At 39.0% G+C, this 144,179-nt stretch overlaps 2 protein-coding genes and 1 long non-coding RNA gene across 8 annotated transcripts; 1 reads left to right on the forward strand and 2 right to left on the reverse strand.

Moving 5' to 3' along the window:
• The first annotated feature begins 19,566 nt into the window (after window positions 1-19,566).
• FN1 (fibronectin 1) lies at window positions 19,567-83,843 on the forward strand. 6 transcript variants are annotated; one of them, XM_008690494.2, is made up of 45 exons: window positions 19,567-19,729; window positions 20,701-20,829; window positions 21,754-21,891; window positions 23,281-23,412; window positions 24,607-24,744; window positions 26,925-27,083; window positions 29,246-29,437; window positions 30,241-30,420; window positions 31,044-31,220; window positions 32,296-32,448; window positions 34,152-34,280; window positions 35,291-35,434; window positions 40,195-40,316; window positions 42,663-42,843; window positions 42,998-43,174; window positions 44,171-44,299; window positions 44,406-44,495; window positions 45,315-45,509; window positions 46,263-46,535; window positions 47,853-48,119; window positions 51,992-52,086; window positions 53,500-53,668; window positions 54,245-54,331; window positions 54,578-54,769; window positions 57,477-57,659; window positions 59,705-59,794; window positions 61,043-61,312; window positions 62,447-62,563; window positions 63,225-63,389; window positions 63,910-64,065; window positions 64,741-64,854; window positions 65,667-65,936; window positions 67,146-67,333; window positions 68,554-68,641; window positions 69,504-69,680; window positions 70,726-70,815; window positions 71,027-71,206; window positions 72,370-72,459; window positions 73,379-73,845; window positions 75,036-75,174; window positions 77,333-77,497; window positions 79,338-79,463; window positions 79,968-80,074; window positions 82,625-82,732; window positions 83,099-83,843. In XM_008690494.2, exons 1-45 carry the CDS (start codon window positions 19,582-19,584, stop codon window positions 83,168-83,170), a joined length of 7,158 nt encoding a protein of 2,385 aa, XP_008688716.1. In that variant the 5' UTR covers window positions 19,567-19,581; the 3' UTR covers window positions 83,171-83,843. The 6 variants fall into 6 exon arrangements, with proteins under 6 accessions (XP_008688716.1, XP_008688717.1, XP_008688720.1 ...); XM_008690495.2 differs by having other exon boundaries at window positions 73,454-73,845; XM_008690498.2 differs by having other exon boundaries at window positions 73,739-73,845.
• LOC103662787 lies at window positions 53,534-61,073 on the reverse strand. The gene is made up of 4 exons (XR_568573.2): window positions 60,995-61,073; window positions 58,032-58,207; window positions 55,190-55,275; window positions 53,534-53,616 (listed from the first exon to the last, which is right to left on the reverse strand). It is a non-coding gene; the product is annotated as an uncharacterized LOC103662787 (long non-coding RNA).
• An 8,400-nt stretch (window positions 83,844-92,243) lies between the features above and the next one.
• On the reverse strand, window positions 92,244-120,658 carry ATIC (5-aminoimidazole-4-carboxamide ribonucleotide formyltransferase/IMP cyclohydrolase). The gene is made up of 16 exons (XM_040641067.1): window positions 120,508-120,658; window positions 120,079-120,205; window positions 116,871-116,947; window positions 115,645-115,711; window positions 112,077-112,165; window positions 111,403-111,554; window positions 110,946-111,102; window positions 106,259-106,384; window positions 105,380-105,487; window positions 104,466-104,551; window positions 103,216-103,305; window positions 100,513-100,641; window positions 95,903-95,995; window positions 94,516-94,698; window positions 93,032-93,187; window positions 92,244-92,473 (listed from the first exon to the last, which is right to left on the reverse strand). The coding sequence occupies exons 1-16, from the start codon at window positions 120,524-120,526 to the stop codon at window positions 92,354-92,356; spliced, it is 1,779 nt and encodes a 592-aa protein (XP_040497001.1). The 5' UTR covers window positions 120,527-120,658; the 3' UTR covers window positions 92,244-92,353.
• Window positions 120,659-144,179: the final 23,521 nt, after the last annotated feature.

Here is a 144,179-nt window from a genome sequence, read left to right on the forward strand (position 1 = left end):
TCTGTTTCTTGGTTTGTGTCTCTCTCTTTCTTTTTTTCCCTTTGCTTGTTTGTTTTCTTTCTTAAATTCCACATATGAGTGAAATTATATGGTATTTGTCTTTCTCGGACTGATTTATTTTGCTTAGCATAATGCTTTCTAGCTCTGTCTGTGTCTTTGCAAAAGTCAAGATTTCATTCCTCTTTATATGGGTAACATTCTTGGCTATTTTTTTTTAAGTGGTGCCAGGTAAAAAATATAGGATGGATTCTCTAGAACACATTCTCAGATTCTCATCAGATTTATTGTTATTTCATTTTATTTTATTTCCAGCTTCATCGAGATTTAACTGGCATACAATATTATGTAAGTTTAAGGGGTACAATGTAATGATTTGATTCACATACATATTACAAAATGAGAATTATTTTATTTTATTGAGATTAATTTTATTTTTATCATAACATTTTCCAACTATTTTTAATGCTGACTCATGAAACAATGAGTATTATTTTATAATTTAGAGTAGAACTAAGATTAAAATTGAACTGTGTTAGGAGAACACTGACTACATTTAATGCACTAGAAAAATCCTTCAAGATTTGTCATTTTTGAAAATACACCCCATCCTCTCATGGACATCTTGTACACGGAGAAAGATCCCAGGTCACAGATAACACAGTTATGGAAACTGAGGACTTTACATCCAAGACATTTGGGGTCATGTTTAATATATGTGGTAGGCAAAAGTCTAAAATTATTCCTTAAGATTCCCCACTCTAACAAGATGAGCCCCGATTAGTTACATTACATGTCAAAAGGGATTTTGCAGGTATCATTAAGGTCACTAATCAATTTTTTTTTAAAGATTTTTATTTATTTATTTGACAGAGACAGGCAGCGAGAGAGGGAACACAAGCAGGGGGAGTGGGAGAGGAAGAAGCAGGCTCCCAGCAGAGGATCCTGATGTGGGGCCTGATCCCAGAACGCCAGGATCACGCCCTGAGCCGAAGGCAGACGCCTAACGACTGCGCCACCCAGGCGCCCCAAGGTCACTAATCAATTGACTTTGGGTTAATTAAAATGATTATCTGGGCAGGCCTAATCAATCATGTGAGTCCTTTAAAAGAGAGTGCTTTCTCAGGCTGGTGGCAGAAGAAGTCAGAGATTTGAAGCACAAGGATTCAACACATCACTGCTGGCTTGAGGACGGAGGCGGACACATCCAAGGACCAAAGAGCAGCTTCTAGTTTCTGAGACCAGCACCTGGCAACAACCGCGAGGAACTGGATTCTACCAATAATCTGACTGAGCTTAGAAGCAGGATCTTCTCTAGAGCCTCCAAGAAAAATCCCTGCCCTACCTTGATTTAGGGCTTGTAAGACCATAAACAGAGAATCCTATCAAGTACACCCAGACTTCCGATCTACTGAATGGTGAGACAATGAGTATTATTTTAAGCTGCTAAATTTGTGGCAATTTGTATACAGCAATAGAAAACTAAGGCGGGCTTTTTTTTATTATTATTGGTTGACCCATATAAAATTGCCAATATTCACCAGTTTTTATCTACATACATAATGATCTCATTTGATTCAAACTAATATTTTTTGGATGTGTTTAATCTGATATTATTTGGCTGTTGGGTTCTTAGAGCCTTGACATCTTAGGAAGACAGACAAAAAAAATTAAAAAAATATATATATACACAAACTTTACTCATTCCCTATCCTTTACTCTCCAAAATGCACACATCAAAACATGTATGTATGTTGATCATTTCATCAGTCTTATACCAGAGAAAATGTCTCCTACCTCTAATTATGTTGTTTCTAACTACTGCTATTACCAATGTTGAGTCATAGTAAAGCTTTTGTCTGTTCTCAAATGTAATCTTCAAGTATTTGAGGTCAGAAACTGTATGTTTATTTCTGATATAATTTTTATTTTACATAATGCTCTCTTAATAAATGAACATTGCAATGTTCAGGTTTCCAATGATGACCCTCTGAAATTCAAAGGGTATATGACTCAGTTATGTAGAGTGATATGGGGGATTTTGTTTTGGCATGACCTTGGTGGGGGGGGGTGTTTTATAGTTTAGAACATAGGTTGAAACTTAATTTTTTTTTCTACAAAGTAAAAGAGCAGTTGAGGAATGTAGTTAAGTTCCTGTGCACAGAAACAGGACTCTAAGAACTGATGATTGAGCTGAAAATTCAACAAACCATCCATTCAAAATAGCTCATGAAAGCATTTAAGAACAAAAAGGGGCAGAAATATCTTCATTGGCAGAAAGAATCCCAGCAATTGTGCTTTCTTTACAAAACATGTATTTTTCTTTACTCTTTACATATGTGAACCAAAAGACTCAAAAGGTGAACTCCGGGCCATTAGATACAATGGTTTGTTGCCACAGTAAGGATTTTGAGAAGAGTAAAGACCAAACAGCTCCTCCTAGTTGTCACTGAGGGTGTGGCATTTGTTATCAAATCAGGAAATGTTTTGTGGAAGCTTAACTCTGAGATGCAATAAAGAAAGTAGTCATGTGTTCTGACCATTGTTGCCTCGATGTCTCTAAATCAATGTTGCTCCATCCACCTAGATAAAAAGAAGCTGTGGTTAATTTATAAAACTTATGGCCAATACAGTAGAATCCATCTCCTTAGCAAATCCTCAGGACCATACTTCCAAATTAATAGTGTCCATTCTTTGGGCAGATTTCATTCATGAGTTTCCTCTTAAAATTTTTAGAATCTGCCAGGTAATTGCACCAACAAAATTTTGATCATTTACCGTATTATTTAAGGGTTATACATAGAAACTATTTTCAGAAGTAATAAAGGAATACTAAATAGAATAAGATACTTTACACTTAGAAGAATCTTTTTTAATCTGTTAGAAAATAGATATGATTCTCAATACTTTAATTTGTGAAAATTCATTTCCAATGATTCTCTTCTTCCCCTAGCTATTTTAAATGTTTCTGATTCTTTACTATTACTGTAGGCAGAGGCATGTGGTTAGTTTTTGTATATTCTGTTAACTACTATAACAAGGAAAAAAAACTCTGAAAGAGCTGACATCATTACGTATTTCAGTAGCTGTTACAGAATATTGGAATTGGAAGAGAATTTGGAAGTCACCCAACATGATATAAGCATGAATGATTCTCCTTCAAGTACCATCACCGAGTGATTGTACAGCCTTTTTGCGACCACGGCAGCCCATTTCAGTCTTGGATAGCTCTTACCATTGAGAAGTTCATCCTTATGTTGAAATAAAATCTTTACCTCCCTATAATTTCTCTCCATTGTCGTGAAAGTCAAACTGTACTTAAGATTGTAGCTATTTTGTTCTTAACTTGCTAGTTATTATTTCATTATAGGTCTTTATCTAGTCACTGAAAATTCTGGCCAACACACTCATTCGATCAAACTACATTCTACATTGTACACTGACATATATTTCCACAGAAGCAATTCCCACAAGTAGGATTTTAATTTCCAAGTGGTATAGTCTTCAACATTGTCTCTGAAGCCATTTCATTCTTGAAATTCATGCAAAACCATTTCTCAAGTTTCTTCTGAAACACTCACATGAACTCAGATTGTGAAAATGAGTTATAGTGCCTTTGAAGTCAAGGGTGTTTTAATTCCTCCAAATAGAAATGTTAAAACTAAAATGTCAGAGTAAGCCATAGTAATGCTAACACATTTAATATTGAAGATAAATGTTAAACATGTGCACACATTTCTTTGCAAAGAGCATCGGCAAATGTAGAACCAAGAGTGGTTCATTATGGACAAATCTACCTGGAAAGTTACATTAAATTGCTTTACATGCCATATCTTGGCATTCTCTAAGATTTTTTTTAAAAATCACAAAGGTTTATTTCTAGAGAATGTAGCTAGTAATGACCGTGGCTGTAGATTTAGAAAAGAAGCTTCTTTACCCTATTCCTGATGATTTTCCATAGGCACGGTCATTGTAACTCCGGTTGACTTTTTCTCATTTTATCTCTCCTCTGGAGAAGTGAAGTGACTTACTGAATCGGTAAATTTGGAAAGAATAGCCAGGCAAGCCAGCTGAACTCTGCACTCCTTTTACCCCTAGGTGTGGAGCCTGGTCATTGAGATCTTTATTGCTTCTCTGTTCCTCCATGCATCTGGTCTTGCTGGGACAGTCACATGCCCTCTGTGGGTCACTCCAGTCCCGTGGGGCCTTCAAGGGGCAGATGAGCCTCCCTAATTCCAGGCACCGTTAGCAGGGCCATGTCAGTCCCATCGTGAATCACTTCCTCCAACTTAGCCCTCATTGGCCATCTCTTCAGGATGCAGGCAGGGAAGAGATGGCTGTTTTATGAGCTGCACTGCCCACCTCCAGGGACCCCAAGAAGAGGAAATCATGAAGTAGAGTAACAAAGACTTTCTGATGACTCAAACAGAGTGGAGAAACGAAGTTTTTATTCTTGCTAGAGATAAAGCTTTATTTCTTCACCTTTTCTCTTACTTAGAAACAAAGCAAGTCGGGATGCAAGCCCATATTCCTTGCTAAAATATATATTTCAATATTCTGGGCATATGTAAAATATGTTAATGAATACTTAGCAAGTATAAATATGTCCTTATTTTATATTCAGCCATTGTTGAAAGTGAAGTTAAAAAATTGTAATTGATAAGAACTGCTTTGTAACAATGTAATTGTTTAACCCAGGAGTAAGAAATGATCTAATTCAACACATTACTTTTACATATAAGGAAACTGAGGACCAGAGAGGTTTTTTTTTTTTCCTTAAGTGTAATCAAGGTGACACAGATATATGTACTGATAAATCAAGGACCAGAGTGCCAATTATATAAAACTGCCAATTGATAAATATGAAACCAAAAGCAACCTTAAATGCCACTCTGCAGACCACTCTTAATGGATCTTTGCAATATACTAATGACGTAGACAGACCCAATTTTATCCAGTTTTTACAAAAGAGGGTGATTCAGTAATAAAAATCAGTACTTCTCTTGAAATCATAAGGCAAATGAAGAATAAAATTAATAACCTAATTTTTATCAGTGCTTTCTATACCAGATTACGCATACTTAACATTTGACAGTTCATCACATATTGAGTAATTACACATTGAGATATATACCTTGTATATATACAAAATGTTGCGTTAATTTTCAACACAAAAGCATTTTCCTCTTAGGGTAACAAGGACCTTTAGACTAGGCTGCCAGGACCATAGATTCTTAATCACATTCCCCAGCAAATAAAAATGAAAACAGTTAAGGCAAGCATTAAGCAAATTATATATAACAATGGGCCTTCAACACGTTTGGTTTTTTGTTTTGTTTTGGTTTGGTTTTTTGCTGTTGTCACTATTAATGACATCTTGTAACTCAAGCTTTAGGGAGCAGCAAGCTCTCCCATCTCACCAAAACTGAGCAAGCTTTCCGCCACATCCCCAGCTTGGTCGTGAACAATAAATAATGTGCCCGTTTTCACTCACATTGTTTTATGCGCTATGAAGTCATTTGAACCTTACGGTCTTCTTTCACATCAGCAATTCTGACAGCAGACTTTTCTTTGATTTTCGCTGCTTAGGCAAGAGTCCAATATTGAAGCGGTAACGCGAAAGCATAAAAATGAATCAAGAAAACTGAAGTGTCATTTGGGAGAATGGAAAAAAAGAAATACAGCATCGCAAATCAAAACAGATCGACGGCCTAAAATCAGTGGGTGAGCAAACCTTTCTCTGTGGCTGTGAGAACTGACTTACCCAGGAATTGTCACCTCTGGCTTGCGGGCGCTTCACTGTCTAACCTCCCGTTGGGAGGCTCTGGGCTCCGTTCAGCACTCCAGGAGGAGTGGGGAAAGGATACAAAGGAATGTGAGGACCCCCTGCCCTTTTGGGGTTTATACTTTGGTTGGGGCCCGAAAACTAACCAGCTAAAATAACCAGACCACAATTTCAGCGTAAAATCTCTTAAATAACTTCCACTCAATCCATGCACCACGGTTAACCTGCGCTCTGCTTTCTCTCCGTAGAACTTAACGGTGATGCCGCGCATGCTCAAAGCCCATGGTCCTGTCCAGCATGCCGATGCTCTTCTCCCATCAGCTGGGTTGTGTATTTACCAGGGGTCAGTTGTCAGGTACCAAACTGTTTATTCCACTTGTACTTGTCTTTATAATCACGCAATTTCAAAATACTTTTGAACCTTTGCAATCGAAGTGTGAAAAGAGCATTTTCCTTGAAAACTAATTTGAATTCCTTGGGAAAGACATAATAAAGTGGATAATTTCAAATACTGTTTTTGAATTGGGTGTGGGCAAGACAACTTAAAAAATTAGAAGAAATAGTATAGTAATCTGGAAAGATACTTCACTCAGATGGTCTACATCAAGGGTCAGCAAACTTTTCCCTAAAGTGACAAATAATAAATGTTTTCAGTTTTGCGGTTCATATGGTCTCTCTTGCTGCGTAACTCTGTCACTGTAGCAAGAAAGCAGCCATAGACAATATTATAAAAAAATGGGCATGGCAGTATTCCAGTAAAATTTCACTTAGGAACACTGAAATTTGAATTTCGTATAATTGTCTCATACCATAAAACAGTATTCTTTTGGTTTTTCAACCATTTAAAATCTAAAACCTGTTTTTAGCTTACAGGCTGCACAAAAACAAAAGATGGGCTAGATCTGGCCCCTAAGTTTGCTGATTTCTGGGTTAGGTTAGGTATCTTAAAAAAAAAAAAAGACAGGAATTTGGGATTGTTGCATGAAAAGGCATATGCATTTTGTTTTTAGTGCTTATTTAATTTCATTTAATGCAGTATAGCTATGGTAAATTTTGAATACTTTTAATAGGTATACATTAGATCATCAGCACATTCTAGAAAGAATTACAAGTCCTCCCTTCGGATTTCTGATTTAGTGTTTACCATCCCTTCGTTGTTCAAACGTCCTCTTGGTCAGGACATGTTGAGGTATCTGAGCTCTAGGAACAAGCCTTTTGTTTCCTTCCCAAGGAGCTGAAATAAATCTTATTTGCCAAAGACAGTTTGCAGCTTGGGTTGTGGAATTCTCTTGCTTGTCCTGCCCTCTCATTGTCCTTCCAACTTGGAAAGCTACTGAATCAGAGAAAGTACAACATCTATCTCCAGAACGAGAATAATTAAGAACATTCAGTTTAAATCAAGTGTCTTGACAGTTCTTTTTCCTTATTATTTTGCATTTTTATAATTATTATATTTTTATCAAGATAATTAGTACAAAGTTAATAATGAAAAACAGCTGTTCTTACCCCATCACTCCCCATCTTTCCTTCCTCCATCACTTACCCACTCCCTTAAACACACTTTCTTTTCTCTCATCTTCCCAAGTCCACCATAATTTCTAGTAAAATCAATAGTCAGAGTTTCTGCTACCCTAGTTCTTTAATTTGAGTGTTACTTCTTGCTCTCTGAACGCCCATGCATATATAAATACTTTTTTTATTCATACAATAAATCTCTTCTCTCTCTACAATCACTGATTTTCAGGTTTTCCTTTATTTTGTTTTTCATTTTCTTCTATTTCTTGCACTGTCACTCATCCAAATCTTTTTGTTTTGTCTTCTGTAAGTCCTTTCTGATCTTTCTTCATGCCAGAGGTTTTCCTTAAATGTTTTGTGACCTTCGGCTGTCTATTTGGATTTAGAATTGAGGCACCAAAGATCTAATTGGAAACCGTGCCTGTGATGGAGCTTACTGACCAACTGGCATCACTGTAGGTGACTCGGTTGGCGTCTGACTATTTCATTATATCTACAGATCACCCTTTCCAAAGAGACTCAGTCCAGACAGAAATTCTCCCATCTGCCACATGGAGAGTAAACATGTAGACTTGCAGTCAATCCTCCTGTTTCAGCCCTGGGTTTCGCCTCTACCAATCTTCCTGCCTCTGTGCTCGGTATTTCTGGCCCCATCTACACAGTCAGTCAGATTCCTGGCTCCTGCCTTGATGAGGTGAGGGAGGGGTGGATGGGTCCTTGGCTGGTGGAATAGGCGAGAGATTGAAGAGGGTGTCAAGCTCCTGCTTACAGAGAGACGTTCAGATCCTTCTCAGTCCTTCTTTTCTTCCCCACCTTCAGAGGTATCCGGCTCAGCTACTCACTGACAAGGGTTCTTGAATGTGTCTTGAATATAAATCAGCTTCCTTCTTATTGGCTTACAGCCATTTATTCTCTGACTTTAATTATCACTTCTCCATCTGCTTTCTTTCTTCCAAAATGTTGCTGATTTCTTTTATCTGCTGTCTTCATTTTAGTCTCTTTATTCTTGTGGTTTTTTACTGTTTTTCTCTCTGAAATATCCTACGAGCCCAGTTTTAGGAGTGTGTACAGGAAGTGCATGTGCTCTGCCTACCATGTTTTACTAATGTGCATTTTGAGTGTTACCAAAATGCCCTTTGAAAAGAATGCACCAATTTACACTTCCCAAATCTGTGCACAGGCATACCTTTTTTCAAATAACACACTTGCCAATAGTATATGAATCAAACTTTCTCATCCCTGCCCATTTGTTATTAAATTTTATGTTCCTTAAGAGTCAGACCTGTATCTTACCTGTTTTTGTCTCCTACACACAATGTTTGGCACAGAAACATCTACGGGAAAGAGCATGGACCAAAAAGTCAACAATCCCAGTCCTTCAGTGACTACGAATCTGCCTTTGGCCACGTTATGTCATTCCTCTAGAGCTCTGGCTATTAATCTGAATTCAATGCTGCATTCTTCTTAGCATTAATACTCTAGGTGTATGCCTTAGTTTGCTAGGGCTGCACTCACAAAGCACACACACACACACACACACAACCTGAGTGGCTCAAACAACAGATAGTTATGGTCTCCCAGTTCTAGAAGTCCAAGATAAAGGTGTCACAGGGTTTGTTCCTTCTGAGGGCTGAGAGAGAAGAATCTGTTCCAGGCCTCTCCTCTAGCTTCTCGTGGGTTGACGGCCATCTTTGGCATTTCTTGGCTTATAGGTGCATCCCCCCCATCTCTGCCTTCTTTTTCACATGGCATTCTCCCTGTGTACGTCCATCTTAAATTTTCCCTTTTCACAAGGACACCAATCGTATTGGACTAGGGCCTACCCTAATGACCTCGTTTTTAACTTGATTACCTCTGTAAAGACCCTATTTCCAAACAAGGTCACATTCTGAGGTACTAGGTGTTAAGACTTCAACATTTGAATTTGGAAGGAAACTATTCAACCCATAATAGTGTTCTAGGCAAATGCTCAAAAATATCTGATGGATGACCCAAATCTAGTACTTACAAATAAATGGGAAAATATCAGACGAGTTTATCATAGGAGCTAAAATTCTCCGTGTACATATGGATAGCCAGAAAAAGGGAAAAAACTGAAGCTGATGTGCAAACAGCAATGCAAAGTAAACCAAGCCCACGCGGTCACCAGCAATGGGGCGACTCAACTCCTGGCCATGTAAGGAAGACTGACACAGACCTCCCCATATTGGCTAATGTGGAATTGGGCTACTAGGAAAAGATGATCAACCACACAGAGGCTTAAAGAATAAAGGAATGCATTTCTTTCTCATGCAACAGTCTCAGTATGAATGGTCCAGGTCAGCGGCAAAGCTCTGCTCTTCCTGATGATTCAGGTCCCAACCTACTCCCAAGAAATTTTCTTCATCTGCATGGTAAAAGCTGGATGTCTTCCATGCCTGCATTTTCAGCTGGGGGGAAGGAATAAAAGAATCTGGAGGAGGTATGCCCATTGAATTAAGTCCCAGACCCCACAGTAGGAACACGTCACTTCTCACATTCCACTGGCGAGAACTATTTCCATTGCAATTCCTAACTGCAAAGGAGGCTGTAAAATGTAGTCTAGTTGTGCACAAAGGGACTGACTGTGGAAGAAGAGAATGGATCTGGGTGGACAGTCTCCACCATATTCCTTATAGAACCTCAAATAATAGAAATACACTTATTTGTTTTTAAAGATTTTATTTATTCACTTGAGAGAGAGAGAGAGCATGCAAGATAGAGAGAGCAAGCAAGCACCAACTGGGGGAGAGGCAGAGGGAGAGGGAGAAGCAGACTCCCGCTGAGCAGGGAGCCTCACGCAGGGCTCCATCCCAGGACCCCCAGATCATGACCTGAGCCGAAGACAGATGCTCAACCATTGGAGCCACCCAGGCACCCCAAAATTTAAAAAGTCTTTTTAGTAAGAGTGAATTCAATGCCTACCATCAAAGAGTTTACAGTGCTATTGGGGAGAAAAGAATCCATGTAAACTTATTTTTTAAGGAGCCATGACAGTATGCGAGTCTACATGGAAAAGAATATAAGCATAATCAACATGAGAAGAAAAATATCAGATTAGGCTAGAATAATCAAAGGAGGCCTATAATTATTATCATTGCCACTAATAATCATTATTTTCTTACTGGTTTTCTCACTTGCGCATAGAGGTAACAGTCATCAGTAACAACTCCACACAGAACACAATTTATATCACCTTCTTTACACACTAATTATATTAAATGATAATAGATGCCGAGATTATCTACCAGTTAGCTTAATAACCATTTAATTCAACACCTAGGGAAGCCATGGTTATAGCGTTTGCTTCCTGTGGTGTCTTTTCCATGGATTTGCGCTTAGACTTTCTTTCAATTTCACTCTTTGACATCATGTTCCAAGAGAAATAAAATTTTTTTCAAAGAGCAAACTGGTAGAAAAGGAAATAATATCTTATAAGCTAAAAGGAAATGTTAAGACAATAGTAAAAGAATCTGTATAATAGAAAACTGTCAAAAGTAATACTTATATTGGGCACGAAATAAAAGAGACACAAAACTATGTAAAAATGCACAGAACTCCAAGTTATATTTGAAGGAAGGCACAGTATTTTTTTTCAACTTATTGATTAATATATTTAAAATATCTGAAAACTGAAGAGGACTCCCACTTCCAGCTAACATAGGATCATAGGAAACAAATTTACAATCTCACTTGAAATAAACAAACAAACAAAAAGTGGGGGGAGAGAGAGATTGAGAGAAAGAGAGAGAGAAAAAGTATATGAAACCATGGTCTTCAAGACACTGGGCATCAGGCAACAAGGGACAGTGACCTTTAAGAGACCCAAAACAGAGGGTCCCTCTCCCTCTGCCCCTCCCCCTGCTTGTGCACTCACACTTTCTCTCCCTCTCAAATAAATAGATCTTTTAAAAAAGAAGAAACACACAATGAAAGGACAAAGACTTTCATAAGTAAAGGAGAATACCTTCTAATTTGATCAGATAGTGTGCCTAAATTGAAAAACTCACTTCCTCAGAGAGGTTAGAAAGTATCAGAACAAACTTGATGTTCTAATTATAATTCATACTTAGTATTGCTCCCTTCTAAACTGAAATGAATGTATAATTTGGGTCTATAAACATTTGTATTATTTTGCTTTGAAATTTAATTGGACAAAGAAAATGGGAAGATTAATTGAATGTGTAAGTGGATAAGCTATCAGGAATCTTTCTAGAATTGTGTGCAATCGACAAAAATGTGACCAATATGCTGTAAAAAACAGAGGATAAACTATCAGGTATCTTTAAGATGAGCTGTAACTGATCACACAGAGCTGACAAAGACATTATAATGACTTTAATTTCCAAGTTAACCTAAAAATTAATGGATTCTCTAGTTTTTTAATGATGAGTAAATTGAAAAATCAACAGAATATTATGGGATTTTCAAAACATTTTACGAAAAATTGTGTTCCTAAATATCATGTTGTATTCTACAGTTAAAGATATGACAGACTATTGCTTATTTCTGATGAAAGGCATAAATGATTACTGATCCATCAGGTCTGCCCAAGAAAATTTTGTTTCCGCATAAGGAATTTATGTACACTAAATACTTTTTAAAGATTTTATTTATTTATTTGACACAGAGAAAGAGAGTACAAGCAGGGGCAGCCGCAGGCAAAGGGAGTGGGAGAGGGAGAAGCAGGCTTCTGCGGAGCAAAGAGCCTGGTGTGGGGCTCGATCCCTGACCCTGGGATCATGACCTGAGATGAAGGCAGATGCTTAACAGACTGAGCCAGCCAGGTGCCCCATATGTACACTAAATATTGATAAGACTTTGGAGGTTTTTGCTCACAGAAGTAGAGCAATCCGCATAAGCTTTCCTTGACTTTACAAGCTCTCAGCTAAATTATTTCAGTACCTAAAATGAATTCAAAAGCAAAACTCATCTTTCCACACATGAAAAATGTGTAAAACTCTTGAGCTTTTACATATATGACATTTGTAGATTCATGAGGGACTTTTAAAGATAAATTTCTGTTTCTGATGTGGTAGGGCTTTTGATTTCAACTTCTTTGTATAAACAGATTACTTGGCGGATAAATCAAATTATTTCCAAGGGAGTCAAGAAGTTACGACATGTATACTTAAAAATAAAATCCTGTTTTCTTTTCTTTATAATTGTATAATCATTAGATCATTTGTTCCAATCATGAGAGCATTCTGCTCTGGGAAAGATAGAGTAGTTGAGGGGCACATATTTACCAGAGAGAGAGAGAGAGACCAAAAAAAAAAAAAAAAAAAAAAAGGTGAAGACATGGGAAAGACAGGGAGAAAGCACTGAGTCATATTATTTGCTAAGTTTGGAAAAGAATTCATGTGCCCTAAATCTATTTGGCTATAATTTACAACTTAGCCCATAGCTTATGTGAACTATTCATGTCATTGTTAGATACTGTTGGAATCTGTATCGTCAGAGCTCACCAGGAAACAGAATTCAATGATTTCCCCTGAAAGGTGTTGGCGAAGGTCCTGGTAAAGAGGTGTGGGCACAGCCAAGGGATAAGGGGGGGTTGGAGACTCCCAGGGACCAGTAAGGTGTGAAGTTTTGTCACTTCTAGAGTTGCCATCATAGGAGGGAGCCAGTGACAGCTGGAGCCTCAGAGAACAGTCTGGGAGGAGATGTGGTTCCAGTGTCCCCCCCGTTTTCTTTTTAGTTATTAGCTCTACCTCAAGCTCTGACCTCCCTGGAAAAATTAAATCTAATTCAAATTCTACCTAATGAAATAAATTAACAATGAAGAAATAAAACTTTATCAGGTAGGGTTGAGTTGTTAGGGTTTTTTTTCTTTTAACCCCTACCCACACCTCAAGAACCAGTTTTTACCCTCTTGGGGACACTATTGCCTCCTCTGAGAATGTTCTAGAGAGAGAGGCAGCTGCCACCTGAGCTGTGGCCCTGTAGCAGGGAGCAGGCTTCAAAAGAAGCACCCTGACCTCTCTGTCCTCCTGCTCTCCAGCGAGCAGAGGGTTCTGCCAACGGTCAGCCCCCAGGTGCAGAGGAAGGCAGTGAAGAGCACAGCATGGAGATCTGGGGGAACTAAAAAAAAGTTACCATCCAAGAATGTTTCCTAAAACTTATATGAAGCAAATCTCTTTGGGAGAAGCCTAGGGCGTCCTGGCCAAGAACATGGATTTTGTGTCAAGAAGACATTGATTGAGGTTCCAGCCTTGTCCCTCTCTTACTGCACAAGCTTAAGGACCATCTTCAAACTCTCGAAGCCTCAGAGAGAAAAACGGGGCTATTTATATCTATTTCTGGCAGTTGCTTTGACAGTAAACTACAATAACATACGCAGAGCACTTAGTAATGTGACCGGCTGGATAAATAATCCCGAAATGTGAATTCGAGAGTGCTTCTCATCTGCCCTTCTTCCCTTTCATCCCCAGGTGCCAAGTACTTAACCAACGGTGCCCGGTGCTCCGTGCTGGGCACCCAGAGTAAACTCGACAGAGCTTCTGCCCCACCACGCTCGCGGTCCAGTGGAGTCCGACGTAACCGTCCTCCACGTGCGACTCAGAATATCAGAACACAGACCGTTTGAAGGAAATTGGTTCACAAAAGAATGGCCCTGGATGCCACAGGTGACGTATCAGGAGCAGCGTTGTGTTTGACATCGTCTGAAGAAATGAGTCTCAGGCTGAAGAAATCATCCACTAAATTCTTGAGCCAAGGGCTTGACCCATACCTTTGTGCCACAGGGAGGGTAAGTGATACCACAATTTCAACAAGGCTGGTGATTCAGAAAACATCATTCAAAGCCTCAGACCCTTGTCTGTAAGAGGGAGTGAGTGGAGGACAGTATTTACCTCAGAGGGTTGTTGATGGTTAAATGAAAAAAAAAATGCATATAAAAAGCACTTAGGATGGGGTCTGGCTCAGAGTAAGTGCTTAATGAAATCTAGTCATTTAAATATATTTCTCTTCAGGTGCTAGAATCTTTATGACCTGATGCAGGCACTTCAGCTTGCCTTCATTTTCCATGTTTGACCCAGTAATGATTTCAGAATTTTCTTTCTTTTTTTTTCCAAGGTTTTGTTTTTAAGTAATCTCTACACCCAACATGAGGCTCAAACTCACACCCCCAGATCAAGAATCACACACTTTTCTAACTGAGCCAGCCAGGCGCCCCAAGGTAGTAATGATTTTAAATATCTATTGCATCTCAATAAAATTTTCATAGTTAATGAGAGTTTCTTAAATTTATCCAGAAAATGGTTCGGCATAGATTTAGAGAGAAATATACTTTCACTTTTATAATTCAGTTACATCTCTTTAATGTATTATAACTAATTAAGCAATAAAAAAAAGTCGATAGGAAGAGCATCTATTGACTACCTATATCACAGTATTGTGTTGTTGGCTTGAAAGTTTATTTCAGAGATAATGCGTACAGCAATTTTTAAGCATCTGACACAACCTTCACGATTAGCCGCATATGAGATACTGAAAGTATATGAATGTATAAGGACAGAAAATAATTTAAATAGTGGAAATCCTTTAAGTTTTTAAAAAATATTTTAAGTTTGTAAAAAAAATTTTCAGCCTTTCAAAACAAACCTTTAGGGACACCTGGGTGGCTCAGTCGGCTAAGCAGCTGACTTTGGCTCAGGTCATGGTCTCAGGGTCCTGGGAATCCCTGTTTCGCGGGGAGTCTGCTTCTCCCTCACCCTGCTCTTGTGTTCTTGCTTGCTCTCTCTCCCTCCCTCTCAAATAAATAAATAAAATCTTTTAAAAAACCCAACCAAAACACAACCCTTAAAGCCACCAACATAAAATAAAATAAAACTGGAAAAAGGAGCAACATACAAAAATTAAAAATTTCCCAGAAACTGTTACCTATCTTGGGATGCTGAAATGTCCTCTATCATATTTTCGGTGAAGTGTTCTAGTTGCACTAGTTAGCTGCATCTTACTGGATGAATTAGATTCTTTTGCAAAGCCTTTTGGGAGTTTCTCTAATGAGAAAAGAGTACTCCTGTTAAAAAACAAAGGGCGTAGATGAAGGCTTTTCAAAGTGCTGATCAAATAATAAAGTAACTTAAAATATAAATAAAATGCTTATTAAGTGGAAACTGGCTGGCTTTCAAGGCATAAATTAAAGCCCTTATCACATATTCTTCCCAGGTTGTAGGTGCCCTGTCAATTGCAGACAAACTGCTCATTCTACCCATGAGAGCCGCTCATGGGGCAGTTTATTTTTCCTTCTCACACCTGTGTTTAATGAGTAGCAGTTTTGCAAGCTTGGCAATTTTCAAGGGAAGAAGATGGGTAGGATTTCATGGTGAAAAAACACAATCAAGAAACAAAACTGCTGCAACTTACCTCCATTCCGCCTTCCTATAGAAAACCATGAAATAGAAAAAGACACTATGGTCTCTGAGGGCAGAGAGTTCCAAAGGTCACTAGTCAATGGCCTCCTTCTAACCAGCCGCAAAGAGATTAAGAACAGGATAAAAGCCAAAGGTTTTCAGAAAAAAAACAGCCTATCTGCCTTTAAAGTAAACTTTGGGTCAAGGAGTTATTTCTTATCAGGGGTAAGACTTTTTTTTTCAAAAGGCAAGGGTTTTGACTAGGAAGGGTAGTGTCTACAATATATTACTCTTAAAGGAAACTCATTTTCACTTGGAGAAAAATTGCCTTTTAAAATTTATCCCTTAAATTGTTTTAATTTCAATCGTCTTTAAATGACTGGATCTGATAAATTCTTTTTGTGCTTCACCATAATCTTCAGCTAATGAAGTCAATTCAGCTCAGATTTCCATAACTGCTCATAATCCTCAGTAAACTCCTCTCAAAACAAAACATCTAAATAACAACTCCGCCCCTCCCCCACACAAACACACGTGTGCCTTTTTGTTACTGAAATTTTAAGTTGTTCTAAATTCTAGGAAAATCCTATCACCATGCCATTTCCATGGAGAAACAAGGCACAATTGTAAGTGAGGATTTGGTCTGTCTCCTAACATACATGTCATCACACAAATACTGGGCTTCCTAAGGAGTTTCAGGTATCGAGGAAAGAATCCGCTACTTATTAAAGGCAAACGCTCTCAGAAAAACGAAGAAATGAGGCTGCCTTGTGTGTGCTGCAGCCTCTTGGGCGTATGTTTTTGAAACAAAATCATAAGGGGTACAAGTAAAAAGAACAAAGAAACACGACTTTTGAACCAATTTTTTAAAACACAACGTTGTTGAGGTGTAATTTACATAGCACAAAATTTCACCCACTTGAAGTGTACAACCCCATGATTTTTAGTAATTTTACCAAGTTGTGCAGTTACCATCACACTCTAATTTTAGAACATTTATTTTCATCACCCCAGGAAGATTTCTTGTGCCCATTTACGGTGAATTCGTGGGCCCAGCCCCAGCCTCAGACACCTGTGAATTTACTTTTTGTCTCTTTCGTCACACTTCCTTTTCCAAACCAAGAGGAGAAAAAGAAATCCAAGGATATGTCCTACAAGTAGAAGGACACTGCTTACTGAAAAACCCACCCTGTCAAAATAGTCCCCAGAATTCTTAAGAAATGCAAGGGAATCTTGGACCCCAGGCGTATCAGTCGAATTAGAACAGAGTCAGTGAGGTCTTCAATATTTAATTATCTCTCCAGTTAGAGATAATAGACTTACATTGTTACAAGGGATTTCGATAATGAAAGAATACCAAAGTAACCCTTGTTATCTTCACTAAGGAAATGTCTGTCTGCAACGGGTAAGAAAAATAACAAAAAATTTCAAGTAAAAGGGTAAACTTCCAAACATTCCTATAAAATCCAGTCAAATGTTTGTGTATTTTTGCTTATAATTTATAAGAGAAATGCTAGTTCCTTAAACAAATTATTTTTCAATGGGATTGAATATAAAAGTTTCTTCTGAAATGTAAGGTAGTCCTTTTTCCTTGGAGCTCTCATATGTATATTATTCGAATGTATTTTGAGTACAGTAAATATATCAAACTATCATGGTTTTTGTTGACAAAATATTTTTCTAACCACTTATTTCCTTCCCCTAGAATCTATGTATTTTAAGAAAGCTTTAGCTTCAGGTTTATCTTGCTTACATCCTGATTTCCAGGTATCCTTCCCTCTGGCTTCCCAGAAATTTGCTAGGAATTTTACAAGGGGCCCTTTTATATTTGAAAGAGAAAACTGGTTTGTCAAATGATGATGAGAAATAAAAAAAAAAAAATTAAAAAAAAAAAAAAACCCTCTAACCCAGACAGGACTCTAAATTTGGGGAAATCCACGGCACTCTCTCAACTTGAAATGTTGGTCACAAAGATTACTCATGAAGTTATTTTATACTACTTGTAAGAAACTGATATTTGCTGTGGGTTGTTGTTTTTTTTTTTTTAATCTGTGCGTTACTAAAAACAAATGTTAGTTTTGTGTCTTTGATGTGTTGGGCATTTTATAGACCATAGAGTTCTTTACCCCGTGGCAGTTACTGGTAGTGGAACTTTTGGAGAAAACAAGTACTTGCAGAAATAAACATTTTGCCAGTAGCTTTCATAAGTTCTCAAAGCAAACAAGACGTCTGTACCACTAACGTAACTGGAAGGCAGAGCTTTGAGTTGGGGTCTCATGGGAGTAGCTGAAGAAAATTGTGGAGTCCTCCTTTTGAAGATCTTTTAAAGCAAGTGTAACTTGTGTTTGTCTGAAAACAGACTGATGTGATGAGTTGCTAAATGCTCTGAGTCTGCTCAGATTCCCTTTCAACCCTCTGCATTTTAGGGAANGAGGGAGAAACCTTAAATGGGAACTTTCCACATTCTTGGAATACATAACAATTGAGGTATTTAAAAAAAAAAAAAATTGGCAGCAGGGCCTGGGGGAAGGGCATTGTGATGAAACTGATGTCTACCAAACGAAAATGCCAAATAAAAGCCAGGAAGGGGCTATGGGAAGGAAGCCTGTAAATGGTCTTTTCTTGGCTTTTAGTGAGTCAAGCAAGATCTCTGCTTTGTGTGTAACGGTCATGGTGAACGTGGGCAACGACATAAAGACCTTTCTCTCTCCATGGCCGGTCCAACCTTCCAGGTTTCAGATCGTCCACAACCGATTTCACTTTGAGTGGAAACAGGCACCCCATCCCCAGGAAAGAAAGACTCCTGCACATTTTAAAAAGCAAACTGCTGCTTTGTCCTTCCAAAAAGAAAACTGAATTTTCTGAATTCTCTGAATTTCCCCCAGATCCTCCAAGCACCCCGTAGAACTTAGTAGAAGCTCATTAAAAAATCGCTTTCCCCCCAGTTCCCCAGCTAGCCCTTCCTCAGACCCGGGGAGGTACAGTGTTCAGAAGGGGAGAGGTCTTGAACGGGAAACTATTAAGGCAAAGAAAGTGAGTCCCAAGTCAGTGCACATCAGACCAAAGAAAGGGAACAGAAGGAAAGCCAGCCCCGCCCTGGGACTGCTAAGTCTACATTCCTACAGCTGCAAGGTGGTGGCTACTTTATGGTTTTTCCTCCCCCCCCCAAAAAAAATTACACTCCAGTGAGCAGACTTTTTTTCCAGAAGTGACGCAATTCCTCAACTCCCCGAGCCCCCAGTAAAAAAGGAAAGGAAAGGAAAGCTTGGGGGGGGGGGTGTCTTGCAAACCCCTTCGCCTAGCACAACTCCAGCCCCTCCCTTTCCTCCCAGTCTACCCCTTTCCAGCCGCTTCCCATCCCTCCCCCTCAGCCCCAAGAAAGTTTGACAACCGCAAAGGAAACCGAAAAAAAAGTTCTCTAGCCCCAATCCTGGCGGGCGATCAGCATCTCTTTTGTTCGCGGCGAACCCACAGTCCCCCTGACGTCACCGGGAGCCCGAGCCAATCCGCGCGCGGTCGGCGGCGGCGGCGGCGGCCCGAGGGTGGGGGGAGCCCTGCCGTCCCTCCTCCGCGGCGCCCAGGGCCTCGCGGGGGGCGGGAGGGGACCGTCCCATATAAACCCCGGAGCTCGAGGCTCGGCCGCCCGCGCCGGCTGCTCTTTGCTGGGGGAGGAGAGGGAGCCCCAGGCGCGAGCGCGGGAGAGGGGACCTGCAGCCACAACTTCTCTCGTCCTCTCCTTCCCCTCTGTCCCTCCAGCTGTCCCCTTCCCCGTCCCCTGGCCCCAACTTTCTTGGGGGTATCAACTCGCAGGAGGCACTGGAAGGGAGTTCTCCCGCAGGTTGCAAAGGGAGCCAAACTTGGTGGCAGTTTGCCTTCTGGTGAGGGCGTCTCTCCCCGCACCGTCTCAAGATGCTCAGGGGTCCGGGGCCCCGGCTGCTGCTGCTGGCCGTCCTGTCCCTGGGGATAGCGGTGCCCTCCACCGGAGCGTCGAAGAGCAAGAGGCAGGCTCAGCAAATCGTGCAGCCCCAGACCCCAGGGGCTGTCAGCCAGAGCAAGCGTGAGTACTGACTGCGAGCTGAAACAGGCTGTCGCGGGGATGGGACCTAAAGCCAGCCAAAGTTCGGCTGAAGTTTTGAGCGCGCGCGTGTGCGGCGTGTGTGCACGCCTTAATGAGAGCAACCGGCCGAGGACACAAAAGGCTTGTGGTTGGAGCAGGCTGGTTTCGAGGGCTCTAGAATAAACTAATGCATTGGAGGACAGGGGTTTTGCGATGTCCCACCGCGCTCTTGTCAACTCTACATATTCAAGTCTTCCTCCTATGCACTCAACCAAACTTGCCTTTAAAGAGGGAAATGATGTATGCCCTTAAATTTTCCATTTGGGATTAGTGTGGCTTTTACGCTTCTGATTTTTTTTGTTACTAAATAATTGGTTAAATATTTTTTTTTAATGGGGGTAGGAGAAGGGTGGCTAGATAGCTATGTGGTTGCTAACGAACTTGAAAGAGATGTAATTGGTTCACAGTGCTTTGGGGACCCTTCAGGATACTTCTCCAAGAACAGAGACCAGAATTCCTCTTCCAGTTTTTCAAAGACACACCCTCCCTTAGCCTTGGCTAAAGGAGACTGCTTAAAGTCCTTCTTGATTTATTCCCCACTCCCCAAAAAAGCATTGAAGGTCCTCGCATATTTTAAAACGTAATTCCAGGTATCTGCTTTCCAAAATGTTTCCATTCCTTTCATGTAGACCCCTGGCCAGATGGAAATGACATCATTGTATGTAACATTTAGCTATGTTAAAAGAAAACAAAGAGGAATACCTAAACATCTATGTGTACAAATTGTGGTTAACATTTTAGATAGCTAATTTCTATGTATTTTCGTGGAATATTGCTTTTAATTCTGATGACTAACTTATTTTTCTATGTTTGTTGCTTAGTCTCATCGATTTAGTTGTGCAAGAAAATTCCATACTTTGGAAAAAAGAGGGGATGCAGATGTAATCACTTTTTTCTTCGATCATTTATAGCTGGTTGTTACGACAACGGGAAACACTATCAGATAAATCAACAGTGGGAGCGCACCTACCTGGGAAATGCCTTGGTTTGTACCTGTTACGGCGGGAGCCGAGGCTTTAACTGCGAGAGCAAACCTGAACGTAAGTGGTGGGAGCCTGGCAGTTAGTATCTTTTGATATATGGAGAACCGGTGCCTGTTAATTAAACTTCGTATTGGTAATAAATTTTCCCAATAGAATTATCTGTCGTTTCCTCTTTAAAAACTGTTAATGACTGCTTCTTTTCTCCTTTTACATGTTACTTCTACCTTTTAAACAAAAGAACCAATGTGTCCCAAAGTAGTTCCTAGAGTCTTTTTTGTTTGTTTTATTGTCCCAAAGTTGTTGATGAGAAAATGGAAGATTTTGTGTTCTCCCTCCAAAAAATTTGCATATAAAATTTTAATTTATTAGAAAGGAATTTCAGATCTTACACTCTAAGATTATGGGCCAGGAAACTCTTTGGGCACTATACTGTAAAGTGATTTGTCTGCCGCAAAAAAAAAAACCCACTAACCACTGACTTCAAAGTGCCCTTTCTTTTAGGACCATTGTTCTGTTTCTCTTGTAAATTATAGCAACTCCAACAGAGGAGCACTGATGAAGCTAGAATGGAAATCTGTAGGATTAAGAAACGACATGCCTGCTGGGCGGTGGGGCTCTTCAAATTGTTTGCTTTTCATGTGGACCTTGGTTTGACTATCTGAGTCAGAGATCAGAATCTGAAGCCGTCCTTCACAGTCTAGGCAGTCCTAAAGTAGGACTGAAGATGGCTTTTTCCTGAGGGCCTGAGGATCCTTTCCAATAGAAATTCAATTACTGAAAAGTGGAGAACCGGTCAAAATTCAAAAGCTGAGCTTTATTAAAGCCTGGGGTAGACTCTAGATCTCCTGTTTTAATTTGTTACACAGTTGGTTGTACCGTGCTACTCAGAATGGAAGACTGAGTGTTTCTTTGGATGGAATGAGTGGAATAGAAAAGCTTTTACATATGTGAGGCTCACATGGACTTTCCTTCTCTCCTCAGCTGAAGAGACTTGCTTTGACAAGTACACGGGGAACACCTACCGCGTGGGTGACACTTATGAGCGCCCTAAAGACTCCATGATCTGGGACTGTACCTGCATCGGAGCCGGGCGAGGGCGGATAAGCTGTACCATTGCAAGTAAGAAAGACATTCCGTAAAATGATGCAAAAATACCGTGTGTGTGAATTTCTCCATTATCTTCGATGTCACTCTCTGTTATACATGACTGGTTTACTCCCAGGGGGCCAGTCGCTCTTCTGTGGTCACCCAGCTCGTTGCCATGCTTCTAGAAGATGGCTCTGTGCACGGGTGGAAACAGTTAGTCTGTGTGGACTTAGGGGTACCGAGGGGATCTCTGGAGTTCCACTGCAGTAAGACAAGCTCAGGGGAGTTGTCCGTTTTATATTACCTAGGCGTCTTCTCCAAGCCAGACTGATTAAGTGATTATCTGCAGTGATTAGGAAGCTGGTCTCGAAGAGTGAATTAGCCATTGTGTGGTCTGCTTGTGTTTGTGAGGCAGAGACCTGTTGCAGCTCATGGATACACTCTGGTTTCTTTGTAACCTACAGTTTTTACCCAGGAAGCAAATCTCTCTATCGCCAGTGGTACTATGGAATGATGAGCCTTCTAGTGTTTCCAAGGACCTTTGGGGACTGTCTCTCTTTGGGGACTGTTGACTCTCATCAATTCTAGTTTAGCCAAGGCAATCCGTCCACTGTGATTCACTGGAATACCAATAGGCTCTATTAACAAGGCATTTCATTTGTTTAATCCATCCTTTAAGACTCAGTTACTTGAAAGGCTTCTGTCCAAAAGAACAAACCAGTCCCTTGTGAACAGACCCAATCAGCTTTTCCCATACTTAACATTAGGGTTTATTCAAGGTTATTGGCAGTCTTAACGAGTCAGTGGTCCACAGTGTTGATAGTCTAGTGGGCATCCAGCCTTTGGATGTGCCACGGTGTTTAACAGCTTAGAAGGGTACCCAGATTTCCTTACCTGAGAGACGTCTATTTGATTTCCACCAATATGACATTTTTATCCTCAGGTAAAACATGGGCCCTCCCACTCCAGAAAGCTGGAAAGCTATGCCCGATGTGAGGTGGCCTTTTCATTCAGTCAGGCTTAACCCGCTATGGTTGTGGGGAGGTCATGCCTGCCAGCCTTTCTTTTCTGCTTTAGGACCCAATTTCCTGTGATCTCTCCAAGGAACCAGGATTTATGACCTCTTCTTTGACATTCAGTTTTCTGTGTGATTTCCCATCATGCTTACAAGACATTAATTGAATGACCCAAAGTGACCAGCGCTGTTAACTTTCCCCTGCCTCTGATGGGAAAGCTGTTCTCTGTGTCCTTACTTTGGCTAACTTAAGTACCTACTTAGTACATGGGTGGGGCATGAGAACTTCTCTTTTCTCTTTTTTTCTTTTCTTTTCTTTTCTTTTCTTTTCTTTTCTTTTCTTTTCTTTTCTTTCTTTTCTCTATTCTCTGTCTCTGTCTCTAACATTTGCTTTTTGTCGTGAACAGACCGTTGCCATGAAGGGGGTCAATCCTACAAGATTGGTGACACCTGGAGGAGACCGCATGAGACTGGTGGTTACATGTTAGAGTGTGTATGTCTCGGCAACGGGAAAGGAGAATGGACCTGCAAGCCCATAGGTGTGTGGCTCTGAGGGATGAGTGAGAGGTGGGGAGGCATGGTCACAATGTTGAGGTGAACGAAAAGCCATGCAACGCTAACACAAGATCCGAATTCCAATTCAAAAAAGAATGAAATAGAAATTTTATTTCAAATACTGAAGTAGTTTATAATCCTGAAGGATTAGGATTCTTAGTAGTCCTAAAGTCCTGAAGGAATCAGATCAGAAAGTACTAAGCACTGATGGAAGTCTTAATTTTGTTTCAAAAGCACAAGATAGAACTGAAAGATTTATAAAAAAGTCATTCCTTTTGTCTAATATCTGGTCTCAGATTTCTCCTTGGTCAAGATGTAAATTAGTTAAAAGAAAAAACAATGACGCTTTTTAAAAACATTTATTTATTTATCTGAGAGAGAGAGGGAGAGAGAGAGTGCGTGTGCGCACACATGGCGGGGAGGGGCAGAGGGAGAGGCCGACTCCCCGCTGAGCAAGGAACCCAATTCAGGGCTCGACCCCAGGACCCTGGGATCATGACCTGAGCTGAAGGCAGACCCTTAACCAACTGAGCCACCCAGGCGGCCCAACAATGGTGCTTTTGACATACTTCTTTATTGGAACATGCTGGACAGAAACAATATTGTGTGTCCCCTGTCACACCTTGGTGACTTCTTTTCTTCAAAATAAAAATTTTTGAGCTTCTTTTGGCCGCGATCTTCAGCTGGACTCTATAAATACAAATCTAAGTTTCTACCAGTAACTTCTACTCTGTTTACTTCTTGTTTGGAAATTCAAAGGCTTTTGTTTTGTGTTGTAGCTGTTTTTACAGGAATCAAAGTTTTGACAGCTTCCTTGTCTTTTTTCCCCCCGCATTCATAGTTAAGATTGGAATTGTGCAAGTCTCCCACAGAGGAACACGTACATAGATGGCTTTCACTCCGGTAGTGGTGTGAACAGTGGTCCTCAGAGAATGTACACAGTCCGTGGACTTATTAGGAGAACAGGATTCCTGCCTGCCAGCTCGGCTTGAGCTTTCTTTCGCTTTGGTTACTTACTATGTGCTTAGTTACAGGGCGTGCCTCTCTTTTTGAACAGAGTACCACTTAAAAAAAAATGCGGCTGGATTTTTGCTTACACAATATACTTTAAATTACAAGGAGACTGCACAAAATAACCCTTTTTTTTTTCCCTGTTTTTCGTCCAAATTTCCCTTCAGCTGAGAAATGTTTTGATCACGCTGCTGGGACTTCCTACGTTGTTGGAGAGACCTGGGAAAAGCCATATCAAGGCTGGATGATGGTGGATTGTACTTGTCTGGGAGAAGGCAGTGGACGTATCACCTGCACTTCTAGAAGTATGTTTTAGCTCGTTATACTCAAGATGAGACCAGGTATTGTTTTCTGGATTCCTAGAGAGACTTGTAATGTGATGTCACTTGGCGCACACCCAATATGCCAGCAGGCTTTGGTAACATTTGGATGTCGAGAAAAATCCCACAATCAACTTATTCTGCTTCTTCAAGGAAAAGGAAAAAATTTAATAAGGTCTTAGGCTAACAGCTACTAAGAAGGAACCCAAATATTCATTTAAAGGGCAAATGTACTGTGGACCTGAAGATTAGTTGCAAATGTTTAATCTAAATTATCATTGAGGTATTTTCCAAGTATCAGGAGCAAAGAAATCATTAAAATAACATGCAAACACCTCTTTGGGCATGGAGATGCTATTGACATAAAATGGAGCAAAGCTCTAAAGTCTTAGGTCTCGTTCTATGTTTGAAATTTAAATAAGGCATATTCATCGGCAAAACTGATGAAAATAAAAAGTACTTATAGGTTAAAATTATGTGTCTCCTGGGGTTAAGGACAGTGTCTCTTATCCAAAGCTCCTACAGGCTTATTAGTGCCATAAAAAAGCTGGCCCCTTGTACCCCTTCTGCTCCTTCCAAGATTACCTTTAGGCCCCACTTGCTGCCTTGGGAACTCAAGGCTCCTTTTCTGAACTTTCAAACCAATAGCAACTATAGAATTTATTAAAGTAAAACAGCCATTGACAATTGGTGTTGTAAGTAATTCCTAAATCAAATCTAAATATATTGGGCCTGTTTCCTTTATCTAATTTAAAGTGTTTAGCCATCTTAAAATGTTCATCATCCAAATTTGAATTCTTTGTTAATAAAAAAAGTAAGTCTTTCACAGAAAGTGATAATAATTCTGACAGTCTTTCCCAGAAACTTGCTGGTTCATTAGCTCTTTTGCATTTAAAAAGTTATTATGATTGTCAGACTTTTAAGACCTTGGTGGTGATGACTCAAACCCTCATCTATCATTTAAAGCTCTTCTAATAACAAGTCTGAGAAAAGTTCCTCAAAGAAAAGTCGTTCATTCAGTGACATTTTGTAAGTCCCCACTGTGTACAGGATGGCATAGGAACACAAAACTGAACTGGACATTAGCCTAGCCTCCAAAGAGCACTTAGTGAGTAGGTCAGGGAGATGAGAAAGGCTTGTACATAATTATCCACAAAGTACAATATTAAGGGCTTCAAGACAAATACTGAGAATAGTTCTAGGGGAGGTCAGGGAAAACCGTCCTTTTAGCTGGGCATTTGGGGAAAGCTGTAAGCAGCTGTCATATCTTCATCCAGACCTCCATTCTGGTAGCAGATCAATGTAGGTGTATTTGTGTGGACTTACGTCAACCACCTAATTATTTTCTCTCATCCAGTGTAGTGACTTTCTGATTCATACACCAATCAGATCCTCTCTTCTCTCATTGTAGCATATGGGCAAAACTGGATTAGGACTGAAACAATCTATCTGCCAGATAATTGAACACATAGACTGATGGCAGTTTAGTTACAAATTATAAAATTCCATTTTTCCAGGGACGGTTAACACCGAGCAATTCAAAAGAAGCCATTTTATTGGTGATTTTAAGTAGGTGTGTGTTGGGGAAGGAGAGAAGAGAACATTTTAATCAAAGAAGTTGGTAGTCCCCTGAATTTTCTTACATAACAATTGAAGAAAGAGACCCTGCTATCTTTTCATAGCTTCTTTGGGGCAGTTGGGGAGAACTTTTGAAACCTACTTGCTTCCCTATTGTTTCTTATTTTCTAGATAAGGTCCCTTTGTCAAAAGGCTGGGTCATATACAGTAATTATCAGGAGAAATCGGGGCGAGCCTGTGAAGGAAAGAGAGGGAAAAATAGAAAGCCAGAGAATGAATTTGATCAAAGGACCAATGTCAAAACAACTTAAAAAAAATTAACAAATGAAAAATGATGAAAAAGTATTTTGGCAAACAGGGAGGGTCGGATAAGACTAAATCAGACAAAACTACACATCTCCCTTTCTGCTGGAACAGATGGAATCCCATCTTTCAGAAGGTCGATGCCTGTGACATCAGAGCCCCACATAAACATATCACCAAAGAATAGCTGACCAAACTTTAAACTAGGACCTTTTTGGGTTGCTCTGGCACCTTTTCCCAGTGTGACCTGCTTTGCATATTTAAATGCTTCCTTTCTGATACAGACAGATGCAACGATCAGGACACCAGGACATCCTACCGAATTGGAGACACGTGGAGCAAGAAGGATAATCGGGGAAACCTGCTCCAGTGCATCTGCACCGGCAACGGCAGAGGGGAGTGGAAGTGTGAAAGGCACGCGTCTGTGCAGACCACGTCCACCGGTGAGGCGCAGAGCGAGCGGGGCCGGAAACAGGAAGGCATTTCAAAAAATATTTCTGCAAATCCATCTTTCTTTTGACGTGCCATTTGAGTATGAGTTGCTATTTGAGGATGAGTCGCCGGGTTTCTGCTAATAGTCTGAATTCATTTACAGATTGTTGGTCGTTAAGACGTTGTTTAGTACCAGGTTTTAAATTCAAATAACAATGAAATAAAAATAGGTCTTGGGGGGAAAAAGCAGTTTTAGCCCCAAGAGATTAAACTAACCTTTAAGGAAATACTAATATTATAAAACCTACACAATTTATATAGAGCTGTATATGCGTCCATATACATCCCATGCAGATGCATTTTTAATACCTAAAGGGAATTTTAATGGAAATGAAAGAGTTATGATGAGTTACATGACTACTTGATTCCTCTGCTAGGACAAGGGAAAAAAACGACATTTGTTCTTTTTCAAAATGGAATATATTTCCTTGTCCTGACATTCAGCTCTCTTTATAGCGGAAACAATCCTTTATGTGTGGTTTCCATGCTCCAGCAAACTTTGTTGCATTCCATAAAATAATGCACAATCATTTTCTTCATGTATTGGCATTCACAGTTTGAGAAATTCAGAGGAGGCCTAGAGATGAGAATGAATGACACAATGTCTAAGCATTTAAAACAAAACAAAAAAAGAAGTTTTCATTATTTGTAGTACAAGAATAAGATCTTTGCGTTGTAGCTTGTTCTGTAAGAGTCTGAGGACAGAAATATGACGACCGAGGGTGTGTGCTTGTTACCCTTCTTGATATGGTCTCATCAGGTTTCGCTACATAATGTACTAGCATTGTTGCTTAGCCTTTTATCCATCAGTCATTTAGCTAAAAATATTAATTGTTTGATTAGATTTTTCTCCTTTTGATGAGTTTTCGTCTTGTTCCGAGCATTCCCGGAGGGAAACAAGATTAGATTGATAGTATCTTTGAGTTTTTTGATTATTATCAGTGAAATTACTGCCAACCAAGAAAAGAAACAATTTCAAATATCAATCTCCTGAAATAGTTTAAGAGGGTAGTTGGGGTTTAACGAGGTAAAGATTCAATAGATGTTGTCTATTTTTATTAATATTATGAATAATATAAGGAAAAGGTTCTGTTATTCAAAAAAGTTCGAGAAACATTGGGATAAACAAACTGGAACCTCCTTGTGTAGGATCTTTGTGTTCCTTTGCATCGTGACTCCTCAGTGGAGTATGTAAGTAGAGATGCCGTCTCCCCAGTGTGGGACCTTGGGACCCGTGGTCTGGGAAGTGTCTTTGGGTTCTCGTGTCGAGCTGCACTTAGGTAGCTGCTGAATTCGGTCTACCAGTTATCCTGGCATCAGTTCTGACTCTTCTTCTGTGGGCCTGGCCTTTGCAAGAAGAGATTTCCAAAAGCTTAAAGACAAGATCAACATATCCTGTTGTCTTACTCTGAAAGGAAAGTTGTGTGAGGAGCATTGATTGGTTTTAGAAACACACACACAAATTCCCAGATAATCCGGGGGAGAAACAAAATGTGGAAGGAGGGGCAACTTTTGGAGAATTCCAGGGCATTCTCTGATGAGTTCACAGTTAGACAGATGACCACAGGTCTGCTACAGAGTGGTAGGCGCCTCTCAAAAACAATATCAGGAAGAGAGATGTCCAGTGATATTGAACTTACGGAAGCTGCTAAGAGAGCGAGAGTGAGGTAGACCCTTCCAGAAGGGAGAGGCACGAAGACAGCACAGGGTACGTGAGGGAATGAGGAGATGAGGCATAGAACAAGGAAGGAAGTGGAAGGAACTTAGGTGTGGAGGATTATGAAGGAGTGGACTATGAGTTTCCTGGAGTGAGTGAGGAATTGTTGAGGGCATCTGCTCTGTTGAGTGACAGGATAACATCTGTGATTCAGAAAAAATCCCAGTAGCTCCAGATGAGCTGGAACATGGAGACCATTTGGAGGCCTCATACACATTATTTCCTAGGCCGAGTGTAGAAGCTAATACAGAAAGGGAGGGGCATTTCTTTCCAGTTCCAGTTGGTAATACCATGGATTTCAGAGTGATCTGTATGGGACCTGAAGATCCCGAGTCCAGAAGGGGCTAGTTGTTTTCTCTTATCCAGCTTTATGACTGTCCTTTTTCATGCCCTTAGGATCCGGCCCCTTCACAGATGTCCGAACGGCCATCTACCAGCCCCAGCCTCACCCCCAGCCTGCTGCGTACGGTCACTGTGTCACAGACAGTGGTGTGGTTTACGTCGTGGGGATGCAGTGGCTGAAGACACAAGGAAATAAGCAAATGCTTTGCACTTGCCTGGGCAATGGAGTCAGCTGCCAAGAGACAGGTCTGTGTCATCTTCTCAAAAAACTAGTACTGATAACTTTTGGTTACTTAAGTTTTTAAAGGCAATACATTCATTTACAAAAAAAAAAAAAAAAAAAAAAAAAAAAAAAAAGAAAGAAACAATAGAACAAACCAGAAAAGCTTATAATCTTTCCATCCTGTGATAACAACCAGGTTAGGCATTTCATATATTTTCTTCTAATCTTTTTAATCTATGTGTTTTCTTTCCTGTAGTGGGAATTCAACTGCGATATATTATCTTTCTTTGTCTAAAATGTTGTTACAAGAGGGTTGCCTTCTGAATAGCAAATCAACCATATTTTAGACTCTAAATCGCCAATTTCTGAGCTTTGCAGTGTAAACTTCTCTCAATAACCTAATGCATTTTCTCTGGGCTACAAGGTGGTAATAAGGATAACAGTAACAATCGGTACACTTGACGTTTCCCCTAGAATAACCTCATGTGTTAGTTATTAAGGCACCAACAGAGTCGTCTATATCCCTCCAGTAGGCCTTGAGCAGCATTCTTAATGAACCCATATTGATATACCTTCACAAATGGGGCAACTGAGGCATGGCAGCCGAGGTGGCAACAAAGGACATGGGCAAAAGAACTCAGGCATCCATCTATGCGCAAAAGACAGGTTTCCTGAGTAATACATTTTGACTGACATTAACTAGGCGACGATCTCTCCTGGCAGCTTGAGGGCACGTACTCCGTCTCAACCAAGCTAGAAAGAAACAGCTCCTGGTGGGAGAGAAATGCAGCCTTATTTACCAAGACCCTTTTGCTTATGCTTGTAGCTGTCACCCAGACTTACGGTGGCAATTCCAACGGGGAGCCCTGTGTCCTGCCGTTCACCTACAACGGCAGAACTTTCTACTCCTGCACCACGGAAGGGCGACAGGACGGCCACCTGTGGTGCAGCACCACCTCCAATTACGAGCAAGACCAGAAATACTCCTTCTGCACAGACCATACCGGTGAGTCTTCCCAGGGGAAAACCCAGCAGTGAGAAAAAGCCATTTCTCAGCTCCGTTTTCATTTGCCAGCCTCCTAGCCACTCATCTTGAGGCTACCGCAGAAGCAGCACTTTTGTCCCATCTGGACCCAAGAGACGTGAAGCTAACTTAGCCGCTGAAGATCCTTCCGTGTTCCCCAGGCCCCTTGGGAAATGACACCAAAGAGAAAGCCCTCCAGTTCAATTATTTTTGACACAGCTGGGGTTAGGATGTGATTAAAGATACGGGTATATTAAAATCCGTAGGCAATCCCGCAGGGCTCAAGAAACCGCAGGATGGACGCCTGAGAGCTTTTGCAGCTCTTCTGCTCAAAACGATGTTTTATTCAAAGCAGCCATTTGATCTTTTCTTTTTTGGCTGGGAAAATGAGAGTGAAATTGGACTTAAGTCCATTTTAAAGGTGAAGGTGAACACGCCAAGGAGCTTGCCGCTCTGTGACCGGGGGTCCTGTATTCGGGGTAGACTCCCTGTGAATTGGCTACAGAAACCCGGCTCGCTCGGAGCCTCCCTGTCGTAACGCCCGCCGTTCGCTGAGGAGCTCCGTTGTAATATTCGTCTTCCTATTTGTGTCCTCTCCTGGGCAGTTTTGGTTCAGACTCGAGGTGGGAATTCCAATGGTGCCTTGTGCCACTTCCCCTTCCTGTACAACAACCACAACTACACGGACTGTACTTCTGAGGGCAGGAGAGACAACATGAAGTGGTGTGGAACCACGCCGAACTATGACGCTGACCAGAAGTTTGGCTTCTGCCCCATGGCTGGTAAGATGAAGCCCTGTAGACACCCATTTATGGAGTAAGACAGAATAGTGCCCAGTTTCCTCCCAGTTCACCCAGTCTTAATTTTCAGACAGCACAAAACTTCATAAGATATACTCACTATGTAAGTATATATATATTATTATATATACATATATAATATATACAATGTATATAGTATGTAATTATTTATGTAATTTAAAAATCCTTTTGATATAATTTAATGTCCAAAAATATATAAATCCATTAAAAATACTTTTTAAAATATCTGGAAATGCAAATTTTTCACAGGTTTGTCATTTGTAAGGAGCACACAACTGAGTAGTGTAAACCGTTTCATGTGTAACGGCTATAGACACAGACCTACAATATTTACACAAAACTGCGGTTCGACTACAGTAAACTCTATCACTTCCAAAATACCAAAATGTCCCAAACTCTGTGTTTTCTGACAAGTATGGAATCTTTTATGGTTTCAAGGGGGATCTAGTTGGTATGAATGGTGAAAGGGGAGCCAATACCTTTTGTGTTCAAATTTCAGGAACCCCATAGATTACATTTGATCTTCTGTTTGTAGAACCAAGAGCCATGCGCTATCATCAAGTGTCCGTATAAGGCGATAAAACCCAAGAACACTACTTAAACTCACTTTCATCTCTTTCAACAAAAGAGATTGTTGGGTTTAGAAGAAAACCATGCTTTTGCTTGCAATTCTCTACCCGAACACATAGTTTCCCTTTGGGATAGAATACACTGGATCTAGAAAACGTTATGGGGCAGTCATAAACATTAGTCTTCTAGAATAATGCAGACCTGTTGTGTGAATGTGTAGGTATTATCATGGTTTAACGTCCCCCCACCTTTCCTGCAATGATTCCCCACAGCATACTTCACCTTTCGACTAGGTTTGCTCTCTCTGGGACTCAAAACTCTACCCATGCCCAGAGCAGCACTGAGACTTCTCTGAGGCATGCCAGACTGCTTCCCAAGTGAGAGTTCTTAGGCTAACCACGCTGGACTGATAATACCATGTATGTTTTTAGACACTGTGGTCATTTCTCCATCCATTTCCATACAGCCCACGAGGAAATCTGCACAACCAATGAAGGGGTCATGTATCGCATTGGAGATCAGTGGGACAAACAGCATGATATGGGCCACATGATGAGGTGCACGTGCGTTGGGAATGGTCGTGGAGAATGGACTTGTGTTGCCTACTCCCAACTCCGAGGTATGCTTGCTCATTAATGAGAACATTCGAGAGGAAAAATAGTGCAGAGAGGACCAAGTTTGTAGGTGAAAATGCACTTTACCAAAAGCAGGAGACGAAGTATGCAATGCCACGCCACTGGTCTCCTGTGCACGCTTAGTTCTCATGTCAGGCAGCCAGTGGAGAAGAGTTGGCAGAGCGATTCTAAAATTCTGAAGCATCCCTAGGATGTAAGTACTTAACGCTGAGGTGAGAAGATGACTCCAAAGGCTAGAACACAATGCTCTGGTCCTTTGAGCTTTTAGTTATCCCATTGGAGTCATGTCTAGAAAAGATTGGATAATTTCTGTAAAGAAAAGAGACTTTGCTGGTTTTTAAAAATATTTTTTTTATTTATTTGAGAAAGAGAGAGAGACAGAGCACAAGTGGAGGGAGAGGCACAGGGAGAGGGAGAAGCAGACTCCCCACGGAGCTGGGAGCCTGACTCCAGGCTCCATCCAAGCACCCTGAGATCCTGACCTGAGCTGAGGGCAGACGCTTAACCAACTGGGCCACCCAGGTGCCCGAGACTTCGCTGTTCTAAGATCAGATCCTTGCAGATCCAAACTGAAGGTGGCAAACTGAGAGACCTATTTCTTTTGCGCAGCTCAATTTTTCTCCTTTGGATCCTGGCATATAGTATAGGGAGGGCGATTTATTAAAACCATTTTAGTACTTCTGTTTCTTTGATTTGAAAACTAAGACTTAGGTGGAACTCTGAGCTAATAAAAAGTTCATGTAACTGGTATGTTGACATTGGCCTGAACGTGTTCTCCTTTTGTGGGTAACACACTCCAGTAATAATAATTCCATATGATGTTGCAGAACTGAAAGGAACCCTAGAAAGACATACAGACCAACTCTTCACTTTCCAGATGAAAAAGCTGAGAGACTCAAAGGGGGAGAGTCATTTTCTCAGGATCTCTCAGAGAGTTAGGAACAGAGTTGGCCTAATTTTCTTTTTAATTTCACAAATGCCACAGATGTTATTTTATTTCCCAAATCCAAGAGTCTCCCCACCCCAGCCGGTACAGAAGTCAGACTGTCACGCCATGCTGGGGGCCGTATAAGTATGTTTGATCTTCCTCCCTATTTCTCAGCGCAAGCAGAGATCTGGAGGACATTATCAACCAAGCAAGAACTTGTCCAAAAGTAAAACACGCATTTGTTCAAAAATTGCCTGTCCACAGGAAGGCATATTTTACCACAGTCTGTAGTTGCATGTACTTTGACCTCTGATACTTAAGTTTGTAAGAAAGAGTTTATGAAAGAATTATTTTTTCCAAAAATTGTATTCCTGACCAAGCTTTGAAAAAGTGTTCATTCTATGCTAGTAGAAAAGTTATTTTAGTGGGAAGTGCTGATAATTTAGTGGAAAAAACTGTATGCTTTGAAATGCATGGTATTTTGGGGGCACCTGGTGGCTCAGTCGGTTAAGCATCCCACTCTCAATTTCGGCTCAGGTCATGATCTCAGGGTCATAAATTTGAACGCCAGGTCTGGCTCCACGCTCAGCATGGAGTCTGCTTGAGATTCTTTTTCTCCCTCTGCCCCTCCCCCAGCTTGCACATGCTCTCTCTCTAAAATAAAGCAATCAATCTTAAAAAAAAAAAAAAGCGTGGCATTTTTTAATTTCATCATGAAACTTAAAAAAGCTTTCCACCATCCAACTGTTTCCTAAACAGATCAGTGCATTGTTGACGACATCACTTACAACGTGAACGACACATTCCACAAGCGTCACGAAGAGGGACACATGCTGAATTGTACCTGCTTTGGTCAGGGCCGGGGCAGATGGAAGTGCGATCCCATTGGTAATTAGCCCTCACGTCTCTAGATGGTTTTGGCTGCTGCGACTAGTTAACAGGCTTCAGATAAGGAGAGCTATTTTATATGACGTCATTGAAGTTGACTCCAGACTTTGATCAGTGGCTTGCAGAGAGCTTTGTAAAATCTTTTCTCTAATCATGACCCTGTATATCAACTTGATATTGGTAATTATCTATAGTTATTGAGTTTGGTAACCCATGCAGGTTTATTTTGATGGAATAGGTTTAGTTCTCTGGTGCTGAATCATAAAGAGAATCCATGTTATGAAAGAGAACCTTCCTTTGCTGACTGTGCAGATGTCATGCCAGTAAACACCTCCTTCCAAATACTTTATTTTTCTTGGCTGCCCTTTATAATAGATCTAAGCAAATAGCGAAGGTTGAGCCTTCACAGAGTTGTGGGCCAGTTTTACGGTAACCCATTAATATTCCTTTACTAAAAGAGACCTGCTGCTCACTAAGAAAACAAACTGATCAGTTGAGTTTGTTTGACCTGAGAGGATCAAAGCTGAGACAGAAGCCTGAGAGGTCTTTCCAGAAACTGCGCAGCAAGTATTGATAGTTAAAATCTAGGTCATCCATTTACATATGTAAAATTAAGCCCTCAAAATGTAAAGAGGTATATAAAGTGGTACTTTGTTCTTACTATTCAAATGGTAAATCAGTTGCGTTAATGTAGGCAAAATACAACATCTAACTGAGTTTTCTCAGATTGCTATTCAGAATGTCAGTTTGTACTGACATCTAAATCATACAGTTTTTATTTAGAAATACTGTCTTTCTAGAAGACGAAACATTTCTTCCAATGGGTACTTATTTACTGCTAGTTGTCCTGTAAGGTAAAAGGAGCAAAATATTTTGTAACCACATATATTTGTAAGGACAGTTGCAAGCTTCCATTAAAACTGAGAATGTATGCTCCCTTGCTCCAGCACACTGACATTCAGTTTGTAGCTCTCCATCTTCAATGCTGCTTCTTTCACTTTGTATTTTAGACCAATGCCAGGACTCAGAAACCCGCACATTTTATCAAATTGGAGACTCCTGGGAGAAGTACGTGCATGGAGTCAGGTACCAGTGCTATTGCTATGGCCGTGGCATTGGGGAGTGGCATTGCCAGCCTTTGCAGACCTATCCAGGTAAGTGGCTGGATTAACACCAACTGACAGCTTCTCACTGAGTGGTAAAAACTGGACAGCATCATTATTTTTAATACTCTGATCCCTGCTCTCTCTTTCCCGTCTTTTTTTCCGATCACGATTTAATAATCAGATTTTTGACTCAAATGTTTTTCCTTTCTCCCCCAGTCAAGTAAAAGATGTGTGGGGCTGGGAAAATGTGCCTGTGTCAGTTGGTTTCTGAACACAGCAGAGCATTCCCTTAGGTTAAAACACTCGGGCTAATTTGATCTCCCGTCTGCACATGGAAATAGAAACCATGCAGTGAGCTACTCTGGGAGCGAAGCGTTGGGGTTTTATGGCATGGCTCTTGACAGAGAGGTTGCATAGAGAGATGACATGAAATATAGTGTAGGGTATGCGTGGTCACTCAGCACTTCAGCCAGGGCCTCTTTGTGTCAAAATTTTCATTTGTTTGATCAGTTGGAGTTTAGAACAAAGTCTTCTGGGTCAAGAGTTGAGTAATTTGGTCAATTTTCTGCCCACGCAGTTCAAATACTCCCAAATGATTATTGCTGGGGTTTTTTGTTTTTTGGGTTTTTTTTTCAGGTCACAGGACATAATGCCTAGCTGTAGGTGTGATTAACTCATTTTAGAAAGAAACCAATTTTTTAAAAATTTAATTGTAATAAAACACGGTGAATTATGAAGGTCTCGTCTTTAGGTACAAGTTATTGGAGCAACTACTGAGGTCCAAAGCCTCCTAGACCTCCGCTAACTTTTAGACTTGAAACATGGTGCACATTTAGAAACGAAAACAAGTTTTCAGAGCATTGGAAACTGTCTCTGACAGAAATGAAGATTAAGTAAACTAAATCCCTCCATAGTGTAGTAAGAGATTCACTATCGTAGAGAACCAGGTATGGAACAATTTGGCTAAAGGTAGAGTTTGCCAAAGACGTGGGTCCTGGCTGTACGTGTGCTGTGAAAGAGATTCGCACCAAGCTCCACTCATCATTTTCTCATCTGTAAAATGGGGAGATTAAAGCTGATTACCTTTAAATTTCCTTCTAGCACTAACCATCTAACGATCTCTGATCCTAAATACTAACCACCCAGATACACTCTTCCACAAACTTGGAAGAAACCCGCCTCTCCCCAACCTTCAGTCACTGTCAGGGCTGTCGAAGGTGACCTTGCCTTCACAGGCTCACAGCACAAATTAACCTGGCTCTTAAATTGTATTTCATAGTGGATTTGGGTGTAGGAATCACTTAAAATAATTTTTTTTTGTTTAATAATTTTTTAAAACCTGATTGCAGAAAAACCTTAAGTTCAGAAATTTTATAATTAGTTTTATTCTTTAATGAGGCAACTAAAAGACTGAAACTTTTAAAGAAACGCTCTCTCGTTTCTATGTTTAGGATTGTTATTGGTGTGGCAGTTTGTCGAAAATCGTCCTCAATGATTTAGAGAGAAATTTTTTTCTCACTCTTTTAAAAGCAGCCTGTTCACAAAGCCGCTCCCTGGAAGCCCTTAGGTGGACGTGACGGGGTGCAATCTAGATGGGAAGGAAGGAAGCCTTCTGCTTTGGGGTTTTACAAGTTGACTTTGATCCTACTTTTTAAAAAGGCTCAGAGGAATGCCCAGTGAACGTAGAGGAGGAGATTTAGAGAGGGGGTTGGTGTTTGCCCTCAGTACGAGGTTGGGCGCTTATCTCCGTGTCTGGTTTGCTCAATGGTTCATGCCTAGCACACGGGGCTTCCTGAGTGTGGGAAGGGTAAAGGAGCCTCAGACGACCAGTAGACTGTCTCGGAGCCTTGCCCTGTGGGCTCCTCCTACAGAGGATCTGGTGGAGTTGTTCAAACTAACAGAAGATAAGAGGCATTTGGTTTGTCAATAAACAGCTAGGAAAGCACAGATCTCAGCAAATAAAAGAGAGAAAAAAAGGACCGAGTCACAAACTCATAAATATTTGACTTCCCCAGGGTCGTCATTTATGGAAATGGTTCATTTCAGCCTTACTTTAAACTGGTTTTCCAAGTATACAAACCATGTCATATTTTCACTTAATTGTTGTATGGTTAACCTGATCAGACTAAGAGCGGGAGTCAAGTTTTTACAATGGTAACTGCTAGTATATACCAGTTAGGTTAATTTTAGTTTTATCAAATCTCACTGACGTAAATGATGTCAGAATTTTCAGATTTCCTGTCTTCGGATCATATGTAGATTAAGGTAGAGTGGTCATCAGAATTGAGTTGACCTCACCGATGATGGACAACGGTCACTTTTGTCTCTGAACAAAAATTGACTAAATGCATGAAATCCACACTGCTGTTCAGTGCAGCCCCCTTAAGGGTGGGCTATGGTACAAGCGTAAATTTCAAAACCTATAATCTTGAACCAGTGCTTGAAGTTTTAGAAAGAAAAGAAACTTTTGTAGTTCTGCTCCATCATGGAGGTAAAAACCCACCAAGTTACCTTTTCCTTTTTCCACTCTCCTCCTCATGGACCCAAGAACATGATTAGGGTTAAAGGTGAGCAGGAAAGGAAGTCTGTATTGTCTGTCTAAAACTTCATAGACGTTTTACCATCATAAACTTTTGCTTTTAATTAAAGGCTGTTTTTTTTTTGTTTTTGTTTTTGTTTTTTTAAGGAGCAGTTTTAAGTTCCCAGTAAAATTGAGAGGAAGGTACAGAGCTTTCCCATCTAGCCCCCGCCCCTCACATGCACAGCCTCCCCTGTTTCGGACAGACCCCACCAGAGTGGTGCATTTGTTGCAATCGAGAAATCTGCATCGACACCGTTTTCACCCAAAGTCTATGGTTTACGTTAAGGATCACTCTTGGTGTTGTACATGCTGTGGCGTCATAAACTTCTTCCTCCCTCGAAATCGTGATTGCCACACTAAGTAAAATGCACATCAGGTGTCTCTTTACTTAAGGAAATTATAGTAGGACTTCTTTAGAAGATCAATATTTAAACAACCTTGCGCCAATTATTGAAAATAACTTAAGGACGTGATATTCCTGTATTTACTCATGTTCACAGAGGTCACATCGCTGACATTTTGCTTCATTATTTGTCTTATTTATGTAAATTTATTAAATGAAATAAATGTAAGTGTACTTATTTATATCTGTGAGGATCTTCATGAACAGAAGGGGTAATTTAGAAAGTGACATGCAATTAACTTCTGCCAATCGATTAAAACAAACATCCTGCCACGTTCTGTGAAATAGACACTACTTTAGAATGGACAACTGAGGATTTTATGCCTGGATTTTGGTATTTATCTGGCTTAGAAATATGTGCATTAAATGAAATTAAGATTCAGAGAATATTTGTTAGTCACCAGCCACTTTGAATTATTCCCAGTGTGGAAGTGAGTGTATTATTCTAAACTTCTGAGTCTACACAGATATGCAAGTTTTGTATTTGTTCTGCTATAGAAAACTTTGTTTTCAGAGAGAATTGAACAGCAAAGATAACAATTAAGTTTGAAAATCACTATTTTTTTTTTCTAAGAGCTTTCAGAAAACTTAACTCTGTTAACAATCCGGTGAAATGCTTTATGAAACTTGCAAAATGTTGTACTTTTTTTTTTTTTTATTTTTGCTAGAGTGGCAGTTAGAAATTCTTGGAAAGGTTATGACAAGGAACTTTATTTTTATTTCTAATAAGTAGAACATTGATTAACATCGTAAAAAAAGGCAATGCTTAGGAAAAAGATGGTGTTCTGTTCTACAAGCTTAAATTCTCTAGCTATTTCATTATTATCCTAAATGGAGTCTACACTATTAAGAAATTAATTCCACTTCCCTTATATGGTTTTTTCTTAAAAAAAAAAAAAAAAGGAAGAAGAAGAACCAAAACCACACTTCAAATTTTGTTGGAAACAGTCATATATCAAGATGTGGAAATACTGAATTTGGTATATACTTCAAAATGCCCTTTCAGTTGGTAACTGGTTTTGAAAAAAAAAAAAAAAGTTTGATCTCTTATCATTTGAGCACTCAATGGTAGAATTTTAGAGTATACTTATTGAGTAAAACAAAAACTAAACCTTTCCTCCTAACTAATAGGATGCTTAGGCTTATCAGAAATAAAATTGAGTCTTGGGGCATCTGGCTGCTCAGTCAAAAGACCATGCAACTCTTGATCTTGGGGTCATGAGTTTGAGCCCCACGTTGAGTAGAGAGATTACTTAAATTAAAAAAAAAAAAAAAGAAATATAACTGAGTCTGTAATTCTTCATCTAGGATTCTACCCCATTTAGAAATATGTGTGTTTTACATCATGTCGTATGGCCTTTGGAATGTTCTCTTCTTTGTGGGCAGATGCATTCTTGATGACAGCCTTCACAGAGGAGAATTTGCTTTAAAGAAGCTTAGCATGATAAATAAATAGAGTTTAGGTTCTGTGTCACTTTATTTGGGTTAGGATAGTTTCGCAATTTTCTCAAAATTCTTACTTTGAAAATGGAGAGGAAAGGAAACTGAGAGGCATTTTTCAAATTTTATTTGCTATAAACAAGTTCTATTTGCTTTTCTCATGTGAGGGACAGTGATCTATTGACTAAGAAAGGATTTTGTTGCATTGATTGCTAAGGTCAGGATGTAAAAACGTAATCCCAGAATTTTTTTTTTTTTTTTTACTCTACTTGCATTTACTGGTAAGTAAAACCGTCTTTTAATGATGGCCATCCATGTGCACTAACTTTTAAGCTGAAGTAAGTGAATACCCAAGATCACCAAATCTCACACTTTCATTTTCAGGCACAACTGGTCCCGTCCAAGTAATCATCACTGAGACCCCCAGTCAACCCAATTCTCACCCCATTCAGTGGAATGCACCAGAACCATCTCACATTTCCAAGTACATTCTCAGATGGAAGCCTGTGAGTATCCCACTCAGAAACTGACCACACTGAGGCTACCGAAATTAACACATTCTAAACATTTCTTTTCCCAGCTGTTGAGCCAACAGATCTGATTAACTATCCATGATGTGACATACAGATTTAGCTTTTTTGGTATTTAGAAGGATTTAGAAAGATTTATTATTTAGAAAGATCTTCTTAACAAGGACTTAGAAATGATAATGCCTGAAACAATTCTTCCCCAATATGGGAAGAGAATCTAAAGGTTTCATATGTCTTCCTACTCTGAGGAAAACAATTACTGGCATCATTTCCATGATTTGAAAAATTAATATTTAGCTCTTTGGGTTCACTTTAATAAGGGAACACTTCTTAAAATATTACTTTTGATCCTCTGAAGTTATTTAGATAAAAGGGGAAAAGATGGTGCAAAGGAAGAATACATGAGGAATGACGGTTTGTTTAAAATGTGAACCTTGTGATTTTCTAATAAGAGCCATCTAGAAATTGAAGAAATCATACAGAGGAAGATATTGGTCTAGTAAGCTTTAGTGTTTCTTATCCTTCAAACCTGCCTGCTCTACCTCCAAAATTCATGACTCGAAACTTGAGAAACAGCATTTTAGACACAGGAGGAAAATGCCCACTTTTAGTCATAGCTATTAAATTCTAGCAATTAAAAACAAAATGATGGGCACCTGGATGGCTCAATTGGTTGAGCATCTGCCTTCAGCTCGGGTCCTGATCAGCAGGGAGCCTTCTCCAGGTCTCTCTGCCCCTCCCCTGCTGCTCCTATTCTCTCTGTCTCTCATAAATAAATAAAAAATAAATAAATAAATAAATAAATAAATAAATAAATAAATAAATAAATAACAAAATGAAAAATTTGACTGACTCATGCAGTTGTATTTAAACTCTTGGGGAAAAATTCAAGCTGTGAGATCTTTTTTTTTAGTATACTCAGTACTCTTTTCTATAGTATGTGGAACAGCCATTTCCAGAACTTTGTATCTAGTAGATGTTTGTCAATGGGATCACTATATTTTCCCCTGAAAACCTTCTTGTCTTTCATCATTTCATCTCATTACGAATTTTATTTACTTTAAAGCTAACTCTGAGGTGTTATGTGAAATGTCTGTAATAAGGAACATTTACAGAGAGATATAGTGTATATTGAATTGGAAAATCTTCAAAGAAGCTGCAATGATGAATTTCTTTGAGATTTTTAACGATTAAGAATTTTCAGGTTTTTCCTCAATGGATGTTACCCGAGAGTTTGTTTTTGAGTATTTTCTTCTGATAGCTAACTGTCTAGAAAAGTTACATTGAATGAAAGATTTATCATTAAATCTGAGCTAATCGTGATGACTAATTGCAGTTTTTTTTTCCAGGGTATTTGAGTTAAAATTCAAATTTAAAATATACAAGGATCCGTTTCGTTGATTTCAAAAATATAAATGGACACTTGAGTATTTGAATTATTGAGGAACTGGTTGATTGGATAATTTAAAAAACTCACCGGGTATTAAAAATATATTTTGACTTAGTTTAGAATATTTACACTTAAAAGGACCTCATCTTGTTTGAAGTACGGCCGTTTCTTTTCCACACATTTTATTGCAATGAGTTTTGTGATCCATGACATGTTAATGAAGTTGGACGGGATGTGAAAATATAAACTGGAATCAAAGATTAAATAAACTGAAATCACATTCTTCTGCAGTCTTGCCCAAAGTTGGGAACTGCTTTTGATGGGGTAATTCATATCCAAGAATGAGTCATACAGCCAGACCAGCGGAACCTTATATGTGATGGTCCCAGGAACTGAGTCACAAAGCAGTATTATACTTTAGACTATTTCTGCAAGGCAAGAAATTTGTATCCTACTAAGTGAAAGACTATATGGCCTTTTCCCACTTCCAGGAAGAATTATCTCTGTTCATTGTAGAAATTTAAAAAATGGAAGAGGCAAAACTTGGGTTCATCATTAGTCTGGCAAAAAGGAAGGTGCCCAGCACCTGTGACTGTGTGACCTAGGGCATGTCACATAATGCTGTTTCTTCACCTGTAAAACGAGGGCAATTATACCATTAACTTGGAGGAAAGCAGAGATGAAGTTTAAATGAGTGAATGCAAGTAAAACAGCACAGAGCATGGCACACAGTGAGCTACCAGTAAATATTATCTATAATAATAATTATTATTAATATTAAACTCTGCTGCAAGTCCCTGTTCTGATTCCAGTTTTCCATGATTCTTCTCCACAAGGGAGCTGCCGAGGTCCCTTGTTCTTTGACTCAAGATCATTTCTGAATGTCCACCCTTGTGAATACTGACATGGTTTCTTTTCTTTGAAATCTTCAGAAAAATTCTCCAGGCCGTTGGAGGGAGGCCACCATTCCCGGCCACTTGAATTCGTACACCATCAAAGGCCTGACGCCAGGTGTGGTATATGAGGGGCAGCTCATCAGTGTCCAGCACTACGGCCACAAAGAGGTGACACGCTTCGACTTCACCACCACCAGCACCAGCCCCCCGGTGACCAGTACGTACACATGGCTGTGCCCGTGTTCCTCAGCCCAAGTCCTCTTCTAACATGGATAGCACCAACAGTTTGTTTTAAGTGGTGCTCTGTAGACGACAGTAGTAAATGTTCTCCATGGCTGAAGGCCCCCTTCCCCCTTTCTGTGACTCTCTAGGCAACACCGTGACAGGAGAGACGACACCCCTTTCTCCCGTTGTGGCCACTTCTGAATCTGTGACTGAAATCACGGCTAGCAGCTTTGTGGTCTCATGGGTGTCGGCCTCAGACACTGTGTCAGGATTCCGTGTGGAATACGAGCTGAGTGAGGAGGGCGATGAACCGCAGTATCTCGGTAAGCTAAATGCGCCGTCATGACAGCTTTGGAACGAACTAGTTGATGGCTCGGGCGGGACGAACTTCCACTGTGAGGAAGGGAAAGAGCTGAGCTTTCTAGAACTGAGCTGGGTTTTTCCTGGGCCATGCTCACATTTTCCTGGTCCCTGATATGAGCTGCATTACCCATTTGCCTGGGCACGGTCTATACAACCATAGTGTTTTCTCTCTCTCTCTCTTTTTTAAAATAATTTTTTAAAGTCGATTTTATTTATTTATTTATTTATTTATTTATTTATTTATTTATTTATTTAAGAGAGTGCAGGGAGGGGAGCAGAGGGAGAGGGACAAGCAGATTCCACACTGAGTGCAGGGCCCTACGTGGGCCTTGATCTCAGGACCCTGAAATCATGACCTGAGCCAAAATTGAGTCAGATGCTCAACGGACTGAGCCACCCAGGAGCTCCTAGTGTTTTCTTTAGGGAAGTGATTGCCAGTTTGAGGACCACAGCAGAAAATGTTAGCCTTTGGGGGTGCACGGTACCCTCATTCATGCTTTTTCAAATTCTCATGGTTAGGGGCCTTTTAAAAACTTTATTATAGCATAATATATCATAGGCATAGAGCTTTTTTTTTTTTTAATGAATTTTTATAAAGTGAACACACCCATGTGGCCAGCACCCAGATCGAGAAAAAGAATATCCCTCCTACCCCATCGTCCCCTGCCCATAACCATCACCCTGCCTTCTAACTACAGAGAGCTATTTTTAGAAATTGGGGGTAGATTATAAAAATTGTATATCTTTAGAGAAAAAATTTAGAAAAATGGTAAGCAAAAGAAAAATTATCCCATAATGCATTGATAATTATTGATTACCCATTAGTACATTTCCTTCTAGACTTGCCCCCTTCCCTTATGAATATATAGTTTTAAAAAATATCCCTCTTATAGGCTGTGGAGTGATTTCAGGGATTGGTTTGCTCTGACTGGTAACCTTTCCTTTATATTTTAAAGATCTCCCAAGCACGGCCACTTCCGTGAATATCCCTGACCTGCTTCCTGGCCGAAAATACATTGTGAATGTCTATCAGATATCTGAAGAAGGAGAGCAGAGTCTGATCCTGTCTACCTCGCAGACAACAGGTACATGCGTACTACGTGCTGTGAAGAGAATCTTTTTTCTGTAGAACAGGCCTCGAGCAATAGTTCCTGACTGTTTTCCTCGTTTGCTCCTTTCTTTTTCTCTTAGCGCCTGATGCTCCTCCCGACCCTGCTGTAGACCGAGTTGATGACACCTCGATTGTTGTTCGCTGGAGCAGACCCCAGGCGCCCATCACAGGTGAGGTTGGCCTCCTTCTTGGCTGCCATGTTAATCTTGATGGCGCTGGTGGTGGGGGAGCCAATTCTGATCTGTGGACAGGGCTACCACTTCACTCTCTTACGTGACTCTAGACCAGAGTAGAGGTGTGTGTGTGTGTGTGTGTGTGTGTGTGTGCGCATGATGATAATTCAAATGTGATTATTTTCAAGTCTTATAGCTCGACTTTCTTACAGAATATTTCCCATCATGTCCATTTTATTGACCCCCTACACACACACACACACACACACACACACACGCACAACCTCTAAAGCCAGCTCACTGACTTATTAAACCAGGTATTTCTGAGGTCGAAGAGGGGTAATTTTTCTGAAAACCTCACTCTAAGACTTCGTCTTAAAGAGGTAGCTCAGTTGCCTTCTTAGCTCATTAAGCTCCTCAGCTGCCTCTGAAGTTTCTGAAAGACACAGACAGTGCTAGACCATCTCCGCTCAAGGTGGTTCATTAATTGCTTTCACTGCCCAGAGCTCAAAGAGAAGAAATCGTTTTAACATGAAGATTTTCACCTCATGGCATCTCTAATAGACATTTATTAAGGATATCAGGTCTTCAAGGATGACATTTATTATTAAAAAGGATTGCACGGCTGCTCTTATTTTATCTTTGTACTGAATCGTCCTTATAAGAAGTGGCAACATCTAAAGAGTCAGAAAGCGTCACTAGTTCTTAACTAATCAAGCAAGATGCTAAGGGCTTTTCTGAGAAGAGGGATTTATGACTCATTAAACCTCTGTTTCATAAAACAGCGTGGCTAATTTTTTCCCCTTCAATCTGCAGGGTACAGAATAGTGTATTCGCCATCAGTAGAAGGTAGCAGCACAGAACTCAACCTTCCTGAAACCGCCAACTCGGTCACCCTCAGTGACTTGCAGCCCGGCGTTCAATATAACATCACTATCTATGCGGTAGAAGAAAACCAGGAAAGTACTCCTGTTTTCATCCAACAAGAAACCACTGGCGTCCCGCGTTCAGGTACCTTCAAGACTCCTCCTGGGATATCCTATCTCTTAGGGCTTACCAGGGTAACACGTTTAACCTGGCTTTTGTTGGAGGACTAAGACTGCCCTTGGACTGTGCCCATTTCATTAGCCTGCTGGGGCAAACCAGAAGTGTAAGATGAAAGAATGATTATTTCTGTGGGAAGATTGTTTTGTCTCTGTCAACAGTCCGTATATGCAAGAAATCTTATAGATTAGTTTATCCCTCAACTTAAGAAATTTGGCTGAAATGTCCACACTAGAAACGCACTTATCAAAGCTGGCTATTGGCCTTCCTGATTAAAAACTGGCACATAAAGCCTTCATATTTCCCCCCAGAAACTTCAGTGTCTGTTCATCTGTTGCTTTTAAGTCTTACAAAATGGGTCAGTAAAATGCAAACCACATTTTTTCTGTTGTCACAATTAGGGTTTTTTTTTTTTAATTTTATTTTTCATGTGTTTATTTTAAACTCCTTGATAGGACACTTAATACATTGGAAACTTATCTGCTTCACTACACATTTTAGGTAAAACAAAATAAAAAGCTTCAAATGTCATATGTAAGCAGGATGACTGAACCATGAAAATATAAGCAAAAACACATATTCTCTGGTGAGGAGACAAAACTTAGCATTGCTTTGGAATAAGAGGCACCCCGATTTTCCTTATACACATCCGGGAAATGGGCTTAAAAACAATACTCTTCAGCAGGAGTTGTGAATGACCGGTTGGCTCTTGTCTGTTAGATAAAGTTCCCCCTCCCCGGGACCTGCAGTTTGTGGAAGTGACGGACGTGAAGATCACCATCATGTGGACACCCCCTGAGAGTGCAGTGACTGGCTACCGCGTGGACGTGATCCCCGTCAACCTGCCTGGGGAACACGGGCAGAGGCTGCCCGTCAACAGGAACTCCTTTGCAGAAGTCACCGGCCTGTCTCCCGGGGTCACCTATCTCTTCAAAGTCTTCGCTGTGAACCAAGGGCGGGAGAGCAAGCCTTTGACGGCAGAACAAGCAACCAGTAGGTCCTGCTCCTGACTATCTCCACCCCAAATTCTCCACCTGGACTTCCAGTCGGTGGTGAATGTAGAGCAAACCGTTAACTCCTAGGGGTACAGTTACAGATGGGGAAATACCCAGTGGATAAGGGAAGCGTGGTGGACATAAAGCACATTACACTTTGAAACAAAACCGAGACCAGCTCTGTGGATACTAAATGGTGATCCATTTCTGAAATACACGTACCCATGTAATGGCACCGAAAGAGGGGAACTTAAGAGAACCTGATTTTCTTTGCTGACAGAGACATGGATTGTAAATTTGAGGATATTTTCTGTAAACTGAAAATATCTAGATCAATACAAATGTACGCTCTTAACCCTTTTATGGCAGAATTATTATATATAGGAATTGCTGAAACAGTTATAGCATATAAAGTCACAGGGCCTCTGCTCAATTCTTTACAAGCAATGTGCTTATGTTTCCTACTCTTTTTGGTATAATGAAAAAAGGTCTTCTTATCTGCATTGGATTCATGAAGAAATTAGAGCTCATAGAAACTTCTGCAGTTTGAAAGTCCCAGAACTAGGAAGCAATGGAGCTGGAACATGGACTTCGGCCATTGTGACTCCATGTCCCATTCTTTCAGTTATTATACTTGACTCCCTCGTAAGCATTTCCTTCATCTGAAAAGGGTTTTAATTTACTGCAGGGAAAGTGCTAGTTATCACCCTCAAGAAAACTCACGGTTTGTGTGATTCTTTCTGATAGTGCGCACTCACCCGTGTCCTGCCATGATTCTGACAGATATGCTTTAATTATTATCTAATACGGATCATGCGAAAATCACTTTTATTTCTCTAGCAAAGGACTATTCATTCAACACGCGCAGACAATATTCTTTATGTTCCTTGCATAGGTTTCATCTTGCCCTTGTTTTATTGGGTTTGTCTCTCATGTTTTAACCTGTTTGGTTCAGAGCGCGTTGTGGCATTCACAAGTGGGTTTTTTTGTTATTGTTTCTGTTTTGATAATGCTATCTCTATAATGTTAGTATAATTTCAGAGGGTGATGGGAAAGTCATGCTGGAAATTTCCACCTTCCTCAGGATCAAAGTCAAGCATAAAAAAAAAAAAACAACCATTTCTCATGATTGACACCATTTTGCAAAGTTCCGTGTAACACTCCATCTCATAATGGCGCCACATTTCCAAGGCTTTGAGTTTTACTTAGTTTCAACCTTAAGAAAGGTTTAGAAAATTCAGTCAAGCTTTCGAGTTTTGGTATGATCGTTACTGAGGGTCAAATATTTCTTGATGTGCGTCATCTTTTTTTCTAGAATTGGATGCTCCCACTAACCTCCGGTTTACCAATGAAACTGACTCGACCGTCTTGGTGACCTGGACTCCACCTCGGGCCCGGATAGCCGGGTACCGACTGACCGTGGGCCCGACCCGGGGAGGCCAGCCCAAGAAGTACAACGTGGGGCCCTCGGCCTCACAGTACCCCCTGAGGAATCTGCAGCCTGCGTCCGAGTACACCGCATCCCTCGTAGCTGTCAAAGGCAACCAGCAGAGCCCCAAAGCCACTGGAGTCTTCACCACTCGTAAGCCAAAGTTGGAACGTCTTATCTTAGTGATGTCGTAGGTTCTTACTGATGTTTATATTCTCCGTGCTTCCTCTGATTTTTAAAAAGGTAACTTTTAAAAAACCGTAGTACAAGGTTTAAATAAAAAGGAAGATTTAAAGCAGTGCTACTCAAAGTGTGGTCATGGACCAGGCCCTTGATCCGTGTGTTTGTTATTGGACACTAAGGAGCTTGTGCCAGAATAGAAATCATGAAGCACACTATTCAGTTCAGTTGATCGTTTTCTGAAGCAAGATGTCCTTGATGAAGGTTAAATTACAGATGTTGCCAAGCATCTTATTTCGTCAGGGACCATGTTGAGGAACATGGTTTAAAGCACCCAGTTATTTGAGAGTCTAATGCTGTTGTAGGAAACGAATTTACCAAACCCCAGTTAAGGCAAGAAACAAAACTAGCACGGATGTCTACGTCCTGCTACTTTGGGTGTTGAGTGATAGCAGTTTACGTGTAGAATGAAAACATTTACCAACTGAATGGAAACCAACAGAACAAGAAGCTAAGGAAAGGATTTCTTTATGAGACTGTAGCAAATTAAAGTATTTCTGCAGAACAGAGTTAAGTTTTTTTTTTTTTCTTTTCATCTTTCTTAAATGACTCTCGAAGTTCCACAGAGGGAAGGAGACTGACAGTTTTTGGCCACGTCTGTCCTTTTTTGCTCAACACTTTATGGGAAGTGGCCTTAAATCTCCTACCTATCTACATCACAATAAAGACCTGTATTCATAAACTAAGTCCTATTAAAAACATTCTCATTTACATTACAAAGAACGATGAGACCCCTAATTTCTAGCTGAGCATCAGCTGTTATTTTTAACTCGCCATCTTGAATTATAGAGGCACCCAACACTTTTCAACATATATTACAACTATGAACTAGTTCGCATTTTTCCAAAAGTGTTTAAAAATATAGGTGAAAGAAGTCTTCAAAAAGTGAAAATAAGTTTAACTGTAAATAACTATAGAATTTACTTCCCAAGGAAAATTCTCTACAAACTTTTCCCAGTAGGAATTCATAATTTACCAAAACTGTATTTCCACTTAAATTTGGTGTAGGATTTTTAGCTGGTGAAGTCTTTTTCCTAAGTAACTGCTAATTATAAGCAAGTAAAATCTTGCTTTTCGTTTGTAAATTAACCTCTAAATTTTGCCATTTTATGTTACATGTTACTAAGATACTCTAGAATCTATTAATGTGAAATCAGTGTCTTTGTATTTCTTGTAAATATATATTTCTTATAGGGCCCTTCATGAATTAGAACGGAGATTTCAGTAGATTTAGCCTTTTACTGACCACATGTAATTCTACAAATGATCATTTTTACTTTTTCATTCCTTAACATGAGACCTATTTTATGTAGTTTCTTTTGTTGGATAGAGTGCCCATAAAAGAAAAAGCATAGTGGCAATAATTCAGTATTGTTAAGTAAGTAACAATTAAGTACGGTGAGTCAGTGTGGACTATTTCAAGCACTTTTGCAGACTTCGATACATTGGCCATATTACGTTGATGCTCTGCACGGTATATTTCTATAAAATACAATTCTATTTGAGTTAAAGTACTGATTGTCAAAACTGATTTTACTGGATAAAGGTTAACATAGTGCTTGCACACAGTCTACCTTCAAAAACTGCTCAGTGAATAGATGATTGAGGGAAGAATGAGAACGAAAACAGTTCAACCAAGCAAAGCTTCAATTTAAATAAACCTACTTAAGAAGGCAGTTCCACAACTTCATTTGAACTTGAAGTACTCTCTGAGGCTGTAAACATCAGGACGGCTTGCATATTTTTGCAATCGCTGTATGTTTCTGTAGCTCTTCACTGTCTTACCACGCTTAATTCTGGGAATAACGTTTCTGGATTTTATAACTCGTGCTAAATTCTGAAAAGCAAATGTGAGGGTGGAGTGGTGGGGGGGGGTGGGCTGTTTCTGGGGAAAATACAGCTTACTCCTTTATAAATAGGGCAAATTTTATTTCTTTAACAGCCAGGCTGTGCTTCACCTAACGAAACCTGCCAGAACCCATAACTCATACTTACAGTCACATCCTTTGTTTGACATCAGTTTGTGGGTTTGTGGTTTGGAGATTTTCCTGTAATGGTCTTCCCAGGCAGAGAGCATCATCTTAAACTTGGGAAGATTCTAGCTGGCTGGCTCAAGCAATAGAAAACACCCAGTCTTCAAGCCCAAGACAGTTGAAGAGAATGTAATTTGTGAAAAAGTTGTGGCTTCCACAGATGTTCTGTGCAAGAAACTGCTTGCTCTCTGGATCATTTTTTGTGGCCATTAATGTGGTCCCACAGGGCAAGCCACGGCATTTTGGCGAAGTCAGCAGCAGCCAAGTGGTGTATGATTTCAGAGACTCTGGGAAGGGATCATGGGTCACCCGTCCTGGTTTTCCCGAAGACACCATTGAAATAATAACGTAGTTAGGAAGCAGCTCACTAAACCTGTAGAACTTCAGGGCAGCCATTAGAGTGGCCATTACAGAGTAGCCCACACACGTATTTTATTTTTTTTCCACAGAGTATTTTCAAAACAATTTTTAAAAATCACACATTCAAGTCCAGCCTGGAAACAAATGGGAGAATTGCAGCGGTGCCCAAATCCCCACATGGTTGAAGGGAAAACAAGTGACTGGAGCTGAGGAGTGAGCAGGGTCTTAAGATTCTTCTAATCTCCATTGTGTACCTCCGGAGGATAACTGTCTCTCCGGCCATTCATAATTTAGCATAAATGCATTTAATAGGTTTTTTTTTTTCTTTCCCCAGTGGACACAGAATTTGGTTGGCACATAAAAAGGAAGGAATTATGAAGGCACCAAACATGTGATCCAGGCTGGCAACACACTCAAAGCCCTTAATTTGACTCACCCTGTTCAGATGTCTTGGCTTCTCAGACCTCACCAGCAACCAGTTATTGAAATGCTTATTCCCTTATTACCAGATTTAGTTGTCCAGCTGATTATATTTTAGCGATTCTAAATCTGTAATAAGATTTGTTGACAGTTGAAAATGTCTGTCTTAAGTGCGTGTACACATACTTTTTTTTCTTCTTTTCTTACTTTTTTTAAAGTAATACTTTCACTGAGAGAAATAACAGCGAGGTCAGGATGCTAGGAGACGCAAAATTAAATTGTTATAATTCTTAATTCCAGTGGCAGAGTACTAAATTTTTGTAATAGGATTCTCCTAGATGGATAATCACATATTTAAGGAATCTTTAGAATTTATAAGTACGTCCATGGTGGCAGATTTTGTTTAACTTTCATATGGCATTTCTCATTGCAACCAAAAATAATTGACCATTGTTACAGAATAACTCAGCATAGAGCTATTTTCAGATCACATTCTATAATTTAACAATTGTTCTCAAATTAATGATTTAAAAAGCAGAATGATAATCAATTTGTGGTGACCAGTTTTACATTTCAAATGGGATTTTATACTGACTGTAGAGGGAAATTTATTGTCATAAAACTCAAATCCCAAACTCGATGAAAAGACACAAATCAAAGAATCCAAGGACTCCAAAGTGTCTTCGGAGGTCATTTAGGCCCTTGTTACTGAAGTATGATTCATGGCCTGGCAGCATTGGCATCGCAGAAATGCAAACTCTAGCCCCACATTGGCCCTGCGTTTTAGCCAGGTGTCAGACAATTTGTGAGGCACGTGAAAGATTGGGAAGCACTGACCTCCTCCAAATTCCCACCCAGTGAAGGCTATGACATTCAGGATCCACTAGCTGGGTAAACTGAGGCTCTCTGTACGTTCTGTGCCATCGTCTGTGATTCCAAGATTTGAACACATGCATTGATTCTCTTTCACAGTGCAACCTCTGAGTTCCATTCCACCTTACAACACGGAGGTCACCGAGACCACCATTGTGATCACATGGACACCTGCTCCAAGGATTGGTTTTAAGGTAAGTTGTGGATATTCCTAATCTCTTGTGATACAGCCCTGAAATGCCCTCCTGTTTCTGGATGTGGTAGAAACAGGGTGTCTGGGAGTCAGGAGACCTGGGTTTTGTTAGCTGCCTCTGTCTGTGCCTCTCTCACTGCATCGTCCAGGTATAACATGACCATTACCTCACTGAATTGCTGGAAGGATGGACCGAGGGAGGCCGTGGGAGTGCTTTGCAAAGGATAAAACATTAGTATGGAACTGTTGCTGTGATCTGATTTTCTCTATCCTTTCCCCCAGGGAACTGCATTTTAAAATATATAGGGAAATGCCTTTTGTTGTGTTGTTGTAAATGGGTGTCAACAAGTTCACGAAAACCAATTTAGGGGGACCAATTAAACTCAGAGTCACTTAAAAATCACATTTCCATCCAATCAGTTTCATCTCCACTTGTTCAAAGCCCCTTGGGTGAATCTCTTAATAGAAGTTAAGATTAAGGTCTTCCCTGTAGATATCTGGATTCATGTTCTTTAAAGTAATGATATTAGGGAAGTGATGAATGCAAATGAATATGTTTAAAAGAATTCCTTTCTTTGGCAGTTAGAGTGTGGGGAGAGAAATATTTATTATAATTGGAAATCAAGACTAAATCCCCATGATTGCTTGTTTAAAAAAATACACCAAAGGTCACTTCTTTTTTGAAATATGCAAATGGCCATATTGATGATTATGCTACTTATATATAGAGAAGCCCTTTTTGAAGCTTGCTGTTTTAAATTTCCCTTAATCGTGTCATTCTGACTTTCAGAAGGCTTATAACCTACAAAGGACGTCTCTAGAGTTGAACACTGTTTGATGAGACAATATTACTTAGGTTTTGAAATAAAATATTAAAAAATTGAAAATTATGGGCACATTCACTTTAATTCTTCTTTTATAATATATTGTCCTGCAGTTTAAGCTATGAACATACTTCTTCAAAAGGAATGTTTCTGAAGTACAAAATGTTAAAGCGGCTGCTACCTTTAAGTTGAATGTTCATAACTCATTAAAGAGAGTGCTGGAGGATTTCTTCCAGCAACAAAGACAATAGAAATGAACTGCCATGTGGCCCAAAGCCGCTGTGTACTTCTGGTTTGTATCTGGAGATTATTGATCAAGCAAAACAGCATGTAATGACATTTTTCCGTGACAAGCCAATGTAATGCAGTTCTGGAAGTCACCTCTCCCACTTTGGCCCCCCAGTCCAAGGAACTTCCCGCTAAAGTGTCTAGTAGAGCTAAAGGCAGACCCCAACTTATCCCCTAATAAAAGCACAGTGTGCAGTGTGCACAGGTGTTCATGTTATCTACAGCATATCCACAACCTTTCTGCAGAAATCCAGCTCTGGAAATACTTGTCCTTGGTGTTTATTTGGCTTTCCTTCTTCTAGCTGGGTGTACGACCAAGCCAGGGAGGGGAAGCACCGCGAGAAGTGACTTCAGAATCAGGAAGCATCGTTGTGTCCGGCCTGACTCCAGGCGTGGAATACGTGTACACCATCTCAGTCCTGAGGGATGGGCAAGAGAGAGATGCTCCGATTGTAAAGAAAGTAGTGACACGTAAGAGGAGTTCTTTGCCTCGTTTAGTTAAACCTGGTCTGATTTTTAAAAATAGCTTTTAAAAATCACTTTTTGCTCCTGATAATGGCACAAGGTGAAGATCCCATCCCTATATCTTATCAGCTATTGCTAAATTTGGAGCAGCAAGTTCAACGCATCTCATATATTCTGTGCCATCAGAACTGTTCTTTCCACATCAAAAATATTTATGAACTGGCAAGACAGGAAGAATTTCAATAGCATTGCAAAATTGTTAACTGTAAAAAGAAATGCTCTCAGAGAATCGCTGTCCACCATGGTTTCAGAGTGTAACTTCTATATTTTTACTGATTCTTGAAAAGAAGGAAGGGAGGGGAAAGGGAGAAGGAGAAAGAAAGAAAGAAAGAAAGAAAGAAAGAAAGAAAGAAAGAAAGAAAGAAANNNNGAAGAAAGAAAGGAAGGAAGGAAGGAAGGAAGGAAGGAAGGAAGGAAGGAAGGAAGGAAGGAAAGAGAGGAAAAAAGAAAGAAGAAAACTTTCCACAGGTCAAGTGCTTGGTGTTAGCTTTAACTTTTAATTTAAAATTTTGTTCTGCATAGCATTGTCTCCACCAACAAACTTGCACCTGGAGGCAAACCCTGACACTGGAGTGCTTACCGTCTCCTGGGAGAGGAGCACCACACCAGGTAAGCCTGGTTTGTATCAAAGGGCAAGGCGTTGGTGACCACTCCCCTGTTCCAAGAGTTTCTTTAAACCGAGGATATTAATACCTGCCTCAAAGGGTCATTGTGGCACTGAATAACAGGAGAGTCCTCAATAAATGCCAAGTCTTCCTCCTTTCCCCTTTGTGGGTCCATCACTGGAGTCCAGTTTAATGTGCCCTGCGTCACAGATGCTCTGTGCAGTAACTTCCTCCTTTCTGTTTTAATTAGACATTACTGGTTATAGAATTACCACCACCCCTCTAAATGGACAACAGGGATACTCTTTGGAAGAAGTGGTCCATGCAGATCAGAGCTCTTGCACCTTTGAAAACCTGAGTCCTGGCCTGGAGTACAATGTCAGTGTTTACACTATCAAAGATGACAAGGAAAGTGTCCCTATCTCTGATACCATCATCCCAGGTAATGGAAAAATAAGCTGTTATCGTAAGAGTGGCAGTTTCAGTGAGAGGGGGGATTAAGATCTTAATCCCCAGGTGGTTGAGGGTGTCAAGTACATTTGGGATTTAGTTCTGACCTCCCAACCACACTCTCCAAAACCAGGAGGTCAAAGCAGCTGTTTGGACAAATGCTTGCTGTTAACACCGCTTTCCTGTCTGCTTCACCAGGATGCTCTTTGTGGCGATGGGGATGTAATGGACTGGCCACCATGGCATTAACTCTGTACTGTCCGCTCACGTGGAAATATTACTAAAACGATGTCATGTGTCTGTCCTCGGTACTGACAGGCTAAAAGTAATATGGTAAATGCATCCCATCGGCACATTTGTCCCTGATTTTACAGTCCGTATCAATTTTGAACAGCTGTCTGTAAAATCGTACCTGTCTCCATATGTGAACATCGACACAGCACTTGGTTGACATGTTCAATTCTTCATCTTGCAGTTTCAAATCCTTCCTTTATAAAACTGAAAATAAAAGAGAGAAGGAAAGCCACACCTTCGGGTGTTCTTTCTCACGGACTGAAAGACAACATTGAGAAGACCTATCTAGGGATAGGTTTGTTATTTGTCCAAAATTGGATTGTGACAGAATGAAAGCATTGGACAAATTGTGTTCTCCTTTGCACTATTCGGTAGAATGCTTTTACTAATGCTGATTAAATAACTTTGATTATGAATTAAACAAAATATTGGCAGTGGTCTTGGACTCAAGTCTATCTGTCTTCCTCCTGAATGTGCTTTTCAATGGCACATTTCACACCATACTTTCATAATGCATTAGCACCATGGCCATAATGTTGTCTTGAGTTTTTCTATAGGAAAAGAAAGAAAAACTCACCAACCGATTTTTTTTTTTTTAACCTTCTTCATGCAAGCTCTGTTTTCCTACTAAAAAAAGTTTTGGCTTTTTTTTTTTTAAGCATTGTTGATACTTATTACGGATATTATGTCTAGGTTCTAAGAATGGTTTTGACATCCTTAACAGGCCTATAATTTTTAAGAACCTGAGAGGTTCAACTCTACTGTTTAGAGATACTTTTCAAATGCAAGAAAATCCCCAAGAATATTGTAACCTGTTTTATTCTCCCAAGGAAACAAACTATATTCATGATGCTTAGGACATCTTTTCAGAACTTTGGGAAAAGATCGCATATTACCATCATTGCTTTAACATTCTGTCAAGTTTGCCACTAGTAACCTGACGTACACTGCTTTATTTTTTCCTCTTTTTTGCCTCTATCTTCCTTTTGCCCCCCTCCCTTGCTTTGTAACTCAATAGAGGTGCCCCAACTCACTGACCTAAGCTTTGTTGATATAACCGATTCAAGCATCGGCCTGAGGTGGACCCCGCTAAACTCTTCCACCATTATTGGGTACCGCATCACAGTAGTTGCGGCAGGAGAAGGTATCCCTATTTTTGAAGATTTTGTGGACTCCTCAGTAGGATACTACACAGTTACAGGGCTGGAGCCGGGCATTGACTATGACATCAGCGTTATCACTCTCATTAATGGCGGAGAGAGTGCCCCTACTACACTGACACAGCAAACGGGTGAATTTTGAAAACTTCTGTGTTTGAGACATGGATGGTGTTGCATGCTGCCACCAGTCACTCTGGTTAAAGATGGACGTTTCATGGGAAAAGCCAGCAATTTGCCAGCCATTAAGAGAGGAAGGGTGGGTTGGGGCAGGTAAGGAATTGGATGGATATGCTAAACTGATTGGTTGAAAGCATATGCATGTGGTCTTAAATACATTTTCATTTAAACCACACATGTGCAGAAAGCGAGGGAGAGCGGATCTGTTCGATACAAAATGGGAAAGTTGAGATGAATTTGTAGACCCGGGGTTTCTTTTTAAACACATCTTAATGAATACGAAATTGTGTAATGAGCACCAGTTAATAAGAAAGGTACTTCCAAAATGTACCATTATGCTTTTCTTTCTACTCTTTGATAAACCACCGTGTTCCTTCTTTGTAGTTGACTAAAAGCCCAGTCAAATTTAGGGTGGATTGGAAGGGGGTTGTTTTGACATAGGAGGAAAAGAAACTTTGGAGCGCAGTGGATTGCCTTGCCATGGCTAGGTAAAGAAACTCCTCTTTAACCAGTCTGGGGCTGAGCATGCAACATTACAAAGGTTCTCTGCCCTGCATGGTAAGAACATGCCGAGAACCAATCTGCATGAACCTTTTCACTTGTAGGTAGAATTCACGGAGCGGGATTGTAGCGATGCCAGTAGCTGTAGTCATCTCGTGTCAGGGGAAATTTAGGACCCTCTTGTCTTTTTGTCTGTGTGCATGTGTTTCTTTGGAAAGTACCGCTGTGTTTCTCTTTGCTGTGTGGCAACTTAAGCCTCTTCAGCCTGGGATAAAATAACTGTCAGTGGTATTAATAATGTACTTAAAATCCACATATTTGAAAGTAGATGCAAATTTTTCTTTGATATGTACTGATGGCAGAAAGGTTAAAGGGGCCTAACAGTACTGTGTGTAGTGTTTATTTTTAACAGTAGTGACTGTGATTTAGATTAGATTTAGATTAGACTATTTGCATGATGATGACTCATTTCCTTTATGCATGAAATACGGTTTTTACCTTTCCAGCTATTTTTGTTAGCTTTAATTTTAAAATTCCCTTAACCTGGTCTTCCTTATTTGAAACCAGCTGTCCCTCCTCCCACTGACCTGCGATTCACCAATGTTGGTCCAGACACTATGCGTGTCACCTGGGCCCCACCTCCATCCATTGAACTGACCAACCTCCTGGTGCGCTACTCACCTGTGAAAAATGAGGAAGATGTTGCAGAGCTGTCAATCTCTCCTTCGGACAATGCAGTGGTCTTAACAAGTAAGCACTCAACCGTATCTGTTCAATAAATACTAAGCTAGAGCCCCAGGAGAGAATTCCAAGTTCTCAGGGAGAGGCAACTAAGATCAAGACAGCTGCAACAAGGCTATAAGCTAAACTCCAAATTGGATGTGCAGCTCTGTACCTTTGAAAGATGTCATGTTTATTGCTGTTTTCATGTATGTATCTCCGAAATCTACAACTTTTTAAAGATCACAGTAGAAAAACACCAGCAGCGAACTTCGAAGACTTCAAACACATTCTGCTACTAGATGAGCACGGAAAAAGAAACGAATGTGAAGAGAAAATGTAGGACTAAATCTAAATGTTTGGAGGGAGAAACAATGGGGATTGAAAATAATGTCACCATACCTGTTTTATTCTCATTTTTTAAAGAAGTGTCGGAGCAGGTAATCTCTAGCGTTTGAAAGCGTAGAAATGGTGACTTGTTAGGGTCGATCAGGACACTGTTTTGAAGAAAGAGCCCAGAAGTGTAACTGGTACTTCAGAAAGAATCTGTTGGCAGGGTTTCTCTGAAGGCTGAGGACCTAGAAAAACAGCAACCATTTATGGAAATTGTGTCTTTCTAGATCCTACCTTTTTGAAATAGACATCGTTGGTTAAAGAAAATAGAAGGAGGCTGAGACATGGTGCTGTGATTCCTGTCCATGTCCCTTCTCATCCTTCTCACTGGAATAGTAACACGTGAGAGCAGCATAGGTTTCCACACAGAGAAAGAGCTCACATGTAGGTACAGTACCAAAGGAAGGTCTGAATACTTCCTTTATGTTGCAAACATATTTGAGAGCAGGAAGGGCAGCTCAACATGACCGTAGTCTCGGCTTCTCATTTCATGGCTGAGGGTGAGAACATCCTTCTATATGCATATCAACAGGGCTATAATTTCTGTTCTGGGGTGCTCTGAAATCAGTAGTTACAGCACCACTCAGTATAGCCCCTGCTTCAGGACCACTGGCTGCCCCACCAAGTGGTCTCATGTTCATCATGTGTTCTAGATCCTGCTCTGGATGGCAAGGTAGCCATCCCTCCCCAGAGAAGCCATTATTACTCAGTTTTATAGATGAAGCAACCGAGGTCTTTGGTGGTTAAGCAGATTCCCCCTGGGCAAGCAGGAATAAGGAACGTGGGGTCTGAGCAGCTAAGCCTTGCAGGGGCCTCTACAGAAATGATGTGGAGGGGAATGGGGTCTACCGAGTAAGAATTCAAAGATTAGAAACCTTGCTCTATACTTTTTTGGGGACCTCAAAACGAGAGAAGAGGATACTCAGGAAAGTGTATGTAATTTTTTAAAGTATTTTGTTCTTACTTTAATGTGGCAGAAACAATCACTTTCCCCATGGACTATGACTCTTTTCCAGTAAAGGTTAATTATTAAGACCACTGGTCTTGGCCTGGGTCAAATCCTTTATGATCTCAGGCAAGTATGTCAAAGAAGACAGCTTCTCTGTGCCTCCATTTTCTCATGTGTAAAATGGGGACAGTCGTAAACCAGAGTTTTGGAGGTGATGGACACATTCATTGTCATGAATGTGGTAATGATTTCACATGTTCATACATATGCCGAAACCTGTCAAAACTGTACACTTTAAATATTTGCAGTTTATTGTATGGCTGTAAGTCTGCTTTAAATAGTAGGAAACTACTTCCTAGGGTTGTTGGTGATGAGTCAATGATAATCCACAGTGCCATGGTCATTATTATCACATGCCCTCAACAGACGTAATATTAAGTGGATGACAGAGATCATACTACGTGGCAGCAACCATCTTATCGCAGATCTGGCTGAATCATACTCTCAGAAGAGCATCTGAGGGTGGGGCTTAGAGATGTTAGAGGGCAAGCTGACCTTTCCTTATTAACTCATTACAGCGTACCTCCAGGTAGCAACATTCACATCAGTGTAAGTAGGTTACGGGACTCAGTTTTTGTGTATATTGTTTTATACACTGAAATAGTCCTGAGGGTGCTTTACTTTTTCATGCTTTCGAGCATAATTTAAAAATAAGTCCCCCTTGCCTCCTCAGATCTCCTGCCTGGCACAGAGTATTTGGTCAGTGTCTCCAGTGTGTACGAACAGCATGAGAGCATACCTCTTAGAGGAAGACAGAAAACAGGTGAGTTATGTCAGCAGCATGCTGATCAAATAGCTTTTACCTGCCAATTTTAAATAGCAGAATGGAATGCTGCTTCTAAAAATACATCTCCATTTTTGTGGTGGTAGTGGTGCTTATAGCCTTGTCATTACTTTTTGATCACTGGTCTTAAAAATTAAATGACACTTCTGCAAGTATTACCCTGACTTTCAGTCACTAAGATTATACTCTCAGCTTCCAGAAAGGACTCAAAATAGTCCAGAAACATTGCTGTCTCTCCTTTTAAAAAATCTCCCAAGAATAATATAATCTCGGTTATTTAGAGATGGTGAACATTCCTTCTCATTAGGCAGCTCCTTCTAAGACTGACCCAACGCTGTCATTGTCATGGAAGCCTTTTCTCTCCTTTGCTAAGCCAACAAGTTTATCTCTTTTTTCTGCTTGATGAAATATCCATTTGCTATGTAAAGAAGTTGAACTGAATCCCATAATATTACATTTCTTCTTTAATATGAGGGCTTCTATTAATTTTTCCCTTTTAAAAAAGTGTGATGTGGTGTATCCATTAATTATAGTCTGCTTGGTTCCAAAAATTTGTGATATCTCAATTTATTATTACTAAAATAAAAATGTTCTGGAAGGCCCAGAGAGATTAAGTGATTTGAATTTGAGATAAACTAAATTCTTATTAATTTTTCTGCAGTACACTGAATTTTCAATTCATGAGGATTTATGTGCATTATAATATGTCCAGGATGATGTCTTATTTTAGTTTTTGAGAGTTTTATGTTTGGCATTACTACCCTGTTGACCTATCAATTTCCTCTTGAGTGCAGAAAGCTTCTTTGAGAACCAAATACTTAACTTGAGAGTGGGCATATCTTGCCTTATTTTGAGAGACACACTTACAGAATAGAAACATAGAATACTTGAACACTGAAGCATTTGAAAATAATTCCCAAAATATCTTAAACACCTGTCTTCCAAAGTGATACAGAAACCTTTGGTAACAACATGTATAAACCACTCGGATTACTTAGTGAAAGAAAAAAGAAAAGAAAGCTTGACATGGCCATTTGGAACTGGGTCAGTTTATGATTTTGAAATTTATGTGTCACTTAGAATAAGTGCATCACGACCTGACGTTTATGGCAATCTGTTGTGCTAATGAGAAAGGCCAGAAACACTGGCTGTGTGTTACCTCCCTACATTCTTCCTTACCTCCTAAACTGGTGATGTCTTTTTTTTTCTTCTGGGTGGAAACAACAGGTCTTGATTCCCCATCTGGCATTGACTTCTCTGATATCACTGCCAACTCTTTCACTGTGCATTGGATCGCTCCTCGAGCCACCATCACTGGCTACCGGATCCGCCATCATCCTGAGCACACTGGTGGGAGACCTCGGGAAGATCGAGTGCCCCCGTCTCGGAATTCCATCACCCTCACCAATCTCAGTCCGGGCACAGAATATGTGGTCAGCATTGTTGCTCTGAATGGCAGAGAAGAAAGTCCTCCCTTGATTGGCCAACAGTCAACAGGTAACTTGTTTTCTGGTCTGCAAAGAAACTCAGAGTACTTTCTGGGCAGGTGGTATCTCCTGGGAAACAACTTTATGTTGTCTGAGTCATCATCTCCTAAAAAAATAGATTGTGGTTATGAGGCATGGAGAGAGAAGTGAGAGAATATGTGGAGAAAATCTCCTTCTTAGACTCTATTGAAGATAATTTTTTTTTATCATAAAAAATTTCTTACTGGATATAGGTATTTATGCATTTCTAATACCCAAAGTTTTATTCAAAATATTAAGAAAATCCCGGGGCGCCTGGGTGGCACAGCGGTTAAGCGTCTGCCTTTGGCACAGGGCGTGATCCTGGTGTTATGGGATCGAGCCCCACATCAGGCTCTTCTGCTATGAGCCTGCTTCTTCCTCTCCCACTCCCCCTGCTTGTGTTTCCTCTCTCGCTGGCTGTCTCTATCTCTGTCAAATAAATAAATAAAATCTTTAAAAAAAAAAAAAACAAAAAAACAAAATATTAAGAAAATCCCTGTTTCAGAGTTCCCTTAAAAACAGAATTATTTTCATGAGATAGTGTCAGTATTTTTAGGAGATACATGCTGAGGTACTTTATTGGAGAAGTAGCATCGTGATACCTGTACCTCGATCTCATATGGCTTAACAAAAAGAGAAAGACACAGAAAGAGAGACAAGCACATGTGGCAAATGTGACCAATAAACAAATGCCCGAGAGAAGGGAATATAAGTGTTCATTATATTATGTTTGTAACTTCTCTGTTTTAATTTTTTTAAGTAGTCTCCACGCCCAGCGTGGAGCTCAAACTCATGACCCTGAGATCAAGACCTGAGCTGAGATCAAGTTGGACGCTTACCCGACTGAGACCCTCTAGGCGCCCCTGTTTTAAAATTTTTCAAAATAAAAAGTTGAAGGAAAAAAATGCTTCAATAAATTTGTAATAGTCATTTTATCATAATTTGAATTGCCTCCTTAACCCCTTCCCTTGAATGGTGCATAATTTTTAATTCTGCTAATTTTGCATCATATTTACATTATTATATGTAGGAATTATAAAGGCAGTTATCTGAAAAATGAGCAGAGTGAATCTGGGCATCGTTTGAAAGTTATAGATGTGGAAACTTTCCCTTGTTTTCCTAGTTTCTGATGTTCCAAGGGACCTGGAAGTCATTGCCGCAACCCCCACCAGCGTGCTGATCAGCTGGGACGCTCCTGCTGTCACTGTGAGATATTACAGGATCACCTATGGAGAAACAGGTGCGTCAGTAAAATGCTATTTCACTGCGATCAAGTCAGATTCTGTCGTGGGTGACCTCAAAGCCCAAGGGCGGGTGAATATTTAAAGAGACTTTAGCAAGTCCATTCAGTGGGAGCCTTGTCTCTTCCAAGAACATGTGAAAAAATCTGTATGTTCTAATTGGTGGCGAAACCAAGATATAATATAATACTACTAAAGGAGGAATAGTAGAGCTGAGGAAGAAAGAATTACAAATTCACAAATAAATTATCAGTGGTGAAATAATAAGTGATTTGTATTTTTTTTCACTTTCCTATATTTTCAAAATTTTATTTAACATGAATGTATTACATTAATATTTTGAAAAAGGAACACAATATATGCCATCCTGTGTTGAGGACTTACCTTTTCTCCTAATGTCAATCCACAACTCAGTGACATTTTAAAGTGGAATGTTAAAATAGCATTAACTGCCATTTTCTCCCAATTTTTACACACTTACTAAGGGTTCACCACATGCATACATAAATACGTTCCTGTGGGGGCCCTATTAATAATACTCTTTTAAAGGGAATGATCAAAGTTGTGACTAAACGCTGTCTTATGTGTTAATGTCGTGACTCAGCAATCCCCAACTATTTCTCAGCCCCTCACGCTTCGAACTAACCTGTTTTCACACAGGAGGAAACAGCCCTGTCCAGGACTTCACTGTGCCTGGGAGCAAGTCCACAGCTACCATCAGCGGCCTTAAACCTGGAGTAGACTACACCATCACCGTGTACGCTGTCACTGGCCGTGGAGACAGCCCCGCAAGCAGCAAGCCGGTTTCCATTGACTATCGAACAGGTACTGACTCCTCCTGTGCGGAGACGGATAGGTTTGCAGTGTGCAACCAAGGTGTTTTCCTCATTGGGGGATTGCTCTTCTTTTTTAATAAGATGAGGCAACACAGACAGCTAACAGAGGTTTGAGCCAGATATTCAAGCTGCACCGCAAAGGGCAGAGATTTTGTCTATTTTGTTAATGGAGCTGTTCCATGTGCCTACAATAGAGACAGACAGAAGGGGTGTTCAGTAAGTATTTGTTAATGAATGAATGAATGAGCTGATAAGGTAAGAAGACAAACACCTACCTGGAATATAGTTTCTTTGTGAATGAAACAGCCATCTTGAAAATAGGTTATGGTATCTAGACGCCTGCCCCACCTCCCAAAGGCAATCTCAGTGTTTCTGCAAAAGAAACACCAGGGAGTTGTTAATAGTAATAAGAGATCTTTCTGTGCCTACCAGGACTGGAAACAAGACTTGTCCATTCTTGTCCCCCATGGACTGGAGCGTCACTGGTTTCTCCTTGTTTTTATTTGTAGAAATTGACAAACCATCCCAGATGCAAGTGACTGATGTTCAGGACAACAGCATTAGTGTCAGGTGGCTGCCTTCAAGTTCCCCTGTTACTGGTTACAGAGTGACCACTACTCCCAAAAACGGCCCAGGACCATCAAAAACGAAAACTGCAGGTCCAGGTAAGAATAACCAGCATCTCGCATACATCAGGATAAACAGAAGAGGGCCACACGGTATGCTTTTTAAAATGCACGGCCACCTAGGTCTGAGTACTGTACATTTTCATTTCATATGTCGGAGTTTCCCCGTTTGTGAATTCAGGGCTTGAGATTGTTACAGACTCCCTCCGCAGCAGAATTTTTAGGAGAAGTGCATTTGATTTTCCATGCATGGTTCTGTTTGGTGGTATGGACATCTTGCACTATTAGACCTCTCTTTGTGGTTTTATTTAGTCATGTACACCAAGGAGAGTGATGGCCTAGCTTTTTAAGATCCTTTTAGCTCTTGTTTTTGTTTTGATATCAAATCCTGGTAAAATTAGGATCCTAAGGCAAAATCTTAAAGTCAAACTCGTTTTCATTTTTTCCAAGAGCAGCATCATTCATTGTTGGAGACATCATATTAAATTTTAGAGTGTATCCCTTAGTCTGACTTCTCTCCAGTATGGCAATTTGTATTAGCAATGAACATATCTGTCCAAGAGAAATCATATCTGACTCATCCATGTCTTCATGGTTATTCTACAAATGAAAAATCCAAGCCACCAGGCATTTATTACCAAACTCGGACAGTCACTTAGCTGGCCTTACAGTGGACAGCACAGATGCTGTATTTGCTTTTCACTCTCTTTGCAGATCAAACAGAAATGACCATTGAAGGTTTGCAGCCCACAGTGGAGTATGTGGTTAGTGTCTATGCTCAGAATCGAAATGGAGAGAGTCAGCCTCTGGTTCAAACCGCAGTAACGAGTACGTAAAGAATTCTTCTTTCCCATTTTCAAAGTCAGTTTTGTTCCTAGGCATCTGAATGCCCTCCTCATGTCTTTTGCAATTACACCTAGAGAAAGCCAACTCGGTTAGTTTGTTATCTTGAGCTGAGCCCTTTACAAACATTTTTCCTTCTTGGTGCCAAGCAATGAACATCTAGGGAAAGATCATCGTGGTTGCTGTGCTTTGAATTTCTTTTGCTCAAATGGCCTCAGCAAAACCTTATTTGCCTATAGCAAACCTACAAAATATTTTGCCTGGACCTTCTTTTCTACGACTGGATGGTAAAGTTGATTGCAGCATGCTTCATGAAGCCATTACTTTTGGAGCATTTGGAAAACTGTCTGGAGCAGCATTTTAATGTAAATGGTAGAGAGGGGAAGAGAAGAGTTAAAGAAAGATTATAATAATCTGAATCTGACATTGAAAATCAACCTTACCATTTCCAAGGTATAGAAAATCCAGGTCTATGAGACTAACATCACACTGCAAAAACGAATCTTGGTAGAATATTGTAAAATTAATATAAATAAATCCTCATTGTGGGGACATTTTGCAAGGTGTCTATGTGTCTCACATAGACCTACGTCTTAATAAGTGATGTAACATTAAATCTTTTCTAAACCAAAAAAAAACTTAATCAAGTGTCAAGTAATTTTCCATTTGATAGTGGGTTAATTGGAATTGAATTCATCAGAGAAAATGGTATCTGCAGGACTGCTTTGCACGTTATAAAAATGCTTATTTCACAACTTGCTTTTCACATAACCTCTTACCATTAATTTGCCTAACAGACATTGATCGCCCTAAAGGACTGGCATTCACTGATGTGGATGTCGATTCCATCAAAATTGCTTGGGAAAGCCCACAGGGGCAAGTTTCCAGGTACAGGGTGACCTACTCGAGCCCTGAGGATGGAATCCATGAGCTATTCCCCGCACCTGATGGTGAAGAAGACACCGCAGAGCTGCAAGGCCTCAGGCCGGGTTCTGAGTACACAGTCAGTGTGGTTGCCTTGCACGATGATATGGAGAGCCAGCCCCTGATTGGAACCCAGTCCACAGGTATATCGTTAACTGCACCACAGGGTGCTCACGGGCGCGGCGGCTTTACGCCCTGCTGAATGAGTTACACTTTATCGGGCTATTGAGTCCCTGTATGGGGGTTAAAAAAAAAAAAAAAGCAGCCTCTCTATTAGGAAAGACCCTCTTTAGAAAGGAATCGTCATAAACAATAAAGTTTAGGTGATATTCAGATACAGTCTAATAAAGGGAGGTTTTAGAGTGGCTTGGCTTGTAAATAAGGCCATAAAGTGAGACATTTGAAGATGATACTAAAATTGTGGATTATTCCTGAAACCCTGACTCCCTGTGGTTACACTCACTGTGCATGAAGGAAAGAAGTTTGGCATCCTAGAACTTACTCTAAAAAAGGAATCCAAACTGGGCCATTTCCTGGCAGCGTGATTCTGAGAACGCGTAGGTAAGACCTTCCTTCTCTGGTTAGATATCAGGTGCTGGGTGTGTGATTTGCTTAAAGGATTGAGAATCAGACACATAGGAAACAGGTTTAGGGCAAATGCTTTCCACAATACTTTATCCGCCTGCGCTTTGTTTCTGAAGCAGAGTGGAATGCTAAATTTGTGTCCTTGTGACAGCATCAACCCTGGGGGTGACTATCTGTGTTATTGCTCTTTGCTTCTCTTTTCTGCTTCTGTTGTGAGCCAATTTTCTTCTTATGCTGCACCACAGAGAATACTTCAAATTTAGCAGCACTAGCTGCTGTGGGGTTCAAATAAAGAGGATAAAAACATAATTCTATCTTTTGGGGGATGGACTACTCTGTGAAATGTTCTTCCATACAGAGATCATTTATCTAGGAAAAGGGCTATTGCTCATCTTTCCATACAAATGGAAAATCAATCCTAATGGCCAATAAACCATCCCGATGTTTTGTTTTTGTTTTTATTTTTTAAGGGAAAGCAAAAAAAAAAAAAAAAAAAGACTTCTAAAACCTCAAGTCTCTTAGACTTCTGGCATTTACCCAAGTGCCTCCAGTGATTCTGAGAATTGGTGGATATAAAACACATTTTTTCAGCAAACATTTTCTTTATTTTGTATCCTTTCTTGTACTTTCTCATACTGAATCTTTGCTTCACCAGGCAACCCACCTAACCCAACAAGCACAATCTATTCTACTTCTTGGAATTCACTTTATTTTCCCTCTTCCCCAGTTCCTATAAGATAACCTCTAACCAATGACCATCCCGACAGCCATTCCTGCACCAGCTGACCTGAAGTTCACTCAGGTTACTCCAACAAGCCTGACCGCCCAGTGGACGGCACCCAATGTTCAGCTCACAGGATATCGAGTGCGGGTGACCCCCAAGGAGAAGACTGGACCAATGAAAGAAATCAACCTTGCTCCTGACAGCTCATCTGTGGTTGTGTCAGGACTCATGGTAAGAAGTGCCCTTTTTCACTGGAATAAAGTACAGTTGGCCTTGGAACAACGTGGTTTTGAACTGTGTGGGTCCACTTCTAGATGCTGATTTTTTTCTATAGTACAGGACTATAAATGCATTTTCTCTTTTTTAGATTTTATCAATAACGTTTTCCTTTCTCTAGCTTACTTTATTGTAAGAATACAGTATACAATACAAATAACATATGAAGTTTGTGGTAATCAACTATTTATCAGCAAGGCTTGTGGTCAACAGTACAACTTTTACTAGCTAAGCTTTTGGGGATTCAAAAGTTATAAGCAGACTTTCAGCTGTGCAGGGGGTTGGCACCCCAACCCCCATTGTTCAAGGATCAACTGTAGTCATCTCTTTCACAGTTTCAGGTTGTGGAAATAAAATATTGTAATAAATCTAATTGTGTTCTTCGCCTCTGCCACCAAATAATTTATTGTTATTTTGTGTCAAATAGAATTCTCTATATTGACTTAAACTCTTCCAGATGACTGTCTGGAATGGACTTTTATAAATAGTGTTGGATTTTGCACAACTCTTTAAATATATATGCATTTTGTTTATTATAAAAAGGTTTTATGTGTGTATGTGTGTGTGTGGGGGGCAATTTATATGTCCATAGGCTGAATGTATAAATCCACTTTGGTTATGCATTATCTGAGCTCTGTTACCTTGACAAGGAATATTCTCCAGTTTGTACCAACCTACCTGACCCTCCCTTCATTGAAACATTTTTAATCCTTTAGACACGCATGTGGAAAACTAGCCAGGAATCTAGGAAATTGATGTACTTCTTAACATAAGGCCAATTTCAGGAGAAATGACAGAAGGAGAGTTCAGAGATAGAATAGAGCATTCTCTCTGCCTCTCCATGATCAGACAAATTCATGATTGGCACCTGTCAGATCATAAAGGAGAAAAACAGGCTAATACCCACTTTCCCCATTTTGGATCAGCTCAGCGTAAGTATGTAAGTTATAGCTTCCTTGGTGTTAACCCCTAAGCACATTTTTAAATTCATAAAATGTACATGTGTTTTTGATCATCTGTAGGTAGGAATGAAATTCATCTAGGAATTTATAATGCTGTGGGTTTTGCTACGTTATTTTTTCTTTTATAACCATTGTGTCCTTCTAATGCTGTAGTGAAAACACCTGTGCTTTAGAAGATCACGTTGCTGAAGTCTACTGTGTCTTTCTTTCTAGGTGTCCACCAAATACGAAGTGAGTGTCTATGCCCTTAAGGACACTCTGACAAGCAGACCGGCTCAGGGAGTCGTCACTACTCTGGAGAGTGAGTAATCCAGGTTTTTCGTATAAACCAACATTCTCCATAAATGGTAAATGATCTTCTAGATCACCAAGTTAATAGAAGGATTCCCAGCTTGGAAACTGATTTGCTTGCCCTTCTCTTGTTGACTTACTATTGTCACCTTTTATGCCCCCCAGAAAGCGGTATACAGGCACATCAGTGGAATCACTCCAAAGTGTTACCATGTTAGTGTTATGAACTGGGACTGACACCTAGTTTATGCTCTACTTGTTGGAACTTGTTTTCATCATGTTTGGGGAGGACACCCTGCTTCTACTGTACTTTAACAGTACAGTCAGCACTGGACGAAATTGGGCCCAGATTCTGGTTCTGTGCCACATCAATGATTTATGTATGCTCTTTCAGAAATCACATGGGATATTTAAGTTTCCTCATCTATAAAATAGGGATGCCTTTGATACGTTGAGAGGGGAAAAAATGAAGCCCTATAAAAAAGTTCAAAGTACTAACAATGCATATATATATTATTGGTGGCTGGCCATATCATTGTAACTCCTACTACACTTACTTTATGTTAAAATAAATTAATAATTTTCACACTTATTGGGGTATTTGCAGATACTATAAAGGCAGACTTGGGAACCACTGGTAGTATCTGTAAAGGTTTTTGGTTAAAAAAAAAAAAGGTATGTGAGGTGAGTCTTTTCATATTTTTTAATTACTGTCAACCTTTCTTTCTGGATGCCACAGGAGAAAATCTATACATTATTAGTTATATGTAGAAATGGATATATTTGGTGTCTAATAAAAAAACATTTTAAAATATCAAAACCTTACGGAAATGAGTCAGCCAGGCACTAATCTCTAGTTGTGGTTTGTGTAGATGTCAGCCCTCCAAGAAGGGCCCGTGTGACAGATGCTACCGAGACCACCATCACCATTAGCTGGAGAACCAAGACTGAGACAATCACTGGCTTCCAAGTTGATGCCATCCCAGCAAACGGCCAGACTCCAATTCAGAGAACCATCAAGCCAGATGTCCGAAGCTACACCATCACAGGTCCGGGAACTCACTGTACTGACTGTGATTGTTGGGTGCTATTCACAACATACACTAGCTTATCAGTTACTCTACCAGTTACCACTACCAGTTACTCTACCACTACCAGTTACTCTACCACCGATTAAATTTGTTGTCAATGTTGTACAATAATCCAGCTATAATTTTTAAAAACCTACTTTCATACTATAATTCGAAATAGTTGCATTCTGTGAATGCCTGATTTCGTCTAATGTTTACCAGAGAAATGGCGTAAGTTCCATTTATTAAATTTAATCTTTCATCAATGTACCCTTTCTTACAAAAAAAAATGTAACATAATGCTTAAAACCAAAAGAAACTCAATAGTGGCATATAGTTCTTAACATTAACTTAGATTATAAAACAATTAAATTTTAAAATTAAATAAAGATCCAAGTTGGAGTCAGAGAATGTTTGCTATCTGGATCAATTTAGGTCTTTTGAGATTTAAAATTCTGATTCCAGTTACCAGTGACTGATTACAATAAAGGGGAAACACACTCAGGTGTTTGCCCCTCATTCTCTAAGATGTCTACTTCTTCTTTTTTTTTTTTTTTTAAGATTTATTTATTTATTTTAGAGAGAAAGAGAGAAGGAGAAGGGGGGAGGGGCAGCAGGAGAGAGAGAATCCCAAGCAGACTCCACACTAAGCGTGCAGCCCCACAGTGGGGCTCGATCTCATGACCTGAGATCATGACCCGAGCCAAAACCAAGAGTCGGACGTTCAACTGGCTGCACCACCTGGGCCCCCTCTCCAAGACAGCTACTTTTAACATAGCATTTTTTAATTTTAAAGTTTACTTTAGCCAGTATCTTTGTATGCATCAGTGATTTTCTTTTGAGATAATGTTTCTCATTAACAGTTAACACTCATGCCAGGCTCTAATTTATTGCCCAAATGTGGACCACTTCTGTGGTCTGTGTACGTACGGGATGGTAGAGGAACCATGAAAATTACAGATGAGTTTGAAAATGTTCCTAATAAATTAAAATCAGATAAAAAGCATCTCTTCACAAATCGCAGGTTTACAGCCCGGCACGGACTACAAGATCTACTTGTATACCCTGAATGACAATGCCCGGAGCTCCCCCGTGGTCATTGATGCCTCCACTGGTAACTACTTTTTTACAGAAGAAATGCCACCGACTTATATGTGATTGGTCATGTGAACGTAAGAAACAAAAATGAGGCTGACAGAGAATCATTTTTATAGTCATCAGAGCTCTCAGATTCTCTTGAGTCTGTTTCTAAGGGTGGGAAAAAAGTTTGGGAGTAATTTCCCTGGTTATTCACTTTTTAGAGACTTAATCTTGTTTTCTTTTAGCCATTGATGCACCATCGAACCTGCGTTTCCTGGCCACCACACCCAACTCCTTGCTGGTATCATGGCAGCCGCCCCGTGCCAAGATTACTGGTTACATCATCAAGTATGAGAAGCCTGGGTCCCCTCCCAGAGAAGTGGTCCCTCGTCCCCGCCCTGGTGTCACAGAGGCTACTATCACCGGTATGGCTGCCTCCCCGTTGTCATCTTCCTCCAGACTCTCTAGGACACACAAAGTGCCTAGCAGATTCCAACTGTGTCTTTGATGCTGTATCATGAGAACAAGAAGCCCCATTTCTGACAACTTCAAAAAGCATCTTCTATTGAGGAGCTGTAGAGCTCAGTACATCTCCAAAGACATGAATTCATGAAAATACAGTAATTCTAATACTGTCATGATGGCATAAATAGAATCTTTTCATTGGCTGTATGTTTGCCAGATACTTGTAAGTCCTGTCCTAGAAAAACCATTCTTCAAAACTAACTAGCTAATTGTGATCCTGTCCTTCCACTAGCTCTCTAACGATTTAATGATCTTACAGGCCTTGCCAGAGTGCCACATGCCACCGCCGTCATTACCCAGGTTCACAGAGTGGGTCTTGAGGCAAAGTGATTCCCCACCACCCATGCTGGAGAGCATGCGTGGAATGGGGAATAAGCGTTGTCCATTTCAGTGGGAAAGATCATAAGCCTCTGGTATTATTTTTGTCCAGGAGATTAAATTTTTCAACTCTGTACAGTATATCATCTGGACTTGAAAATCCTATGGAACACAGAGACACCAGAAAGAGACAGTGCTTTTTTAGAAATTTCGGGGGCAGGAAAATAGAATCACTTATGGACGGAGTTGAATTGGATACTTCCTACAGGAACCACACGAAGATTGGCCACTCTCTCCTATAGAGTACTTAGCTATAGTCTAACTTTTCATTGATCCTGCCGCTGAGGACCATCTGGTTATTAGGCCCTAAGTAGATTCCTGTATACAATCTGCAGTGATCTCTCCCAAATGTATATCCCACTGGCGGTGTACGATGCTGATGGATTTTCTTGAATTCAAAGTGCAAATAAGACCACACGTTAAAAGAATACCCACAAAATGTTAGCATAAAAGTGCTTTCTCAGGTGTCAGATTTGGTAGGAAAGTTATTAATTTACCAAGTGGCCATCATATGTGGAGTATTTGGGTTTTGTGGGAAAAAAGTAAAGCCGATTTTGACTTTCAGGAGGCCACAGGCCAGCTAGAGAGAGGACGCTTGCTTCCCAATAGCATCTCCTGGTAAGATCAACTCCCATTCGACTAGCTGAGCCCACAGACATAACGTGATGATCTGTCCTTCCATCAGGTCTGGAACCAGGCACCGAGTACACCATCCAGGTCATTGCCCTCAAGAACAACCAGAAGAGTGAGCCTCTGATTGGAAGGAAAAAGACAGGTAAAGGGCGCCTTCTGGGTAATAGGAAGATAATCAAGACAAAACTAATCAGAAGTGATCAGTTTTGCAGTGAAAAGGTTCTCCAGGTTTTGATACCTTTCTCATGGAAATTTTTTCTTAAACAGCTTAGCATATATATGTTGTGCTCTTTGATAGCACAAATAACCTAATGTAATCTGTAGCCTTCCGTTTTATTTATTTTTTTTAGCCAATCAATATAAAGCCTTTTATTCACCTTTAAAAAATCTAAGCCAGATATTAAAATGTAGAAACCAGGTTGCTATGATGCTATTCTTCTATACCTTCCATTAATGTTAAAAAAAAAAAAAAAGTAAGGAAAGTAATCCCATTATCTTTATTTATTATTTGGTTTCTGAAACTTGAACTAAATAATCTTACTTTTTCATTTAATTTCAGTTTAATTTGAAGAAAATTCTATATTTACACTAATAGAATTTTATAAATAAACATGTATGTATTTTTATCTATCTTTACCATTTCAATTCATGAAAAACTGGAATTCTCCTACTTCAGATGCTGAAACAATTAGTCTGGATGCTAGTCCTTATAACATGATTCTCAAATGAAGAAAAGAAGAAAAAAGCCTACACATTTCAGTTCCATTAGGCTTAATTTGAGCAGAAATAGCTTCTATGGGGCTTAGCGGTTCAAAGCTTTGTGTGTATGATAAATTCATACTAATGCTTTTTTCATTCTAAACTATAAAGAAACCTTTGAGAAAAATCTTAAAGATTTCTTTTTTGGAAAAAGTGTCTTGTGATCTAAGAACTGCTAATGTTCTAGGGGCTTTGATCAGATTGATAAACAGTCATTGTTGCCTGGATTGGTAATGACTACTGCTGCTACTTTTGGGAGCTTAACACGCTTTGCTTTTTTGGCTCTAACCTCTCTTGGCTAGATGAGCTTCCCCAACTGGTAACCCTTCCACACCCAAATCTTCACGGACCAGAGATCTTGGATGTTCCCTCCACAGTTCAAAAGACCCCTTTCATCACCAACCCTGGGTATGACACTGGAAACGGTATTCAGCTTCCTGGCACTTCTGGTCAGCAGCCCAGTGTTGGGCAACAAATGATCTTTGAGGAGCATGGTTTTAGGCGCACCACACCGCCCACAACGGCTACCCCTGTAAGGCATAGGCCAAGACCATATCCGCCGAATGTAAATGAGGAGATCCAAGTTGGTCACGTCCCCAGGGGAGACGTTGACCATCACCTCTACCCTCACGTCATGGGACTCAATCCAAATGCCTCTACAGGACAAGAAGCTCTCTCTCAGACAACCATCTCTTGGACCCCATTCCAAGAAAGCTCTGAGTATATCATTTCATGTCATCCAGTTGGCATTGATGAAGAACCTTTACAGGTAATTGATTTTCCCCTTACTTCTGGGCAGCCTAGAAATAAGTGAGCTAGGTAACTGAAGTGACCAGGGCTCTCACATAAAGATTCTAGGGCCTCTTAGAAAGGTAGCACGCTTAAGCCCTGGTTTTTCTTTTTTAAATCTCAATATGGCGGTACTTTGGGGGTTGTTACCAGAGAGTAGCATCAGCTTTTCTTTAGTAGAGAGAATAAAATCATTTGTATTATTCTCACGCATTTGAGGCTCCTTAGTAATATAGACAAAGAAATGATCTGAGAAAAGAGAGATAAATATTCTGCTTGAACTTAACATTTGTGCAGGAAGGGCTAAAATGCCATCCTTGGGATGCCTGGCTGGCTCAGTTGGAAGGGCATGTGGCTCTTGATCTCAGGGTTGTGAGTTTGAGCTTCACGTTGGGTATAGAGATGGCTTAAAAATAAAATCTTTAAAAATAAATAAATAAAAAATAAATAAGAATGAAATGCCATCGTTATAGTCTGCCCTTGAAGAATCCCATTGTCTACAGTACGTCCAAGGAAAAAGAACTTACGTGAAGTTGTGCACATCGGCTGTTATAAGTGACTGAGTCTCTAAAACTTTTATTCTTTAATTCGTCTTGCTGGTACCAGTTTTTAGTGGGTTCTTATTTTTAGAAAGTGGCAGAATTTAACCAAAAAAAGAAAAAAAAAACAAAACCTGACTACACTGTGAAAGATTTATGAGCTTAGAAACGTGAGTTTGAGGATTTGCCCAGATGCGTTAGGGACCCCATGTCAGGGTCACATGCCACCTTGCAGAGGATAAGTCTATCTCCCACACAGCGCAGTGTCCATTCCAGGGCAATGCCTTTTAAACCATGTGAGAAGGACATGGCCGGGGGATTCTGGGGGGGCTTGCACAGACCTGCAATCCCAGCAGGTTGAACAGGAGGCTGTTGAATTACTGAGGGCTCCTGGTAACTGTGGAGCACATAGGGTAGATTCTTGGCAGGAAAATTTGGCAGATTGGAAAGATGGCCCCTCACCCAAGTTCCGCTTCTCTCCACGGCTGGTTTGGGACTTTTACACCCTCCTTCTTTGTCTCCCTTTGCTTTATTTACATAGTGCAGGTTACTGGTAAGAGAATAGGGGAAGTCAGGTCAATTCCTCACCATAATGCTTTCTCCCTCACTTTGGATGTGCTGATGATTGCAGTTCCGAGTTCCTGGAACTTCTGCTAGTGCCACGCTGACAGGCCTCACCAGAGGGGCCACCTACAACATCATAGTGGAGGCCCTGAAAGACCAGAAGAGGCACAAGGTTCGGGAGGAGGTTGTTACCGTGGGCAACTCTGGTATGTGAATGTCTGGTTACTCAGGTGCAGCTTCCCCTCTGGACCACTCCAAAGACACTTTTTGTCTCGACAGTTCCTTTGCTGCTCTTGTCTTTTAACTTCAGGAAGTGATGCCATGAAGTAAATGAGCACCTTTAAATTTAGTTATTCTTCCCTCATAGTATTTACTTTCTCTGTAAAATAGTCTCAGGCACTGATATGATAATAGACCTGGAAGGGACCTCAAGCATGATTTAGTCCAACATTCTGACTCCCTGCTAGCGAGCGTCTGAGTTGATACAGGGCACAGGTCTCCCGATCTCTTTTCCTGGACCCTCTGCTCCTCACCACGTTGCTGTCCTCTTGCGTGATTTTTAAGTACCGAAACGGACTACCTATAAAGCAAATTCCCTATCTGCAAACATTCGTGACTGCTGGGTTTTGTTCCTGATGTAAAATGCTACCAACATAGCCCATTTCTGTTCAAAGAGCTATTTTATTCCAATGTTATTTCAATTTCTTTTTCTAATTATATAACCCCAAAGCCAGACTAGAAGTGAAATGATCACTGACTCCTCTTTGTAGCACCTGCAAAGTCCTTTTAAACTTGTAGTGAATCACCTGGCTTTTCAACCTGTATCAGCTGAAGGTTCACCAAGGAACACGGGATAGGGAATCATCAACACCATGAAGCTTCAATCTTCCCACCGGAGGGGTCTCCATCCCCCAGCAGTAGGGAGTGCTAAATTCTGTCTCTGTCAAGTGACAGGCTTTATTCCTAGGGTCGGTCACTGAATGCAGGATTGCAGATGACCGTGCTATCTTACATGAATAAATACCGGTGAATTTGAGCGGTTGGCTATTTGGTGGGGGTATCCTACTGTGCTTGTTGTGGTATGTAGCCATGGTAATGCGTGCCTTCTGTCTTTTGTGGTATTACTAGTAGAACGCCATATGAAAGGAATTTTCAAAAGCACAAAGACTTTTCCACATCATTTTTTTTTTTTAAAGATTCCATCTCTATAACTTAAGTCAGGTGGAATTTTAACTGGTGGCTGTTTTTAGGAGGGTTCCTGTAAGCCCTAGTAACCCTTTAGGTTCCTTTCATTTTCCTTTCTGACCCCGTATCTCCAGCAGCAATATTCTGCATTCTAGCCAGGTTCTCTGGGCTTTCAGACATGTCAGACTTCTTAGTTTCTCCCAAACTCTATTTTCTTCCAGGGCAATGCTTTTCAAACTATTACACACTTCAAATATCTATTGCTTTTGAGCTTTTGATTTTTTGTACTGTAAAAAAGAAATATACACAGTGGGATTCAAAGTCACAGAAATTAGTTTATGTCATTTTTAGAGAACATTGGAAGCATACTTTGGTTGCATAGATTACTTTAAGCTTTCTCAAAACATAAAGACCGATATATTAAGCAACATGAAGAGACTCCATTATTTGGTTTCTCTTATTTGGAACACTTGATTTTAATGATAAAGTGAAACTGTCCTACTACTGTCATACTAATGTACAAAATCTAGCTATGATGCAAAAAATGCAATAATAAAAGTGAATATTGCATTATAATGGTATATAAAAATGGCTAAGACTTTTGCATTAAAACCAAAGGATGCTAATAATTATTCTTTACTTGGTGAGCACTTTCTAAGTGCTGGCAATGGACCAATGCTTTGAATTCATGATATCCGCGTGATCTTTACAAGATCCTGAGCAGGTAGGTATATTATTATGATTTACCCCATATCATAGAGGACGGAAGTAAGGCAGAGAAATGCAGAATAACTAGGTTAAGGTCACTCAGGTTCTGATGGAGAGACATTCCAGCCTTTGCATCCCATTCGAGTTCTTAACTAGCTTAAAAATGCCTCAAGATATGTTCCATGTGCTATAGACTAGTTTCACCAGAAATGATGATTTTTTTTTTTTTAGTAATGATGGCAAAATGAAAGACGGGCTCCTTTTACGGTGCTTGTGGCAAGGGTCCCCTGGCAACAGCTAAGCATTGTTTGTTAGAGCAACTGATGAATTGGTAAAACAGATGAATGTTTCTTAATGCTGCTGGGATTTCTGTTTTAGATTAACTCATCATAACAATAATTCAGTTTTCTTCTTATGGTTCAAATCACCATTAAGATTTTTTTTTTCTTTTTCCTCCTTTTCTTCATGTAGTCGACCAAGGCCTAAACCAACCTACAGATGACTCATGCTTCGACCCCTACACGGTTTCCCATTATGCCATTGGAGAGGAGTGGGAGCGGTTGTCTGAATCTGGCTTTAAGCTCTCGTGCCAGTGCTTAGGCTTTGGCAGTGGTCATTTCAGATGTGACTCATCTAGTGAGTAGCTTGCTTTGTCCATCTCCTCTAGTTCCATGCATTCGCACAAGGTGCCAGGGAAGCATGTTTGGCAGACACAGGCTCTTCCAAACATGAAGCAAATGAGGGGAGACTGCTTGACTCAAAGTAACATTTTGCATCATAAAGAATGATGGGAAATTTTACTTGTTGAATATTGCTTCATTTCAAGGGTTCTGTGTCAATCCGACTATTAATTAAAAATGCATTTGTGACGGTAATGATTTTTTTAAATTTTCTGTTAAGATAATAAAGTCAAACTCTCTGGAGCCAAGTCTAATGAAACGTAAGTATCAGAGACACAAAGGAATCCCAAATCTCTTTTAGTCTTTAATGTTGAATGAGCTCAGAGGTGAACATTTATACGCACACTCTTTCAACACAAACCAAACATACACATATCATAATATATACGCACTCTCATATTACACGTATGCATACACACGTCAGGTAGCTTGAATCTTGCCAAGTAATGTAGAGAGTAGCGATAATCATCTATAGATAATTAAGAATCAACTTCAATGGAAAAATATTTGATTTTCAAACTGTAAAAAGATCTTAACATTTTTAATGATATTTTCAGTTAATTTGATCCTTAGGATAACTTATGCTTTGAGATTTAACATTAGAATTTATAAAACTTTCATTTATGCTTTGTTTTTAGGGGATGTGATTATTATTGACAATTGGTTTATTTTTATAGGTGTTACCCATTATGGGTTATAAACAAGCCTTCTACAGACATATCCCAAAATTATAATTGGGGAAATACAACATACAGATTTTTAAAAGATTTTCACACTAAAATGTAAAATGGTTTAATTCAGACTAAAATATGGAGACAACTAATTTTTTCAAATGCAGACTACTGTGTTTGACCATCTGAAAATGGAAAGATGGAACAGATGTGTCCTATGTCATTTAGGAGTTGGAAGTTTTAACATTTGGCATCAGTTAGGTGCTTTTTCATTTCTGAAACTGAATTATGTTAAGTTTGTATATTTATCACCTAGGTAAGTACTTGGGCACAATGGCGGGAACAGAGCTATAAAGTGATTTATGTGATTCTCTGGCTCAACTGACATATTCTTTGCTTAGATGTCATAATTGTCAAATAACTTTTAAAGTTTAGGAACGAAAAAAAAATTTTAAGGAATGGCTGACTTGTTATACAAACTTCTGAAGTGTGTTTTATTTTAGTAAAAACCTTGGAGATTAAAAAGTCCTCTTTTATGGATAGCAGTTAAAGACATATAACTGCGACTTTAAGATATTCCTCAGAACCAGTTTTATCTGTTGGGATAATAACCAGTGATTTATCATTTTGTTGGTTTTTACTTTGTTTTAATACACAGGTTTATTCCTTTATTCTTTCCATTTACAAGAAACAGGTTAGGGCATGTAGAAGCCAGCTGAGCTCTGTTGGTTAATAGAACTACTTTGTATCCAGGTTCTCTGCAAATCCAAAAAGTGACTTGTCCTCTATGATCCATTCCCAAAAGACTGTGTAAATCCCACTTTGGTTTCCATAATGTTAAACTTTAATAGTGAGAATGCAAATGAAGGTCCCCGACTATTCTTGTGACATGATTATGGTAGAATGAATTGCATCTTAAAATACCCTAGAAAATGTTAAATGATAAAGATAATATTTTTAAATCCAACCAAAAAGTGGTCTGTCATGGAGATCATGACCCTCAACTTTTCTTGCCACTCCTTCCAGGTACCTGGCTTTTAAAATGCCATGACATGTCCCGGAGCACTGTCTTGAGAGTCAGAACACATTGATAACTCTTTGCCTCTGATTTTCCCCACCCCACAGAATGGTGCCATGATAACGGTGTGAACTACAAGATTGGAGAGAAGTGGGATCGTCAGGGGGAAAATGGCCAGATGATGAGCTGCACATGTCTTGGAAATGGAAAAGGAGAATTCAAGTGTGATCCTCGTACGTTCGTTGCCACAGATCATTTTTAGTGTCTTATTAAGCACTCCCACTTTTATTACTGAGTTGTAACTCTCATTCACAGAAATGATTGGAGACTTTAGGTCTCCTTGAGGAGTGAACTGTGGGTTAGTTAATCTTTTGATTTGGGAAAGTGGAGACAAGCTTCAAAAATGAGCCATGATTTAACATTATTACAGGACACGTTAGCATTTTTCCGACCTGAGTATTTTGACCATAATCTGCAGTGAAATATTACAAGAAAGCTTTATGGGTCTCAACTTCTAAAATATGAACCTTTTCCAGTGTATCAGATTTAGTTTTTGGAAGTGCTTCCCTAAGATCTATACAGCAGTACCTCTGTTACCAAGGGGTCCCATAAATGTGTGGGATTTTGGCTGTGAGGATGCACAGTTTGGAGAGAACCAGAACTCACCCCTATATATAAAAGTGAAGTCGGTATTTTTCTCAGTCTTACATGAGCTTCTGACTTGTGTCTCCACGTAGATGAGGCCACATGTTATGATGATGGGAAGACATACCACGTGGGAGAACAGTGGCAGAAGGAATATCTTGGTGCCATTTGCTCCTGCACATGCTTTGGAGGCCAGCGGGTAAGGCCAGCCTCCCTGTAATTGTGATAAGAGAAAGGGGAGACTCCTGCACCGGTGGTTGAGAGGTCAGCTTCCTGTGTGTGTGCTGTACACCGAGGTGTGGTAATGCCCCTTATGAAAGTTGAAATACCTCATTTCCTGTTGGCGGCTCTGTGCCAGCTTTGCTCTACACCCCTTCCCAGCTCTCCCCTTCCATGGCAGCTGCAGCCCCTCTCACACCTACTCTTCTCAGGCTGTCTCTGTTCTTCAGCAGCTTAAGTGTTAAATGCTGGGTAGCATTGGGCCTCTAGACCCGTGCTGATGGATGGGTGTCCCCGTGGCATTGTTGTTAAGATCTGAGAAAGGATCCTAGAAAATACCCTTTCTCAGTCCAGTAATAGATTCCTGCTACAGATCTAGCACTGTGTTTAAGGAATATGGGACAGAGGGAATGAGGAACGGTCCTGGCTCTTAAGGATAGAATTGGAGACATTAAGTTAGCATACATTGGAAGTCAAGGTAATTCAGTGAGTTTCTTAGTGGGTCTGACAGATAGTTTCAAGGTAGGCTGGAATCAGCAAGAGAGGTTCCATGGAAAAGCGAAACATACACTGGCTGGAGTTTGGGATGTTTAAAATAGGTTGAGGGAAGAGGAGGAAGCAGAGAGACCAGAGTAAGCATACCAGCTGGGTTGGGAAGGAGCTGGAATATGTGGGTTCCAGTGAGCCAGCCCTCTGCCTGGTGTCTTGTGGTAACAGATCAGATGAGAAGAAGTAGGGAGCCACTTATGGAATGGCCTGGAAGTCCATTATTTAAGCCAGAAGTTCTCAATGATTTCTGATCTGTGCTCTACTTCACTATCATAAAAAAAAAATGCTGTGCTTTCCTCTAATATTGTTTGAAATTTCAGAATAAATGACTCGTGTAACTCAAAAACAAGAGAACATAACATTCCTTTGTTTTCAATGAAAACATACCCTCTCCAACAGCTCCTCACATTCTGATACATGGAGACCATGCTCCCCACCCCAGGGTAAGATTCACTGGCTGATGCCTTTTGCATTAGCCAATTGTAGATACCCACGAAGAAAGGGAGCATGATGGAAAGTAGTTTTTAGGAAGGTTAGTCCTGCAGCAGGGAAGGGTCTTCAGGGCTCTGGCTCTGCCCCCACCTGAGGACATGGGGCGGCCCATGGAAACTACTCTGATCTCCTTGCATCCCTACTGGTTAGGTGGGGAGGGAGAGGCTTCCCATTCTGATAGAAGCTATGGAGGTGCTCTTTCTGTCTCTCATTAACACTTATAAAGACCGCGATGGTAGAACATTTCTGGTAAGTGACTGGTGTAGAAATGTGTGCTGGAAAGTGAATTTGTAGAATGTGGTCTCACTTCAGCATCTCCTCCGTATTTATGCACACGAGACCTCTCATTTGTGACACCTGTTCTGTTCTAAAGAAGGTGCTAAATGAAACACTTAGGACAGCAGCGGAAACTGTTACACTGTTCTGTGAAAGCAAGATTCAGTGACTCTGTAAGTAGGTATTTACCTGTGTTGTATTAGGTGTGATGGAGAATATGCTTTTAAATGGAGAAATATGTCTGGAATATTTAAGTGACAGTATAAGAAAGAAAGTGGCTATATTTTTTAAGGTTCTTTTGGTTGTAAGAGGAAAGCTCCACTCAGGTTGATTAAGGCAAAAAAAAAAAAGAGACTCACATAACTGAAGAGTCCAGGATCTCCCAGCTTCAGGACCGCTCCAACAGTGGCATTCAGAGTCTCTCACTCTCTCATATGCTTTGTTCCTTTGTATTGGCTTTGTTTTCCAGAAGCTCCTGCTGATAGTGAGAACGATGACCTCTGTCAGCTCCGTGTTTATTCCCTATAGGCTTAGGAGCAACAGTGAAAGAGAACACATTTCCTCACATTTCTAGCAAAAATCTCAGGGAGAAGTCTTGGTGGTCCCGCTCAGTCCCGCTCCCATCTCTTCTCCCGAGTCTGGCCAGATGAAAGTCTACAAGGTACACTGGCCGTGGCAATGTAAGAAGGAAGGGACAGCAGAAGGAGCATGGCCAGGCGTCGCTCAGCTCAGTGGCAGTTCCAGATCCACCAGCGCTTCACTGTGTGGCTCTCCCACTCGCTCCAAGCAAGATTGTCTTTGGGGCTGAGTTTCCTGTAAAATGAAGGTGTTTGTCCCTGTGATCTCAACTCCCTTGTAAAAAGCTCTAGGATTCTGGGGAAACTTCTTTGTGTCTTTGAGTACAGAAAGCGTACTTGCGAAGTTGGGACTGGAACAAGCCTTAGCAGATGGGTGGGGTTTGAATGGGAAGAGAAGGGAGGACATTTCAGGAAAAGCATAAATAGACAGGGGTGATCAGAAGATATGAGTAATAAGCCAAAATGTATTCTGCAAGTTATAAATGCATAAAATCAGCATCAGGGCTTCCTTTGTGGTTAACTACTCATACATTGCCAACGGGTAAGACTTGAAATTCTTCTTTAACGCAAGCACTAATGGTGATGCTCTCAGGTGATTGTAAACCCTGTTTGACTTCATGCCTGTGTTTTCTCAGGGCTGGCGCTGTGACAACTGCCGCAGACCAGGGGCTGAACCCGGTCACGAAGGCTCCACTGGCCACTACAACCAGTACTCGCAAAGATACCATCAGAGAACTAACACTGTACGTGCACCCACACCTTGAGTGTTTCTCCCCTAAACCCGGTTAGGTACCTAGGTACCTTTCTGTAGGTTCCTTTCTTGTGAATGAACCAAGTGTTCTTTATTGTTAAAAACATCGTTTAAATGCCTTGAGTAGAAGACTATACCCTGTAACATAATTCAGGTTCAAATTTATCAAGACTCTTGAATATCTATGTCCTATTACCCAGTATACTGCTAAGTTCTTGAAGCTAGAAATAGTCTCCTATCTGTAAGTAGGTGTCATAAAAACCTCCCCACTTTTTTTCGATATACTTTATAGGATATTTTTGTAAATTTTTCTTCTATTTTAACAATGCTTTTTTTTTTTCTTTTTCTATTTTAACAGAATGTCAACTGCCCAATTGAGTGCTTCATGCCTTTAGATGTACAGGCTGACAGAGAAGATTCCCGAGAGTAAACTTTTCAACCCAGAGGAACAAGCATGGATCTCTGTCAAGGTCCACCAAAACTGGAGTGATGTTAGCAGAACCCATCTTAGAGTGTTTCTTTCTTAAGCCCTTTGCTCTGGAGTAACTTCTCCAGCTTCAGCTCAACTCACAGCTTCTCCAAGCATCACCCTGGGAGTGTTTTGAGACTTTTCTCATAAATGGAGGCAGTACATTGCCTGTTCTGCTCCGAAGTATTCAATACTGCTCAGTATTTTAAATGAAATGATTCTTACTTGTGATTTGGTTTGGGATCGATAGGGAAGCACAGGCACCAACCAACATAAAAATGCGTTGAAATGATATCCTCAAAATTTTGAGTAGGAAAGTTACCCAAACACTTCTGCTTCCACTTAACTGGCCTGCAATGTTGTAAGAACGGCATGTCCTTGTTACTGTGATATTTAAAATATCCACAGTATTCACCTTTTCCAAATGATTCTAGTAATATCTTTCTCTTATCTGTTATTTATCAATTTTTCCCAGTATTTTTATATGGAAAAAATTGTACTGAAGACATTTAGTATGCAGTTGATAAGAGGAATTTGGTATAATTATGGTTGGTGATTATTTTTTATACTGTATGTGCCAAAGCTTTACTACTGTGGAAAGACAACCGTTTAATAAAAGATTTACATTCCACAACTTGAATGTCGTGGCTTCTTTTTTGCATAAAGAAATTTGGGGCAAAAGAAGAATCCCCATGAATGTTCCTTTTCAATTCAGCAAACATTTGAAAACCTATGTATGATGTGTATAGCTCTCTCCTTCTTGGAGACTTAAGTACAAAATTTTCCAAGTCTGTCACTACAAAAACAGATTCATTCTCGTCATTTCATCTCTTCGGTAATGGAGCTAGGTTCATATTTCTGCTTTCCCAGATTTTGGTGGACTCAAATATTTGTTGAACTTGCTAGCCAGCTCTTCAGACGTGGGACTGAAAGAACATTTTGTTGTTCTTTTCCAAACATCATTCCTCCTCCCTTCCTTCTTCCCTTCACTGAATAGACACCTATTCAAAGAGGTTACATTCAAGGAAGAAAAAAAGATGACAGAGATGTTAAAAGTACTTGTATAGCACATCTTAGCAGAGCTTTGTCTTAGGGGAAGGGTGCGATACAAGGACCTCAACCCCACCCCTCTTGATTCCCGCCAGCTGACACTTTCAGGGCACTCAGCAGAACAGAGTTTGCAAAACTCCTGATCTACAAAGGACATCTCCTTTTTTTTTTTTTTTTTTAAGATTTTATTTATTTATTTGACAGAGAGAGAGACAGCCAGCGAGAGAGGGAACACAAGCAGGGGGAGTGCGAGAGAAAGAAGCAGGCTCATAGCGGAGGAGCCCGATGTGGGGCCCGACCCCATAATGCCAGGATCACGCCCTGAGCCGAAGGCAGACGCCCAACCGCTGTGCCACCCAGGCGCCCCAGGACATCTCCTTTTCAATTTAACTTTGGGGAAACAACAAAACTTTGAGATTAAATCTGGCATCTAGAATAGTAAATAATGGCACTGGAAATAGTTGGTTTTTAATTAGTAAAAAATTAGCAATTCATAATATACAATATTTTTATACATTATTGTGTAATGGAAGAAAATATTTCAATAAATACCTGTCAATGAATATTAAGACTAACTATAGAAAGAGATTTCCTCAGGATTCATTTGTTTAAAAAAAGAAGAAATCTCGTATTTGAATGGATTTACAGTTTACAAAATGCCCTGACATTTAGTGTCTCATTGGGAGGAGCTTTTGCAGCCTAATTTTATAAAGAATGCAGCTCAGATTAGTTTTCCTTAGCAAGACAAAAATCCAAACTTCAGATTTCTGCTTAACATTCCTAATCATTCAGCTTTAATTAGACCAGTAATGACCAAAACAGCAGCAGCTTGTATATGTTAAAAAAAAAAAAAGGAAAGATAAATCGCAGAAGAAACAGATCATGGTGATATTATATGACCGTCTCACATATGTGTCATCACTGATCACCGAAGAGAAAATGTGATTCAATATAAATCTACACAGCGTGCAGTGGGAAGTCCCACCGAAGACGCAGGCCTGAGAGCAAGCAGGCTGGTCTTCATAGGTGAAGGGGAGGCCCAGGTAACATGCGGGTGAAGGTCTACACCTCAACTCCATCTTGCTTTAAAAGTCTTCATATTTTAAAACATAAGGAAAAGAACAGCTATCAGTTGAGAATGTGCTTCAAACCACTTGCCTATCTGCAAGCCTGAAACTCTTCCTAAATGTCAGTTTAAGTAAATCCACTTGGACTGTATTAATTAAATGAATAGCAGGCCCTTCTGACAATTTATAAACGAAATGTAAAAGACACAAGCTCCACATTTAAGACTTAAGAATACCACTTTTTGCAGAATGTCTGCTACATTCTCAAAAGCAGTATATTAATCTTACAAATTAAACTTTCAATAGTGAATCAGTAACTACATTTAAATAATAAGAACAAATTAAACAAGTTTAAATGGACTTTTATGTTTCAGCATCAAAATGCAAGAATGGTAAAACCTTCTTTTTTACTATTTCTCAGTAAAATCATTCAAACATGAGAACCAAGATGATTTCCAAAGTTCTTTTACAGTTTTTACGGACTCATGATACTTCTCCTGAGAATTCTTAAACAGGCCAGATTGAAAAGACATAATTGAAAGACCAATCTCGATTCAGGCAAGAAATTGCCAATTCAAGAAAAAATCAGGCAAAACTAGTAAATATATCAGATTTTAAAAAGACAAATTGTAGATTTGAAGCTTTACTTTGCCTTGCTGCATTTGATTTGAAACAAAACTTATTGTGTATTTATATTGTTTTCAGCTCTAATGGCCTAAGTGAATGACGCAAATTGGCGTGCATAATAATATCACTGTAAGTCTGTGAGGCACACTTTCTAAGGTGGTGAATGAAGAAATGATCAGGTGGAAATTACGAGTATAGGAAATGACTTTTCTATTTAATTCTATTTCCATTGAAATTTCTATTCCATTTCTAGTTGCATGAAACTCATTAAAGTGATTAAGAAACATCACATCAGCACATTTAAATGCTGAAATTGCTTCCTATTCAGTAAATTCCCATTACTGGGGTAGGGAAAGTGGCAGGCTACAATTAAAAAATCCCATTTTCAGGAGATACATTTCAACCATTAAAAAAAAAAAAAAAGAAAAAGGAGAAGAAGACCACTCTTGGGACTTCTCATGTTTGGGAGCATTTAAAGACAACCATAAAGGCTGATAAGCAGAAGCAGCACAAAGATGACCAGGCACTGTCGTGGCTTTTTCAGACTAAGAAAATTCTTGTAAAAGAGTATATGGTGCTCATATTTGAAATGAGAGTTACTGTGATTGCCACATTGTCTCACTCAGTATCTTCGTTAAAATAAAAGATTAATTTGAATTGCAAACAAAAAGGAAGGAAAGAAAATACAGCAATAAAAGAGCAGAGAAATGGTGCTTCAGCTGAAAGCCAAAAACAGAAATTCCTTTTTTAACATTCCTCAGTAGAGTCAGGTACGAGATATTAAAGCATGTTTTACATTTCCTTGAATTCATTTTTACTTACTCTTTAGAGACATGTGGGTTTCAACAATCTTAGGAGCCAAATTTGTCTGTAAAATAGCTCTGGTGTGGAGCCCCGAAGACTCACAATTAGTACTGCTTGGAGGCTGCGGGAGGCAGCGAGTGGTGGATCGGCAGCACCCTGGGCGCACTGGTGCTGGAATCCCACGTCCTGCATGCTGCCCACCACAGTGGGCCCCTCGTACATAAAATACAACAAAGGCCAAGGATTCTCCCTTGGCCTTCTTTTCTCTTTTTGCATTACGGTACTTTGGAAACTGCCATCCATTTTGTTCCAGAAGGAAACATGGCCTCTGTCAGCAAACCACTGGACAGGACTTTACAATGAAATCTACTGATCTGTGTAATTCAGCATTAGTTCTAAGATTCTGAGCCAAGCGCTGAAAGCTGTATTTGACTCAAACACATGCCGCTTTGGTGGAGAAATTGAAACCCTCATACATTGCTGGTGGAAAAGTAAAATGGTCCAGCTGCTGTGGAAAACAGTTTGGTGGTTCTCCAAAAAGTTAGCCCCAGAACTGCCATAGGACCCAGCAATTCCACTCCTAGGTATGTGCACGAGAGAACTGAAAACATATGTTTACATAAAAACTTGTACACACACGTTCATCACACCATTATTCGTAATAGCCAAAAGGTGGAAACAACCCAAATGTTTAACTGATGACTAAACAAAATGTGATATATCCATACAATGGAATACTATTTGACTGTTTAAAGGAATGAAGTTCTTGAAACACACTACAACATGAACCTTAAAAACACTATGGTAAGTGAAAGAAGTCGGGCACAAAAGGCCACATTATCATATGAGTCCATTTATATGAAGTGTCCAGAATAGGCAAACTAACAGAGAAAGTAGATTAATGGTTACGAAGGGCAGGGGGAAGGAACAGAGAATAACTGCTCATGGGGATGGGCTTCGTTTTGGGTGATGAAAATGTTCCAGAATTAGGCAGTGGTGATGGTGATAAAAATTTGTGAATATACACCTCTTAAAAAATCACTGACTTGTAACTTTGAAATTGTTAAAATGGTAAATTTTATGTATGTGAATCTTATTTCAATAAAAAGAAGAAAATGCCACTTTACTTACAGAAAGTCTCTGTAATATCCTTTTGTTTAATGGTAAGTGAGGTGTGGGGAAACAGTAGATGAAGGGTTGAAAGAACTCAGAAATCTTCTGGCTACCTATTCAGAAACTGAAAAAAATCTTCCATAAACATACCTTTACTTAAGCAATTTCTGCACATTAATATCATCCTCCACTACCTTCCATGCTTCCATATACACAAAAGCATTATGAATAACTAGCATTGATTTTAAAGATTTATTTATTTATTTGAAAGAGAGCACAAGCAGAAGGGGCAGGGAGAGGGAGAGAGCATGAACCCTGACACGGGCTTCGATCTCACAACCATGAGATCATGACCTGAGCCAAAATCAAGAGTCAGACGCCCAACCTATCTGTGCCAGACAGGCAACCCTAGCATTTTTTACAAATGGTATTTTTTATATGTTCCGGATGGTGTTCTAAGTGTTCTAACACACGTTGTCTCATCTACTCGTCACAACCCTACAAGGTGGGTACTGTTATCAGCATCAGCTTACAAACAGAAAGTGAGGGAGAGGCTGGGTGAACAGCCTGACATCACGCAGCTCCTAAGTAGCAGAGCGGAGACTTGAACCTGACAAACTAGTTTCATGTGGTTTTAACCGGAAGTGCTTTTAACTGAGAGCTACTCACCCTCTCCAGGAGCAAATCCGTCCCTATTTTACAGCTGAGGAAACAAACTGCAAGAGGTCAAATGACATGCCCGAGATCACCCAACTGGTGAGAGGCAAAACAAGTTAGTGATTATCATAAAAGGCACAAGGTAGTTTTCTGGAGGGAAAAATGGGAAAACATAATCCAGAAGAGGCATATCAGTGGGTACGGGAGCTGCCAGCAAAATTATTTTTCTTGACCTGGCTAGTGGCGACATAGGTGTTTGTTTACAAATCATTCTTTAAACTGTAGGTGTTTTATGCACTTTCCACAGGCATGATTTTATTATAATTTCTTTTTAAAAATGAATTTGTGCCTAGCAGACCACATTGCATACAGTTTATATCTGAGGAGAGAGAAACTCAGGAGAAATGCCAAGAGGTATGTGAAGTAAAGGTTAACAGAAACCTTGGAAAGCTTGTCTTAAAAAACAACAACAACGACAACAACAAAACCTAAGAGAAAATGTCTCTATCCCAGAATTGAAAAGGCTAGGAATTGACATTATGGGAGTTTGGGTGGGTGGGAATGGGGAAATGTTCATTAAACAGGTAGAAGTTCTTATTACGGGAGAAATATAGCTAACAATTTAAAGCAATAGTACAAACGGAATAAAAATGGTTCAAACTTAAAAGGACGGTAGAAATAGGGTCCAAATATATCAGTAATTGAAATGAATATAAATGACCTGAATGCTTTTGCATTTTGGTTGGCAAACTGCATTAAAACAAAAACAGATTCCAGATATATCTGCACCTAAAGCATAGAGCACCAAAGAGTGAAAAGTATTAGACATACATAAACCAAAGAAGAGCCAGTCTAGCTATGTTCATATTAGATAAAATAACTTATTTTATCCAAGACAAAAATTGTTAGTAGGATTGGAGTTAGTACATAAAATCACTATGAAAAATAGTACCTTAATGCATGCAAGCACTTTTTTAGCTTCAAATATGCATGAAGCACATTGATAAATCTGCAGAGAGAAACTGGTAAACTCATCTTCGCAGAGGGAGGTTTCGATCCATCTTTCTCTACTGTTGATAGATCAAACTTAAAAATAAAATCATTAAACTACAACTATCAGTTTACAAGAAATAAAGGAACAGAGACACAAATGAAATAAAATGCCATTACAGGAATCCAGTAACAAAATTCAGAATATTGGAAACTCTATGGAACCAAAAACCTGGTATCTTCAATAATTGACTGCAAAAAAATAAAAATAAAAAAGGAGGAACCACTCAACTAAGTGACTTGAGATGAGCCAAACGCAATGTGTGTCTCAGGCTTGGCTCTTATTACCAACAAACTCAGGGGGGAAAAAGCCAATGTGGAAGATCTGGAGAGTAACTGGGTATTTGATATTAATAACCGTTATGCCTTTCAGTGTGATACTTGAAGTATGGTTACATATTTTTTTAACAAACTTTTTTTTTCTAATACTTGGATTTACAGAAGAAATTGCGAAGGTGGTACAGAGTTCCCATGTGCCCTACACCAAGTTTCTCCTTTTATCATCATTTGTTACAACTAATGAATCAACATTGATCCATAATAACAACTTCACTGGGGCTTTTTTACTTGGTGTCCTTTCTCTCTTCAAGCGGTCTATCCTGGAGACATTACATTAGTCAACAGGTCTCTTTAGTCTCCTCTAGACTGAGGTTTTCAGATTTCCCTTGTTTTTCATGATCTTGACAGTTTTTAGTCCCAGTATTTTGTAGAATGTCCTTAAATTGGGAGTTGCCTGATGTTTCTCCTATGACTAAACTGGGGTTGTAGATTTTTGGAAAGAAGACCACAGAGGTAAAGTGCTACTCCCATTTGGAGGTACAGACATCAATGTGACACGCTTGTTTAACCCTCATCACGTGGCTAAGGTGCTGTAGGTCAGGTCTCTCCACTGTAGTTATCCTTTATCCCCCTTTCCATGCCACACACTTTGGAAAGAAGTCACTATGCGCAGCCCACACTTAAGGGGTGGGGAGTTATGCTCATCTTCTTGAGAAGTGGAATACCCATATAAATTACTTAAAATTCTGCACAGATTTATTCTCCATTTATTTATTCAATCATTCATTAGGTCAGCCATGAACTCAGATAGTTCATAGATTGGGTTATAAGCCAACACTACATTACTTCATTGCTCAAATGATTCCAGCTTTGGCTATTGGGAATTCTTTTAGTTGGCTCCTATCCTTTGACATACTCCCATCATGTTTGCTTTTAAAGTACTTCCTTACCTTCCGGCACTGTAAGGTGCTCCAGGCATCTCATCTTATATTATTTCCTGCCCCAGTCCTAAAGTCAGCTATTCCTCCAAGGAGTCCTGAATCCTTTTATTGGAGTGCCATTAGAAACCAAGAACTTGGCACTAGGTATGCTCATTGCTACCGGGGTATCATTATTTCTCGGCTCTTTCAGCAGATAGGTATTATTATATATTTTAAAGAGTAAATATATTACTTCAAAAATTTCTTTGAGAGTTACTTTAACTGAAATATTTAGAGGAAATACCCATATCGTGCTTCACAATAATCAGTGTTGCGGAGGGTAAGTGGGGAAACGGTAGATAAAACTAGTGATCATGAATTGTACTTGGATGACAGGTACAGTTTAACTAATTTGTCTCCATCCCAAAACTTCCATTAAAAATACCCTTTAAAATTTCAGAAAAATATTACTACGTGCCAACAACCTTGAAAACTTAGACAAAATGGTCAAATTTCCTAGGAGAAAAAAATATACTTTGCTAGAATTGACTTAGAAAAGAAATGGAAACAGTGACTAGAAATTTCCCTATGATATTCCTATCTATTTCTGATTCTCTTAAGGATAGAGCAGATTGTATTGGATTAACCCTCCTACAGACAGTTATGAACATGGGACAAAAATGTTACAAAATCTATGTGAAACCACTGGAGAGCAACAAAAGGTGGTGGAAACCAGACAGAATCAACCTTCAAAGGGAAAGGAGAGATGTAAAATCTCCACAAATTGATCTATGGATTCAATGCAATTCCAATCAACACCCCAACAATTTTTTTTTGTAGAAATAGACTAGTTAGTTCTAAAGTTTATATGGAAATGCCAAAGCCCTGGAATAGCCAAACAAGTTTTATAAGGGACAAAGATGAAGGACTCCCGTTATCTGATTTCATAAAAAGCTACAATTTTCAAGACAGCATGGTATTGGCTTTAGGACAAACATAACTACGAACGGAACAGAGTCCAGAAACAGACCTGTCGCAAGTAACGGTTAACTGAGTGAACAGGCAATCCAACAGTTTTTTCAAATGATGGTGAAACACTGGGATAAATATATGGCAAGAAAAGTAAAACTTGACCCATACATCACGCTAAAATTCAAACAGATCTCAAAATTTTGCTTAGAAAGGAGACAACCTTTTTAGAACTCTGACTAAAAGAAAAGCTACATGAGCGGAATCCCCTGTGAGAAAACCATAGATGCTTATGCTATCTAACTCTAGGGTCTGCTCAGTTTCTCTGGCTTGTTTGATGATTTTTAGATGTTTCACACAGGCAATGTTTTGGGATGAGTTGAGCTCCAGGAGGCAGGCATGTTCCTGTATTTCTTACACACAAATATTTGTGGGTAATGTTTGTCATGCTAGAGAGCCTGTAACTTTAAGAAATTAAATACAACCAAAAGCTATGGATCCAAGATGACTACAACTTAATGTTTTATTTTTAAAAAAAGATATTGTCAGAATGTCACATGTGATTTTTCACTACACATAAGCAAACCATAAAATACTGTGCAATGAAATCAGTGATGAAAGAGCCGAAGATTCGTATGAGCAAGGATTATTCCCAGTTCATCGCAAGCCTCAATCACAACTTTGTCAGCAGCAGAACCAGAAGGAGCAGCAATGTAGGCCACACCACTCTGAGGGAAGAAGAGATACTGACTTTCAAAACACAATTTTAGGTGAAGACATGCAAAAATCAAAATCCCCTCTAGAAAGCATAAGCTAATGATTCACAGTGCAGACTGATTCACTCAGTCAAAACAGGAAAGTAATACGATTTGGGTTATTCATACATCAAATGGAAAAGTAAAATAATTAAATATCACTGATATACCACACTGCCATAACTTGGATACAGAATTCACAGAAACTAAACAGAAGTAGGATTTCTGAAGTAGTTTTTTTTGTTTTTTTTTTTTTAATATTTATTTGTCCGAGAGAGAGAGAGAGAGAGAGAGAGAGAGAGACGAGGGAGAGAAAGAGGGAACACACAAGCAGGGAGGAGGGGCACAGGGAGAGGGAGAAGCAGACCCCCTGCTAAGCAAGGAGCCTGATGTGGGGCTGGATTCCATGGTCCTGGGTTCATGACCTGAGCCAAAGGCAGAAGCTTAACCAACTGAGCAACCCAGGCATCCCTGAAATAGTTTTTACATAATAATCAATTCTATGCAAATGCACATCAATTCCATACTTACCCTTTTAGCTCTGTCTACATTATCCCTAAAAGGAAAAAAGGCATCAGAGCTGACAGAAACTTCACTAAGTTTGTCAACCCATTCCTTCTTCTCTGCTTCAGTTAATAATTCAGGCACTTCCTCAAACAATGCCTTCCACTTTATCAAATCTTCATCCTAAGAGTAGAGGGTGGAGAGAGGAGAAAGGTTTTGGACATGATCTTTAGTACTTTCTGATGCAAATCAGAATGCCAGAAAGCAGTTGGGCATTTCTCCCAGGATTTAATTACAATGGCTCATTCCAGTTTACATCTCTAGAATCTTTTTTTTTTTAATGCTTTTAACATTTCATTAAGAAAAGTAATTCTAAGTGTACCAAATAAAGATTATACCATTTACTTTGTAAATCAGTTTATTTTAAATATATTTTGTTTTTTAATCTCTGCCTAAGTGAGATCTACTTTATATCCCTGTGTCAAAAGCAAGCAAATGGATGATGATGGATGTTCTAGAACTGTATTTACATAGCCTTAAGTCTACACTCAGTCTTAACAGATGAATCAAGGTATGATTCATGGTATTCATATTTCAAAAAAGGTGCTTCCATTTTGGATGATTTTTTGGCTTAAACAAGGTACTTTTAACCTCTTGTTCACACACATATAAAGCTTCTCCCAGAACTATGAGCTGGATTTTGCTAGATAATATCAAACAGTTAAATACAAATATTAAAGTAAAAAAAGAAAGGCTTATGAGTTAAGTACTTTATGGTTATAAGGCACACTCTTCAATGATACTTATTATGTCATGGATTCCTGTCCCTGAATTTGTAGACAAGATAGTGTGGTCAACTCACCCCCTCAGAAGACCATCGAGAGTCTGATTACCAGACTTCTCTCTTTTGTTTTCCATACAGGATCAAGCACTTGCTATGTCCAAAAATGGGGCTAAATTCTGTATTTTTGGCAGGCTACTTGTTAGCTGTAATTTTATTGCTCTCATATGCCTTCTTTAAAACTGAAGACATTAAAGAATACGAAACGTAACAAAAATATACAGAGTTGTTAAAGGCACTGGTAGAAAATGTTGGAGGAGAAGACCGTGATTACCCGCTACCAGATAATTTGTATTTCATGTTGAATACACACGTATCACGTAGCAAGCATCATGCTTGGCACTGTGACAGAAACCTCAGGATAGGTGACAAAAGAGTCCCTGCCATCAAAAGCTTAAAATCAACAGGGGAAGTACAAACAAAACTAAACCAATGGTTATAATTTAAAGACAGGGAAGGTCTGTGGTGTCAGAAAGGGATGAAGAACTGTGAACAAAGTTCAAGTCAAGACAATGAAGAACTGTTAAGAAATTCAGAATTACAATTTTAGACAACATAAAACTTCAAGAAAAATACCATTTTCTCTCAGCAGTGATGAAGGTAGTCCGTTACAGAAAAAAGTGAGTATACCAGTATACTCTACCCAGAAACCCAATGACAAGACTTTTACCTCGCCAATGGTTCCAGTAACATACTGATCAATGGCATTGGAGATTTCTGCTCTCTTCACTCCAGTTTTAAACTTCATTGAAAGAACCTGTGGATGATGTCTAAGCCACCAATAGTTTGCCTTATCCCCTGCAAGGCGGGTGCAGTGTATTCGGGACTGCTGTCCTGCTCCAATGCCGATAACCTGAAGAACATGAACATTAAGATCAATCTCTTCCAACATGTTTTTCTTAACAGATCTTTTGTGTACAGTCCCTAAAATCCATCAATTTTGTGGAAAAAATATCAGCCAAATTACAAAAAAATTTTAAGTCATTAAAAAGTAAAGGCAGAAGTTTATAACTACTATTTATACATTTTTTTCTCTTCAGTGACATTTGAAGTATGGCTACTAATACTCTGGAAGTTTCTAGAACTCCTGGAAATCAGTAGTGAAGCACAATTTTACTCGAACTTCTTAGAACCTGAGTCAAAGGAGACCAGTAGCCACAATCTCCCAAGTTTTCATTATTAGAGACAAGCAATCTTTTAACAATTGACAATCAGCTAAAATTCTGAATTTCAAAGAGTCTTCCAGGTCACACGCTAATTAATATCCACACTTTCCCTCCCCCACTTACGGGCCAAATAATTTAACAAATGCTAAGAGAAGAGCTCAAGACACTGTGAAAAAGGCTCCCAATGCTGCTGAAAGCTATGGCAAAGCCAGAACCAGGTCAGTCCAGGTTAGGAGAGGCCCCAGTGATGAGCTGGCTCGGTTCTGCATTCTATGGCTCAGTGCACTAGGAAACAAGTTAAATATCTTGCTTAATTAACGTCAGCAACAAATGTTCAATATCTTGATTATGGTAGTGGTCACGTAACTACATAATTTGGGAAAACTGTTCAAAACTCGACACTTAAAAAGAGTGAATTTTATTGCATATAAATTATGTCTCAGTAAACTAGATTTTAAAAGATCACATTAAGTTGCAGTCTACAGATTCTCGGTGAAGTAACCTTAGAAATACATGTGAAAATACCCAACAAGCTGCAAAAACATGGAAAAATGGGTGGCAGTACCATTCTTTACTCTCTCTTCACTGGACACCAATCAGGAGGAAGAGAGTTAGAATAAACTAGTGTTATAGCAGCTATTAGAGTCCCACTAATCCAAATGTGTCAACTCAGTCTGAGCAAGAAGCAATACGACCAATTTTAATATATTGATCCAAAGATAGTTTGTTATTATCATTAGCTTTAACAGTCCCCTATGTTACTGAGTAAATACTGACAAACCCAGAAGAGAAAAACTGGGCAGATTTTCTTTTCCAAGCAGTATAGGACCTGAGAGATGAGTATCATTTTGTAAAACACTCTGCCCCGAGTGGGTCTGAGAGCTTGGTTACCTGACCATTCTTGGCATAGCACACGGAGTTAGACTGCGTGTACTTCACAGCAATGGTGGCTACAATGAGGTCTCTGAGCGCAGACTCTGGCAACTGAAAAAACACAGGATGGTCAATTGCATCAGACTTTTGTAACTCCGTTTAACTTTAAGCATCTTACATGTTATTTATCTTAACAGACCTGTAATGTAGTTGTATCTCTCAAAGGACAGAATGAAATGAACTGTTCTTTGGAAACTGTGCTTTACTGAAAAAAACAATCAACATTCAACATACTTGCTGTGGAACTCAGCAGTGCCTAATGCATCACAGACTCAGACTAATGCCATTTGCAGCGACTCAGGCTTAAGCCCATGTACATAACACACTAGTTACAAAATACCATATCCGCCCCAAACTGACAAATAATACCTTCTCAACCACAGAACCAAGAAACATATATGGAAACACGATAAAATTTATGTTCAGAAAAAACACAAAATAATTTTCGCAGGCATTACAAACAATTGTGATGTCCATACACAGCCAAGGCTGTTCAGGAAAAAACAAATTAGGATCATTTTCTGCTCTGTCTAGAAATTCTACGTAGAAACTATTCAAAAATACTGTGAACTACCAGTCCAAACAGAATAAAACAAATACAAACTGAAAAGAAGGATAATCTATATAGCTATGCTAAGTGGACAAAGGCTATAAAAGCAGCAGCTAACTGATCAATTAGCAAAGTGAAAACCTGATAAATTAGACTTCATCAAAATTAAAACTTCTGTTCTTCAAAAGACCCTGTATTAAGAGGATAAAAAGATAAGCTACAGACTGGGAGAAAATATCTGCAAACCACATATCCAAAAAAGAACTAGTATCTAAAATATGTAAAGACCTCTCAAAACTCAGTGACAAAAGCAATCTAATTAGAAAACGGGCAAAACACATGAAGAGACATATCACTAAAAAGGATATACAGATGGCAAATAAATATGAAAAAAATACCCATCATTAGCCTTTAGAAAATGCTAACTAAAATCACGAGATACTGCCACATACCTAACTAAAGAAAAGTGACAACACTAACAGCTAGTAAGGACGCAGAGACCTGGGTCACCCATCTGTTGCTGGCGTAAAATGTGAAATGGCACAGGCTCTCTGGACAACAGTTTGGCAGTTTAAAAAACAAAATATGCAACTACGATGCTACCCAGCAGCCATCAATTACACTCCTGGGTCTCTGTAAGAGAGAAATGAAAGCTTATATTCACATAAAAACCCATTCATGAAAGTACACTGAATGAAAATTATAAAAGAGGGAACAAATTAGATGTTACCCAAGGATTAAGGAGGGAATGGAGGGACGAAGGAAATGAGTGTGATTGTAAGAGGGCAACACGAGGGACCCTCATGGTCATGGAAATGTTCTGTGCCTGGACTATCATTATCATGGTCATGATACTGTACTGTAGTTTTGCAAGACATTACCACCAGGGGAAATGGGGCAAAGGGTACACGAGAATTCTTTTTTTTCCCCCGTCGGGTAAGATTGTCCTCTTCAACTGAGCGCACAGCTTCGGGAGGGACGCACATGGAGCGGTGAGGGAGGAAGGGGACACCTGCCTAGCCAGCCAGATCAGCCGAATCAACCCTGGCGATCAATGGGGTGACAGATGTCGCAGCCAGAACGCCCTCACATCCGGCACACGAGAATTCTTAACAGTGCGTGTGAACCTGCAATTTTCATTTTTATCTCAAAATTAAAGGCTCAATTAAAAAACATTGTTAGAATTTCTTAAGAATTTATTATTCTAAGATAGTATTAATGTAGTATATCCTTATCTGTATCTGCTGTTTGAGACACTAACTGTACATTTTATTCTTTTAGTTCTAAGAAAAATTAATAACATAAACCAGCTTTCCTACAGGTCTGCCTTGAAATGCAACCCTGGTATTCTGAGTTAGGATGGAGGAATTCAAGACACTTCAAGTGGGGGATGGGGTGGGGGTTGGAGTAAGGGACACAAATAGTTAAAACAAATTAAAGCATTATTTAAGAAAAATGGAAGAGGAAATAACTCAAGCATGTTCACTAATGCTTAATACATACTCCTTCTGCTTCTCCCACTGTTCTAAGACCTAAAAGGATTTTGAGCTTGACATGTTAACAAAACACTGCTTTAAAAGAAGGGAATCTAAAAGATAAAACCATCAGTCTTACGCTTGAGCTTCCAAATTTCTAATTAAAAATACATATGAAACAAGTAGAGAAGAATTTAGATAAAAGATGAATTAAAAACATACCTCACTCCTTGTAAAAAACATCCAAGTTAGCACAGCTAGGCGCACAAAACTTATCAAATACTGCTAAATTATTAATCAGTCCAATACCTATAAACCTACAAGGAAAACTTACAAAAGTAAGAGCCTCAATAGTTAGGCAGAGCTGTCAACATAGGTACCATGTAATCTAGGTCAATACTGTTTCAGTATTTTAAAAGATCCACTAACCAGCCAGATTAATAAAGTGTTCAAAAAAAAAAAAGGGGGGCCTCATATTACTGTGAGCTTATATACAGTAAGTAACGTTGGTACAAAACACTGCTTCCATCTGGAAATCACAGTACCTTACAGCTTGACCAAAGGAGTAGACTGCAACAAATTTTTTTTTTTAAAGATTTTATTTATTTATTTGACAGACAGCCAGTGTGAGAGGGAACACAAGCAGGGGCAGTGGGAGAGGAAGAAGCAGGCTCCCAGCAGAGGAGCCTGATACAGGGCTCGATCCCAGAACGCTGGGATCACTTCCTGAGCCAAAGACAGACGCTTAACAACTGAGCCACCCAGGCGCCCCAGACTGCAACGAATTTAAAGGTATTTCTACACATGATGCCTACCATGTTTATTTACTTCAGGGCACCATTAATTTTCAAAAATAGATATTCTAAGAATATTAAATCAACAAGGATCACGTCTTCATCACCATATACTTATTAACAGATTGAACTATTCCGATAAAGGTTTTAAAGCTTGTTTTCAGCAATTCTACTTAAAGATGATGAAAACGAAGTCAGACCTGGGAACAACTGCACCTCCTCATTTTCTATTTCTGTTACAGGAATGACTTGTTAAGAGACTAAACCTTTTCTAGGAACAAAGAGAAAAGCTCAACGCCAAGGTAGTAAAATAGCAAGTAACGAGACACAAAGACCCCAATGATAAAGGAAGCAGGAAGAAATGAGTGTCACCATCTATGCTTTTCGACGCAAGGCATTTTCCAAGCTGCAAGACAATAAGCTAAATGGTAAAGGAACTGAGCACCACTCCTGGAGGTGTTAGAGGCCTAAGTGGCAAAAATGGAGTTCAGAGTACATCAGGGGAAAGTGACACTAACAGACACTGGTGCTTTCAGCAGAATAGGGGTGAACCAGGGGCGCCTGGGTGGCTCAGTTGTTAAGCATGGGCCTTCGGCTCAGGGCGTGATCCTGGCGTTCTGGGATGGAGCCCCGCATCAGGCTCCTCCACTGGCAGCCTGCTTCTTCCTCTCCCACTCCCCCTGCTTGTGTTCCCTCTCTCGCTGGCTGTCTCTATCTCTGTCAAATAAATAAATAAAATCTTCAAAAAAAAAAAAAAAGGGGGTGAACCATAAACAGACCAGTCCTCACAAAGACTTAAGCCCAAATTCAAATCAGCTTAATTCCTGCCAGATAAAGATGATCTGACTGCCGCCTAATCTGCCTACCAAGAGTAGAAGTCAACCATTTCTGGAGAAAAAAAAGAAAACACCATCCAGACACTCAAAATACCTCTAGTTTTCTCACATTCAATGCCCGGCATTCAATCAAAAATACCAGACATACCAGCAGAAAAGACCACAAAACAATGTAGCTATACATCTGTAGTACTGGGGGGAGGGGGGGAGCCAATGTTAGAACCAGCAAAAAATCCTTCAAAACTGAAGGTCAATTAAGAGATTTCAGAAAAGAAATACTAGCTCATCCATTTCCATATTACGTAACCTTGGGTAAATTTCTTTGCCATATGTCACAATTTTGTGATCTTTACAACAGAGATGATAGTAGTCTGCCATCCCCAAGTCCCCACATAGAGTGCTATGCATTTTAAATGACAGAATACATGTAAATATGTGAAAAAAAAGTCACACTATCATCCTAGGAATATGTCCTTCCTAAAAATGACAAACAGCCCAAGAGCAAAAACCTGACCACATGAAAACGCTGATCACAGCACTGAAAATGGAAACAAAATATCTATCAGAGTATATCTATACATGGATTGCCATGTGGCCTTTCAGATGAAGGTAGAGATCTATTATTTGTTGATATAGAAACATATTTGTAGCTTAGTGCATGGAAAAAAGGCAAGTTATAGAACAGAATTGTGAAAGACATGATCCCACTTAGGCATAATTAAAGATAAATACCTCTAAGTATGTACATACACACAGAAGCTTCTAATACTTATTTGATAACTCAAAGATGAGCTAGACATTTGCAGATCAACCAGTTTTAAATATGGGCCTTAATAAATGCATAAGCTTATAAATATTAAAAACAGACTTACTGAATTACTAGCATTCACAGTTCAGATATTTTCAAACTTACATCTTTATTCTTGGTCACAATGTTGCTAAATAATGTCCTGTCAATGACACCATTATTTCTCTTCTGACTTAAACGAAGACCAAAGAGAGTTCGTACTTCATTTTCATCTGGATTGTAAGACTGATCCATCTAAAATAGAAATTAAGAGTCAAAAGTAATATATCTACAACCTTCAACGTTTTTCACGTAATTCACATACAAAAAAAATCATAGCAAGGTTATATGAACTTTTTCTAACTTAAGCATGTGTAAGACCACTTCAATAAAGGTATAATAGAATGGCCAAGCACTAATATTTTGTTCTAAAAAATAATTTTATAGGTTTACAACCCTGTGGTGTTTCATAACAAACATATTAAAACCAATGATTCCGGTGACAGCATTTTTGGTTATAATAACTGAAAGCACTGTCTGTTTCTTTCTTTTGGAAGATAGCAGATAAAAACAGATTTGCTAAAAAAAAAAAACAACAAAAAACAGGTAGTGGCATAAAAAATAAATTCTACTTTTCCCTTCTTTCTAATAATCTATTACAAAATACAGAGCTAACACTTGAATTAAATATTTAAAAGGGGGGAAGCAACATTTGGAGTCTAGGTCTTTGTTATTTGACATACTTTTTTTTTTTTTTTTTTTTAAGTAATCTCTATGGCCCAGTGTGGGGCTTGAATTCACAACCTGAGATCAAGAGTCACCTGCTCTACTAACTGAGCCAGGCAGGCATCCTGGGAATATATGTCATTTGTTGCTATCTTCTGCTCACAAATTTTGAACTGAAAAGATATTATGACATGAGAATAATCTGCATAAGACCACTCTCTCCCGGGACGCCTGGGTGGCTCAGTCGGTTAAGTGTCTGCCTTCAGCTCAGGTCATGATCCCAGGGTCCTGGGATCGAGTCCCACATTGGACTGCTCAGTGGGGAGTCTGCTTCTCCCTCTACTTGTGCTCTCTCTCCCTTTCTCTGACAAATAAATAAAATCTAAAAAAAAAAAAAAACTTTAAAATATTATAAAAAACAAAAACAAAAACAAACCACTCTCTCCCTATTTTCCTAGACTTGACAGTATCTCTTCATTTATCCTTCGAATAATCTTTGACTTAGAAAGCACTGGTATCTATAACTTACAAGCAAGTCCTCATATTAATTCTTCCTAAATTGTACGTTCTTGAATTCCAAAATGTTCCTTTTTCCTCTGTATTATCAAATTTCTAAAATTGGGATGTGCCCTCCCTATTAAATGATGTCAAAAGAAACTTGTCACTAGCCAGATAGAAGAATAAAGTTGTTTCATAGTTATAATTATGTGTCCATGTGCAAACTCGGCTAAACTCTCATTTTGGGGAAGTCCCGATGTAGTCTTTTGACATCTTCAACTGTGACACTGTGAGGTGCTGAAGAGGTCACGATGATGAGTTCAAGGTTTGGAAAACATTCTCCATGACGATACACAAAACTATTAAATAGAGCCATAAGTACTTAATACCCTTAAAAAAGAGCACTAGATTAAGAAACTGAAGAATACAGCACCAGCTGACTGAACGGCTGAACGTACAATGAAAGGCCTTAATGAAAAAGTATGTATATTTAATGTAATATTTTTTTCTTCTTTCCTTGAAAAGCTGGCATGGAATCTGTGGTGTATCATATAATTAATGGTATCTTACAATGAAGGCTATACACTTAGAACTTCCATTGTATGGAGTTAGGATTCCACAAATTTTTTGACATCAGTGCTTTCTGTAAAACAACATTATGAATTTTTATTTTAATTCAAATAACTCTTTGCTTTATCCATGTACAATCTTAGACTATGAGCTAGTTTTCCTAATAGATAAGAACTTGTAAAAATGAGTACGGATAAATCTCAACAATTAGAAAAAGAGACAAAGAATACGGTCAGAGACTTCATAAAAAGGAGTTAAAAATACTTTTAACTATGAAAAAATGTTCACTCCATACATAATGGGAAATTAAGCTGTAATGAGATGCCATTTTTATCTATCATACTGTTAAGATGAAAAAGTTAAAGAACACAATGATGGCAAAGGTATTAGGAAATCAGCACACTTCATATTCCCAATAAGACATAAAATTTGTTGGAACAACCTCAAAGATGAGCAGGACCTATCAAAACTACCAATATACACCGGCTGCGACCCAGTCCTAATTCACTGCAGGGTGTCTGCAGTAGCTAAAGATTGGTGACTGGTTACATAAGCTATGTAGACATGGGGCAAACTTTCAAGACGGTGAAACTATGTGCCTTTGTATGAGTGGGAAAAAAACAACAACAACAAAAGAAAAAGAAATACAAATATTTGCTGAAAAGTATCAACTATTTCAGGAAGGATGAGCAAGAAATTTAAAATATTAGTTACTTTTAAAGACATAACAGAGTAGCAAAAGGGAAGGATAGGGAGACTTTTCATCAAATACCAATACTTTTTAAATAGGAAACCATGTGTATATATTAACTACTTTCTTAAAAATTTAAAATTTAAGAGTAAAGAAGCTCTCCTCATCTAAAACCCCAAAATTAACAGTTAAGAAAAAGAAAACTGTAGGATTAAGAATTAAAGAAACCTCAGTAAAAAAAGATAAATTAAAAGGTTGTCATCATAAAGGAAAGACTAAATATGGGAAAATAGAAACACAAAATAAAAGAGTAAATTACTGTTTTAAACATGAATTAAACTAACCTGAAGAACACAGTAGCTCCCATTTTTCTTTTTAGAAAGTATTTTCAAAGCTTCATCTTCATATCCTGGGGCAACAATACCATCAGATACCTATAAATATATTAAAAATTAATTTCTACTTTCAAAAATTAGGGAACACTTCTTAACCAATCTAAACACAAGTATCCATCTTAATGCAGCAGCATTTTCTCGTTTCTACCTCCAACAGATAATGCTAATACCTATACTCGGAAGAGTTAAGCCTATATTAGAATACAGCTTTGTATAGCTAACCTTATTTCATTTGCTATCCTTCCAGGGTTTCTGGTTGTTTCAGTTTTAACTAAGAATATACAAACAATTCACTCTAATATATGTACCTTAGGAAGAAACATTTCTCACTATTCTGTTCATGGAGTAGTGTTTGCACCAGAAAAAGCATGTTCTACTGCCTACTCCGCCAGTATCAGGCAAAATGACCTTAAGCAAAGCAAGTTCCACAAGAGCAAGACACGGGGATCAGATTACATCTCTGCTAATAACCTTAGGCAAGGCAAGTACCTCAACACCAAGTCAAAGGGATCAGATTTAACATCTCTGAAAGATAGAAAAGTCATAGTTCATACTACAAAGCCTTGTGCTACAACATAAAACTGCAGCAGGTCAGCTCCACTGTGGGTGGGGATGGTAGGGGTCATGGGAAGAATCCCTAAAGCAACTAAATATCATCAAGCCCATGTAGCCTTCATTTCTACCTATTTGTTTTCCCTCCAAGCTAATCTACCTGCTTTTTTCTTTCTGTCTCCCCACCCCCAAATGCCACCTTTCTGGAGTGCTTGCTTGGTTTTCAACTGATGGGGTTAGTTTTTCAGAGTAGTTTATAATCTTCCCCTACACATCTCTTATTACAGACCTACAAAGGTTTACAGTAAGGTTCATTATTACATTTCCAAGACAGCAACCCCTGCTCTTTAGAAACAATAATTTTGGCATTAAGATAATGACTACTAGAGAATAAAAAAAGACTAAATGTATAAATTAAAACATAATAGCAAAATATGCATTTGAAACATTCACTAAATCCCAAAATTACAATTCAGTCAAGGATTCATGTTCCACATAAATTATAAACATTCTAAATGATAAACATAACTAATTTACAGATGGTGTTAATATTATAAGTTATGCTTTCAATGAATGAATACTAGGAATAAATAGAGCTTTCCTCAGTTATGAACGGATCAATACTCGAGAAGATAATGTTCACTAACCTCTCTGGAGATAATTTTGGCAGTAGGGACATCACAGACATCAGATAATGCAACAAAATCACCAAATGAAGACATCCTATCAGCCCCTATAAATAAAAATTAAAATGAGGTACCACAAATATCCCTACGCAGAAAAAGATGTTTAAAAAAACCCAACGTGATCACATAAAATCCATTTCTCTAAACAGAACTTTATTGTTTTTGTAAGATCTAAATAAAAGATTAATAAGTCATTTAATTGAAATAATCATAACAAAGTATTCTTTAATTTCACCCTCTAGACAAACTTCTAAAAGGGCCTGATAGCAAATATTTTTTTAAGTTTTGCAGGCACATGGTCTGTTATACCTACTCAGCTCTGCAGTTGTAGAAATCAGCCACATGAACAAAGGGACACGGCCCTGTTCCAATCAAACTATATTTACAAAAACAGGTGGCAGGCTGGATTTATTTAGCGCATGCCCTAGTATGCTAACCCCTACGGCAGAAGGTCAGTTGTGCCATCAAGTTTTTCGATGATCTTCTGAAAATGTTACAATAATATTCACAAGTTATTAACTTTATGAATTATTCATTAGACATATATAAAATACAACTCTAACCATATTCAGTATAGTTAAAATAACCATATAATTTTAGTCATATATCAAACAATATAAATGCATTCAATAGCCTAATGTGAAATTAGATGCACCAAATTACAATTGTGTTTCCATTTATTACATGAAAATAGGAACACACACTTTAATAAACAAATTTATTCCAAGGCATTCATATAGTCATTCTTAAGTATTAATAAAAAACAAATTAAAGATAATTTGAAATCTGAAACAAAGGATATTACTACTTAGGATAAAATATTTTTTCTCTTTTAAGAACAAACAAATAAACAAGAACCCTACTACTGTTCTGACCTCTTGCTCTTGCATATGCAGTTGATACGGGTGTAAGGGTTTTATACAGATCATAGACCATGCAGACTTTGGCCTCATCTTCACTGAGTGGAATTCCAACAGCAGCACCTGGTACAGAAAACCATAAAATAAACCTCCAAGTCTCAAGTTACTACTTATCCGCTCCTAAATCAAGACCACATTTTTCTTAACATCTAGTCTATGCAGCATAATTTCTAGTGCCTGCGCCAAATTAAATAAACATCTGGCCAGATAATTAAACACCAAAAAATACAGTTGCAGGGGAGGTCGGGGGGGGGAGCTTCTGGAAGCAACTACTGTCTGAGTCTGCCAGTACCATGCATGTGTACAAAGCTAGTTTACTTCATTAAGGACTCTCTCTCCACCCTGCCGGATACCACATACCATTTATTTCTTCCCTGTTTACATCAATTTAATATCAAATAAACATCAAAGAACTATGTATTAGAGTTGACTTAGACATAGAAGCAAAAAGGTATCTCATACAATGATTATAAGAAGTTACACATAAGGTGTCAAGAACTTCTTTATGTCTACTCAGCTCCATTTTCAACCATGTGGAAAAATATTTAGTCAAATGGCATTAAGCCATTTTATTTTTTACACATTTCCACTGCAAAAAAGTGATTCCCTGATCCTATCTCACAGTAATGTTATACAATTTCATATATGTAAATAACATAGTGTTATTACAAGATTTTGTAACATTACTATACTGAAATTATTAACAGACTCCACAAAAGTGGTCTGAGACTTTAGAAAATATCTATATTCACATTAGAACATATCAATTCTTTCTAAAATCAAAAAGAAGGCATTTTGAACAGATTCAGAGCATTCCAGACAATAGCACTTTACCTGCCGGGCTGACATGTTTGAAAGAGGAAGCGGCAGGAATGCCTAAAGCTTCTTTGAGTTCCTTCACCAGCTGCCAGGCATTCAAAGCATCACACAAGTTTATAAATCCAGGGGCTCCATTTAGAACTACATATAGAAACATATATAACATATTATTCAAGCAGGATCAATAAAATCAGATATACGTACATTTCTGAAAAAATAACATATGTCAAGGCTGCACAAATATGTTTTCAGAAAAATATAATTAAGAGGCAAATACATATACACAAACATAAAAGAACTTGATGAAAAAAGAATAAAACACTAGAGCCTAAGACTGCCTCACCAAAAACAAAAAACCATACAAAAACACACACACTCTCTCTCACATACATATGCTACTGGAGAAACCAACTCCAGCCAATCTAGAAATAAACCAACACAGAATTCAGTAACGGGTGAAAGAATGACAAGACCAGTGATCGTCAGGGATCCAACGCAGCATAGAACTAAGATAACACAATCATGGCAATTACAGAGACTACTGGTAGAAAATCTACGTTATAAACCTTGCCAATATAAGAATATTATTATAAACCAATGCAAGAGAAGTCGCTGGGAGAAAATAAGGGGAAAAAAATGAGTTGGATTTTTCATCTTTTATACCAGACGCAGTAGGCTCTGTCTAAAGCTGAAACACAGTTAAAAAGATTCCAACTTCCAAGTTTCTCATTGCCTATTTTCTTAACAATGGCAGGATTTTTTTAGGAGCTACTATCTCTTGTGAATAAATTATAAACTCCACACACACAAAAAATGGGGGCTATTAATTAAAAACAAATTTATAATTGCATTTCCTTTGTGTTATCTTGGGTGGTACATACTTTTAAAAATAAACTTCGACAAATATCTACGGAGTGCCCACCACAATGTTAGGCACTATTCTAGGTACTGGGGATATTATCAATGAACAAACCGGTCCCTCCCACATAGAGCTTACAGGGGAGACATAGAAGAAACAAAATAGGCAATTAATAGTAAACAATAAGAAAAAATATTAGGTACTTATACAAATGAGTTGAAAACATGTCCACAGAAAAATCTGTACTTAAATGTTTTTAGCAGCTTTATTTTTTTTTTTTAAAAGATTTTATTTATTTATTTAACAGAGATAGAGACAGCCAGCGAGAGAGGGAACACAAGCAGGGGAGTGGGAGAGGAAGAAGCAGGCTCATAGCAGAGGAGCCTGATGTGGGGCTCAATCCCAGAACGCCGGGATCACGCCCTGAGCTGAAGGCAGACGCTTAACCGCTGTGCCACCCAGGCGCCCCAGGAGCTTTATTCTTAACTGTCAAAACTGTCTATTTCTGATGTCCTTCAAGAGGTGAATGGATAAACTAACTAGGGTATATCCATACACAATGGATTATTATTAAACAGCAAAAAGAAAAGAGCTCTCAAGCTATCAAAACCATGGAGGAACCTTAAATGCATATTGCTAAATGAAACAAGCCAGCGTGAAAAGGCTATATACTGTATGATTCCAAACTTATGACGCTATGGAAACCGTAAAAATATAAGTGGCTGCAGAAATCAGGGAGGTAGAATGCAGGGAACTTTTAAGTGGTGAAGCTATTCTGCACAATACAGTCAAAATGGATACATGACATTACACATGTCAAATCCCGAAGAATATACAACACAAAGAGTGAGTCCTAATGTAAACAATGGACTTTAATGAGTCACTACTGGTTCATCAATTTTAATTAATGTACCATACTAATGCAAGATATTAAAAGCGGAAATTGGGAAGAGGAGATCCAGAGGGAGGGAATGTCTAGAAACTCACTGTACTTTCTAAGAAATTTTTCTGTAAATCTAAAACTATTTTATAAAATAGGGGCGCCTGGGTGGCGCAGTCATTGAGCATCTGCCTTTGGCTCAGGGCGTGATCCCAGCGTTCTGGGATTGAGCCCCACATCAGGCTCCTGTGCTAGGAGCCTGCTTCTTCCTCTCCCATTCCCCCTGCTTGTGTTCCCTCTCTCGCTGGCTGTCTCTGTCAAAAAAAAAAAAAAAAAAAAACTTAAAAAAAAAAACTACTTTATAAAATAAAGTCTATTATAAAAAAACAAGGGGGTGCCTAGGTGGCTCAGTCAGTTAAATGTCCAACTCTTCTTTTTAAATTTTTTACTTAAATTCAATTTAATTAACATATACTGTATTATTCTCAGAGACAGAATTTAGTGATTCATCGGGTGCATAGAAACCCAGTACTCATTACTTCGAGTGCCCTCCTTAATGCCCATCACCCAGTTATACCATCCCCCTAGCCCACCTCCCCTTCAGTAATCCTGTTTCCTATAGTTAAGAGTCTCTTACAGTTTGCCTCTCTGTTTTTGTCTTATTTTATTTTTCCTTCCCTTCCTCTATGTTCATCTGTTTTGTTTCTTAAATTCCACATGAATAAAGTCATATGGTATTTGTCTTTCTCTAGCTGACTTATTTTGTTTAGCATAATACCCTCCAGTTCCATCCATGTCGTTGAAAATGGCAAGATTTCGTTCCTTTTATGACTGAGTAATATTCCATTGTGTGTATATAGTGTCTAACTCATGATTTCAGCTCAGGTCATGATCTCAGGGTCATGGGATTGAGCCCTGGGTCGGGCTCTGCATTCAGCGGGGAATCTGCTTCTCTCTCTCTCTCTGCCCCTCCCCGCAACTTGCGTGCCCTTTCTCTTTCTAAAAAAACTGAGTAAGTCTTAAAAAAAAAAAAAAAGTACCTAAGAAACAGTTCCTTTGACCAACACCAATGAAAGAGCTTTGAAAATGAAAAATATGGGAACTGAAAGTACATGGAAGTATTTCTTGAATCTAAATGGGAAACATTATAAGGAGGAAATAACATGATAAAACAGTAAAATTTCCTGTTTTAAGAAATTCTAAAAGTAAAAATTCATGCAAAATGTCAAGTTTCTAACTATTCATTCAATAAATACTTAGGGAACACGCCAAGCTATATTCTAAGTACTGAGAATGCAGCAATGAACAAACAAGAAGCAATGGACAAAGACTGACAAGGTTTCTGCTCTCAGGGGAAGATGACTAAATGAGAGATGACTAAAACATAAATAAATGCAGGAAAATAGTGCTGTGATAAAAGTGTGACAGGCAGCTACCTCAGTCTGTGTGATCAGAGAAAGCTTCCCTGAGGAGGTGACTTTAAGGTGAGATCTGAATCACAAGCGAGTGAGACCTTGAAGACCAGAGCAAAGGCCACAGACACTGGGCCTGCTGACCAAAAGGAAAACAGGCCCTGGGGAGTAGCAGATAGGAGATGGTTATCAAAGAAGTAGACCAGTCAGATAACAGGGTCTGCAGGGCATGCACAGACATATAAGTGGGAGGGAAAGCCAATGAATGGTCTCAAATAGGGCGTAACATCATCTGATTTACATGCTTACGACTACTCTGCTGTGAATAGAAAAGACAGACAAAGCAGAGAGCAGTAAGATTACTGCAGACTGGAGTGCCTGGGTGGCTCAGTTGGCTGAGTGTCTGCCTTGGGTTCAGGTCCTGATCTCACGTTCCCGGGATTGAGCCCCGAATGGGGCTCCTTGCTCAGTGGGAGCCTGCCTCTCCCTCTGCCTGCCACTCCCTGCCGTTCCTCTTGCTTGTACTCCCGCTCTGTGTCAAATACATAAAATCTTAAAAAAACAGATTACTGCAGTCTGGGAGACTTTTGGGGTCACTGTGGGGGCTTCATAGTGTTAGAAAAGATCCAAAATATGTCTGAAGTAGAGTAATAACAGAACTTGATCCAATGAATGAGAAGGGGAAAGAAAGGAGTATTTCAGATTCTTCTCAAATCTCTGACACTGCTCCCTGCTCCTCCTCTCCCTCAGTTGCCAAAAGTAGAAGAGACAGGAGTACCTGCATCTTCCTACCACCAAATGTACCAATCAATGTGCTCTGTGTTTGCCTTCCCAATACATGAAGAAAGCTGTCCATGCTGTCACCAAAGGCCAGACCTCCTACCGATGCTTGGGACTTCAAGGCCTTCATACCCACAACTCTCTCCCCTGCCATCTGCCCCCATCTACCCCTCTCCCAGACAGTAGGACATGTTCTAATGCCCTCCTCAAGAGTAAAATGGAACAAAAGAGTGAAAAGTCTCTTTTAATTCTACAGATACATGGAAGTCCTAATTAACTTTCCTGTTCAAAGAATTATCTTTATTATTGTTATTTCCTAATCTCACATTCCTAATTTGGCCCACTTTAGTGGGGCTTCCAGATCCATCATTCCAAGGAAATTGTTCTTGCAAAAATTTTTCAAACAGTTGCTTTTCTGTTCTCAGCAGCATTGAAACCCTGCAGGTTTTCCAGCCTTGTTTTCCTCTCCTGGTTCCTCCACTGCTTAACCTCTTCTGCGAAATTCATCCTGCCTGTTCTACATCTCCAAAATCATCTATATGCCAAAGACATTCCAAACTGTATCTCCAACCTGATCTCTCTCCGGAAACCCTAATTATCTCAACAGTTTTTGCTCACAAGTCCACCTGGCACCTCAAACTTCAGGTGGCTATGAAAGGCATTATGTAATTTACTTTATCTTCTCAATGTTGAAGCAAATCAGATACAATAAAGAGAAAGACACACACACCCCCAGACACAGCAAACTGACACGTAACACACAGCCTTTACCTGTGATGGGAAGCTTGGGCTTCAGCGTGTATAACTGGGCAGGAGTTTGATGAGGGTTCATTCCATACCTCAAAGGCATCTGAGATATTCCTTTACTATACTGTCTCCTGAAGTAATCTGAAATTGCTTCATCATATTGTGCCGTATGAGTGAAAGCCTGCAAAAGTGTAAGTTTTGTGAAACACCAGCAGCACTAACAAAAGTGGGAACAAGAGGGTTTTAGGTAGCACACAACAAACTACACTCCTTGCCCACACACAACTGCAGGAAAAACACCCAGTGACACTAAAAACACAATGAATCATTCTCTTTCCGGGTCTCTTTCAATCTTTTTGACCTCTGTAATACTTGGGTCTCTTCATTTACAGGAAAAGGATAGCAGCTCCAAGGAGACCTAGTGAAAATTGAATACCATTTGGTTTGGCAAACACTGCACTGGATAAAAGCACATCCCTACCTTCAAGGCTAACTGGCGTCTAGTCTCCAAGGAGGTGTCTTTGCTGTCGGAGCTCTTCATCTCTGTGGACACAGCCGCGTAGTCCTCGGGTTCACACACTACTGTCACTCGAGCATGGTTTTTGGCTGCTGCTCTCAGTAGGGTTACTCCACCTTGAGAGAACAAAAGACAATTTGTATTTCCATGTAAGTTTAACCTCCTTCAAATAAAGTCACTGTACTCATACTTCTAATTTTTGACTTAAAAAGTAAAAAAACATACCCCAGATGAATCTCTATACCAAGAAATAGCTTAGAAAATATAGGGGAATTACAATCACCCCAGAACACAGTCTGGGAGCAGTAATGATTTTCTGCTCCCTCAATGTTCTGATTCTCGGTGAACATCAAAACAAAATCTATTTTAAAATATAAACAGTGTTTGGGGTGTGGGCGTGGCTCACTTGGTTAAGCATCCAACTCTTATGGCTCAGGTCATGATCTCAGGGTTGTGAGATCAAGCCCCATGTCAGGCTCTGGGCTCAGCGTGGGGTCTGCTGCTCACTCACTCTCTCTCTCTCATATAAATACATAAAATCTTTAAGAAAAAGAAAAAAGTAAATAGTCCAAAAATAAATAAATAAAATGTAAGTAATCCTCCCTTATCAGTCTTCAAATATGGTTTTGCTAACTTACCAATATCAATCTGCTCAACAGCCTGTTCAACAGTTACATCTGGAGAAGCCACTGTCTTCACAAAGGGATACAGATTACAGACGACAACTCTAAACCAAAAAGGAATTTAGCTATTGTTAGAAACACAAACTTTATGGGGTTTACATATAAGTCAGTCACTAGCTTTAACATGATCAAAGAGTCTAACGATCTAAAATATAAACTATAATCCTAGCATTTTAGAATTCTAAAAAATATATTGAAATGTCAGGAGCTCCCACTGTTGCATAACATCGTAAATAAAAGTGGCTTTGGTCAGTAGGTGCTCTCAAAACATTATTTCCTCCAAATCATACTGCAATGTTGCTGCCTGGGTAAACTTAACTACCCATTATATAATCTGGCCATCAAAAAAACACATTTTAAAAAAATTTTAATAGAAATGCAAAATATAAGGCTACAGATAACATCTTCATTTTGGAATATAATCAGTTTTATCTATAACACTCAATTTTAGATTCTATTTCCAATGGGTCATGTACAATGATGAAAAATGACAGACCATTCTAAGGGTGAAATATTTGTTTCTTCGCTTGTTTTGTCTTCAGAGAGATCGTATACAATGATGTTAATAGGAAGTCCGAAAGAATAATTTAAAATAGAGAACTAATCTGAAATTAACAACCAGTAGAGTTCCACACCTAAGCCTGCAATGTGAAGAGCTCTGTGGGCAGGTTCACACCCAGTGAAATAAGCACAACTGGTAAAAACTAATTAAAAAAAGAAAAACAGAAGAGGGTGAACACTTCCCAATGCCTATAACCCTGATACCAAAACCAAAATGTCACAAGAAAAATTTAGACCAGTATCTTATGAATACCGACACAAAAATCCTCAACAAAATACTTGCAAACGGAAACCAACAAATATAAAAAGAGGCATACACTATATGGTTTACCCCAGGAATGTAAGGTTGGTTTAACATCTAAAAACCAGTTAATGTAAGAGCCCATTTCAATAACACAAAGGACAAAAACCACCTGAGCGCCTTAACAGACGCACAAAAAACATCTGACAAAACTGAACATCCACTCATGACAAAAACACTCAACAAATTAATAGAAGAGAACTTGCTCAACATGATAAAAGGTATTTAAGAAAAACCCCAAACCCACAGCTAACATTATATTTATTTAAAGGTGAAAGACTAAACGCTTTCCCCTAAGATCAGGAGCAAGACAAGAATGTCTACTCTTACCACTGTACTAGAAGTTCTAGACAGGTCAATTAACAAAGAAAATTAAATAAAAAGCATCAAGATTGGAAAGGAAAAAGTAAAACTATCTCTATTAGCAGATGACATGATCTTGTATATAGAAAATCCTAAGGGATTTAACAAAAAAAACTATTAGCACTGAGTTCAGCAAGGTTATAGAACGTATAATTTTAATTTACATACAATAGCAACGAACAACCCGAAGGGAAATCAAGAAAACAATTTTACTAACAGTGGCATCAAAAACAACAAAAAAATGTTTAAGAATAAATTTAACAAAAGCATAAGACATGTATATTAAAAAGTACAAAACACTGCTAGAAGAATAAATTAAAGAAAATCTAAACAAATGGAAAGGCATCCCAGTTTATGGACTAGAAGACTTAATATTAGGATGGCAAACCAACTCCCCCCCCAAAATTGATATACAGATTCAACACAATCCTTAGGAAACTCCAACTCTGTTTTTTGCAGAAATGGGCAAGCTGATCCTAAAATTCACACAGAAATGCAAAGCACCCTGAATACCCAAAACAATTTTGAAAAAGAAGTTGGAGGACTCACATTTCCCAATTTCAGTATTTGCCACAAAGATATAATAATGATATAAATATTACTGAATGTGCCAAGACCATTCAATGGGTGAAAGAAGTTTTTTCAACAAATGATGCTGGGACAACTGGACAGCCACATTCAGAAGAATGAAGTCGGACACCGAACTCACACCCATGTATAAAAAGTAACTTAAAAAAATCAAAGACCTAAGCAAAAGAGCTACAACTAAAAAACTCTTACATCTTTACCATCTTGGATTATGCTTCTTAGATATAACACCAACAGCATAGGCAACAAAGAAAAATAGATAAAATGGACATTACCAAAATTTAAAGGTTTTATGATGGTCAAAGGACGCCATAAAGAAAGTAAAGACAATCCATAGAATGGGACAAAATGAACTCTTACAATAATAAAATGAGAACTAACAATAAAAAAATGGGCAAAGGATTAGAACACACATTTCTCCAAAGGTATATAATCGGCCAATGAGCATATGATAGGATGCTCAACATCACTAGGAAATGTCAGTAGTATCACAATGACATGCCAGCCATCATGGGTAAAAGATGTTGGTGGGGATGTGGAGAAACTTCCTACACTCCTGCAGGGAATGTAAAATGATGCAGCACTTTGGGAAATAGTCTGGCAGCTTCTGGAAACGTTAAACATACTTAACCAGATGACCAATGAAATCCAGTCCTAGATGTATAACCAAGAAAAATGAAAATATAGGTCTACACAAAAACTTGTACATGAATGCTCATGGTTGCACTGTTCCTAGGATCCAAAATGTGGAAACAATCCAAATGCCCATCAGCTGATGAACTGATAAATAAAATGGGATATATCCATACAATGGGTTATTTTTCAGTAATAATAATAATAAAAAAAACCGAAGTGCTGAGACATACTAGAACATGGATGAAACTTGAGAACATGTTAAGAAGTCAGTCAGAAAGGACCACACATTATATGATTCTATTGGTATGAAATGCTGTGTATACCTAAATCCATAAAGACAGAAAAGACTACAGTTGCATAGGGCTAGAGGTTTTAGGGGAAATGAAGAATGAATGCTAATGGGTATGGGTTTTTTTGGGGGGGATGAAGAATATATTCTAATATTAACTGTGGAGATGGCTGCACAATTCTGAATATACTAAATATTACTGAATTGTAGATTTTAATTTGGGAAATTATATGGTATATGGGTTATATCTCAATGGAGTTACATACATTGAAAAGAAATAGTGTGTATTTTTATGCAAATAATTACACTGCTAACATGTACCAACATTTAGGTCACAACTTCCTTAAAAAATAAAGTTGTTTTTTTTTTTTTTGTTTAAGTATGAATTTTGGTAATATAAACTTGGCAAAATTATATATGCTTATGTATGTAAAATGTCACACAGAAAGTATTCAATAAATGTTTATAGTGAGTGAATAGGAAACTAAACAAAATGAAAATCGGGCTCAAAAAGAGAGCACAACAGGTGGCACACACATATTCTTTGATCCTTAATGTATTATTTTTTTTTGAGTTTAAGTATGAATTTTGGTAATATAAACTTGGCAAAATTATATATGCTTATGTATGTAAAATGTCACACAGAAAGTATTCAATAAATGTTTATAGTGAGTGAATAGGAAACTAAACCTAATGTTAATCTTGGTCTTAAAGGGAGGGCACCAGGTTTGGCATACTTATTCTTTGATCCTTAATGTATTAAAATTTTAACACCCAAATTTTACCTTATAAGACTGAAATCAAGTCTGGCCATGTCAGCATTATCTTCTGGGATATTACGAGCCAAGATTCCTAATTTAACAAAGTTAAAGTAAGTTTAACAAAGTAAATGTTCAAAAAACACATCAGAATAAGATACTTCTTTCCAATATGGTCCCACCAATCAAATTAAAGCCTCTAATACTGCCTAATCAAGAAGACAAAATAGAGAGTTAAAAATTTAGAGTATATTTAAAAAGCTCTTGTACCAGTTCCTCATCACCCCTTTCTTTCTCTCTTTTTTTAAAATTTTTTATTTTCAAGTAATCTCTATACCCAACATGGGTCTTGAACTCACAACTCCAAGATCAAGAGCCATATACTCCACCAAGTCAGCCAGGTGCCCCCCTTACTCACCCTTTCTTAAGCAACAAAATGTAAAAGAATTTTCACATAACTGCTACCAGTTCCATTAATCTATGTACTCCCATAAGTAAATGGCTTATCTGATGATCCTCCTCAGCCTAACAGCCTTTTATTCTGCTGAATTTTACTTTAACTGGTAAATTAGCAATATATCTGTTTCTTACCATTTTTGGTTGATACATAATTTGCAGTCTCAGATGAGCAAACTAAAGCACTTTGAAAAAGAATTCTTTTAAAAGTCAGTTACAAGGGCACCTGGGTAGCTCAGTCGGTTGAAAGTCCGACTTGTGATTTCAGCTCAGGTTATGATCTCAGGGTCCTGGAACTGAGCTCCTTGTCTGGCTCAGGCTCCTCGGGCAGTTGGCTTGGGAATTCTCTCCCTCCCTCTGCCCCTCCCCACACTCAAGCACACATGTGCCTGTTCTCTCTCTCAAATAAATAAATAAATCTTAAAAAAAAAAAAAAAGTCAGTTACACTGTGATACTTCATTCTAAGTTTGGATTGTAATAAAAGTCTTTTCACACATGAAACGGAAACATTTTCATTAACTCCAGCAGAAAATATCACTCTAAATTAGTTCTCAGGTCAGGACTAATAGTGAGCAGAGGAAAACAATATGAATCCATCAAATAAAGCAAACCAGATTTTAAATAGGTTCTAACGTATTATGAACTTTAGCAGCAAATGTGACAAAACCAATATAGACTCACAGATAATTTTCTGAGCTTATGACCTGCCTTTTTCCTCATTTATTCTACATAGTAATCAACCAAAATATCCCTGAAGACCACTGATTGTTTTAAATGGAAAGTACCAACCACTTACCAGCATGGACTGCAGGATGCAAGGTTTTCACACGCCCCCCTAACATTTCAGGAAACCCCGTCAGCTCAGAGACATCTCTGAAAATAGATGAAAAGCATATTGCTGTTTCTGCTGAACAGTCATTTTACACTATTCTAAAGCATCTTCCAACATTACATCTACTGTCCTCATTTGGGGGCATTTTCCAGAGCCTGAATGTTCAGAATTCAGAAACTGAATCATATACCATATATTAAATTGAGAAATAATTTAGCAGTATATACAAAAAGCACTAAAAATATCTTTATCTCAGAAACGGACTAAAGTAAAAACAAGCATTTAGCTTTATGATTAAACAAACGTTAAAGATGGCAAATCAAATGAGAGGGGAAATAAAGATTGTGTTTTAGTAAGGTGGTGTTAGTATTGGAATAATACTGGTTTAGCCCGTATAAAAATAAATTCCCCATGAATCAAAGGCTTGAGCATTTAAAAAAAATCACAGAACTACCAAAATTCAATACACGAGGAATGTGCTCAAAGCATTAAACAAAAGATCAACAGATGTGTCTATGAAAATGTTAAAAGTTTTACACAGAAAAAAAAAATTAAACTGGAAAAAATAATTGCAAAATATGACAAAGGGTCAAATGCAAGGCAATACTTAAATATCGATTCTGATCACCAAACTGGCATGAACTCCCCTGCCCCCAGCCTGATTTACAAGCAAATTTTAATGAGAGGGAAAAAATGCCAACAATGTTAGGTGAACAAAATCAAGAAGCAAAATTACCTTCTGTATAAGCTATGAAATATGTTTATAAAAAGACTGGAAGGAAGCACGTCAACATTTTAAACAGAATTATAAGCTATTTACTACCTTCTTTATTATTTTCTACACTTTTCCACTTTTTTTTTTTTAAAGATCTTATTTATTTAGTTGACAGAGGGAGACAGCCAGCGAGAGAGGGAACACAAGCATGGGGAGTGGGAGAGGAAGAAGCAGGCTCCCAGCGGAGCAGGGAGCCTGATGTGGGGCTCTATCACAGGACCCTGGGATCATGACCTGAGCCAAAGGCAGACGCTTAATGGCTGAGCCACCCAGGTACCCCTATATTTTTCACATTTTCTACAACCAACATACATTGCCTTTGCAGTACAAAAAAATAATAAATATTTTAAAGCAGCAAATTCCAATAGGATATAGAATTTCCTGGGTGGAGTCTCCTTTTAAGGGTCATTGGCAGATGACTGGTATCTGACCAAAGGCTCACATATTTCCAATAAACTGAAAACTGGTGACATCATGGTATCTAATTCAAAATTCCCTTTCCTGGCATTCAGGAAACACAATCCAGTTTCTCCAACAGAGGATGACTGCTAAAAACAAAGAAGGGAGATGTACTCTTAGCATGATAAACCATGTGGTGGAATTAAAAAGCTTGTTGTTCCTTTAGATTTCAGAATTTGCATGCAACAGGGGCAGTCTTCAAATAATTCTCTGCATGCTCACTGCTGTATAGTCACCAATTAAAATCCCATCAGCTTACGTTACACCTCCAGGTTAACTTCCTGGGATAAAATCTTGGCTCTGCATTTTATTAGCTGTGTTAGCTGTATGAACTTGGGCAAGTCATCTAATTTCTTTGTGCCTCAGTTTCCTTATTTATTAAAGGGAGATAATACTACCTGAACCAAAAAGTTGTTGTAAGGATTACATGAGTGTGTGTGCATAATATGTGTGAACAGTTTTACACTTTAATGGGAGAGAAATACATTTACATTCCCAATTTTTAAGAAATACATAGCTAAATGGGCGCCTGGGTGGCTCAGTCGTTAAGCGTCTGCCTTCGGCTCAGGGCGTGAGCCCAGAGTCCTGGGATCGAGACCTGCATCGGGCTCCCGGCTCCGCTGGGAGCCTGCTTCTTCTTCTCCCACTCCCCCTGCTTGTGTTCCCTCTCTCGCTGGCTGTCTGCTTCTGTCAACTAAATAAATAAAACCTTTAAAAAAAAAAAAAGGAAAGAAATACATAGCTACAATGGGTAAGTGAGGAGTGGGTAGAGGTGCAGATCAAACAAGACTAAACAGTTGATAAGTTTTTAAACAGGAATGGATACACAACAGGACGGCTAATTATATTCTTCTACTTAAGATTATGTCTGAAATAGCTCCATAATACAGTTTGGTGGAGGAAAAAAGGCTATAGGAGTTTGCTTAATTTGAAAGGTCCAACTACAACAGCATCCAACATGCTCCAAAAGAAAGAACAGTCTACATTTTGGATTCTCACCCTGCTGCTCTTCAGAAAAGGCTGAACTGTCTTTTATGATTCTTACAGGGGTCTTAGGAGAACATCAAAACTATGATGCAAAAAGACTTTGGAAAATATAAATCCTTTATTTAATAAATAAAGTAAGGCATTCTTGCCTTTTGAACTTGTCAAATTTAGGAAAGCTGTCTACTACCCATAGAAGGCAAAACTATACGATTAAAAAGGTAAAAATCTGACCCACTGGGCAAGCAGCAAAATTTTTGACATGGCAATAAAAGCAGACAGATCTTTCACTCCTTTTCTGAAACATATTTCAGGAGTGGGTATGTCCTTCCACCAAAGTCTCACTGCCATTCATTAGAGCTGTCCTATAGCCTTTTCCATTTTCTATTCCTCAGTGATTACTCCCTCTCCAACCAGAATGCCACCTCCTTGAGGTCAGGAATGGCAGCCTCATTTATCTTTTGCTCATTCCTTCTTCCCATCACTTAGCCAGGTAATGAACAGCTTGTGGATAAGGCAACGAATGACAGATTTGTGCCTTCAAATAATTAACAGAGATGGAAAGGGAACACAGGTAGACTTGAATCCTAACGCTGTCAACAGCTTCACTAATGACCCAATCAAAACAGATCATGTGACTCATATTAATTTGAGTTTTTCTTTAATAACAAATGGCCCGCCTAAATTAATGTGCCATAGAAGTGTAAGAAAGAGGGCTCTGAAATGGGGACTCTGGGGTTCCAACCCTGAACTCCTCACTTAACTCTGTAAACTTGAGCACAAGTTACTACATCTCTCTGAGCCTCACTTTCCTCTTCTGTAACGGGGTAAGTGGTGTTGGAAGGGGGAAATGACGTCTTTTTACTCACTGTGCCCGGGGTGCATGACTTTCCAGTGAACCGGATCACACTACGTTCCGATTGTACTGAGCTTAAGAACTCAGTTGTGCCTTACCTGACTGCCAGCCCCGCATCCCTGAGAGCCTTTGCAGTCCCTCCGGAGGCGATCAGATCCAAACCAACAGCAGTTAGGTTTCTGGCAAATTCCACAAGGCCCGTTTTGTCAGAGACACTAAATAAGGCTGAAACAGAAGACGTTTTTCCTCATCACTAGCAGTACAAGACATTAAGTCCTTCAAGGGCTTGGGGGGGCAGGGGGTCGGCCGGTAGGGCAGTCACGAATCTCGAGGCCATCACGGCGGCCCACAGTAGCCAGGCCCAGCCCGGGGCCTCTCGGGGTCAGACACCCGCGAGCCGCTTTACCGCCAACAGGCCGTGGGGCTCGCAGTCACGCCGCGCAGCCGGGCGCCGCCATTGCGAACTCGGGACGCCGCGGGGCAGAGGGCCGCGAGCGGGGTTCCGGGAAGGCGCGTGAGGGGCTCACCGAGCTGGCTGGGTGCCATGGCTGCGGGCGGCGGGGTCTGGGCCGAGCGTGGGCAGTAGCGGCGACGCCACGTGCGGAGGGGCGCCGAGTGGCCAGGGCGCGCGCGCGGGCAGACAGCGGGGCGCGCGGGGCGGTCACCTGACCTGTCACGTGACCCAGTCGCCCCACCCGGAGCCCCGCCCTGTTCAATTTTTGGCTTGGAACTCGAACGTCCGGGCGGAAGGGTTGGCGGGAGTGAGGTTACCGCTGGCTTTCCTAGGCCCGGAACTTGAAGGGATCGCCGCCCCAGTCTCACATTCTGAGCGTGACTTGTCCCTTTTCGCAAAGGTGAGGCGGCCGCAGGACCTCAGGGGCAAATTTCTGTTGCCCAGGGCAGCTTGTCCCCAGAGGCTGGAATGCAGCTAACAAGTGTCAAAATACTGGTATAGAAAACAAGAGCAACACCAGGAACAGTTTGTACAGCGGAGAAGGTAGAAAGCATCTTGGCAATCATCACTGCCATTTTAATAGACTAAAAAAATAATTAAATAAAACGAGGACCTGATAATTAAAGATTAAGCCCACAGTTCAGGTAATAGAGGCAAAACAAAGTGAAACTGACATTCATTTAAGTTTTTGATTCCACATTATGGAATAGCCCGAAATCTGCTTAAAGATGGTATCTTGCATCAGTAAATAATATTTGACTCAAGCCTGGTGAGAGGAATGATAATGGTTAAGGGGGAGGAGAGAACACCTTTCTCAATTCATTAAAAATAGGAAAAGCAAAACTGCACACTTGTTTCTTTTGAAAAAAACACTTTGCCACAAAATAAATACATATTGCTGTTTACGGACATTTTAAAAAATGTTCCTTATTAGAATTATATTACAAAATTGTACTTCTATCTTTTATTCTTAGTCTGGGGCTCGCAGCTGCAGAAAGGAGTCTATTTTCTTATTACTTGTGTGTTATTTGCGTTTTTCCTGTTACCCTCTGTAATTCTTACAGTCTCTTCTTTACTCCCCCAAATGAATACTTATTGGCTAGAATCAAGAGCTTTGTTTTATAACTTCTGAATATGTGAACTTCTTGCTCTGAATATTTCTCACATTTCTAAAAGAAATATTAAGGTTAACACAGTGTCTTCAGGTTGTGTTTGCCAACTTTGATTTTCCCTGCCCAGTCACCATTAGGTTTTTATGGAAAATAGAAAGCAGAGAAAGGAGAATATAATGCTGAGAATAGTGATAAGAGGAAAATAGTATTGGGGCATTGGATATTTTTCCTGCACGTGAATTTCAAATATTTAATTTAATAAATATTTATTGAGCCCTTTCTGCCTAAATGGCAGAAATACAGTGTCAGAAAGAAATAGATGAATATTACCTATTCACTGTCCTTAAGGGGCTCACGATGGAAAGTATAGAAACATAGGTACAATGAGAAAATATTGATATAAAAAAATATGATATTAAGCCGATTTTTATAGTGGTCTTTCAGAATGCTATCATATGTACTAAGAAAGAATGAACTGTGGGTTCCAGACCAAGACACAAGTTTTTCATATAAAGATGTTTACTAAATTGAATTCTGACGAATCCCTCCATAGTTTTAAAGTTCAGACCTGATAACTACGTTGTTAATGGCAAGATGAGTAAATGAATTTTTGGCTAGCTTTGTGATCTTGGCCACATCACTTCAACTTTAGGGACTGTAGTTGCCTTGTCTGTAATACGGACATAATGTTTGTTCTGCAGGCTTCTTCAGATTGTAAGAAGTAAATTAATCTGTTGAAAGTACAAACTGTAAAGTGACTGGTAAGGGTAATAAAGAACCTGTAATTTCCTTCATGGTTCATTCCCCTGATATAGTTGAATAAATGTGTATCTCTCTGGGCTTCAGAGTGTATCCTCCTTAAAAATGCTTGTCATCAGAAGTTAGTGTATTAGAAATGGAAGAAGCTCCCACAAAGACATGATGAATTTATCCCCCAAGGGTTTATCACTAGGATTACTGTTTCAGATAGAAAAGAACATGCATGCACTATAGTGATTACATTTTCATTTCTTCTCTTCTTAATTCACACCCCTCCCAAAGGAAACTTGAAGAGAGATCATCTTTTTATACAGTAGTTCCCCCTTATCTGTGGATTCACTTTCCGCAGTTTCAGTTATCCGTGGTCAACTGCTGCAGGGAAGCTGATGATCCTCCTCATGACGAATCAGCGGAAGGTCAATAGTAGACTAACTCTACATCACGGTTGCTACCTCATTGTCAGCATGTCCTCACGTAGGCATTTTATCATCTCGCATCATCACGAGGGTGAGTATAGTAAGATATTTTGAAAGATTGTGATTTATATAACTATTATAGCAGTATATTGTTATAATTGTTCTATTCTATTATTAGTTATTGTTGCTAATCTCTGACTGTGACTAATTTATAAATTTAACATTATTATCATTCTAATGTAGAGGAAAAAACATGTTATATACAGGGTTCGGTACTATCTGTGGTTTCAGGCATCCACCAGGTGTCTTGGAACGTTTCCCCTGGGAATAAGACGGGACTACTGTATCGAAAAATATTTAATATATTTATAAGTGATTTCAGTTCCTCAAGTGTGCTATAATCTGTTTGGCCTAGATGTTATTTGTTCTTTGGGTAAACTTATCCCTTTCTCCAAAAAGCCTCCATCTCATTACTAAATCTGGGATTTCCTACCAACCTCTAATGATTAGTAAAACTGCTCCTTTTTGGGCTAACTTATTCCAAGGGTTTATCTACTCATGTGGGTGTAGTTTGCCATGTGAAGCGATTCCCAGGATTTTGGATAATAGGATTAAGTATTGCCTACAAACTCCCTCTGTAATCTAAAGGTTAAAGTATTTTATGATGTATTAAGAAATTTGAAAATTTTCCTTGAAGGGTATGGAGCTGTTTGGAATTGTAAAGTTGGCAATGATACAAAGAACGAATTGATTATCTGGAAGCAGGAAAAGCAATTAGGAAGGTTTTGCATTAACAAACTCCTGACCAAAGACCTGAAAGCATGGAAAAGGAGAGATTTGTGTGAGACAAAATCAGTTAAAATCAGCATCACATGGAGAACAATTACATAAAGGAAATATGAAATGGAAAGAAATAAGGGAGACTCCATTGTTTCTAGCTTGGTCATTTGAGTAGCCAGCGAAACAAATAATTAACGTTAAAAAAATGAGAGAAAAACAGTTTCAGCATGTGTCTCTATTTATTTGAGGTCAGTATGAGAGTTTGGGTAGATAAATTTGAGTTTCTAAATGTTGACTTTGAAATATAAATAATGATGGACATCAAAATGAAAATAATACAGTAAGTTTTTGGAAATACAAATAAGGAATAGATATGAGGTTAAAGATAAACAAATTTGGAAAGTTAATGACACTGAAGTAGTAGTTTAAGCCTGAAAGAAGCCACCCTTGCTTAATTAGGCCCAGCAAACAGACTAAGTCAGAAGGCCAAAGAAAGGAAATTTGCTCAAGCAAGCATTTAATGCACTAGGAGTACTTGTGGATTTTAACTGCTTAGCCTTCATATAATTAATGCAGTAGCTGATAGTGTAATAAAAAAATGCTATTATAGCAAATGTTCATCTGATGTATATTTATCAACGATCCTATTCACTTATAGATTCACTAAAAAAATATTGACTGAGGCCCTAGTGTGCACAGGCTAGAGGGCCATGAGATTGCAAAGGTAAGCCAAACAGACCAAAAAGAAAAATCCCTGCCCTCATGGAGTTTATGTTCTCAGAGGAGAAGACAGTTAATAACAAAACAGATACATAAAATTTATAGGGTGCTAGATACAAAGATACTTCAGGGGAAAAAAAGCAGAATGAGAAGAGCATTTTGGACTAAGTCTTCAAGGAGAAGTAGCTCAAGATGTCATGAAAACCAAGGATAGAGTCAAAAAAAGCTGTCAACTATTTTAAATATTGTTGGAAGGCAATAAATAGACTAAAAGGTGATCATTATGACTAGTAGTGTTGTCATTAGCAAGGTTAATGGTGATGTTGGTAAGACCAGCTTCAGTAGAGTGGTGACAGCAGAAGCCAGGGTGAAGGAAGATTGCCAGGCAATGTTGAAAACCATTTGAAATTGGTGATCATGAATTTATGGAGACTGTTGAAATGTATGATTTTTCTCCAGCAGCTTGGAAGTCTTTATGCAGACACAAAGAAGTTAGATGGTTCAGTTCATCCAGGATTGGGGTTTTGCCAGGAGGGTGAGAAAAGAACAAGAGTCAGAGGACTTTGGTATTTTGGCAAGTGTGATTTACTTGATAGGCTGTGAAATCTAAGCTGGTCAGGGGGAGAAGTAAAGAAAAGAGGAAGGCTTTAGCAGGTCAAATGTGCAGATGAAGAATAGTTATTAGTTGTGGCAAGCTGGAAGGATGGAAAGAAGCACTGTTTTAGAGAATGGGTTTTTAAGGGTGGAGCAGTTTTGGTTGTTGACCATATTCAGAGTGTGGTCATATGAGTGGGAAGTTGAGTAGAGTATAGAGAGAAGCTAATTCGGGTGCCCAGGACTTTGCCAGTTTTTGTCTGTTTTTCTTTGGTACTTGTAAATAGTGTTAACTTCTACCTTCTAAAGTATTTTGATTTGGAAAATAAATTATGTGGTCCAAATGGAATTTTTATAATTTTGATATTATTTGTATAAAATATAACTCAGCATAGAATATCAATTTTAGGGGCGCCTGGGTGGTGCAGTCAGTTAAGCGTCCAACTCTTTGTTTCAGCTCAGGTCATGAAATCAAGCCCTGCATCAGGCTCTGAGGGGAGAGTCTGTTTGAGACTCTCTCTCCCTCTTCCTCTGCCCCTCCCCACCACGCACTCATTTGTGCTCTTGCACTGCTCTCTCTTTCTCTCTCTCAAAATAAAATAAATCTTTTAAAAAAGAATATCAATTTTAATATATTTAAATATGAATTTATTAAAGGTAATTATAATGGAGGTATAAAGGTAAATTATAAATTCACGAATTCCTATTACATTTAACATAGGTATCTTTTTCATTTTGGCAATAACTTTGGCTCCCCTGGGTATTTAAGGTACTTGAAATTAAAGCCAAATTATCACAATTTTGCACTTCTTATAGTTAAGAATTTAGACTAGAATCGTCAATGGATGCTGAAACCGAAAATGGGGCTCCAGCTACCGTGCAGATAACGAACATTCTGGGCAAAGATTTACAAAAAAGGCCTTTTGCTTTGGTTTTTATTCTGAGGTTCCTTTTCCAGTCATCTACCAATTAGATCAGTCTCCAGCTGGGATTAGGGCTCTTCCTTGTCAGTGCCCCTATCCTATTCTTCCTAGGCATAACTGCCTGGATTTTCAAATATTTGCTAATATCTTGGTCTTTCTGGCCAGCGTTGCCCAACTGTTGAATTCCTCTGCCACTTATATTAGATCACTTGTGTCCCCATTTGTCAGAACTAGGTTTGGAGATTACTACTTAGCCCCAGCCTCCATTATATTTCACCCTTGACTAAATAACCACATCAGTATTTTGTAGTTTTTAGAGCTTTCTCAGCAACTGGACCCCTGCTACCCTACTTCAAATGATAAAATGTCATAATAAATTAATCCCAAGATAGAAAAAGATAGCTCTTCACTACTAAAGGCTTTCTTTATCACTGTGTCCCCAGATCAATGATTCTTTCCCTTCCTCTAATCCCAGAGCTTACTTTAATGATAACACCTTTACATTGTACTGTATTTATGTTTATAAAGCTGTCTATGTCATTATATTTTATGGGCAGAGACTATGTTTTATTTTTCCGTATTTAGCTGAATGCCTAATATGATAACTAGTAGATAACAGACATTAACTTTAGAGGCTCAAAATATCTGGCTCTACTACTTTCTCTCAGTCCTTGTCACCTCAAATTCATAAACGCCATCCTTACTTACAGAGATTTTGGCACCAGGCTCACAGTATTCCCTTCCACCTCAACCTCTATGATGATTTTGGTAACATCACTGTCCCCATCAGTGACCCATTTAATACTGTGGTCTTTCACTTCCTCAACTCCATGTGTAAAAAAAAAAAAATCTCAAAAACTTTAAATTGGTACCAATCTGTGGCAAATTTCCTTAGAATTGTCCTTGAGAAACTCCTACTAACATATTATTAGAACTGGTATTCCAATATGAATTTTACTTAATAATAACATTATATTTAGATCGATCAAAATTTATTGTCCAAGTCAGACCTGACAATCTTTGCCTTTTGAGTTGGTTGTTTATCCCATATACATTTAACATTATTGCTAATATATTTGAATTTGTGTCTGCAGCTTTACTGTTTTCTAGTCTTGTGTCCCTTTTTGTTTTGTTCTTTTTAATTTTTTAAATTTAAAAATTTTAAATTTAAATTCAATTAACTAACATATAATCTATTATTAGTTTCAGAGGTAGAGTTCAGTGATTCATCAGTCTTACATAATACCTAGCGCTTATTACATCACGTGCCCTCCTTAATGTCCATCACCCAGTAACCCCATCCCCTCACCCCCTTCTGCTCCAGCAACCCTCAGTTTGTTTCCTATGATTAAGAGTCTTTTATGGTTTGTCTGTCTCTCTTCTTGTTTTACTTTTCCCCTCTATTTCCCTATGATCCTTTGTTTTGTTTCTTAAATTCCTCATGAATGAGATCATATGATAATTGTCTTTCTTTGATTGACTTATTTTGCTTAGCATAATATCCTGTAGTTCCATTCGCATCGTTGCAAATGGCATGATTTTATTTTGGTTTTTTTTTTGATGGCTAAGTAATATTCCATTGTGTATATATATACATTTGTATCTTTGGGGTAAATCCCTAGTAGTGTAATTGCTGGGTTGTATTTTTAACTTTTCTTTTCTTTTTTTTTTTTTTTTACGTTCAATTAGCCAACATATAGTACATCATTAGTTTTTGATGTAGTATTTAACAATTTATTAGTTAGGTATAACACCCAGTGCTCTATTTTCAACTTTTTGAGGAACCTCTTTGCTGTTGTCTAGAGGGGCTGCACCAGCTTGCATTCCCACCAACAGTGTAAGAGGGTTCCGCTTTCTCTGCATCTTCACCAATATCTGCTGTTTCCTGATTTAATTTTAGCCAATCTGAGTGGTGTGAGGTGGTATCTCATTGTGGTTTTGATCTGTATTTCCCTGGTGGCTAGGGATATTGAGCATTTTTTCATGTGTCTGTTGGGCCATTTGGATGTCTTCTTTGGAGAAATGTCTGTTCATATCTTCTGCTCATTTCTTGATTGGATTGTTTGTTCTTAAGGTGTTGGGTTCGATAAGTTCTTTATAGATTTTGGATACTAGCCCTTTATCGGATAAGATATTTGCAAATATCTTCTCCTGTTCTGTCGGTTGTCTTTTGGTTTTGTTGACTATTTCCTTTGCTGTGCAAAAGCTTTTTATCTTGATGAAGATGCAATAGTTCATTTTTGCCTTTGTTTTCCTTGCCTTTGGAGACTTGTCTAGCAAGAAGATGCCACGGACGAGGTCACAGAGGTTGCTGCCTGTGTTCTCCTCTAGGATTTTGATGGATTCTTGTCTCACATTTAGGTCTTTCATCCATTTTGAGTTTATTTTCTGCATATGGTATAAGAAAATGGTCCAGTTTCATTCTTCTGCATGTGGCTGTCCAATTTTCCCAACACCATTTGTTGAAGAGACTATCTTTTTTGCATTGGATATTCTTTCCTGCTTTGTCTAAAATTAGTTGAGCATAGAGCTGAGGGTCCATTTCTGGGTTCTCTATTCTGTTCCATTGATCTAAGTGTCTGTTTTTGTGCCAATACCATACTCTCTTGATGATTCCAGGTTTGTAATAGAGCTTGAAGTCCAGAATTGTGATGCCAACAATTATGATGTTGGTTTTCTTTTTCATCATTCCTTTGGCTAATTGGGGTCTTTTCTGGTTCCACACAAATTTTAGGATTATTTGTTCCAGCTCTGTGAAAAGAGTTGATGGTATTTTGATAGGGATTGAGTTGAATGTGTAGATTGCTCTAGGTACCATAGGTATTTTAACAATATTTGTCCTTCTAATCCATGAGCATGGAAGGTTTTCCTTTTTTTGTGTGTGTCTTCCTCAATTTCTTTCTTGAGTGTTCTATATGTTCTATAGTTTTCTGAGTACAGAAAACTCTTTTGCCTCTTTGGTTAGATTTATTCCTAGGTATCTTGTGGTTTTGGGTGCAATTGTAAATGGGATTGACTCCTTAATTTCTGTTTCTTCTGTCTCGTTGTTAGTGTATAGAAATGCAACTGATTTCTCTGCATTGATTTTTATATCCTGCCACTTTGCCGAGTTCCTGTATGAGTTCTAACCATTTTGGAGTGGAGTCTTTTAGGTTTTCCACATAGAGTATCATGTCATCTGCAGAGAGTGAGAGTTTAACTTCTTCTTTGCCAATTCCGATACCTTTTATTTCTTTTTGTTGTCTGATTGCTGAAGCTAGGACTTCTAGTACTATGTTTAAAAACAGTGGTGGTATCCTATGAATTTGCTGAATTCTTGTATCAGTTCTAGCGATTTTTCATGGAGCCTTTTGGGTTTTCTATGTAGAGTATCATGTCATCTGCAAATAGTGAAAGTTTGACTTCCTCCTTGCTGATTTGGATGCCTTTTATTTCTTTTTGTTGTCTGATTGCTGAGGCTAGGATTTCCAGTACTATGTTAAATAACAGTGGTGATAGTGGACATCCCTACCCTTTTCCTGACCTTAGGGGAAAAGCTGTCAGTTTTGCCCTCTTGAGAATGATATTCGCTGTGGGCTTTTCTTTTTTTTTTTTTTAAATTTTATTTATTTATTCGACAGGATAGAGACAGCCAGCCAGAGAGGGAACACAAGCAGGGGGAGTGGGAGAGGAAGAAGCAGGCTCATAGCGGAGGAGCCTGATGTGGGGCTCGATCCCATAACGCCGGGATTACGCCCTGAGCCGAAGGCAGACGCTTAACCGCTGTGCCACCCAGGCGCCCCTCGCTGTGGGCTTTTCATTTATGCTTTTATAATATTGAGGTATATTCCCTCCCTGCACTGTAAAGAGTTTTAATCAAGGATGCTTTACTTTGTCAAATGCTTTTTCTGCATCTGTTGAGAGGATCGTATGGTTCTTGTCCTTCCTTTTATTTAGGTAGTCTATCACATTGATTGATCTGCAGGTGTTGAACCACCCTTGCAACCCAGGAATAAATCCCACTTGGTCGTAATGAATAATCCTTTTAATGTGCTGTTGGATCCTATTAGCTAGTATCTTGGTTGTTTTGTTCTTTTCAGATGTCTTCTTTGGGATTAACTGGGTATTTTCTAACCTACCATTTTAATTCCTTTATTGATTTTTAACTATATTTTTGAGTTATATTTCTTAGTAGTTGCTCTAAGAATTACAATATATATCTTAATTTATCAGAATATATTTGAGATTTATACTAACTTAATTCCAGTGTGATACAGAAAACTTGCTCCACTGTAGTTCCATTTCTTGTTACAAATCCAACAGTACAGTGTTATAATTATTGTTTTATATAATCATATGTCTTTTGAAAAAATCAAGAAAAGAAAAAATATATTAACCAAGTTTTTATGTTAACATTCTTAACCAATTCCCATACTCTTCATGTCTTCTTGTGGATTTGAGTCACTGTATAATGTCACTTCCTTGCTCCACTCTAGTTTCCTTCTTTCCATTGTGTGCTGCTATTGTTAAATATATGTCTATATGCTATAATCCCCTAAATTCATGTTTATATAAACTTATATAAGCTATAAATCCCCATATTCAATTTTATAGGTATTATTTTGTGCTATTGTTTTTAAAAATCAATTAAGAGGGAAAAAGAGAAGACATGAAATTATGCTATCTTCTGTAGTTGCTATCTAATTGTCTTTATTGGCACTGTTGTTTCATGTAGATTCACATTACAGTCTAATGTCACTTCCTTTCTGTTTGAAGAACTTCAGTTAGTCTTTCTTGCAAGATAGGTCTGCTAGCAGCAAATTTTTTCAGTCTCTGTTTATCTGGAAATATCTTGCTTTCTGCCTTAGTTTTCAAGATGGTTTGCTACATGTAGGATTCTTGCTTGACAGCTTTTTTTTCTTTTTCTTTTTCCTTTAAGTAGTTTGACTATGTCATCACACTGCCTTCTGGTTTCCATTTTTTTTTATTAGAAGTCAGCTATGAATATTATTGAATTCCCTTGTACATGATGAATTATTTTCTTTTACTGCTTTCAAGATTTTCTCTTTGCTTTGGATTTTAACATTTTACTACAATATGCCTTGTTGTGGATGTCTTTGGTTTTATCCTACCTAGAGTTTATTGAACTTCTTAGATTTGTAAATTAATTTTTTAAAAATCAAATTTGGGAAGTTTTCAAACATTGTTTCTTCAAATATTTGTTTCTGTCCTTCTTTCTCTTTCTTCCCCTCCCAGTAGTCCCATTATGCTTATGTTGGTGTACTTACTGGTATCCCATATTTTTCTGAGACTCTTCATTTTTCTTCATTCTCTTTTCTTTCTACTCTTGAAATTGTTTAATCTGTCAGAATCTATCTTCAAGTTCACACACTCTTTNTCTGTCAGGTCAAATCTACTCTTGACCCCCTCTAGTGAATATTTCATTTCCTTTATTATATTTTTTAATTCTAGAGTTTCAGTTAATTGTTTTTTAATAATCTATATCTTTTATTGATATTCTTAATTCAACACATTGTTGTCATTGTACTTTCCTTTAATTGTTTAACTATGATTTCCTATAGTTCTGTGAACATATTTATAGTAACTACTTTGAAGTTTTGTCTGCTAAATTCAAAACTTGAGCTTATGTAAAAGGCAATTTTTACCAACTTTTTTTTTTAAAGAAGTAGGACACTTGAGAGTGAACATTATTGTTATTTAATAATTACAGTTAGACAAAATGCATGAAATTTCATGGTTCTGGTAAAATTGGGATGTATGGTTATACTTAACAGAATGTAATGTGACACCTTAAAAACTTAACAAATTGAGACTCCATGTTTCTTCCTAAATTTCTATATCCGGAAATGATGCATTTTTGAGACACATAAATTCTTTTTTCAGAAAGGAAGACATAAGTTTAGGAGCTTGACTTGATATAAGGACCTTGATACTTTCTATTGGAGAAAATTTTTAAAACCCCATTAGAAAGTTTGTTTAAAGACAATGTGTGGCAGACGCTTAATTGCCTATGCAAAATTTTATTCCCCCACCTTACTTATTGCTGGCAGATCTCCAATTTTATTCCAATTTACCCCTTTCAGAGGACCAGAAATACTTACAAAAGAAGCTGTTTGTTGTAATATTGTTTTCCTTGGCAATGATAGGTATATGGGTGCACATATGACCATTTTTTAGATAATGAGACATAGTAGAAGAAGGTCTATGGTAGGGCCTCTGGAAAACTCTTCTTATGTATTAAAAAGAGGGTCATGGACAAAGCAACCCCATTTCTGTTGGATATGATTCTTAAAACTGTGGCAACCATCTTTTAACTATCTCTTCTAACTACAAGTTCTACTTTGAGGCTAAAGAAAGATGAGAAGAATCTGAGTTTTTGATACCATTTTGAAGCCTCTGAATTAGCCAAATCTTGAGCCACCCACTTTCAAATTCTTGGTATTTGAGTAATTAATTTCTTTTTATTGTTTAAGCCTGTTGGGATTTTGTCTCCTATACAAGTAGCTTAACACATCCTAAAAATTTAAAAAAAAATTGTTTCAGAAAAAGACTAGCAAAAAAAATTGTTTCAGAAAAAGACTAGCAAAGACATCCCCACTTCATAGAGTGTATTGTTGATTATTTAACTGTGCCATCCTTTGCTGTCCAATATGGTAACCACTAGTCATATGTGACTGTTGAGCACTTGAAAAGTGCCCAATCTGAACTGAGAGTTCAGTAAGTATAAAATAAACATCATGTTTTAAAGACTTATAACAAAAATAATAAAAATACTAGGTATTTTTAATAATTTTAATTGATTACATGTTGAAATGACAATATTTATGACATACTGGGTTAAATAAAATACATTCTTAAAATTACTTTCACTTTTTTCTTTTTACTGTTTATAACGAAACTACTAGGAAATTTAAAGATATGTACTTCCCACTTTATTTTTATTGGACAGCACTAATCTAGACAGAATTCAAGAATTGTCATATCATTTGTCGACTGAGGTAAGGCACAGAATTCTTTGACATGCTTTATATTTGACACTTTACAAATACTATTTATATAGCAAGATTCAAATATAAATTGCAAATTTAGAAATTTTCTCAAGTGAGGAAAGTGGTACATTTGGTTTTGCCTGAGTTCTTAAAAGTTCCACTTAGGATTGATTATATAGAGCCTAGTTTATGTACATTCAAGATTTGGGTACCATATCCTACAGATGTATTCTTCATATCTTCCTCTTGTCTCTGAGATACTAAATAATATACAGGGACAAATACAAAATAATATACAGGGATCAGTTCTTTAGATCAGAAATGTATGTTCCTCTAACCCTAAAACCCTGGATTTTGGGTTCTATCATAGGGTATGTTTCTATCAACAGGAAAAGCTAAATTAAAACTTGATTTAAAAAATATCATTAAAAAAATAGAAATAGAACACAGCCTGATGTAGACTCTCCTTATGTTCCTATATAAAACTCCAAGGAAGTGGGTGAACCTTGACCTTTCCCTCATGCTAAAAAGCAATATAATCACCATGTACAAGTTTTGTTTTATTTCAGGGTTGCTTGCCAATATGTCAGTTTTTAAATTTAGAAATAAAATTGTTGAATACGTACATAGATCTTAAAGTGTACATTTTGACTGAATACATAGGAAAGTAAATTTCTGTATTTTAAGGTTTTTATAAAACTCGTTTGCACTGATTTTTAAAAGAAATAATTCCTATGGATTTATATTAATTTTATATAACTTCTTTCAGCAAAATATGTTATACTGATTTTTAGCAATATATTTGTATATATCCCCATTACAAAAGTATAGCCATAGCAATGTTTACGTGTCATTATAAATAGATAGCTAATAATCATATGTTACATACTACATGCTGCACACTGCTCTCTATACTTCATATAGATCAATTCATTTAATCAGCTGTATTTTCTCAGAATTTATTCATAAAAATCAAATCTTTAATATTACATCATATTTTTAGCACCAAAAAACCAATATCCTTAGTGTTTGCAGAGAAAAGGTCAGTTTGCAAGGTTAAAGTAAAATCTTCAATCTAACACCTGGAAAAGTTCCATATAAAAATCAATAGCAAAAGAAAAATATTTTGGATCACTAGAAATAATAAGAGCATATTAACATACTTGGTTGCTTTTCTTGCAGAAAAAAAAAGCATGTAACCCTTCAAGAGTAGAGAAAAGACTCCATATGTGCAATTACAGACGAAATACGATTGTCATCTGTCATATGTCTCCTTTCCCTGCAAAGAATCTAGTTTAGGATTAAGATTAAATATCAAACCCAGAGAACACATGCAGCATCAATTTATCGTTGAACCTGGATGTCAAAAGAACTTCCAAGCAGAAGAATTATTTCAGAATAGCATCAGTATAATTTATTATTACTTTTTTTGGTCATTAAATGCAAAGGGATGATTTTTACATGTAAGTTTTGTGAAACCCAAATGTAATATGTTTGGGTTCCTTGATACCAAGTTTTCAAAAAGCATTTAAGAATGTGTCTCCTTCATTCGTTTTTTGAGAGGATAGTGATTCAACATGTGTATGATAGCAGGAGAGTACAGGGCAATGACTAGTTCCTTTAAATAACATAATAAAGAATAAACATGATTTTGGCTTTTAGGAAAAACTTTTAACTTGTTCTGGTTAAGAGTGAAAGGAAGCTAGAAAAGCTGTATTTAAATGAAATTATTGGTTTTAATTTTTAAGGATAATGCAAACTAGAAAGGGGCCAGAGGATAATGCAAACTAAAAAGGGGCCACACAACATAAATGTGTAATCACCAAAAATTCATGCTCACTAGGAAGTTAAGGGCAAGGAGATTGGAATGGATAAAAGGAGGCGATTTAGGTCATTTAAGCTTAACGAGGGCAGAGAAATGGGGATGTTCAAGAAAGCGCACTCACAGCAGAATACATAAACCATTTCCACTTAGATTATTCTCTACATATTCATGCAAGGAGTTCATGCAGTTCTACACACAGTATTCAGCATATCAAAAGAAAAGCATTTCCTCAAAGAGTAATGAAAGCGAAGATGATTTATTTCTAGACCAGTGCTTCCAGGAGAACATACCACCACTAGGGAGCAGTAGAGGTTGTTCCCTGGGTCATCAGCATCAACTCAGAATCTCAGTCAAAAATAGCCAACTACATTAGCGCAATGCTTTCCAGTCAACGAAGTGTTCTTATCATTCATTTCCATTATAACACAGTCAGGGATATCCTATCCTTACCCATTTTTCGGATGCAGAAAGGAAAGGCTTATAGAAGCTCAAGGTCACAGTGCCAGGAAGTAATAGAGTTGAAACTGCCTTTTCCTACCCCAAAATCTGTGCTCGTATCAATAGGGAATCATGAGCATGTGATAAAAGGCACCCTCCTGGGAGCATAAATTTCAGCCTAGAAAGGGGCAATCAATGAATGTTTCAATTCTAAGGTACACCTTCGATTTTATATCAGGTTTTTGTTGCTAGGTAGGAAGAAAAGTGTAACACTCCACATTAATTTTAAGTTGCATTTTAGTTTCAGAAGATTAAAATACAGAAAAAGAAAGTATGTTGTAAACTTACAGAAATAGTATATATAAATAGTTCAAGTTTATATATGTGTGTGTGTTCATATTTGTGTGTGTACGTGTTGATAACCTTTTAAAGAAAATGATAGTGGAACTGTACTCTCATTTTTGGGCTTGTCTTTCTAATTCTCCCTCTTCTTGTTTTGTACTAAAGTGTGTTTATCTTGTATATCACCTTAGGGCCAATTCTCACTTGAAATTTCGACGTGATGTTTACCAGATGATTCCTGATTTACTAATAAAGTTAGGGAAGGATATCCTTCCCTTCTCAAAAGCATTTATTCCTTTAAAATAGCAAAGTTCAATTTCAGGTTAGGTAATAGCAGTGGTTGGTGGCAAAATACAAGATATTTTGCTGGCGGTGGACTTTGCAGCACCTACACTATGAAGATACATTCTTCACCCTTACTTTGTATCCTTATGAAAGACCACCCCTTTTTTGCTTTACATGTATTTCCATCTGCCAGTGGTGACCAGACGATGTTTAGCATGCAGGAAATATGATTGCTCTGACACTCAGGGTTTTTAAAGGGCTGAGAAACCATGGGCTAAAGAAATGAAGGAATTAGATGAGATCATTTGAAAGATTTATACATTCAATACACATTCATAGAACACCTACTACGGGTCTTATACTAGGTTGGCATTAGGAACATTAAGATTAAGAAATAATTTTCAAGCAAAAAAAAAAGAAAAACCAACAAACTTTTCAATGTCACATGGTAAGATCAAGACAGTGCCAGTGTTATTCCAAACTGGGTGTCGGTAGCTCGGTAGAAGATCCTTCTTCCCAGCTTTCTTAAGTAAGGGAATAATAGTGAAATGCTGTTTAACAAATACCGCATTATCTCGATGATACACAGTTATTATGCAGAAAAACATGGAAATTGATAAAACTGGATTTGTGTAGTCAGCCTCCAAAATAGTCCCCAATGATGCCCATCTTCTGGTCTTCTCATCTTTGTGGCTCCCATCCCACCCTGAAGCAGGGTTGGTCTGTATGACCAATAACATACTGCAGAAGCGACGGGGAAGCTTCCATCTGGGATTCCCTCATTCTTTCTCTGTCTTGGATCACTCCCTTGGGTGAGGTTATCAGCCGTGTTATGAGCAGCCGTATTTAGAGGCCTAAGTGGTGAGGAGTTGACATGAGTTCTCCTTGTCCAGTTGCAGTCAGGCCTTCCAAGGACTGCAGCCTGGGCGGGCAGTTTGACCACACCCTTGTGAGAGACCCTGAGCCAGAACCACCCAGCTAAGCCACTGCTGGATTTCAGACTCAGAGGAACTACAAGGTTAAAAATGTTTGTTGTTTTAAGCTGCCAAATGTTGGGGTAATTCGTTACACAGTGTTGAAGTAACTTTCTAGGCCCAACATGGAGCTGCTCCTGCCTGGGGTGCCACATCAGCAAACCAAAAGTTAGATAACTTCTGTGTGCCTGGAAAGATTCCACTTAACTAAAACACAGTATTAACCAGTTCGCCAATCCACAAAGCTAACTCTGGGCTCTGTACTTACTTCCTTGTTTCTTCTCATTCTTTTTTTTTTTTTTTTTAAGATTTTTTTATTTATTTATTTGACAGAGATAGAGACAACCAGTGAGAGAGGGAACACAAGCAGGGGGAGTGGGAGAGGAAGAAGCAGGCTCATAGCAGAGGAGCCTGATGTGGGGCTCGATCCCACAACGCCGGGATCACGCCCTGAGCTGAAGGCAGACGCTTAACCGCTGTGCCACCCAGGCACCCCTTGTTTCTTCTCATTCTAAACAAGGTTGACTATGTGGCCTCCTCAGCCAATCAGATGCTTTCTGTTTGTGTTTTCCGTGTACCTTATTCTATACAAGCTTCCTGCCTTCTGCCCTATTTTGCAGTTCTCCAGAAAGAGACTGTCTACTTCATGAAGTGTTAAATAAAGTTTATTTGTATTACCTAAATTGCCTTCCTTAATCATTTTTTAAACAGCTTTACATGACAAAGAACGAGATCCGAAACTGACTGCTACTGGCCTATGGGATGAAACATACAGGCAAGATTCCCACTGAACCCTCGAGGTTCACTGTTCCTCTCTTCCTTACAGAAGAGCCATGGGTGAGTCACTCTTAGATTTGAGCTCTGCTCCCTTGCGTGCAGCTCTCTGATGCAAATGGACGTTATATATATATGTATATATATGTTCCCAGAAAGGTTCTGGAATCCTAGAAAGGTTCCACGGTACTTAAACTGGGAATCTGCAATGGGTGGCAGCCATTAAGGGAACTCACAAAGCTTGGAGGTAAGTTCACAGCATAAACCGCTGGGTGGCTTGAGAAAATAAGACAAGAAATTCAGACTGTTTTGACCAGCAAAATCAACATTTAACAGAAAAATATTGATTTTCAACACCTTTTTTCATTCTCCTCAAGAATGTCTTCCATAGTCTTTATATCTTAGTCAGTGGCATCTATATCCAACCACTTGCTTAGGTCAAACATTTTGAAGTCACCCTGAGTTTCTTTCTTATTCTCCTACCCCACAGCCAATCTGTCAATAAATCCCATCAACTACATCTTCAAAATGTATATAGAATTTGACCACTCTCTACTAACAGTAAGTAATTATCATCTCCCTCCTGGATTATTGCAACCGTCTTCTGTTTTTCTCACGTCTACCCCCTGCAGTCTATTCTCAACAGAGTAGCCAAAAAGAGTAATCCTTTTAAAAGCATATACAATCCTGGGGTGCCTGAGTGGCTCTGTCGGTGAAGTGTCTGACTCTTGATTTCAGCTCAGGTCACAATCTCAGAGTCCTGGGATCAAGTCCTACATCAGGCTCCACCCTCAATGGGGAGTCTGCTTGAGGATTCTTTCTCTCTGCCCCTCCCTACTCGTGCATGCTCTCTCTCTCTCAAATAAATAAATTTAAAAAAATGAAAGCATATATAATCCTGATTTAACATGGATCTAACTGCCAATGGCTTCCCTTCTCACTCCAAGTAAAAGGCAAAGCACTTATAATGACCTACAGACACTGTGCATCTGGCCCTTTACTTCCCTGTCATCTTCCACCATTCCCCCTCTTGTTCCTCTGCAACTACAGAGGAGTCTCCGCTGCTTCTTCAACTTTCCAGGCATGCGTCCACCTTCAAGGGTCATTCTCTCACCAACTTCACATCTCTTTTCATTGTTAGCTTTCCAGAGAAGCCATCCCTGACTATACCTTCCATTCGTTCTGTATATATAGATGTATTGAGTCCTTTCTGTGTGTTATGTCATGCTCTAGAACCTTGAGATACAATAGTGAATTAAATGGATGAAAATTCTTGCTTCATGGAGTAAGGGGAGGCAGCTGATAAGGAATGCACATAATAAAGACATAAATTTGACCTTAAGTCCTTTATCCACGAAAGCAGAACGCATGATAGAAGATCAAAGTGATACAAGTGCAATGACCAGGGCAGTCCTTACTAAGAGGAAAGACTGGAGGGAGAAGAAAGAGAGCTACTCAGGTGTTTGCAAATCCCCTTCACATCCTCCTATACTTTCTCCCCATTTCTTGCACAATTTCCTCTACATAGAGCCTTATCACCATCTCATATACTGTAAATTTCATATATAAATGAGAAGATGATTTTATTAACTTACTTTATGTTCCATAATGAAATAATGGAATAAAATTAGCCTCTGAGAAACCTCCGGAAGGAGCCTTTCTCATTTAAATGCATGTAAAATGTTGTTTGAAAAAATGTGATCTCTTTAGTAGAGAATAGCATTGCAAAAACTAAGTACCAAACAGATTTTTTAGGGAACCTGCTGCTTTTGATATGGAATCCTGTTGGACTTGGTGTAGGAAATCAAGCAATAAAAAATATCTGATAGATGGTAAGATTGTGTCATGATACTCAGAAAAGGATTCTCTCTCTCTCTCTTTGCTTTTGTCATATGGAACAGAAAAACAAAATTCTTCCTTATGTAAAGAGACCAACTAAAACTTGAGTCCTTAGATCCTGAGGGGGAGTACATTTTCTTAAAGCCACTGAAAGCCTGTGGCAAAGGAAGAAGGGCTGCGGGGGTTTTAACAGTCTTAGAACTCGTTTGATGACAGAATCCACAATCCCTGGATAAAGTAAGTCAGAGTGAGTTAAATAGAAGCCGAGGGTAGGTCAGCATCAGATGGAGCTCAAATTCATAATAACTGATGGACAGAGCAAAATCAATTTCTCAGTATAAGAGAAACCCTAACTATTAATATTGGTGAATGGATTATTAAAACTAAAGCATTCTGTGAAATTTTATGGTCAACATTCTTTATATTTTTCATTAGTTTGAAAAAAGAAGTCATTGGCTGTAGTCAGCTCCAGGTTTGATAGGTTTCTATAGACTATGCAGTATAATAAAGAATGCTATCAGCCTATGAAATTTGGGGGGGACAGTTGAGGTTATTTTGGGCTTGATGGATTTGTGCTACTTCATCCACATTCTTACCAAATGTTAGATCCCTCTTGTGACTAATGATACAGCATGAGTTTGTGAGACTAGCTTGATCGTTTGGGGATCAGATCTGAGGCCTTGGCCTCATTAACACAGTAACTAACAAGCTAAGCTAATTGGTCACACACCACAGTAACTTACCAAATGATTATTTATGAAACACCAAAGATAAAGTCTTGAAGTATATTTGTGACAAGCACAGCATTTTGGTTTACTTATATGATTTAAAAATAAGAGCAATAATAAACAGAATAGTATATCATAACTTCCAGGCATGAGGTTTACAATACTGAACAATTTCCCAAAAGAACATTTTGGAATTCTTTTGACCATAATCCCCCTTTTCTAATAAACTTAAAACTATCATGGTCCATCTGAAAATTATTGTTGTCATCCACATGTTCCCACCAGCCAAAATCAATTTTGAAACTTTATTGTAGTCAAATATAAAATATCATATTTTTTGCTTTTACAAACAACAAATGTACTTCCTGAAATATCCAATATGTTCTTTTTTGCTCTTCCCCCTTCTGTCTGTTCTGTCTCTAACCAGTCAGGCTCAAAATTGAAAGTATATGTCTTTTTTTTTTTTTAAGATTTTATTTATTTATTTGACAGAGAGAGAGAGAGCACAAGCAGAGGGAGAAGCAGGCTCCCCGCTGAGCAGAGAGCCCAATGCAGGGCTCGATCCCAGCACCCCAGGATCATGATCTGAGCCGAAGGCAGACGCTTCACCGACTGAGCCACCCAGGTGCCCTGTCTTTTTTTTTTTTTTTTTTAATGTGGGGGCAGAGGGAGAGAGAGGATCCCAAGCAAGCTTCATGCCCAGCATGGAGCACGATGTGGGGCTCGATTCCACAACCCTGAGATCATGACCCAAGCCAGAATTAAGAGTTGGAGGCCCAACCAACTAAGCCACCCAAGAACCCCCAAAGTATTTGTCTTTTGATAGGATATGCTATAAATGTATCCAGGTGTTAATGTAATTTCAAAATATAAATGTAATTTGTGTATGAGTAGATAGCACAGATCAAACTGTTATTTAATGAGTAGGTTAATAAAACCAGTACTGACAAGAATATGAGACTGTTACATATGACAAGTAAAAAATATAAATAAAAAGGAGTCCTTAATTTCAGTTGCTAAATTACATGCAAATCTAGTTAATGTCCAACATGGCAGTAAACCATAACTTTCAGGGTTGGCTTCTCTTTAGGACAGACACATTTGCAATTGATCAGTTTCTACAAGTTAAACACCTAACTTCGGAGACATCAGACCCTAATGAGTAATGAATAGTAAGTAAATCAAAGAAAGTTACATTCTCTGATTAGGTGGTCCTTAGGTGGTCTTATTTATGTGATATTAAAAGATAACAGCATCATCTTTTCTCCAAATTTCTGGTAACTTTTGTTAATACAAGTTATAATAAATGAACATATAATACAAGAGTAAATGATGAGTGGTGGGGTTTTGTGGGAGAGCTTCTCAGTGACTGTGTAATATCACACACTCCCTTTCTCTATTCATATATCTCCCAAGATCGATTTTTTTAAGGAAATTTTGTTTATCTTACACCAACTCCTGAATAGTCCACTGGACTGTTGCCTTTCTTGGCTTTCTGATCTTCCCCACCTCATGCAGTTCTGCTTTGGGACTGATCACTACTCTTTTTTGATGCTAACAATGCTTAAATTTTCTGGAAAACAGGCCTCCCTTGATTAGTTGCAGAGGGATAGATGAACAACTGGCTACACTTACCTTTATTACTCTACCCCTTAATTCCATACCTCACTCACCAGGCTGTACAGATATATCTGATTCACATATTGTGTTGGGAGTAAAGAGAATTATGACACAGAAAAATTTTAAACTGTATGCTACCTGTCATTATTCTCACTGCCCAAGGGAAAAGTTCCCAAAGGCTAGAACTTCGTGGGGGATTTCCTTCGTGAACACAACTCAGTTTCCTCCTTGATCTCTCGCCCTCTACACCACATTTCTCAGCAATTGCTTTTTTATTCATGCCTACACTTTATGAACCTCTAATCCCCTTTTGGGAAACCCACTTCTCGATTCGCAGGGATGTGTCTGATCTTCCTCAACCATGCAATCTCTAGAAATAATCAGGGCATGATATTTCTAAATATCTGAGTTATTCAAGCTAGAATATCATCCCTGGGGGCTTCACCATGCTAGACGAAGGTGGGTGCTAGATTTAAGTCAAACCTCTTTCTCCATTTTCTCTTTCCCATTCCTCCTCCAATGTTAAATAGATACATACTGTCTCAGTGGAAGTCTCCAATTACTGAATTTAATACACACACAGACACACATATTTCCCAGGGATAAAGGTACTTCTCAGACAGGAAGAGAAACCTTTACCTAAATACAAAAATTTGCCAGGGTCACTGCTCACGTATATTTATACTTTATTTACATTAATTATCCTGAGGTACCCTTTAATGAAGTTTCCTCAAAACTATGCCTTTTTTTTTAAAGTATTCTAGAGCCATTTTCCCTTGTTTTGTAACTTTTAACACAGAAGGAACTGCATAAACTTTGAAATGACTGCGTTTCTGAAGGCAAAATGGAGCATCTCCATTTCACTTTTTTTAAGCAGAAGAAGAGCCATAAGAGGATTTCTTTTCCTCTTGCCCAAGTATCATTTTCTCTCTTCCCGGAAATCAGCAGGGGAGTTATTTCAGTTAAACTTATTCTGGTTGGCAAAAACATGACAAAGTTCTTAAGCATTTTTTATGGGCTGAATTGTGTATCCTCAAAATAGAGGTTGAGGTCCTAACCCCCAGTACCTGTGAATGTGACTGTATTTTGAAATAGGGTCTTTGCAGATTTGATCAAGTTAAGATGAGGTCATACTGAATTAGGGAGGGCCCTTATCCAATACGAACAGTGTCCTTACAATAGATGAGAAGAAGGAAGGATCTTCCCCTGGAGGCTTTGGAGGGATCATGGGCCTGCCAACACCTCGATTTTGGACTTCTAGCCTCCGGAATTATGCAGGAATAAATTTCTATCATTTCACACCTCTCAATTTGTAGTACTTTGTTACGGCAAACATAGCAAACTAATAGTATAAGTATCATTATCATCATCACAGATACTGTTAATGACATCTGCTATGTGACATTCACTGTGTCATTTGGTGTTGGGGTTAATGTAGAGCACGAAATCAGCCATAATACCTGGCTTGCTAAAGTGTAACACAGAGGCCGCTGAGGGCAGGGAAGGTTTCAGAGAAGGGCATAAGCCTTTGGAATGCGGAGGTCTGCGTGACCACCCTGCTGTTGGAATGCTGCGGGGAGTTGCCTTTCTGAAACTTTCCTAGCCCCAACAGTCACCTTGTGATCTAAGAGGTGTAGCATTGTCCCTTAGGCTGTGTGTAGCAGAACTCGTAGAACACACAAATTAGCATATTGTATCTTTCCTGTAAACAAATCCTCCCAATTTCAGTAAGACCCCTTGTCACACACAGGTGCTTGAGAAACAGCGATAAGGATTTGTAATTATCCTGAATACCAATAAATGCGGGAGCAAAGAAGAGCAAAGGGTCTTCGCCTCTGAGCTTTGACTCCTTTGCCTTCTCCTCTCTTTTACGGCAAAGTTTGGAGTAATCTTTCATCCGTCGGTACAGGGATTGCTGGCCATTCCTGGCAAGTGGTGACCCCAACGTGACCATCTTGCAACGGACATCATACGGACCCCCGAAAACAAAAAGTCTGCACAAAGTAAGTTGGCATCAGCTCAAAGCCAAGTTCGGGGAAGTTTCAGGCTTGGGTATTTTTACGAAATTAAAAGTTCTCTAAGAACTCCAGATAAGAACTCTCTCTCAAACAGAGACAATATATTAAGGTTTTAAAGCAACTCTTAAAGGCTAGCATTGCTACTCTAAATGACAAACTGCTCCTTGAGGTGAGTGGGGCTTCTGCAACGGAGGACCAACTTCAGGGTTTGTTAGACGTTGTTATTGAACAGAACCCATTGTTCCCTCACCAAGGAACCTTAGAAGTATGGAAGAGAATTGGAAAGAACTTGAAATGTTGCCATAAACAAGGTAAAAAGGTGTCCCTTGCTTCCCTTAACTATGTGGGGTCTAGTTAGGTCTGCCCTGGCCCCTTTACATACTGAGGACACCTCAAATGTCTTTAAAGAAAAAGAAGGGGAACCTCTGACTCCTTCAGCTCCCAAAATTAGCTCTTCAGCTTCTCAAGTTAGACCCAACAAAGAGGAGGAGCTCCCTCCTCCCCCTGACTAGGACATTCCACCACCTTCTCCCCTCTGCCCCCACTTAGTCGATCCTTACTGGGGGCTACATCTGGGAAGCAATGCTTACAGGGGAACGTTTCCTAGGG

This window comes from Ursus maritimus, unplaced genomic scaffold, assembly GCF_017311325.1.
Source record: "Ursus maritimus isolate PB19 unplaced genomic scaffold, ASM1731132v1 scaffold_1, whole genome shotgun sequence".
In the NCBI taxonomy this organism is placed as follows: Eukaryota; Metazoa; Chordata; class Mammalia; order Carnivora; family Ursidae; genus Ursus; species Ursus maritimus.

Coding starts and splice junctions, on each gene's coding strand:
- FN1 (XM_008690494.2), top strand. CDS start 19,582: ATGCTCAGGGGTCCGGGGCCCCGGCTGCTGCTGCTGGCCGTCCTGTCC. Junction 19,730..20,700: donor GGCTGTCAGCCAGAGCAAGC/GTGAGTACTGAC, acceptor GATCATTTATAG/CTGGTTGTTACGACAACGGG. Junction 45,510..46,262: donor CACTGGCGTCCCGCGTTCAG/GTACCTTCAAGA, acceptor CTTGTCTGTTAG/ATAAAGTTCCCCCTCCCCGG.
- ATIC (XM_040641067.1), bottom strand. Junction 104,552..105,379: donor TGCATATGCAAGAGCAAGAG/GTCAGAACAGTA, acceptor TTTTATTTATAG/GGGCTGATAGGATGTCTTCA. Junction 103,306..104,465: donor CCAAAATTATCTCCAGAGAG/GTTAGTGAACAT, acceptor ATATATTTATAG/GTATCTGATGGTATTGTTGC.